Genomic DNA, 105,193 nt, shown 5'->3' with positions numbered 1-105,193 from the left:
GGGAAAATTGAATATATAAAGTGTCAGGGGACGATGTTGGAACTTTGGAAGTCGCTGCCTTAAACCAAAGTAACACAATACCCCTGTTTACATTTTTTCACTGAGGACCGCAGAGTCTAGGGATTTTTCGTAAGTGATCCAGCAGACGCCGCTTATCGAGGCGGAAAGTAGGATAGGCAAATTTGTATCGAAGTAGGAGACTTACGACGGGCAAACTGCCAATCGCGCACTGAAATTTTAAATCTGCAATCAACTCGGAATGCAAGTGATCTGAGTTAGTCTCCGAAGCGGCAGCACTTGTGAAATTATGACACAGTTCTAAAATAGATTTGGGACATAAAAGGAAGGAGATAATAAACATGCGTTGAGTACTACTTTCCCGCGATATCAAGAGAAGTAAGGGTCAACTGGGGACACCATATGCTCTCCATCATCCTTCCTCTATGGGTATTCTGGACAAACGTACTACCGTAAAACCCCCTTTTTATTGCACAGGGCTCATCTTCTCATACTCGAGGATTCAATCAACAATAATGGAGAGTAAAAAAGCGTATTGTCAGTTTTTGAATCATAGTAAGGGGCTTTTCGTCACTTTTCCTGTATCTTAGGTTTGACTCCTAGTGATACGCTAGGCGAAGTGACACGAGGGAATACAGTGCTTCGACTGCTGGTATTATTACAGTGTGTTAGTGGGCGCAGTAAGTGCCAGTCAATCTAGCCACCACGCGCGCCAGATGTGAGGGAGTCATGGCTAACGGGAAGGTGATAGTGGTTTTCTTCTCTTTGATGCTGGCGTTTCTGTTTTCTATCAACGGTGCAGCGAAATCTTCCAGGTCTGGAGGCAAGCCGAAGCAGAAACGAGTGCACTGCAGGGACATGATGGAAATTTACGAACACCGGCTCGGTCAGCTAGCTGAAAACAGCGCGATCACGGAGCAAAACGTGGCGGCACTACTATCGCTGACGGAGCTGCAGACACAGGCGATAGCTGAAATTCATAACACAGTGGGCCAGCTGCGTGATTTGTTAACGCTGCATATGCAGAGCACCAGTGCACAAGGTATGAAAGATATCATCGCTTTTTAATCACTCTGATATGTATTGTAACGAAGCGGACACGCTAATGTCACATTCCAGTCCTAAATTAGCGAGTTCCGCCTTTCGCATCAAAACTTCGTCATTTACATTTTGAGCCCTGCTCACATAAGATAACTGTCTACTGGTGACTCAGAGTTTTCACTATTCATTTTTAATACAATATTAAAACAGCTTGGAGTCACCAATCGCGGAATATATCGGTTGAATTATGGAAAGAAAAATGATGACATGGAATGAACGATTTATAGAGCATGGCCATTAGGCGCAACAGGCAAAAATCTCCTTTCAAATTATATGGACACATATAAGATTACGGTGTTAAACGGGTGACGTGAACTTTGTGTTCCTTGTTTTCTTGACAGGATGTAGTGATGGAGAAGTTCCATCCCGTGGTCATGACAACATGCCGAGCTTCAGAAACCGCGAAAACATTACTGGCTCTGAATCTCTAACAAGTAGTCCTGAAGGAAGGAAAGTGACTCATCATGGTACAAGTATCGGCAACCACGAAGATATGAAGTTTGCGCGACAAGCTACCCCGTCGGTTTATGGTCGACTCGCTCAATCTCAGTCGATGTCAGCAATTGAGACGGATAACACAAGTCAGGCAGATAACAGAAACGTAGAGATAAACCGAATGACATCAACGCCTCCAAGTGCAATGATAACACCAACTACTATTCGTAGAAAAATACCAACCACAGGACTCAGTGAAAACGCCGATGACCCAATTAGTACTGTCGCTGGCGAATCTGGGTCAGTATTTCAAACGGGTAGACTGAGTGAGAGCCAATTTGACGCACGACATGAACATCATAATAAAACTCACCCACTTAACAGCAATTTCAATGGGACATTTGTTTACGGAGGCAGGCCCTATCAGTCGGCGAGTGAGCAAACCAAATTGCCCCATAGGGCCACTGATGGGTTATCGCTGTCATTCGGGAAACAGGGTCGTCAGCGCAATCATGGTCAAACTTCGATAGAAACATCAAATAAATCAACAACTAGCCCGCCTACGTCATTAACAGTACAAAAAACCGGTGCAATGACAGACACGAAGAGGCAAATGAGCAACAGAGCATCGGGCAGCCGGCTAATAAATGGTCGAAGTTCCCTTTCCAGTACAAATGAAGAGGATGCAATACATTCAAGGGCAGATAGCAGATCTTTGACAGCATCTGTAGGGTATTCAACACCTACAAGTTTCAAAGCTTTACACACGCGGACGCTAAACCGTCCCGGAGTTGGCATGAAAGAGAAACTTATGCGGATTTTACCTAACACCCCTGAACAACCCACCACAGAAAGTCAAATTTCTGCCCAAAGGGTTCAAGAATTTGATACGACCAAGGCAAGAATTCTTCAACCCCGACGTCAAGACCTTCCGGTATACGTACCGCCACAACGCGTGAAGCCCTCGGCAACAAGCATTTCTGAAAATAATTCGGAACCATCGGCGGAAGTCCCTACGGAAAGTGCTTCGGTAAAAGAGGTAACGATCGAGTTTCGGAGCTTAGGTGTTCCGTACGAGAAAGGCATATCCATCATTTCGAGACAGCCACCGTTGGAGAGTGGAAACGCGCCTTCGACATCATCCGCCGAAGAGCATTTGGCCACAACGCAACAGGTGAGGCATCACTTGAGATGGGATGCTGGCACCAACAATACGTTTTCCGGCCTACAAAGTCCACTGAGCGAGGGAAAGTCAACTGAAACGTCCACGACCGAGGCCAGTGTTGTTCACCCGGCTAAAACAACGATGCACAGCATCGCAGTAGAAACGGCCGCCAATAGTATTCCGTATATACCTATCACGCAAAACATTCATGGAAATCACGGGGAACCGAACGCGTCCACCAAAGGGCAAGTTTTCCAAACTAATGCAAAAACCACTACTAGTATTGGCTTAGTCGACGATGTAAGCGTACACTTCACCCCAGTTCAGCAGGTGATGGGGAGTGAAGCGGCGACAGCGTTCTCCGTCGACGGTGCGTCGTACTTGACCATGCCCATGTATGACGACAGGTGCAACGTCATGAAATTGATCGACGGGAAATTTGCCCACCTTCAATCTCTCGTTAGAGGGATGGAACTGGTAGAATGTGACTATTGCGCTATGGACGGTAGACACTACATAATAGCCATGCAGCAGTCGATGCATTTTGGCACCAAACTCTTCACATACAAGTGGAATGGCAATGAATTTGTTGAAGACGGGAATGAGACAGTGATAAAGGAACTGATTGTACATCTGCACTGCTTTTCAACGAGTACAACAGTCGGACAGTTGACTTTCATCTCAATGGCGCTGTGGCCGGACAACTATCACCTGATCTACACGTGGAATGGCGCGAACTTTAGATACACGCAGATGATAAGGGAAACGGCTACCGCTCAGTCGTCAAGTTTCTTTATCGGTGTGGAGTTGTACTTGTCACTGACCAAATCAGACATCGAAAAGACAAACCCAACTACCATCTACAAGTTCAACTCGGATCCTTCAGCTCCCAGGTTTACGTACCACCAAACATTACCTATTCGCAAGCCCCACGTGTCGACGGGCTCTGTACCATTTCATTTCGCCGGAAACATGTACATACTGGTCCTCGTCAACAAGCGGTACAACTACAAGACGGGGATGCAGTACTTTCAACGCTCACCTGTGTACGTATGGAGAGAAGGAAAATTCTACCTGAAAAAGACCATCGCCACGGTGGGCGCTGAAATGGCGTGCCCTTTCCGAATGGACGGGCAGCAGTTCCTGCTTGTCTCCAATCATTTCAATGGCACCTCCTACGATGTCAATTCCATAGTCTATAAATTTAACGGGAAGACCTTCAGAAAGTATGACGAACTTTCATCCCACGGTGCCACGTTCTGTCAGACATTTCTGGCAGACGGGTACCAGCACATCCTTCTCGGTAACGCTTACGACTCGATCTCTAACACGATACCAGCAACTCTTTATCGTCGTATTGGCAACTGAGACAATATCGAAACACTGAGGAAATTCGGATCAAAGAATCATTCCTTGATGTTGTTCCTTTTAAAGCGACCAAAACAGTTGTCCATGCTGCGTAAAAATGCAGTCCGTACAACCATGAATTCATCAGGTTAATAAAAGCTATCATGCAGACGAAAGTTTTCAACATTTGCCCGTACTTTGCCAAAGGAGACTTAAAACTAATTTCTTTCATACTAAGAAATTAGAAATTGGCGGAAATTTTATAAATTTCTTTGATTGCGAAAAGCTAATATCTTTGAATTTACCCGTATTTGAAATTCAACATGCCACCATTTTCAAGTTCTCGGCTCAACGTCATAGACAATATTTGAGATTTTCGTCTTCATAAAGATAAAAATGAACTAAAATGCGAAAGTTAATGTTCTCTATAGGCATAAAACTAGATTATCTAAAAAGTATAGACCATTAAGTATATGACATTTTTGAAAGTCCGAAAATTTGAGCCAGTCGCTCATTGGGTTAGACATTAGGGACCGGCATTCTCATATTTATGTTTGACTTTGTCTGCCGAACCTTTTTTTATCATCGCTCAATGACCTGAAACCATGGCAACATTCCCGAAGATGATCCCCATTTATGGTCAAAAAACTACACAGCTTATGCAAATCATTAAAATTTGACAGATCTCCATGAACAAGGTTGGCTATATTGAATACCTAAAGTCAATCTGAGTCAGGATAAAACTCCATATTTATAATGGCTTGCACGTCAACCACTTCTTATTAGAGTATGGAGAACGTTCTCGTCGCCACCACCATCTGTATTTGATGACTATAGGTTTATTATATTATTAATGACACATATTCAGGAGGTATTTGAACAAAACGTCTTTGAACAGGTGCAAATATTTCCTTTCAGTTTCACTTTCCGACATCCATTAACGCAGACAAAACACCTATGATATACCCATAGAAAATGTGCCCTTGGCGTTGTCGCTGGATTAAAGGGAAAAATTGTTTATAACTTTTATTTTTAATGTGATTTCCGCCCTCTACTCTTTCCTGAGATGACCCGTCACGAAAAACACCCCAAGTTAAAATGAACGGTCCCTTATCTATTTCAAAACATTTCTCTCGCAGTGCATATGAATGATGAAATGCCCGCACTTTACAGGCTCCAACTTAACATGTGGAAAGTTTAATCTTATGATTAAGAAAAATGTTAAATCGCGTAATAGCATGCTTCAATCTTTTCAACGTGTTGGAGTGATGATTTGGTATAAATCGTCAAAATCAGTTTGGAATAATTTTAAATTGAACTGACAATACGCCTTTGAATAATATTTTACCGTGCTTTTTAACGAAAGATGCTACCACTCACTTTATTTACCAACAAAAGCACAATAATCAAGTCACCCATGAAGTTACAGAGGTATATCAAAAGGTTTGTTTCTTGTGTAAATGCATGGCCCATTCTATAATTATAGTTGTGAAGCGGTTGTTACGTATTTTACAATAAAAGTGTAGCTGAATTGGCCACTCAGGACTGTGGCTGCAGTTCAAATGTTGGACATCGGCATCTTGATGGGGCAATAACTTTCGATGAATTTTCACGGTGTTTGTTTTTAATGTCAACTACAGTTTCTTGCTCTTCTTCCAAAGGCATGTTGAGATACACAGTATTCAGCTTGTCAACTCAGCATTTACATGTGTAAATTGCCTTGTTATTGTTGACGAATGGATTTTAGTCTTGAACTTGACTGATCTTGAATCAAAATGTAAACAGCAAAAGTGCATTTTACAGACGCTGCGCTAACAAGCTATTTGGGAAATAGTGAGTGTTTCAACATACTATGGGGAGTTGAACAAGAATGCGTAGTTAACAAGGACAACAAAAAGATAGAAAAAAAAAATTAAAAATATAGCTACCGTCCCGTTGATTTGTCACCGTCCATCACCTAATCTGTCTCTACCTTCAATTATGGACATTCGGCTGGATTTTGTCACATAATTTTATTAGCTGGTCAACAACGAATCCAGCCATTTTGTCATTTCAGGAAATAACTCTTCTAGATTAGATACATAATATTTCTCCCTTGTGTGACAGATTAAAATGATTCTTTGAATCTAACCTAAATCTGACGAATAATCCATGTCTTCGCAATTAATGTACGTTACATCTGCCAGCTCTTTAATGCTTTTTTTTTCAAAGTACATTCTCTGGTTTCGCCCAATGGAATTCGTAAAGAGAGGCTCTAGATTGATGTCGTCGGCCTGACACCACCATCTTGATGTGTTCCACCACGCCATCGGTTGCACGCGCCTTCACGTCTGGCATGTTGCTCGTGACATCTACCAGCCATTCGCGTATGCTCTCTTGATTTCTGTCCATCCAAGCAATGTTCGTTTCGACGATCTCCACTGCTCTGTAGAAGCCACTGGCCGCCGATGCGGGCATGTCTCTGTGTTTTGTACCGAACATGTATAGCTGAAATATACAAATTGTTGAATTCACTCTCAATAAGTGTTGCTGGTTTGATGATTCATAGTATTGCCATAAGGGTCGCCATACATTGATATTAAGTTTTTCCTTTACTAATGATGATACAGGTGCACGCGTAGTGGATACTTTACAATGAATAGACAATGACAACTGTAACTATACCTTTTCGTTATCATATCGAGTCGTCATCAGATCAGCAAAGTCCCAGACAATGTCGAAGGAGGAATTACCGTAGCTTGAAATGTAGAAGAAAAAAAAAGTTTGTCATAATTATTGACGACACTTGAAAATAAATAATGTTTATGTTTTGAAATTTGTCTCCTAACTAATACTCTCTTGGGAAGATTTAAACAAACTTATTGTTTTAAATGTCAAATGATTGTCATTATACGAGCAGTAATCACATCAAGGAAATAAGATAGTTTTGATGCTGCGAGACTTACATATTTAGCAGTTCTTCGAAGCGTGTCATGGTAAACTCCCACGCCGTTGAATACCCTAGCGACGATTTGTCCCGGATGTTGTCGATTGCAACCCTACTTCTGCCGTCGCTATGGTAATCTTCCAAGTAGCTGAAAAGGAATTCGAACCATGAACAGTTTGTGTCGACGTCAAAAATACATAGAAAAACACCTGGAGTGCTCTCTCTCTCTCTCTCTCTCTCTCTCTCTCTCTCTCTCTCTCTCTCTCTCATCTGATCGAGTTATCACCATGGGAAAGACACATCGTCGAGGATGTTGTTTAATGTTGTAAATAATCTGAATAATTACGACGAGGTCGCTCTTCCTGGACTCTTTACACGGACTGGCCTAGGGCCACACAAATAGACCATTCTCAAATTACAGTGTTAATAGGGTCACTATTTGCCGACGTCTTCTCATTTTCCATCCCATATTTCATTCAGTAATACAAAGCAAACAACGCGATGCATAGTTCAATATTAATTTTTTATTGACAAATTTACATTCCTATCTGACTGAGCCTATCTGACCCATAAAGAAACTTTCATATTTATTGCTTCATACAGAAAAATATTAAGTTTATGGCTTAAATCTCTCTCTCTCTCCCTCCCTCCCCCCTCTCTCTCTCTCTCTCTCTCTCTCTCTCTCTCTCTCTCTGAGGCTCCGTTCACCAAATGCCGAATACCATAAACACATTCTTACTATTGCAGTTGCCAGCTGTCTCTTGAGCAACCCATCGCGTTCTCTAATAAAGTCCTTGTGCCGGGAGAGGAAGATTTAGACTGGTCGTAGGCAAATTGCCACTCTGCAGGACCGCCGTACCGTATGGCTGTGCAGTACACTATTTCATTGACTTCATCTGGAGTGCTGGCGAAAGAACACATTGCAATCTTCAGAGTACCGGCTGATTGGGTGTCTATTGTCTTCTATTTTGGTCTTCTCCCAAGAGACAGTAAAAATACCCAGTATTTGTTCGCTGTTCACTGTCATAGCTTAACGCTTATATATTTGTAAGGTTCATTTTAATTTATTAAAATTGAAGTTACCCTAAGACTTAGATTAAGGACTGACAAGAACATAGCATCTTATACTTGTACGAAGTGTAGATAAAGCTAAACACTCGATGTTTCCACACGATTTATGCATTATACCTAGAGCATTTGGTTGGTACATTGAAGAACAGTACTGAAAAAAATTCTAAAAAAGGGCAGTGACTATGCCTAGTGGTACACATGTAAAACTTTCATACATTAGTTTTCTTAGTAAAAGTAAATTTCATTTTAATAATTTTTTGGTCACAAACAACCTCTGCTACATATTGATATACTTGACAGATCGAGTTTTGTAAACACAGACAAACAGTTTAACCATGAACCATTCACTTGTTGTATCATAGTATCATGATTAAGACTGTGGAGTAGCAGCCCAGCTATATGAAAGAAAGTAAGAATAATTCCTTCTTACGGATCGTTGTCGGGGTCTTCCATCCAAGCTCGATACAGTGATTTTGATACCTCAATGCAGTCTTCGTTTCCATAACGACAAGCTGTTTCGATGGCATTTATCCTCTGGTAGCTGAGAGACGGGAAACGCCAATGAGAAGGGACCAAACAAAACGATTTAGATTCCTCTCAATACGATTATTTCCTCGTTTACATCACTGGAATAAATAGTTTTGGCGAAAGATAATTCCGTATGGAGCCGGACGTTGATAACATACGGACTGATGGCTATATGCTACTCACAACAACCGCCACCATCTCTGTACCTTCGGCTTCATCCCTTGTGACCATTAATACGGTCATCGCATCACATTACCCACTCCCTACAACTATCAAAGCTAAGAGTACCTAAATCAACGCCATCACTTACAAAGCTAATACAATCTAGCGCTTTACTTACTAGTCCAGGAGGTCACTGTTTGTAAAATTCCATCCAACTGACAAATACAAAGGGACAATCTGACTTCTCCAATATTTCTGAAGGAAAATCATTCATTCCAAAAACTGTCAGAACGTCAACAATGACACAGACCAACAGATCACTCATATATAGAAATAGATAGATAGAAAGATAGATAGGCAATTAGGTAGGTAGGTATAGCTAGATGCATGCATGCATGCATTCATGCATACATACATACATACATACATACATACATACATACATACATACATACATACATACATACATACATACATACATACATACATACATACATACATACATACATACATCCATCCATACATACATACATACAAACAAACATACATACGTACGTACGTACGTGCGTGCGTGCGTGCGTATATACATACATACATACATACATACATACATACATACATACATACATACATACATACATACACACACACACATACATACATACATACATACATACATACATACATACATACATACATACATACATACATACATACATACATACATACATACATACATACATACATCCATCCATCCATCCATCCATCCATCCATCCATACATACATACATACAAACAAACATACATACGTACGTACGTACGTGCGTGCGTGCGTGCGTATATACATACATACATACATACATACATACATACATACATACATACATACATACATACATACATACATACATACATACATACATACATACATACAGACAGACATACATACACACACACATACATACATACATACATACATACATACATACATACATACATACATACATACATACATACATACATACATACATACATACATACATACTTACCTACATACATACATACATGCATACATACATACATGCATACATACATACATACATACATACATACATACATACATACATACATACATACATACATACATACATACATACATACATACATTACATACATAAATACATACTGTTACAGAGGTCATTCAGTTTGACGTCAGTCTGCATAAAGGTCAATAACCAGGTTCAGAATTGTTAATTATGCGGTGAACCGATACGGACTGTGAGAAATCAAACAAGTCAATGATTGTTCTGGTGTTTATGGTCTTTACCATTGATTGGTACCTTAGCAATAAATACGTCATTATCAGCTAGTGACATTTCAACTGTATGTAAATAATCACCGCATAGATTGTATATAGTAGGTGTCTTTACGAACAAAAACATAAAAAAGAAGGGACAACACCTGGCAGAGTGTAACATTTTTGTATAAGAAATAAACGGTTTTAACTTGAAGGTTTTGAGTCTCTACACTGTTTCTGTATCCCAATGTCCTCTCGCTAGCTATTCCCCATACGTACATACATACATGCATGCATGCATGCATGCATACATACATACATACATACATACATACATACATACATACATACATACATACATACATACATACATACATACATACATACACAGACAGACAGACAGACAGACAGACAGACAGACAGACAGACAGACAGACATAAGTACGTACGGTCGGACGGACAGACGGATGGACGTACAGACGGACGTACGTACGGACACAGAAGTAGCATATACGGCAACATTTAAGACAAACCTCAAACATTCCAAACTCCGACGTTCTTAATAACATTCCATGTGTGAATGGAAGAGCTCGCAAAACCAGTTGCCATGGTGCATACTCTTCTTCATAGTACAAATATTCCGTCAGTCTCAGTCCATAGACATGGTCGACATAGCCAGGTTGTGATATGATAAGACAGTCGTCCAGAATTGAGGCGCGTGTCTGGGTCGGAAATACCTGTGAATAGACAAATACTACATTCTATTTGTTGCGTGAATCGTAATCGCCTGTAGATACCTATACAGCTTCATTGTATGTCGCCACTGCGAACGATTTTACGAATTTTATTTTCTCCATCTCGTACTTAATTTTGGCTGTTAACCATAGCATTCAGCAAAATGCCAAAATTAATAGAAAACTTCAAAACAGATATCAGTTAAGATATCACGACTGTTGACTTTCAGATGGCCATATTTGTACTAAGTTGTTAGCTAGACGAAAATGGAAAACTCTTTTTGACTTCACTTCATAGCATCATGGACTCTGTCAACTCAAAGAACCCGGTGCGTGATGTGCATTGCCAACCGATATCGGTCCCCTACCCCGACCTCAACGGTTGAACTTGGATAAGTCGATTTCATCAGTTTAATAGCTTCAGTGAAACTTGACAAGCTATCTTGCTGACCTGTTGCAGGATAGATAGCTCAAATGTCTTGAAAGACATTTTCTAACTGTGTGGGAACGACTCGTCATGATATCCCCGAGTCTGAGACGGGTCAATGACTGACACCAACCACAGTGCAGACTAACAACCTCGTACCAACCTTGTGATCAGTTTTTAACTGCTCTGCGAGTTTGACCCAGTTGTCTGTATCATAGTTCACACGAAAGTATCCTTGCTTGTTGATATTGAAGAGAACCCAGTCATCTTGGGGCGTTCCTTCAAGATGCAATTGCTCTGAAATGGAACATTGCCAGAGAAAATGATAAAAGAAAGTTTCTCTCTGCGTCTTGTTCGCTCGAAGAACAAACAAAAAAACGAACAAATAAACACGTACACACTTGGCACAAAAATAGACAGCTGCAGTACTTCAAAACCTGCCAGATACGTTTTTCTTCCTGTCTTCTGTGTCTTCAAAAACTCTCGCCATAGTTTTCCAAAAACCAAACAGCTAACACACACGGCTTAAACGATTAACGATGTGGTATCAGTAATGTGAATAGACTCAACCCCTTCCCTTCATTCTCATACAACTCTAAAAAAAGAGGGACAGGGTTTTGCAGTCATTGAAAAAAATCGAACTAAGCCAAATTTTCTGAATTTTCCATACTACAGCAACGATAGCCGTTCGTTTGAGCGAATTACTTTATTGCTTCCCTTTTATACTTACTTGTATCTGTGTCAGGAGATAACATAGCCTCAAGTGGCGGATAGAATTGGTCACGTGATTTGTAAGTGTACGTTAGTGGCACGTACCATTTGAACCTGTGAATTGAGATTTTTAAAAAGGCGTCACTGTACGAAAACGTTGCTCATGCCTCGTGTGTACAAGTTTATAGTATTAGATGTAAGGAAATCACACTATCATTGAACATCAATTATTGAAGTACAAAAGATAAGGATTCATTTATGCAAAGAGTGTCAGTGAGTGTTGTTTCAATGTGAATATCCTGAGATGGTAAGTTATTATCGATGAAGGCAATTCAATGTACCTCGAATCGTCAAAGTCGAGAAAGCAACACCTGCGGAGAGAGCTGCGTTGTATCTCCTTGTGCTCCAATGAGGCATTCATAGCAATCAGAGTTGGTGGAAAAAATAGCTTTCAAAGTGCCAAATTTAATGCTGAAGTCAGTAAGTTATTGCGCCGTATTGGGTGACGCTAAGATTGTATTATAATTTTTCACATGTAAGCGATCTGAGTTTTTTTGCTCATAATACGTTTGACGCTCATAACTTTTCCGTTCAGCAACATTTGCAATTTACCCAAGATTCGGGAATTCGTCAGAAGGTTCATCGTTCGGATCGAGAAGGAAATGTGTCTGGTTGATTTCTACCATGTCGGCAGCTATGCGGATGACAGTGACTACCGGAAAACCAGACTGCAAAGCCCACGGGTCCATGATTTCTTTGACATCCGTGTTCTTGTCCTCAAGATCAGCCTGAAAAAAATTAAAAGACATCCGATATTCATGTTCCCTGACATTTTACGACCTTTTACGGCGTTTTAATTTTTCTCGACATGGTTCTTGTACTTTATCATACTTATGTGGCAACGAGTGTTAGAGAGCTTCGGCATTTCCCGTTCGCGCCCTCTACGACAGATAATTGTCAAGTGATGGCGACTTAATGATTTTCGATGAAGTTTCAATGTCTGTAATTCTTTAATTTCATTAATTGTTCAGAAATTAGTCGAGTCAAAATAGATTATAGGGAAACATATTGGACCATCAGGTCTTAAAACGAAACCGCAGGAGTTTAAATTAGAAAGACATAGCTTTCATGTCGAGGCTTCCAGGATAGAAGTAGAGAAACGTAGAAATGAATGGAAGATAGTAAAGCTGGAAATGCATTTTGGCGCTTGTCTTTGTTTAAAAAGTGGGCAAATACATTGATGCTATGAAGCAATAACACTGGATTTTACATAATCCGTTGCATGACAAATGCCATACCTTAGTCAGCGATTCCCAGAGGTCATCCGTGACAACATTACCGTACACGTTTTCGTGGAGGTAGTAAAGAATACCTCGAGAAATGGTTTCATTTCTTAGGAATGTACTGAAAGACCGCAGGACCGATGCTCCCTGGGTGAGAAAGAAGAAGAAGAAGGTGTACTCTCTATCTAATATTGGATGACACTGAAACGAGGGACACTGAAGGACAATGAGGGACGATATTTCTGAACACAGAAAGGGCAAGAACAGTATTTTCAGTCCAGAATTACCGGTAAGTGAAGGACAGACTAACTCTCAAGATTGGTAAATATCCGTACAAAATGGGTTGAAGGCTACCATTTTCAACTCAAAACGTGGTGAAGGACCTGTTTTCATCGCAAAATAGGGCGAACGACAACGTTATTAGAATATTGAATATTAATATGCCGAAGGACAGTATTTTCACTGATAGGGAGAAGGACAATGTTATTAGTGAAGGACACTATTTTCACAGCAAATGGGGCGTAGGATATATTTTCACAACAAAATTGGTTGAAGGAAAGCATTTTCACAGTATAATTGGGCGAAGGACAATGCTATCAGTGCAAAATACCATGAACGACAGTATTTTCGCTGAAAAACCGGGCGAAGGACAATTTTAGTGCAGAATATGGTGAAGGGCAATTTTCACTGTAAAAGATGTTCTTCATGTTTATGTGATAAACCTTGATCACAAGCTATGATGTTCCGCGCTGTGAACATATCTTCAGTTGCACGATCTATAAGTGAACCTTTGTGTAAAAATAGACTCTCTCATAATGACTTGTTCGCAACGTAGCTCTGATTTTCTACCACAAGAGGACAACGCCTCAACGGTCTTTCAACACAGGCCGCTTAGCTGACTTGCTGAACTGAGGGCGCTCTCATGGTCTGAGTTGGCGTAGCCGTCGAGGGGCTGAGAGATTGTAGCACATACACGACGGACACCCACTGACTGAATGTAAACGACTAGCGACATCCGGGGACGTTCTCGGCCATCTGTACCATGTACAGCCGGTTATCAAGGGTCCTCCGGTCTGATGAAAAGAGTGGTCGGCATTACTTTTTCGAGCTCGGATAAAAGATTGTATTCACACTTTTCACATTTTGTTACAACTTTTGTTTTCGTGCTCAGTGGATAGAAGGGCGTTAGCTTTCAGGTGAGATAGTGACCACTTGCCCTCTGGCCCGAGCATGCAAATCACTACCTAAATTCTTGTATTCAGGCAATAATATACGATGCTGTCATCATTCAAGACAGCGACTTCATAATAGACCGTAAGAACAAAAATAGTGGCTTTGATTCCGTTAACAAGTCCTCGGATAGGGTACGTCGGTTGGGAACTCTTTTAATTATTATTTTTAACTTCAGTGTTACCCATCAGAAAACAGCAAAATATGGCGAAATCATTCGTGATGTTTAAAATGAAAAGAAAGTTTGGGGTCGGAGGTTTTAAATAGGGTAGGTCGGGTTACCAGAGATACACGTTTTTTCATTCGGCCTAGGCGAGAACAACATGTTCAACATGTCAAAATGAATAAAGGAGGACTCCGAAAGAAAATAAAATTGTATTCTCAGATTACATGACAAATGACTTTTTACCTTACTATATGACATTGTATCGAACATACTCCAGATTTCATCCACCCAGCCCGTGGTTCTGACCAATGGCTTTGATCTTGAGGATGTCGAATCGGCCGACATAGCTGACGCCATGTCATCGGTCAAGAATTGATCCCACTTTGTGAGAAATAAATAATAAAGAAGGCAAATGAAAAGATGCTATTAAATAAGTATAATGTACACAACTTACACATTCTTTACACAAAACAAAAATAAAGAAATATTGGAAAACTCAAGGACGCAACCTGATAAAGAATGCACTGGTGGCATCATAAAGGCTCCTCTTTTGCAGGGGTCATAGGTCAGCCTGAACGTGATACACCCTCAAATTACCGAAATGTCAAGGAACGATGAGTGATAGGTTTTTATATATAACAAAAGTCACGTAGGGACATGGAGATGTAAAGGCGGTAAAGTCTAGACGTGCTTACGATTTTCCATTCTGGATGAAATTTTTCTACGGCAATGTATGGCAAGAACGTTGCAAACCCTTCGTTTAACCAAAGATGGTCCCACCAGTCAAGGGTGACCAGATTACCGAACCACTGGAAAAAAAAAGATGATAACAGAGTAGATAATGAGAGGTACTGCATTGCACCATATTTATAATTTGCTATACCCTTCTTGGAGATAGTTGTAATTGACATCAGCCACCTCAACTGATTTTAGTCACCTTAAATCGAACGATTCGTCAAGTTTGTTATTAGCGTGATTGTAAGTGCAGGTTAGAGAAGTTGCGCGATCCTGATATGAAGTTTTGACCGTCTGTTTAAATAATAACATATGAGAGCGAGGGCAATATTATACACATATTGACTGGCCATGAGGGCAACAGCATACGTCTGTACCCCGAGGGACTGTGAGTCACCCCCAAAAAGAGACTGTTTCCCGAGGCCGTAGGCCGAGGGAAACAGTCTGTTTTGGGGGTGACTCACAGGCCCGAGGGGTTAAAGACGTATGCTGTTGCCCTCATGGCCAGTCAATATGTGTTTTGTAACACATCTCATCCGTAGCCATGCATAAGAACTTACTATACACAAAACTTGTCTCATGTAGGCCTATGATGTAATATGTTGGAGCGGTTCAGTAAGAAAGCGTTTTTCCTAACAGGATCGCAATACTTCTGCAAAACGTTCAATGCACCTTTGATTATAGTTTTCGTCCGTTTCGAGTCCTTGTTGGAAACCAAAGCATTCAATTCTTCTTCAGAAAGTAGGATAAACCAAAAAAATTCTCGACTATCGTTTCGATCGGCCGCAGACGACATCTTTGTTTACATTCCGGTCCGCGCACGCGTCAATGTCGTTTTTGACGTCAGCGGGCATCATTTTTCGGAACTGATGCCTGGCGGGCAACAGTTCCAACAAATGATGCCTGATGACGGCGTTTACGTGGATCAGCACAAAAAGAATGCATCCCACGTGACTATCAACTGGCGAATTAGAATACAGACTGCGGATGAGGTGTGTTACAACACGATTTATTGCCGGCCCAAGGGATGGTGGTCATGATCGAAATACTGATGATAAACGGCTCGGGCATCATCAGTATTTCGATCATGACCACCAGCCCGAGGGCAGGCAAAAAATCGTGATATTGCCCAAGCTCTCATGTGTTATTATTTTTATTACACCGAACAAGCTAACATGCAAAGAAACCAAAACACAAAGACTTCTCCGAGTACAGTTCGCCTTCTGAGTCCGGCCCTCAGCGTAAAATGTTGTCATTGCCGAGTCTAGGGTTGCCGCTAAAGTTTGCCGATCTCCTCGGTGGCGTATATCCAAATTTGTTGCTTGCATAGTCGCTGAACACAGAAATTGCATTCCTTGTTGCCATTTTCGTTCGTTTGCTGTTTACTTGCATCAATATATCGTCTAACTGTGCCATGACAGCTCTGCATGACGTTTCGCAGCCATAAGTGTTAGTTGCCAGCTGCAAAGTACAACAAGCGAACGAGAATTTGTTTTGCGCAGAAAGGAGGCGCAGTAAGTAAAATAACGTCATCCATGTAATATCAAATGCAGAGGGCATCATCAAGTTCGCAGGGGGCATTATCACATTCGGAGAGGGCATCATTACGTTCTTTTACATGTCACGTGAGTCGTGTTTAACCAATGGCAGTGCACGCTGAATGAGTGAGTGTAATAATACTTGTTAAAATATCTCTCTTGTCGATTTGCATTCTCAAGCTCTGTGTCCTATTCGGCCACTCGCTCCATTGTGGTGATTTTTGCAATAGTTAACGAATTTGACCCACAGATTAAATGGTGGAATTGATGAGAAGAACTAGGTTATCAATATAAAATGTAGTCAAGTGACATAAGCAAAGTGTAAATCGACAAATCATAAACTATGCACGCCCAACAACAGTGTAGTTCGGGATTCTTTGTTGTCCTGTCTCAAAACCATACCTGCTCACATCAAAGTAAAGATAGAAAACAGGGTCTGGACATTGCGTAGAAATTGACGGACTTTTGCGTTGTTTCCACAACATCCGTCTGTTCTAAGCTTATGTAGGAGTTTCCTTTAAGTTTGAACGTTGTCTCCATATTTTATGTGTGTACGTTGCAGTGACTGCTTCCTGTATTTTAACACGCGACCTCTGAGCAGGAATGTATTATCGTCGCTGTCAATATCACAATCATCATCATCATCATCATCATCATCATCATCATCATCATCGTCATCATCATCATCACCAGTCGTCATCACGACAACTATGATTATTATAACGATGATGATAATTAACATATTCATAATTATAGTTATGATTAAGATGATAATAATATCATAATCACCACCACTTCCATCACCAACGTTATTACCACCACCGACATCACACCACCACCACCACCACCACCATCATAATCATCATCCCTGTGCGGTATTGGATTGAATGTGTATCAGGATAAGCTGAAGGACGTTGGGCAAAAACTGAATTCCCTGCAAAACACTGATCTGGTAACCCCATTAAAATATGGATTTTCTAAAAGTCTAGACATTAGCGAGTGCTGTGATGTGTACTTTGTAACCGTTGTTTACATAGAGATCACATGAGAGCAAATTAAAATAACATCTCTAAATGTTTTCCTTACCCTATACAAACGCTGCAGTATTTCCAGTTGATATTTGCGTGACCATAATTTGTTGTATCTATCCTGTAAACTGCGTCGATACATTTTCTTTTAGACACTAGATCGTTTTCTATTAAGGAAGTACACACCTCGAAAATGAAAGACGTAAACTTTTGCTGAAACTTTCCTCGAGGGATTTTTCACTTTCAAGATCACAAATAAAAATCAGGGTCACCATGCAAATTTTGCTACAAATTACCCAAAATCTACCGATGTTTGAAATTCAAAATGGCCGTCATCCCTGTGTTAACTCGATGAAGAAAAATAAAATTTTCGAATTTCTAAGACGGGTAAAATTTTTCTTACACCAAGAGCTTTAAAATGAACCCCACAAGTTGTAGATCAGGAAAGAGTTGTAAAAGTTTTAGCGTCCGAATACCTGTCCCTGGGGCGCATACTGCCTTAAGCGACATTTTCCGGCTGGTGATTTACCCCCTGTCTAACACCTTGAAGAGTAAAAAAAACCCAAAAACCAAACAAAAAAAAAAACAGAAAAAAAAACTGGAACAGAGAAAATAAACCTGAGACACACTTTTCGAGTTAAATGTGTTGTCAATCGTTGGTGCTTATTTCGACCAAAAACACTCAAGTGTTTGCAGAGAAGGCAAATAGCATTTCAAATTGGCTATCATGAAATAACCTCAATGTAAACAATGACCAAAAAAAAAATACTTATCACAACATTTGCCAAAGTCTAGACTTTTAATGGGGTTACGCGCCAAGTTTGCACTCTGAAATCTTTGCATTCAGGAACGAATTTCTCACATGTATTTCTACAAACCAAATATCATCACACAGCTTGTTGAAAAACAACTCAATTTATTAAATATCAAGCACGCTGCTACTTTGGAGGAGTTGCAGGCAAAGGTTTGAGTCATTTAGAAAATGTCATATCCCCATGGTATTTTAATGGGTGCACTCACTCGTATACCTATCCCCACCCAATGTAATTTACTGAAACACATGAGGGTGGGAGTTTCAGTGGCCCCTGTAATTATCGACCAGAAAGTACTTCACCAGTCCCAGGTGTTGGAGCGACATATCCATTATCGACTGATTGTTTATTTTCAAGATAACGATCTATTCGTACCAAGCAATCTGGATTTAGAGCTTTTTCACTCATACCAGTCTGCTCTTGCATCAATTTTGTGCTCTTGTTGTTATAACAACAACAAGCGATTACTTGGTTAGCCTATAAACTTCCGAAAAGTGTTCGATCTTGTAGACTATACGAGTTGAATAGGAATACTCTAAATTCGTGGCGTGAGAGATAACGCCGCAAAATTTCCTTTTACACACACCTTGCTAATAGAGAACAGTGTGTGGTTATAATGAATACAAATCCGACAGAGTACCAGTGTCAGTTGGCGTACCCATGGGGTCAATTCTGGATCCGTTCTTTTTTTTCATTTTGTAGCACGCATGTACATGCATTTCAATGTATAGTTGAGATGTTTGCTAATGGCACCTAAATGCTTACTAGTATGTCGGCTAAGACTATTGACGAATTAGAACGTGAAAGTGAAAGAGTATGCTCCCTGAAACAGAAAGACTTTTGTCTTTGTCTCAGGGAAATTAAATTTGCTCTCTGTTAAGATCAAGAATCAAAATCAAGGGTAACTGAGGTACAAATTTGGTGCCAGCGAAATACATTTCCTAACACTGTTTTAGTTCACTGTATGAAGAACAATCATATTTGATTTTCACTATAAAACAGGACGGCGAAAACTTCAAAATAAGTTAACACAAGCAATTGGGCAGTAAATTATTGAACACATTTCAGAGTCCAAATGTCAGCATTCTAACTTACATAGTTACCTGTACTATGTAGTTGATGTTACGCAAAAATGTGCCCAAGCACTGAGAAAACTGAATGCATGTAGTGTAGTCACTTTTAAGATACAGTATAAAAGATCACAGTCGTTAAGTACAGTTCTGAGTGCTGAAATAGGTGCTGTAAAAGTGTTATCTTGATCATCTCCTGTTGATAGTGTTGTTATAATTCATGTGAAGGATAAGAGGCCACTGGATCTGTCAAGTGATATGTGAGCTGAGACTGGAATTTATTGTATAACGAGCAATGACTTGGCCTCATTACCGGGAAGCCGATAAATCAGAGTATTTCTCAGCGTGAGAGTGAGTGAGTGAGTGAGAGAATTTTTCTTTTCTATACAGAACGTATGGCTCATATAGATGCCATGCCATGCAATAACAAGACGTTTGTTTCTCCAGACATTTGAAGCGAAACAAAAAGTATTGGTTATCACCAGTCGAGGGAAATGATACATTCAAGGACACTTTTTGACGTGAAAAACATAAACAAAAACATAGAACCCATAAACTTTGCATGAGACTTATTCATAACGACAACATCGTAATTGATTTTCAACTACCAAGTCAAGATCGGCTACCACACAGATACATGTTTCGTGCGCCATCATGAATTGTCCAACCTTCCATATCATGAGACTTGTTCTGGGAATTGATTGGTAGCAAGGATTCTATCCTCTATGCGAACTTCTGTGCGAGGATTACATTCCATTGTCTAATTTGTTTAGGTGGTCTAATTTTTTACCCAATGAGCTTCAAAACTGGAACGGCGTTGTCATCGAAATCAAAGTAAAGAAATGTGAAGATGAATATTGCGCAAATGTGGAAGATCTTTCGCGCTTAAAAGTTGAATTTGGGTTATTTCTTATTGCACTAAAACATATTGCACTAAAACTATAACACTAAAAGGCAAGGTGAAAACATGACAATATTATGAAATAAAATGTAATATAAACTGTACATTTCTCCTGAATTAAGCAATTTACCAGCTTCAGCATGAAGTCAGTTTTATAGCTGTTTTGTTTTTACCATTTTTAGCTCACGTGTCCAGAAACGTGAGCTAATGTCTCAGCGATGTCTGTGTGTCTGTACGTGTGTCTGTGTTTGTCTGTCTGCCGTCTGTCTGTGGGCCCGATATCTCAAGAACGGCTTATCGGATCAGAATACAATTGGTACATAGATTCTGTTTGAAAATGGCAAGAACTGATTAGGTTTTGGTGGGTGTGGCTTGCATATTTTATGCTAATTTGCATAATTAATGATTTTCGAAAAAACAGAAATACAATGAGAACATACGCACAGCATTGGGTGAGATTTATTACGAATGTTGATCACACAAGGAGTTATCCTCCATGAAGGACATAAAGGTGTATATATGAAAGTGAATTGCTTATTTGCATATTTGAGGAACTTTCCTGATAAGGGATATATATCTGAATCGACACAATCAAAACAGACGAAACTTGGTATGCATAGTGAAGATACTACGATTTGACATTATTGAAAGTCATTAAGCATTTGTACATCAGCCCACTCCTAATTTACATACTTAATGAACTTTCTTTATAAGGGTTATATATCTTGATTGACTTGGCGAAAGTTGACGAAACTTGCTATGTACATGGAAGATACCATGAAACAACATTGCTGAAAGTCATTAAGCATTTTTACTTCAGCCAAAATCCTAATTTGCATATTTCACGAACTTTCCTTATTAGGGTTATATATCTTTATTACCTCGACCAAAGTTGACGAAACTTGCTATGTACATTGAAGATGCCATGATTCAAGATTATCGAAAGTCACTAGGCATTTTTTACTTCAACAAATGCATATTTAATGAACTTTCCTGATTAGGGATATAAGACGGAAAGGACCCTAAAAGTGTTTCTGTAACTTGCTATGTATATGGAAGATATAATTATGTTGTATAAGTGAAAGATGTTTTGCATTTTCATGTCTGCTAATCTATAATTTGTATATCTAATGACCTTTCATACTTTTGCATATACGGATTGAAAGTCGGACTTCACCAAGAGCATTGCACTTGCTATATAAAGGGATAATACCATGACAGCAGTCAAAGAAATTTAGAAGATTTATTTCAGCTAATTACATATTTATATACCTTATGACATTCGAATTAATCTGTGGTGAATATTGTTCATGATGTTGATCATAACACTTTCAATAAAGTTGACAGCATGTAGCAAACGTTTAAATTCACAGACAACTGTAATTTGTACTGAAACACGTGAGCATTTTGAGATCATATCTGGTTTAGAAAATTGTCTTAGTCTAGAGAGCTGTTGTGGCCAGAAGGATATGGATCGCTTTAATCGTCGTTTGAAGCACTAATGCGACCGGACGTTGCTTGTGACGCTGGTACCACAGACATTGAAGCGTTCAACTGTCTATGCTGGTATCTACTCTGTTAAAATGTTTACACAAGTACAATAGTAAACACCTATTGCCTGGTCATGAGGGCTATAGCGCCCGTCTATTACCCCGAGGGGCCGTGTGTTACCAGAAACACATCGCAGCTATTCCCCGAGGCCGTAAGCCGAGGGGTATAGCGACGTGTTTCTGGTAACACACGACCACGAGGGGTAATAGACGAGCGCTATAGCCCGAATAAAGACCAGGCGATAGGTGTTTTAGAACACACCACATGCTCATGTTGTATTGTTATATAGTTTTTAATGTGTTTTGATATTTTGCACCACAACAATCCATTGTAACAAGTTTACTGGGCGATGTTTCCACAGCGGTTTCAGTTGTACATGGTAGTACCACTTTCTTTCAAAAAATATTCTAAGCATACCCAGCGACATCCTTAGTTGCACTTTAATCTTTTCCGTCGATGAGCTGTTTAAGTTCCTACGTTGTTGGAATGTTGGAAAATGTTGGAAAATCTGTTTTAGAGAATGTGTCGTCACGTATCCCGGACGCACATCACGTTCCACGTTTTCTCTGTCAATGTCAGTCCCTCTCCTTTTAGCATAATTAGTTGATGTGTTGACTAATTAATTACAGCATGTGTGTATAAGAGATATACGTCCTTGTAATGGGGTGTAAAATAAATAAAGAGTCACAGAGGCTAGGTTAGGTTATATAACCATTTATTTTATTTACTCCGATCAGTCAGAGCATGAAGAAAAGGAGAGAAAATGATAGAGAAAACAGTGAGAAAAACTCAGTAATAGTTTTTGGGCCGCCTGTGTTGTGGCCTGTCTCCACCATACCCCCGGGACTTGATGACAATGTCAAACTCACACAGATCTCTATATGTACTATTTGTTAAACTAGTTTAGTTCAAAGAGTCTCTTACGCAATATTACTCAGAGTCTGCACACTGTGTTACATGTAGCCATCGTGATGAAGAGTTGAACAAGTCAGAGTTGTTAGGCATACCTGTTATGAATTTTATCCTCTAAGCTTTACGGACAGTGTTTACAAGTTGATTGACAGTGTATGCAGTGTTGTCGACGTCGTTTACCTCCTGTGTTTTAGTTTTCCTTGTAAATAAATATTCTTTGTGCTCGACCCTCGTGAAAGGAAGCGTGCCCACGTACTTATTAACGCTACCGAGTTGAAGTATATATTGTTTTTATTTACTTATTCATTATTGTTATTATTATTATTATTGTTGTTGTTATTATTGTTGTTATTGTTATTGTTTTTGTTGTTGTCGTTGTTGATGTCATGATCATGATCGTTATCATCATCGTTATCATCATCGGCATCAAGAGAACTATTACTTGGACTAAAACAACATTAGTATGTGTTGGAAAACTGGACATATACAAAGAACTGTCTGTCTGGTGAACTTTAATACCAAGGCGGTGATATGCATTGATGTCAGTGAGCGAGGAAACATCTGATAAAACCAACGACAAAAACATCGTATTAAAGTCACTTTGGATTCCAATTACCCTCAAGTTGTTCCTTTTTTTACATTCGATTACAAGCAAGCGGAAAAACTTACCATGTGAACGAGCTCGTGAGCGACAATTTCAGCAACGCGCTTTTGACGGGTTGGCGGATGAACTTTTGGGTCGTACAACATTGCATTCTCATCGTATAAAATGTGTCCCCAGCACTCCAACGCCCCGGCAATAAATTCAGGAGACGCTACCATATCTGTCGTGAACAAAATAGTCCTTAATGTGTAATCGAGCTTTATGCAACTGACAAATGTTTATAATAATTAATAAAATGGAAGGTGAATTTAACTAATTCCTTCAATAAAACTTTTGGTTGATGGTGCTCTTACACTAGTCTCAAATAAATTTCTGAATGTGTTGCATGTGTGCACAAAGAACGTTTTATGTCAAACCTTCTTTGATAAAGATTATTTTGACGACGACGACGACGACGACGACGACGATGATGATGATGATATGATGGTGGTGATTTCTGTCAATAAATATTTGCAAATATTAATTTTTCGGAAATTTTACGCCATAAATTATGAATTTAGTGTTACCTAAGAATAGGCCACCAGATCGTAGAAGTGATTATAATGAGCCTGTGCGCATGATTTTGTTCTCCAAGCTTTATCATAGCTTTTGAAGGAGAGATGTATACATACTTATTCTCCAGATTGCAACACTCTCCCTCACTTTACATAAGCGCAAATTTATTATTTTGCAAAGGACGTGCGTGAAAGCGTTTTCTCTGCTCATATTATTTCCTTTCATTTTGCTACCGTCTCACAATCTAATGCTCCATCGCTTAGTATCTATCCATATATTTAATTAGACCATCAGAAACGAATATTAAGGAATATTTTTTTCTCTATTTTTCGGGTGTGCCTTTAAGTAAAGAAGTATTTGGACATCAGTGTAATTGAAGTAAGTTCTCGAGAGACTTAAAAAAATGATGCAACTCACCCATCTTTGGCATTGGGTAAGGTAGGCTGTAGTAATCTTCGAAAAACGTCAACATTGCTGAGCCAATGTAAAGAGAGTAATTTGCGGCATTGATGTCTTCTTCGCGTGCCCACACACGAAACTGGTGATAACAATCATAGAATTTCATTAAAAAAAAAACACGACGGCATTCGTGCAAACATTGTTAGCATCATCCTCCATGTAATGCAATGAATTCAAAGGTTTATCAGGAGTGGCTAACATTTATAGATATTCGTGACAATGGGTGTCTCTGGGCGACTTTGTACAAGCTGTCGGTGAGAGGGCAATTTTCTTCTCATTAGAGGTTAGTTATCTTAAATTACACTTAGCGGGAAACTTGACCAAAATCCAGCCGGAGGGCAGGGAGTAAGATTCAGCTGTTTCCGATTATTTTCCTCGGAGAAGGGCAAAGAGAGGGCACAGAGGTACTTTAAGTGTAGAAACGGAAGAGGAGAAAAGAGAAAAGAAAACAAGAGGGTTGGTAAAGTTTGCAAAGTCAGCAGGAGGACAGATGCAGCTGGATCTCACTTTCCCTGCAAATATTCAGTTTGTACAAAAACACGTTCTAAAGTAATAATGTTTACATGTAAAACACACTTCTTGTCACAATTTTCAAATCGGACTATTCTGTTGCCCCTGAGATTATGATGATGAGATTATACTTTGAAGACATGTTTACAAGGCTAATTACATTTCTTAAATGTTACTTACCAAAACATCATTTGGAGTTGTCATTTCCAAACTCGGAAAATCGGTCAGCGAGAATGACACTAAGTATGTCGGCATGAGGACACTGCGGTTGAAATATGTTGTATTCCAATCTCCATCGTTTTCAAATGCGATCTCGTTCATGTTTGCGAGAGCTCTTCTCTTCGGTCTGTGGACCATGGCGATGTCGAAAGTGGCTTTCAGGTTAGGTTCATCCAGACATGGAAAGGTCATCCTCGCTCCGTTTGGTTGGAAAACAGCAGCCGAGAGCCATCTGAAATTGGTATGCAAAGATTTCAAATGATCTACAAACTTAAGTTATTTTGATGATGTAATTCGTAAGTTTCTTTGGCAGGCTGCACACGGTAGGAACAACGATGACGACTATTAAAATACAATTGATATCATGATCACTATCATTATGATGATCACGATGTTGATGATTATGGTAATCATTATTGTCATAATTATGATTATCACCATGATTATCATTAATGATTATCACCATAATCGCCGCCTTCACCCAACCATCATCATCGTCACCACAACCATCATCAATTAACCACAACCATCATCGTCACCATGACACCCCGTCTACCATCACCATCATCTCTGGTGCCACCACATTCTCCCCTGTTACAACAAATATTCGTATGTTTCTCCATAGACCCTAGGGATCTATGGTTTCTCTTATATGACAACACTGTATCTGAACTGATTTTTTTATATTACTACTATGGTACTACTAGTATTCTGCTATGTCGCGTGTACAAGTTTATCGCTCCGAAACATCGAACGAAGTGCAAATTCTCCGACAGTTCGGCTACCATTAACACGATAATGTGAATCATGCCTACCAACCGAATTATTCTGTTCTTTTCGACTGGGTTTGACGCTCTGCCCAGCTGACACAAAAGCTATTAGCTGTACAGGAGGAGTTTATTCCTATCATTCAAAGTAATTTACTGATAACTCCATTAAGATAAATGATTTGAAAACAGAAAAGTGCTACTTTGATTTTGGTATGATGCAAGCTCTTCAAAATTAAAGTGTGAAAAAAAACCAGTGTACTCGACCTGGCTGATTGAAAAAATACTTTGAATTATGTAAAATTGTCAAACAAGCAACGAATTTCAAATTTTAGTAGTTTTACAGAGGTGTTGATCACGTTGAAAATGATTGCATACAGGTTTTTTTTACGACGGCTTTCATCAAACTTGGTAACTCTCTTAGGTACCGGGTACTAATCTGATTAGGAGAGATTAAATGACGGGCGGCATTTTAGAGTATGTCACACGATGACCTCCTGTAAAATTTGACGAACAGACGTTCACGGCACTATCTCTGCCCAACCCCAATAAACTTCGTTTATGACTGCATCAAATCATAAATTTATCCAAGTTTTAGCAGCGTTTGACAGCAAGATAAAACTCTCACCTCGTTTCATCGCCGACTTTATAGCTCGTAAGGTAGTATCCAAACAATGGATTGGTATTGAGAATAGCGTCGTAGCCTATAGTAACAGAGTATATTTCACCGCTCCTTAGGGTATCTTCAACCTCTATGACCAAAAAATCGTATATTTCTTCGTGTAGATGTTCTTAATACTAATTTCACGCTTAGTCTCTCTATCTTCTTCGTCCAAGTGAAAGACTTGTACTGATTGATAGTCGATGTTAAGGCTAAGAAAGTGAATTTTGATGATGTCTGTATCCTTTTCGCATCGAAGTTCCACAGTGCTGACGCCTTCGTACGTGAATTGCTTTGGCCCGTCTTCATTGTCAAGATATGTTTTCAACCAAATGTTGTAGTGCTCTGGTACGAGAGAGTCAGGCAGCCTTCCATCGAAGGGACCCCTCGGATCCTCTGTCGGTGGAGGGTCAGTTGGTCGTTGCGGTAGAGGATCGATGTCTTCGCCAGGAGCGGGCGTGCCCTCACCGGGTTCAGTTGAGGACACGGGCAAGAAGTAGAACAACACTGCGACCAGGGCGAGAACGACAATCGCGAGAACTGTGAGCAGAACTGCAGTTCGTTTGGTGACAAAGAAACCCTTCTTGTATTTTTCGTCAGCATAAATGGTAGCTCTATCTCCCGCATCGCCACCAATATCATACGACGCCATTTTGTCTCACGCTCTTTCGACGATAAAACCATCACGCTTCCCTGAAGTGGTATTATCTGTCAATTTTGATTATATTTGACCTTTGACCTAACCAAATAGTTCTGTCAGCCACAAATGCTCTCAAGGTCAGCCATTACCCCAGTTGAGATTTAAAATTACGTTTTCAAAAAATTAAGAGTTGCAGGGAAAATTCTGATCCAAACCAAAAGTCATCGTATCATATGACTAACTCACTCCCTCATTGATGATAAACTGATCGATTGGTAGTTTCTGAAATTTATTGACACATTCCAACAGAAAGCAACACGTGAAATTAGTTAGTGCTCACGCGATACTACTTAGCTTTTGAATGTATGAAATCCAATCTGTCGGAAACGCAACGCTGTACCAATTCAGTGTTAAATAGACAGTTCAAACAACCAAGAAACATGCTCATAAGGGTGAAGTGTTTCTCGAGAGACTTTTTGTGACTAACAATCCCCGCCAAAGTGGCGCCCTTGGCATCATATCAGCATGTCAACAACGGTAATCATGGAGTGTAACAGCTCGCTAAGTTGTGTACTAAGATATTATCTCATTTTGAGATATGATTAATGGAATAGCCGTACTGTCGTGAGGAATAACAAGGTCCCGTAGCTGAATTACGCTTTGAATAGCGCGCTATCCATCATTGGTTCCATTAAAAACTTCAGAAGATGAATATGTGCGTGGTATGCGATTTTTTTATCTCAGTAGCCATCCCTGACCTCTGTAGATACGTTTTATGATACGAAAGAATAAAGTTGATAGTCGCGCTGGTCTTTGAGCTTGCTGGGCAATTGTGTGGCTTTTTACTGGTTTTCATCGTAAGGCCAAAATAAATAAGGTCGGCCAGTCAGCAGTTAGTCGGCGGGCGAAAGAAAAGTTATAAACATTATGACACTTTAAATAAATTCCCGTTTTTAACCAGTCTCATTTGAATAAGTTAACAAGTAATTTCAATATAAACGTTCTTTATTCACACCTGAACATGCAGATTACAGCATGGTCCAGGATGTACATTTCAAGTAACAAAACAAACCCGACTCGATCGTGTTCAATGTCTACCAACATTTCCCTTGTGACTTTGGCTGAGGTCAAATGGTCGAAAATACGCTCAATGATACCGTGGCCGAAAACAAAACTATCCCTTTTCGGATTATAATTTCCTTCTCCAGGTTTGATCTACGCTTTTCAGATTGTAATTAATCCGTGACATTTTACAAAACCATTTCCCCCTGAAATCAAAGAATGACAGTTGAAATGTGGGCAAATTTCATTATTCCATCAGTTCGCATAACCATATTCATTAAAATTGGACCAAATTTCGATCTTGAATGTGCTATGTTGGCGCTGTAATTCTGAATTAATAATAACACATTCAACGCGGATTGTAGGTCAAATCTATAGACGGCAATTGCAATCTGAAGAGACATAATTTTCGGCCAAGGTACAACATCATGTCTGGTTATTTTTCAGCTTGACAGTGTTTAACATTCCCATCCCTCCTCGGCAACAGCCAACATAACAAATAAGCCTCAGAAATAACAAACAATAAACTTTCATACCCAAACTCTGATTTCTCATTGAGGAAAATAACAGGTCGGATGAAGTTTTCACGTCTATGATTTGGTACCATCACCATCTGCATGAGTGGGATCACGTTCAGGTTTTATTAAACCTTCAGCTAAACTAACTAGGTTGATTTTTGGTCTTAGTCGATTTTTCTGATACACTTACTTTCTTGAAAACGTCAATGAAACTTACGAATGATTTGCATCACAAATCCATTCCAAGTGGTTTTCCTTCTCTAATGTCAACAATAGCGAGACCGTTTGACCCACAGGCATTCGAATCAATGCAAGCTAACCGTCACTGATGCAACCAGTAAGCTCAGTAACTGTTTTCTTCGAATGCCTGTGGTTTGATAAGTCGCAAGCAGGTTCAAAGGCTGGGGGGGGGGGGGTACTTGATCTGAGAAGTGGTAGGGGTGTGCGGTCGCACGTAACAAACCCTGGGCCCATTTTAGACTAAACTCTCGTTATTTTAGGTCCCTATTTTAGACCTTATGACCTTTGACCAAGGTCAAAAGTCATAATGTCAAAATTTACAAAAACGTAATCGGGTAAAAAGCAAGCATCCGAGTTACCGGCAAAGCCTACTATTCCGCATCTTTCACCATGACCAAAGTTTTGTCAAGCTTCTGAAATTATCAGTTATCTGCAGTTACAGTCTGACTGAGGATTTTTAAAATTCAAAACTACAAGAAGCATCGCCATTCGTTCATAAGGCACTGCTAGTTCATGTGGCCATTGTAAAACTTAATGATAGTAGTAGTAGAGCCACTTTGTTTCGATATTTTCTATTGGGCAAAATTCTTCCATTAATGGAGTTCTGACCAATTAGTGACAGTGTTTTAAAACAAAGTCTATATTTACTTTGGCTAAAGCCAGGGGTCTCTTTGATGATTCCCCTGCCGCAGAAAAAGATATCAATGCTGATCAGAAGCCTGCTAGCAGTGAGACGGGAACTGACAGTTTGAATTCGTTCTTGTGTGGCTCTCAAAAATTAACCCCATTTTAGACGTTAGTATACAGTGGAATTGATACCCCCCATTTTAGACCAAGTTGCTGAAATACCCAAAACAATGGGCGGCACGTATACATATTGGCAAGTAATGGAAGTGAGCCCCCCCGGGGGTTCAAAGTCAATGGTACGCACTTTGCAATAGTTTGAACTCAGTTTGAGATCAAGTTTTGATAGCCATTAGACGTCAAGTCTTTGGCACAAAAGCTGAACAAGTAGGTTGCCTCATTAGAGTCAGTGGAAATAAAAATTGTGTGTTATTTAACACTCTTCAAGCTACAATGTTTTACTTACGCGATTCTTATATATAATACCGCTGCATAAAGTTTGAACGCGCAAGATGATACTAGTGCGCCACCAACGGTGACATTAATGTTCTATATCACCTCAATTTGTAACAATCAACTCTCTTTGTAGCACTAACTCAATTTGTAACAATACTTAACCCTATTTGTAACAATAACCTAATTTGTAAAAAAACTTGACCGTTTTTGTGTAAATTTTGATGAAATTTGCATGTTTGTATTGTTAAGGGCAATTTTCCTGTTTTTCCCTTATCGACACTATTTTTTTCGGAAACAAATGTTTTAAATTTCGTTGTGCAAGGAATTATACTCGTAAGAAATAATCAAGTTGTGCGGGTATATGCCAATTTTATTGGGGGGGGGGGGGAGGCAATTTTGACCAATTTCGTTCAAAAATGTCAAAAATCTTTTCTGACACGTCTGACCAACCCTATTTGTAACAAAAATTAACCCTATTTGTAACACTAACTCAATTTATAGCAAAGCTTAACTCTATTTCTTACAATAACCTAATTTTTGAAAAAAAAAACAAACTTGACCATATTTGTTTAGGGCTGCCTTCACAAATAACGATTAGGGAGGGGGAGGGGGGCTGGAGGAATCGCGATTAAAATCTTATTTTTTTCAGATCCCCCCTCAGTATCCTAAAAAATGTTCAAATGCCCCCCTCTATATCGTCAAAATTTTTCAAGTCCCCCCAACTATCACAGGCTTGCATATTTGTAAAGGATGTGAGCGCAGAAAAAATAAACACGTATTGCGTCGTTCTTCTCACAGGTGTTCAACACTACCTGTATTAGCACTTTGTATTGTCATATTCCCAAGGCAAGTTCTTTAAATGCGTCAGTGAATTTTTTAGATTTATTGGTCTAAAACTCTGGCCAGGTCAATCGCTGTATACTGTATATCTTTAATTTCTACATTGTATATTGGCTATCAGTTTGTCACAGAAGGTTAATATTATTTACAGAAATTAAAATCAGTTTGCGAGTTATTTTCATTCCAGTGAAGATAACGCCGACAATGATATCGTGGACAACAAAGACTTATCCTGCTGAGCTCATTTTGTCAGGTTGTTCTCTCATATCGGACGTGACATTTTCGGATTTAGGAATCACTCTGTCCTCATTTTTATTAAGTTTGCACACAGCTCTTTACAGATACTTTGAGTGATGAAGTCTTTCTAGATACTCTGATGTCATATATCAATATTTTAGTCGGCTGGTAAACAAACTGTGAGGCAAAGACCTTTATCTAAAAACTTGTGACTGAAGATTACAAGCTGTTTAATTTCCTGTTTTTATTTATTATGTTATGCTATAATTTATATCTATTGTAATAGAATAATTAACTAATTCATAATTGCGCATATTCTTATGTATAACATATTATATGCTTCATCTGGTAACGATATCCTAGGCAGGATATTACTTTGAGTAAAGAAATTGTGCATATTCGTATGTGTAACATAATATATGCTTCATTTGGTATGGCTATTCCAGGCAGGGATATTATACTATGAGTATTTAAGCCAGATTCCATTGTTGGTAATCATAACAATTCGGCTATTTTCAATGAATAAATAAAGAATTTGCACATTTGATCTTTACCTTGACATGTAGATTTTCTTTTGCAATTTACAGAGCCTGTACATGATGCTTTCTTGAGCAATGCGCTCTTTTAAGTTTGCCGATAGAGTAATATTTTTTCCTTTTCTCTTTACCACGATTGGAACTAATCTGGGATAATAGGACAGTGAACGAATGTTGGTATAATCTGCGAATGTAAGCATATCTGCTTTTCTCCTAAGGCGATGCACTTGTTTTTATGAGTAATTTGTAATATCGCAACATTTAGCTATAGGGCACCTAACACTTTTGAGAAATTTGAAAATATAATGATCCAATCCTCCAAAATTAGTTCCAATAGTGTTCTTTGTGATTCTGTACATAATGATCACGAAGCAAAATGTGATGATAGTTCTTAGTTATGAGAATCATCTAGCCTAAATTTTGTTTCAAAACATTTATATTGCTTGCTCGGTGTTTTGTGTTTCTGTAAACTTTTACTAATAATTCTTCTTCAAATAAAGTCATTTTTAAAACAAATAACATGATATCTCGTTGGACATGTTGATCACATATTAGTGACATGCCAATACTAAAAGGTTGCCTTGCAGCTAATTTTACACATTATACCGAACTAAGCGTTTTTCAAGAGAATATAAGTCAATATTAGGTAGAAATAACAAAGATGACAACCAGAAAGTAGAGATGCTGGATTTACCATCATTTATTGTTAAAGCCCCCTCTCCAACCTCCAACTCCGCTCATCGTGAAAAGTTGTCCGCCATCCGTTTGTTTGTCCGCTTAATATACCCAAACATGGGCATCAGACCGCTTTGCTTTCATGCGAACAACTTTGTTGGCCTCTCCTGAAACGGCCAGAATTGTATAAGTGCTTCGCCATATCGAATACATGGTGTCGGAATCTGGCAGTCTACTGACACACTGTATTTCCAAGAGTACTTTCTTATCGCGACACTGATAATGATGTGTGAATGATTATTCACTATTTCAAAATCATGGTGTGTGAAGGTAAGTAAAGTAATCACAGTCAAACCCATCCATAGTCCGATAACACTAGGTCAAAATTCGCGATACACAATCAATTGTTATAAACATAAACACAAAACAGTACATAACAGACAGTAAGGCACCGGTACACACAACAAAGTCAAATGAAAGAAAAATATATATAGATCTCTGGCAAAAAGACCAAGAAGCGATATCAGGTGTTTTCGAAAACAATAAGCGCATACTGTCCCACATGTAAATGTATTTTCTCTTTTCAGCGTTAGACGATCCACTAATTCTGATGATCTTCTAATTTCTGTATAGGAAATAAGCGCACAAAATGTCATCTCATTTTTGAAACAAATCCTTGAAGCTCAACCTTAACAATATAACCTCCATCAAAACACAGATGGACTATAAAAAGAAAGTTCATCAAACGATTGAAAGCAAAAGGCCAAGGAACATCTACCACAACAAGCGACGGAAAGGTTGAACAACAAAGAGACATAAAAGAATCTTATTTTTGTTACCAGCGCTTTCATCACAAATCTTGATATAGTAAAAAGTACAAGCACTAATCAAAGACTTGAAATTTATCCTGTTACAAAATGCACAAATTGAAAAAAATATGTGAAAACTTCATGGGCATCATGAAATTTATCATATTATTATTAGAACATTGAGCTTTGACATCAGACCCCCCGACCAAGCGATTCATAGCAAGAGAACACAACACAAATAATTAATGCTTTCTTGTCTCCTTGTTTGGTCATAAACTCCCTTAAGAATGCAAACCCGAGCTTTATCATCCGACATTTTCATCAGGAGTCAAAATTCGTTCTGTTTCGTTTAGAATTATCGTCATACTGAATATGACGGAAGCCATTAAATTGACTCTTGACAAAAATAAATGTATGCAAACAGGGAAACGTTGGACATATCCAAGCAACTACCTACGTATATACACCCATTGGTGGCTGTAGGCCGTGGACTTTGCCCCTTTCTCCGAAATGGAGAGAGCAAACCCCTTTATGGTCTTTTCCAAGAAACTACTTATCTCAATTACAAGAAATCATATTCGATTGCTCTGAAGAATTGTATTGTGATTGCACTGGTACTTATGCAAATAAGCATAAAATATGCAAGCCTCGCCCTCCAAAACCTAATCATTTCTTACCATTCCCGAACAGAATTTATGTACCAGATGTAATTCAGATCTCAGAGGCCGTTCTTGAGACAATCTGACTTCGACGCGACATTGGCTCACTTGTGTGAACACGTGAGCTAAAAATTACACAGCTACTGTCTCATCGATTTTGAGCAAAAATCTCATTAAACGTATGGATCCGTAGAAAATCGACCAGTACAATGCTGATTTGACTATTGTTTATGAATCCGCTAAATTCGCCCTCTGATATCGACTAGATTCTTATATCCTTTCGTTGATTTTGATAATAATAACAATGTATACAGAACAATGCAGCAAGAGTTCACAATTACAAGTCATTATGTTGTTTTTTCAACTTTCATAAAATAGGACAATTTTCCTAAAATATTGCTACCGGAATAAAGAGTGTGTGGTTGTCTTCCATTGCAGTCTAGTTAGAGCACTCTATCAACTTGTAGTTATAGTGAATGTAATTAATCCAGAAGTTAACTTCCTTATTGTGAATCACACTGTGCGCGCAGGGCTTGCATATTATTTGTTCGGCACCATCGGTAAATGATTGTAATGACGCTATTTCAACATGATATGCCGTTGATATGCGGTTATGTTAACGAGATTCTTCTCTTAATTAGACATCCATTTAAGGGCTTGTCCTCTGCCTTATTCTTACGTCGACGGCGCCACCAGCGACTTTTTATAATAAAGTTCTAAATTTCTGAGAATCAATTGAAGCGTCAAAGGTCGGAGTGCGAAGTGCAAACACTTACTGCGACGGTACAGCTGGGAGACATATTATAAGCTTGGCGCCTATGACTTAGCACACTAGAGAAGGTAGGTCTCGCCGAGAGAATTATACTGTTCGTCCCAAACGGCAACATGAGCATATCTATAAATTCATAGACAAAAACATACGATGGTTGTGAAATGACTGACGCACAGTTCTTTTCACAAAACCAATAGGCGTACAGTGTACTGATCGTGTGTGAATATGACCTTAGTGTTTGGGAGTCATATGAGTTGAGTTCAGCCAGACTGAATTAAAAAGTTGGCAAACATCCGGTTATAGATACTCAAATATTTGTCTCTGTTCGTCTACAGTCGCTGAAGACCATACAAGCCACAAGGGAAAACTGAACTATTTTCGCCAATTTCAGTCCATTTACCAATAACATTGCCCCTATCGTCATGGAACAATATCGGTATCGGCTATCGGCATTTACTATTTATGAATTTTTAAGGGTACCATAGCCTTGAATAACAACCTTTGACACATGTGTTTATGAAGGAGGTGGAAATCTTTGATAGCTCATTTCAGTGGCCAGAAAAAAGTGGCAAAAATAGATTAAAAAATATACGATTGAAGATTTCATCAAAATTGGAATATATCACATTGGATCATCCCTAAGAACATGTCGACCAAAGATATTATTTGAGAATCAAATTTTCTGACCAAAAATGGCAAAAATTGCCCCAAACACTAAAAATTGCAGATGTCATCATAATTTTAATAGATCATATTAAAATAATCCCTTGGAAGCTGGATACCAAATATCAAAGCTATAAGACATGCACTTTTTAGAAACAAATTTTTTGACCAAAAATGGCAAAAATTGCCCAAAAAATACAAAATTGCAGATTTCATCACAATTTCAATATATCACATTAAGTGTATCTGTAGGAACCTGGGTACCAAATGTCAAAGCTACCAGACAAGTTGTTTTGGAGAAACACATTTTTTTACAAAAAATGGCAAAACTTGCCCAAGAAATACAAAATTGTAGATTTTATCATAATTTCATTATTTATCATTTAGTTCACCAGTAGGAACCTGTATACCAAATTTCAAAGCTATCAAACGAGTAGTTTTGGAAAAACACATTTTTTGACCAAAAATGGCAAAAATTGCCCCCAAAATGCAAAATGCAGATTTCATCATAATTTCAATATATGTCACTGTGTTCATCTGTCGAAACCTGTATACCAAATTTCAAAGCTGTCAGACCAGTGCTTTTTTGAAAAACATTTTTGACCAAAAATGGCAAAAATTGCCCCAAAAACACAAAATGATAGATTTCATCATAATTTGAATATATCACATTTTGCTCATCCCTATAAACTTGTATACCAAATATCAAAGCTGTCAGACAGGCGGTTTTGATGAAACAAATTTTTTGACCAAACATGACATATTTGCATATATGTGCACAATTTGAACAAATCTGAAATGGATCATACATAGGGACCTATGTACCAAAATCAAAGCTGTCTGACCTTTAGTTTTTTAAGAAGAAGATTTTTAAAGATTTTTTTTTACCAAAAACAGCAAAACATGCCCAAAATATACAAATATGCAAATTTCACCACGATTTGAACAAACGTAAGTGAGGTTACTCCAAGCGAACTGCATATGAAATTTCAAAGCAATCGGATTTGCGGTTTCAGAGGAGAAGGCAATTGTTGACGGACGACGGACGGACGGCGGACGGAAAATCAGCCTATTTGATAAGCTCCTCGTCGCTGACAGCGGAGCTAAAAAGGATCAGTGTAGAAATATTCCAATGCGAGCCCTTTGTGTATGCATTTGTCCATCCATTAAAGAGGCACTCCCACTTGGTAACATTTTTAAAACACATTTTTTAATGCCAACGGTCGATATTTGACGTGGCGACTCCGCGCGGATCGCGAGATATCGATAAAAACATGTCATTTCCCGAGCGTATTTTTCACATCCCGAAGTTTTAGGATCGTTTCTGGTTATGACCCGAAATCCCCCGAAAGTGTGTCGTTGTGCTGATTGACGATATTCTAAGGAGTCCAAAAACGTTCGAATGACGCAATTTATTCACCTCCTACTGCGATGACTTTATATACATGATTATCAATGTCCTTACCTCTGGTAATTCTTTTTTGAAAACTTCTCCTTAGTTTTTGTCGTTTTCATTATTCTCAATCAGTTGTATTAAATCTTTAAACAATACCACATAGATATCAGTTTTTACGTGTAAAATATTAGTTGGCTCTGATGACTACATTTTGTCGTCTGCCACACAGTTACGCGTGGTTCGATACATAGCGGCCGCCGCGTGTGGTATGCGCGCATACCACGCGGCGGCCACTATGCATACTATGTATCAACCGCACCTATCTGTGCTAGTCAAATATACGAATTCTGGTGGAATCAGCAAACTTTGCTTTTCGTTTTTTTTTGCTACTGACTCGGCTTTCTCCCATGCGACATGACCGCTCACCGACGCGAGTGGTACTGCTGTGGCGTACAGCAGCGTCAGCGTAGACTCGTACTCCATAGCTTAGTTGACAATGGCCCCAGTGTCGAACGTTCGATGTTCGGAAGCTGAATTCAGGTGGGCCACCGGAATTCAAACTTTAACTTTTTGAGGACATGTTTTTATCGATATCTCGCGATCCGCGCGCAGTCGCCATGTCAAATCACAGGGGACTCAAACTTGTTGTTTATTTGTGTCTGTTTGTTTGTGTGTATGTGTTTGTGTTTGTTTATTTGTTATATTTGTTGTAGTTTTAATAAAATAACAGCCAAAAGCTGTTTTGTCAATATTTGTCAATAAAGAGCAGTTATTTATTTGTTTGTTTGTTTATATATTTGTTTGTTTGTTTGTTGATACGTATTTTCGATGGTTAGGGTTAGGCTTAAGTTAGGGTTAGGGTTAGGGTTAGGGTTAGGGTTAGGCTTAAGTTAGGGTTAGGGTTAGGCTTAAGTTAGGGTTAGGGTTAGGGTTAGACTTATTCACTCCCTCTACATATTGAGACAAGGGGAGCAACTGGGATTCCAACATCTGTATTTTCAAGTCAAGAAAAACACACCAAATAAATGCCAGACAATTGAAATATTGGGTTTGTGGCAGCCTCATGTCCTGTACTTACCACACCTATCCTTTAATTCGATGGAAAGGGCGAAAATCGGCGATATTTAGCATCTTTCTCCTTTGATTCGTACACTTTGTACAGCAAAACGTCAGTGTCACACTTCCGTCATATTCAGTATGACGATAATTCTAAACGAAACAGAACGAATTTTGACTCCTGATGAAAATGTCGGATGATATAGCTTAAGTTTGCATTCTTAAGGGAGTTTATGACCAAACAAGGAGACAAGAAAGCATTAATTATTTGTGTTGTGTTCTCTTGCTATGAATCGCTTGGTCGGGGGGTCTGATGTCATAGCTCAATGTTCTAATAATAATATGATAAAGTTCATGATGCCCATGAAGTTTTCACATATTTTTTTCAATTTGTGCATTTTGTAACAGGATAAATTTCAAGCCCTTGATTAGTGCTTGTACTTTTTACTATATCAAGATTTGTGATGAAAGCGCTGGTAACAAAAATAAGATTCTTTTATGTCTCTTTGTTGTTCAACCTTTCCGTCGCTTGTTGTGGTAGATGTTCCTTGGCCTTTTGCTTTCAATCGTTTGATGAACTTTCTTTTTATAGTCCATCTGTGTTTTGATGGAGGTTATATTGTTAAGGTTGAGCTTCAAGGATTTGTTTCAAAAATGAGATGACATTTTGTGCGCTTATTTCCTATACAGAAATTAGAAGATCATCAGAATTAGTGGATCGTCTAACGCTGAAAAGAGAAAATACATTTACATGTGGGACAGTATGCGCTTATTGTTTTCGAAAACACCTGATATCGCTTCTTGGTCTTTTTGCCAGAGATCTATATATATTTTTCTTTCATTTGACTTTGTTGTGTGTACCGGTGCCTTACTGTCTGTTATGTACTGTTTTGTGTTTATGTTTATAACAATTGATTGTGTATCGCGAATTTTGACCTAGTGTTATCGGACTATGGATGGGTTTGTCTGTGATTATTTTACTTACCTTTACACACCATGATGGATAATCATTCACACATCATTATCAGTGTCGCGATAAGAAAGTACTCTTGGAAATACAGTGTATCAGTAGACTGCCAGATTCCGACACCATGTATTCGAGATGGCGAAGCACTTATACAATTCTGACTGTTTCCAGGAGAGGCCAACAAAGTTGTTCGCATGAAAGCAAAGCGGTCTGATGCCCATTTTTGGGTATATTAAGCGGACAAACAAACGGATGGCGGACAACTTTTCACGATGAGCGGAGTTGGAGGTTGGGGAGGGGGCTTAAACAATAAATAATGGTAAATCCAGCATCTCTACTTTCTGGTTGTCATCTTTGCTCTATCTACCTAACATTGACTTATATTCTCTTGAAAAAAGCTTAGTTCGGTATAATGTGTAAAATTAGCTGCAAGGCAACCTTTTAGTATTGGCATGTCACTAATATATGATCAACATGTCCAAAGAAATATCATGTTATTTGTTTTACAAATGACTTTATTTGAAGAAGAATTATTAGTAAAAGTTTACAGAAACACAATATATAAATGTTTTGAAACAAAATTTAGGCTAGATGATTCTCATAACTAAGAACTATCATCACATTTTGCTTCGTGATCATTATGTACAGAATCACAAAGAACACTATTGGAACTAATTTTGGAGGATTGGATCATTATATTTTCAAATTTCTCAAAAGTGTTGGGTGCCCTATAGCTAAATGTTGCGATATTACAAATTACTCATAAAAACAAGTGCATCGCCTTAGGAGAAAAGCAGATATGCTTACATTCGCAGATTATACCAACATTCGTTCACTGTCCTATTATCCCAGATTAGTTCCAATCGTGGTAAAGAGAAAAGGAAAAAATATTACTCTATCGACAAACTTAAAAGAACGCATTGCTCAAGAAAGCATCATGTACAGGCTCTGTAAATTACAAAAGAAAATCTACATGTCAAGGTAAAGATCAAATGTGCAAATTCTTTATTTATTCATTGAAAATAGCCGAATAGTTATGATTACCAACAATGGAATCTGGCTTAAATACTCATAGTATAATATCCCTGCCTGGAATAGCCATACCAAATGAAGCATATATTATGTTACACATACGAATATGCACAATTTCTTTACTCAAAGTAATATCCTGCCTAGGATATCGTTACCAGATGAAGCATATAATATGTTATACATAAGAATATGCGCAATTATGAATTAGTTAATTATTCTGTTACAATAGATATAAATTATAGCATAACATAATAAATAAAAACAGGAAATTAAACTGCTTGTAATCTTCAGTCACAAATTTTTAGATAAAGGTCTTTGCCTCACAGGTTTGTTTACCAGCCGACTAAAAATATTGATATATGACATCAGAGTATCTAGAAAGACTTCATCACTCAAAGTATCTGTAAAGAGCTGTGTGCAAACTTAATAAAAATGAGGACAGAGTGATTCCTAAATCCGAAAATGTCACGTCCGATATGAGAGAACAACCTGACAAAATGAGCTCAGCAGGATAAGTCTTTGTTGTCCACGATATCATTGTCGGCGTTATCTTCACTGGAATGAAAATAACTCGCAAACTGATTTTAATTTCTGTAAATAATATTAACCTTCTGTGACAAACTGATAGCCAATATACAATGTAGAAATTAAAGATATACAGTATACAGCGATTGACCTGGCCAGAGTTTTAGACCAATAAATCTAAAAAATTTACTGATGCATTTAAAGAACTTGCCTTGGGAATATGACTATACAAAGTGCTAATACAGGTAGTGTTGAACACCTGTGAGAAGAACGACGCAATACGTGTTTATTTTTTCTGCGCTCACATCCTTTACAAATATGCAAGCCTGTGATAGTTTGGGGGACTTGAAAAATTTTGACCATATAGAGGGGGGGGGCATTTGAACATTTTTTAGGATACTGAGGGGGGATCTGAAAAAAATAAGATTTTAATCGCGATTCCTCCAGCCCCCCCTCCCTAATCGTTATTTGTGAAGGCATCCTTAAACAAATATGGTCAAGTTTTTTTTTCAAAAATTAGGTTATTGTAAGAAATAGAGTTAAGCTTTGCTGTAAATTGAGTTAGTGTTACAAATAGGGTTAATTTTTGTTACAAATAGGGTTGGTCAGACGTGTCAGAAAAGATTTTTGACATTTTTGAACGAAATTGGTCAAAATTGCCTCCCCCCCAATAAAATTGGCATATACCTGCACAACTTGATTATATCTTACGAGTATAATTCCTTGCACAACGAAATTTAAAACATTTGTTTCCGAAAAAAATAGTGTCGATAAGGGAAAAACAGGAAAATTGCCCCTAACAATACAAACATGCAAATTTCATCAAAATTTACACAAAAACGGTCAAGTTTTTTTACAAATTAGGTTATTGTTACAAATAGGGTTAAGTGTTGTTACAAATTGGGTTAGTGCTACAAAGAGAGTTGATTGTTACAAATTGAGGTGATATAGAACATTAATGTCACCGTTGGTGGCGCACTAGTATCATCTTGCGCGTTCAAACTTTATGCAGCGGTATTATATATAAGAATCGCGTAAGTAAAACATTGTAGCTTGAAGAGTGTTAAATAACACACAATTTTTATTTCCACTGACTCTAATGAGGCAACCTACTTGTTCAGCTTTTGTGCCAAAGACTTGACGTCTAATGGCTATCAAAACTTGATCTCAAACTGAGTTCAAACTATTGCAAAATGCGTACCATTGACTTTGAACCCCGGGGGCTCACTTCCATTACTTGCCAATATGTATACGTGCCGCCCATTGTTTTGGGTATTTCAGCAACTTGGTCTAAAATGGGGGGTATCAATTCCACTGTATACTAACGTCTAAAATGGGGTTAATTTTTGAGAGCCACACAAGAACGAATTCAAACTGTCAGTTCCCGTCTCACTGCTAGCAGGCTTCTGATCAGCATTGATATCTTTTTCTGCGGCAGGGGAATCATCAAAGAGACCCCTGGCTTTAGCCAAAGTAAATATAGACTTTGTTTTAAAACACTGTCACTAATTGGTCAGAACTCCATTAATGGAAGAATTTTGCCCAATAGAAAATATCGAAACAAAGTGGCTCTACTACTACTATCATTAAGGTTTACAATGGCCACATGAACTAGCAGTGCCTTATGAACGAATGGCGAGGCTTCTTGTAGTTTTGAATTTTAAAAATCCTCAGTCAGACTGTAACTGCAGATAACTGATAATTTCAGAAGCTTGACAAAACTTTGGTCAGGGTGAAAGATGCGGTATAGTGGTAGGCTTTGCCGGTAACTCAGTTATGCAAATGCTTGCTTTTTACCCGATTACGTTTTTGTAAATTTTGACATTATGACTTTTGACCTTGGTCAAAGGTCATAAGGTCTAAAATAGGGTCCTAAAATAACGAGAGTTTAGGTCTAAAATGGGCCCAGGATTTTTTACGTGCGACCGCACATCCCTACCACTTCTCAGATCAAGTACCCCCCAAGCCTTTGAACCTGCTTGCGACTTATCAAACCACAGGCATTCGAAGAAAACAGTTACTGATCTTACTGGTTGCATCAGTGACGGTTAGCTTGCATTGATTCGAATGCCTGTGGGTCAAACGGTCTCGCTATTGTTGACATTAGAGAAGGAAAACCACTTGGAATGGATTTGTGATGCAAATCATTCGTAAGTTTCATTGACGTTTTCAAGAAAGTAAGTGTATCAGAAAAATCGACTAAGACCAAAAATCAACCTAGTTAGTATAGCTATAGGTTTAATAAAACCTGAACGTGATCCCACTCATGCAGATGGTGATGGTACCAAATCATAGACGTGAAAACTTCATCCGACCTGTTATTTTCCTCATTGAGAAATCAGAGTTTGGGTATGAGAGTTTATTGTTTGGTTATTTTTGAGGCTTATTTGTTATGTTGGCTGTTGCCGAGGAGGGATGGGAATGTTAAACACTGTCAAGCTGAAAAATAACCAGACATGATGTTGTACCTTGGCCGAAAATTATGTCTCTTCATATTGCAATTGCCGTCTATAGATTTGACCTACAATCCGCGTTGAATGTGTTATTATTAATTCAGAATTACAGCGCCAACATGCCACATTCAACTTATCGAAATTTGGTCCAATTTTAATGAACATGGTTATGCGAACCGATGAAATAATGAAATTTGCCCACATTTCAACTGCCATTCTTTGATTTCAGGGGGAAATGGTTTTGTAAAATAATGTCGCGGATTTATTACAATCTGAAAAGCGTAGATCAAACCTGAAGAAGGAAATTATAATCCGAAAAGGGATAGTTTTGTTTTCGGCCACGGTATCATTGAGCGTATTTTCGACCATTTGACCTCAGCCAAAGTCACAAGGGAAATGTTGGTAGACATTGAACACGACCGAGTCGGGTTTGTTTTGTTGCTTGAAATGTACATCCTGGACCATGCTGCAATTTGCATGTTCAGGTGTGAATAAAGAATGTCCATATGGAAATTACTTGTTCACTTATTCAAATGAGACTGGTTAAAAACGGGAATTTATTTAAAGTGTCTTAATGTTTATAACTTTTCTTTCGCGCCGCCAACTGACTGGTCGACCTTATTTATTTTGGCCTTACGATGAAAACCAGTAAAAAGCCACACAATTTCCCAGCAAGCTCAATCACTAGCGCGACTATTTCTTTAGTATCATAAAACGTTCTACAGATAGTCCGTGGGCTAGAGGGGGTCTACGTGCACCCCACAGGATAACAAACCTGTATTTTTCAGAACCCTTGGGATCCCTAGAATACGAAATGGAATTTTAACAGGAAAAATATAGGGACGCAATAGCTGTTATGGTCATGTTTTGAAGGGTACCGCAAAATCACGATTTTTCAAGCCAAATGCATTTTCGTCAAATCTGTCTTCTTGTAAGTCATGTGCTGAGCTCATTTTTAAACATAACCTCACTTGTTTGGTATCATTAGAAAGGGAATTTATTCCTCTTTAAGATGACATATTGCACTATGCAATATCTGCTACAGTTTTTGTAAAATATAACCAAACTTACCCCTTACCCCAAAATTAATATTGCAAATTATAGTAAAACTCAAATTCTACCAATTTTTTAGCTAGGCATAATAAAATATGCATTGCTTTGTCTGAAATCTTTTTTATTTGATACAGGGACATGTCAGAAATATGAAATAGACTTTTAACAGAAAAAATATTGGAAATCTACAGCTGTAACAGTCATATTTTGAAGGGTACCGCAAAATAACAGTGTTGCAGATTTGCATGCATTTTTGTTAAAACTGTCTTCTTATAAGTTATCTGCTGAGCTCGTTTTGGAATATAACCTGGCTTGTTAGGTATCATTAGAAAGACAATTCACTAATCTTTACAATGACATATTGTAGCATGCAATATTTTCTATTGTTTTCATGATATATGACCAAAACTTACCCATACCCCAAAGTTTATATTGAAAATTTCAGTCATAGCTAAAAACCAAATTCTATCATTTTTTTAGCTTGACACAAAAACTCTGGCCGTTTTTGCTATTAAATCTATTTTATTTGGTACAGGGACATGTCAGAAATATGAAATAGACTTTTAACAGAAAAAATATTGGGAATCTACAGCTGTAACAGTCATATTTGAAGGGTACCGCAAAATCATAGTGTAGCAGATTTGCATGCATTTTTGTTAAATTTGTCTTCTTGTAAGTTATCTGCTGAGCTTGTTTTTGGATATAACCTGGCTTGTTAGGTATCATTAGAAAGATAATTTACTAGTCTTTAAAATGGCATATTGTAACATGCAATATCTTGTATAGTTATCATGAAATATGACGAAAACGTACCCCATACCCCAAAGTTTACATCGAAAATTGCTGTCATAGCAAATGTCAAATTATACCAACTTTTTACCTAGACATAAAAAATCGGGCTATGTTTTGTATGAAATCTGTTTTATTTGGTATTGGGTTATGTCAGAAATATGAAATAGACTTTTAACAGAAAAAATATTGGAATTTTATAGCTGTAACAATCATATTTTGAAGGGTACCGCAAAGCTCAGTATTGTTGACTCGCATGCGTTTTTGTTAAATATGTCTTCTTATAAGTCGTCTGCTGAGCTTGTTATTGAATATAACCTGGCTTGTTAGGTATCATTAGAAAGATAATTTACTAATTTTGGAAACTGCATATTGTAACATGCAATATCTTGTATAGTTTTTCTTGAGATATGACCAAAACTTACCCCATACCCAAAAGTTTACATCGAAAATTGCTGTCATAGCGAATGTTAAATTATACAATTTTTTTATCTAGACATAAAAAATCGGGCTATGTTTTGTATGGCTGTTTTATTTTGTAATTGGTCATGTCAGAAATATAAAATAGACATTTAACAGAAAAAAAAGTATTGGGATTCTTTAGCTATAACAGTCATATTTTGAAGGGTACCGCAAAATCTCAGTATTGCCGACTCGCATGCGTTTTTTTTACATGTGTCTTCTTGTTATTTTTCTGTTGAACTTAATTTTACTCAACACTCTCAGCATATTGGGTATCATTTGAAGGAAATTTTATTCATGAAATGGAATAAAAAGTTACCGCTACCCCAAAATTCTTTTGGAAAATTACATCTACTCTAAGATATATATTCGTTTTTTCAAGTAGATCATGTACAAGTGATACAATTTGTATTAAAGTATTTTTTAAGCAAAGAGATATGCAAACACGGCAAAATGGGGGTTTGACAGAAAAGGTATCAGGATGAAATGGTTGTAATTGTCATGTAGTGAAAGGTACTATAAAACATGATATTGCCAATGTATGTGCATTTTTATTAAACATACCTTCATGAACATTATCTGCTTAACTTGATTTTACACATTAAACCTAGCTTGTAGGATATCATAGAAAGATTTTTATTATTTTCAGTAATCTTTGTTTTGTAAAATAAAGAAGTCTAATAACATGTATAATTTTCACAAAATGGAACACAAAAACTAACCTCTACTCCCTGATAAATTGATGTATTCACTTAGCATTACATAAATATGAAGCTTGCTGATGTCTACTGAGCACAATCAATATCATCACCGTCATCCATATCATCATCATATCTGTCGAGTTCTCCGCAATTGTTTCCTTCCTGTTCATACAGGTATTCGGTGTCACTTTCATCAGTGTCACTGTCTGTGACCTGATTGACAGCAACATCTATTAGTTCCTGAGGAATAATTTCACCATCATACCAAAAAGGCTCCAGTTTGTCTGCAACATATGTCCATCCATGGCCTTCCGGGTCTGGCAAGTTTGGGTTGGGTTATGGGCCTGCTTCCAGATTGCAACCTGGTAATTAACCCGTCTGATGTGCTGCACCAAAGATTTCCTACATGGTGGAAATGATCCCATGTCCACATTCTTTGTCGGGACAACACCTGATGAGCACAAATCATTAATCTTAGCATGACGAACTGAGTCTACGCAGGTCAGTCGGTTCTTTCTATAAAGTGCACAAGTAAAGGCATCAAGCTGATTTACTACTTCATCAGACACCAAAAAACTATCTCCCAATGTAGAAATAGGTGTAGAATATCTTTCAGCCTTCTGTAAGATTTTCATTGGTTTGACTTTCCCTATCCCTTTAAAGCAGCTTGTCGTGTCACATCCTGAGAGGGCATGAAGGGCCATGAGGGCAGTACAATGCTCAGATGATAATGCTTCAGCCAATTCTCCGATGTTTATGAGTCTTTTATTATTACCAGTGCCAGTGTCAAACAGTACTGTGATGTCCTTCAGGTGTGCTGCATAATGCAGCAAAATGAAGAACACGTCTGTGTCAGGACTTTTCACTCTGCAGTAACGGTAACGTTTGCTTTGGGCGTACTTGCAGTAGAGCACCACTCGCGTATCTGTTTCTTCTTGCGAAGACTCTAGTTCATCTATGGGGGTCATTTCAGTTGTAATGCCATCATGGGAGGTCAACAGGAAAGCCAACCCATCACAAATGAAAATTACCTGTCGACCGTGAAGCTTTGAGGCATATTCATCCTTGCTCCATTCTTTGAGCAAAAGCTCAATGAACTGTTTCTTATTGATATCATTAGCAAGAAATGCTTTCCAGTCTCGTGGCTTTTTTATGCTCGCTCCTTTGATGATGAACTTCTCAGTGGTTCCTCTACGCTGCCTTTCCATGGCCTTAATGGAATTTGGCTTGTATGCATCGGTACTAAATACCACATCATCTTTGGACATCATACCAAATATTTTCTCACAGATTAGGCGGAAATTGGCGGGTATGTCCTTTAGATAATAGAATGTAGCATTTCCATTCATGAATTACCATCGTCTCTCTGGGAGGTGGTGGCTCAGCATCGGGAAAATCCTTTACAACAAAGTGAAAAGCCTTTGCTTTGTCAGTTTTAGCAAAAAAGCCGTCAGCTGTTGCTAAACTGTATGGCACAGGAGTCAAGGGATACGTCATCAACTGCGGTAAGTCCAACTTGATATTTTGTTCTTGGCAGATCACAAACACCTGGAAAACAATGTTTGCCTGTTGTTTATATTGAATAACTTTATTCTGGCTACTGGTGACTTTTGCTGATTTGTTCATATGTGCAAGTGTCTTCAGTTTCAGTCTTTTAACTGGTTGGAAGAAATCCTTCCCTTGTTCGAGGCGATTTGATATAAAGTCAAGCTTAGCAGAAGCTCCAGCAGATTCTGCCTTCAGAACATCTTCTGTCACATCTTTAGCCGCAGTGGCTCCAGATGCCAAGATGACAAGGTCATCAGTTTCCATATCAAATGGATTAATGAAGCTGTGGATTGCAACTTTAACTTTCTCTACAGAATGCTCACTTCTTTTAATCTCTGCACATCTGACATCTCGATGCATATTGCCGTATGGGCTACTGGTCATTATCCCAGCCATCTCTAATGTAGCATTAACGTACTGAGAATGAGCATGAGTCGAACGTACCCATCTTTGATATGTACTAAAATTAGTGAGGAGACCAGTGACTCCCACACCACTGCCATCCCGAGATTTCGCATGGCGCATGAATATCTCTTCCATAGTTTTGTCAACGTCGCACCTATTCCCAGAGACAAATGAGCGAGCCACACTAAAGGCTCCCATTCTAATAAGATCAACTGCACCTGGGTGTGATATGTCTAAATTGGCGAGGAACACACCAGAAAAGGACAGATATCTTGCATAGTTTTGTCCACCAAAACTAAAGAACAGATCTGCCATCATGTACATAGATTCTGCAGAGAGGTAGAAGTTGTTGTCCTTTACCGCTTCTTGAAGTGACAAAACGAGCCAAATGTGATTCATGTATGATAGCCAAAGTTGTGCTGTTTTGCCAATCAGTCCTTCTGATACATTCTGACGAAATTGAATATATCATCTATGTAATTCATTAAACCCTGATCTGTGATAGCTTCATCATGAGATCGATTCCGGGCGTATGAACAAGATCATTAAGCTTTCTCTGAGATTCTTCGGTAGAGATGTATTAAGTTGCTCATCATTGTGGGACTGGTATTTCTCCAACAGTAACTGTTCCAGACCTTCCAGCAGGGCTTTATGACAGTGCATGGCTCTATCATAATTTTTACCTTTGAGAACACCATCTAGTGACCCTGAAACAATCAGGCCAGCTTCAAGCAGAATATCTGAGAGACCCGAACCTGCCATCTTTTTACCCACCATCTTCAAGTAAGCACATATTACATGAAAAGTTCCTATCATGATAATGCGTCTCCTGTATTCCGTGGGGTTATTCCAAACCAGGGGATAAGCCTTCATGCATACCCCAAGATCGAAGGTTGTGATCACGTATCTTTGACCAACCTCATCACTTGCCTGCTCGGCACATTTCAAACATTCTTTTACGGTCTTATATTCTGTAATTGGTTTGGAAATGACTGGGTATTAGTCAATAATTGTAACATTGGTAGGTTTTTTCCCTGTCTGTGAAATGAAACCCGACCATGCCGGAACAACCTGTACTCCTTTGTACAGACTTCTGGCAATCACCCAGAGCATTTGTCGATGAGAAGACCTATTTATTGCTGTTGGTCCCTCGGGATAGTGCAATTGATTTATCTGCAATATGGGATCTCTCCTCAGTGCTAAATAGCAATCAAGTAACTCAGGCTCTTGTAGCTCTAATGATCTACGACCACTCCTTGGTAGGGATGGTGTCTCTCTCTGGGTCCCTTCATCGGTTGATACTTCTTGCAGCATGATACCATGTGCTGTGTGAACTGATCCTCCACCAGTCAAATCGTTAATCAACATATCAAAGTTATCAAATTCTGAATGGAATAATGACTGTGGACCAGGATTGCAAACAATCTGATTTGACAGCAATGTAGAGGACTCCTCGACACTCTGTGCAATAGCTGTTTCAAGTTCTAGAGAAAATGAGTAGTTCTCTGAATGGCCTAGCCTGTTTAAAAAATGAGAATTACAAGAAGAATGTCTATTATCTTAAAAAATGGCATTATTTTAACATCAATAATATTAAAGGTATTATAGCAAACAAAATTAACCTGTTGAGTATGGTGACTATACGTTCACTTCTGAACAGATGTCGCAGAGTCAGGCACAGGAGAACATGTTTTGGAAGCTTCCATTCACTGTTGGTGGCAGCTCTACAGATGTCCTGGGCAATAGAAGTCACCAATCTCTGGGATCTCTCTGATGGAGGAGGCGACTTGCAAAACATGACATGTGATAAGAATTTCTCTAGAGAAGTGGGTAAACCAACATTAGAGTCGACCAAAGACTGGGCTGTTGGTGGCCACTTAATCTCTTCTGAATTGGTAAAAGCTGCTATGATATCCTGCAAAATTAAAATAATGGTATGCATACTTTATTGTGATCATTTTAGAACCCAATATTCATGTTTGTAATTTTAAAAAGCAAACCGAATGTTGCGTTTATCATATGGGTAACACATTTTGTTTATTATAACCATAACCTAACAATTTTAGGCACATTATATTACATACTTGTTTGTAATTTTAAAAAAGCAACCGAATGTTGCGTTTATCATATGGGTAACACATTTTGTTTATTATAACCATAACCTAACAAGTTTTAGGCACATTATATTACATACCCCATACTAAATAAATTTTAAATATCATTTGTGGAGCATTTTATCGAATATTTATATGTTATTTTATCGAAATATTAAATCAATATCTAGAGATTTACCTGATGAAGGCGAGTACCAGCCTCTTCAATAATGTCTTTGCTACCAAGCTCATAAACATATTTCATGACTTCATTCACATCAACTTGACTGCTATACAGAATATAGGAGTGAAAGGTTCCCAACGGACAGAATGCCAAGCACTTGCCATAATGTTTTTCTACTTTTGCTTTCAGGTTCTCTCCACGAAAGTTGGGATTTCTATAATCAGATTTTTCCAAAACCGATATATATGTCTCACATAATTCTGTCAATTTCAGAATGTTTCGTTTTGTCAACACTTCAGCATCAACAATTTTACACACGGTGGTGAATGCAACTGCATGAGCTTCCGCCATTGCTGTCTGTTTCTCTTTTTCTTCTTTGTTCGAACTTCTCCACTTTGTTGGATCCTGGACATATTTTGTTCGACATGATTGGTGATACTTTGCTTCACAAGCAAATAAATCAAAACCTCTTATTCGAGTAAGTAACTTCTTATCATGTCGTTCCTCTCCTCTGCCAATGTCTGAACACACTTGCCTCCATCCCTGTCAAAGACTGACAGTCCTTCGCTAGTCCATGAACTCTTACACTTAATCTTTTTGCGACCTCTGCTGTTGCAAAATATGCAGTCAGGAGTGAATATCACCCGATCACCAGCAGATTGACTACGAGTTGGCCTAGAAGTAGAGGGCTCCTCTGTATCTGATTCTTTTTGGAGGCGATTCAAATTTGCACAGAATCTTTGATAGCACACTGGATGATAACCATGATTATTTTCTAGTGTGTCAGGTATGAGTGCGCAAGTAGCCTGCATACGATAAGGAGAATCAACATGCTGTGCTAGGCGTCTCCTCTTTATGTCAAGCAACCTTGACAATCTGTTTTGAGGTTGTGGCACACTAGAGAAGAGTTTGATTTTGTCATATTTGAGTCCTTCAACATGAACTACACAGAGAAGTTTAACCTTGTCTTTCCCACTATCAGATCTCTTCCTTTTTGATGGACATTTACCTTGAGATGACGACATATCTGTGGTAAGGCAGCCTTTCTATCCTACTGAAAACATACAGCAAACATGCATTTACATATTCTCCAGAGACTATATTGACATTAATATTATAGCCTTTAAATAAAGAGGGTTCGATTAATTTATCTGTATAAACCAATATTCTAAATACTGATTTACTTAGTACGAAAATGTAGCCCATCAACTGAAGAAAATGTAAAACCTATAATTGTGGTGTAAACTAAAATAATGAAATGGTCTTGAAATGCTCTTGCACGATAGCATTTATAAACATGTCATTATTATTATTTCTGATGACAAAAATGCACGTAGGTCAGCAATAGTGCCACATTGTCGTACCGTTGAAAATATGGTACTTACAGCTATTAAAACTCAATATTTTTCATATTTAGAGTGTATTTCACAGTTTTAAATGTACCGGTAACAATGAAAACACGTTGCATGCAAAGACTTTTATTTTATACGATCTAGTCGTAAATACAATAGTAACATATAGAAGACAACAACCGTACTTTGCAAATGAAACTTTGGGGTATAGGGTATGTTTTGGTCTATTTTATGAAAATTGTAGAAGATATTGCATGTGGCAATATGTCATCTTAAAAAAGAGTAAATTATCTTTCTAGTAATACCTAACAATCAGGGTTATATATAAGCAGACTTACAAGAAGACAGATTTGACAAAAATGCACATGGGTCGCAAAATCGTAATTTTACGGTACCCTTCAAAACATGTCCGTATGAGCTATTGTATCCCAATGTTTTTTGTGTTAAAAGTCTATTTCATGTTTGTTATATGTCTCTCCACTAAATAAAACTGATTTCATAAGTATAATTGCCTTTAGTATTATGTGTATGAAAAAAATTGGTAGAATTTAAGATTTACCGTACTTTGTGATTTAAACTTTGGGGTATGGGGTAAGTTTTTGTTCTATTTTATGAAAACTGTAAAGGTTATTACATATTGCAATATGTCATCTTAAAGAAGAGTAAATTACCTTTCTAATGATACCTAACAATTAAGGTTATATATAAAATTAAGCTCAGCAGTAGATTTACAAGAAGACAGATTTGACAAAAATGCACGTGGGTCGCAAAATCGTAATTTTACGGTACCCTTCAAAACATGACCGTAACTGCTATTGCGTCTCTATATTTTTTCTGTTAGAATTCCATTTCGTATTCTAGGGATCCCAAGGCTTCTGAAAAATACAGGTTGTTATCCTGTGGGGGGGGGGTGCACGTAGACCCCCTCTCTAGCCCACGGACTAAGAGGTCAGGGATGGCTACTGAGATAAAAAAAAAATTGCATATCACGCACATATTCATCTTCAGACTGAAGTTTTTAATGGAACCAGTGATGGGTAGCGCGCTATTCCGAGCGTAATTCAGCTACGGGACCTTGTTATTCCTCAAGACAGTACGGCTATTCCATTAATCATATCTCAAAATGAGATAATATCTTAGTACACAACCTAGCGAGCTGTTACACTCCATGATTACCGTTGTTGACATGCTGATATGATGCCAAGGGCGCCACTTTGGCGGGGATTGTGTGTCACAAAAAGTCTCTCGAGAAACACTTCACCCTTTTGAGCATGTTTCTTGGTTGTTTGAACTGTCTATTTAACACTGAATTGGTACAGAGTTGCGTTTCCGACAGATTGGATTTCATACATTCAAAAGCTAAGTAGTATCGCGTGAGCACTAACTAATTTCACGTGTTGCTTTCTGTTAGAATGTGTCAATAAATTTCAGAAACTACCAATCGATCAGTTTATCATCAATGAGGGAGTGAGTTAGTCATATGATACGATGACTTTTGGTTTGGATCAGAATTTTCCCTGCAACTCTTAATTTTTTGAAAACGTAATTTTAAATCTCAACTGGGGTAAGACTGACCTTGAGAGCATTTGTGGCTGGCAGAACTATTTGGTTAGGTCAAAGGTCAAATATAATCAAAATTGACAGATAACACCTCTTCAGGGAAGCGTGATGATTTTATCGTGGAAAGAGCGTGAGACAAAATGGCGTCGTATGATATTGGTGGCGATGCGGGAGATAGAGCTACCATTTATGCTGACGAAAAATACAAGAAGGGTTTCTTTGTCACCAAACGAACAGCAGTTCTGCTCACAGTTCTCGCGATTGTCGTTCTCGCCCTGGTCGCAGTGTTGTTCTACTTCTTGCCCGTGTCCTCAACTGAACCCGGAGAGGGCACGCCAGCTCCTGGCGAAGACATCGATCCTCTACCGCAACGACCAACTGACCCTCCACCGACAGAGGATCCGAGGGGTCCCTTCGATGGAAGGCTGCCTGACTCTCTCGTACCAGAGCACTACAATATCTGGTTGAAAACATATCTTGACAATGAAGACGGGCCAAAGCAATTCACATATGAAGGCGTAAGCACTGTGGAACTTCGATGTGAAAAGGATACAGACATCATCAAAATTCACTTTCTTAGCCTTAACATCGACTATCAATCAGTACAAGTCTTTCACTTGGACGAAGAAGATAGAGAGACTAAGCATAAAATTAGCATTAAGAACATCTACACTGAAGAAATATACGATTTTTTGGTCATAGAGGTTGAAGATACCCTAAGGAGCGGTGAAATATACTCTGTTACTATAGGCTATGACGCTATTCTTAATACCAATCCATTGTTTGGATACTATCTTACAAGCTATAAAGTCGGCGATGAAACGAGGTAAGAATTTGCTGTCAAATGCTTGGATAAATTTATGGTTTGGTGCAGTCATAAACGAAGTTTATTGGGGTTGGACAAAGATAGTGCCGTGAACGTCTGTTCGTCAAATTTTACAGGAGGTCATCGTGTGACATACTCTGAAATGCCGCCCGTCATTTAATCTCTCCTAATCAGATTAGTACCCGGGTCCTAAGAGAGCTACCAAGTTTGATGAAAGCCGTCGTAAAACTACCCTGTATGCAATTATTTTCAACGTGATCAACACCTCTGTAAAACTACTATAATTTGAAAATCGTTGCTTGTTTGACAATTTTACATCATTCAAAGTGTTTTTTTCAATCAGCCAGGTCGAGTACACTGTTTTTTTCACACTTTAATTTTGAAGAGCTTGCATCATACCCAAATCAAAGTAGCACTTTTCTGTTTTCAAATCATTTATCTTAATGGAGTTATCAGTAAATTACTTTGAATGATAGGAACAAAACTCCTCCTGTACGGCTAATAGCTTTTGTGTCATCTGGGCAGAGCGTCAAACCCAGTCGACAAGAACAGAATAATTCGGTTGGTAGGCATTATTCACATTATCGTGTTAATTGTAGCCGATCTGTCGGAGAATTTGCACTTCGTTCGATGTTTCGGAGCGATAAACTTGTAAACGTGACATAGCAGAATACTAGTAGTACCATAGTAGTAATACAAAGAATAAGTTTAGATACAGTGTTGTCATATGAGAGAAACCATAGATCCTTAGGGTCTGTGGAGAAACATAAGAACATTTGTTGTAACAGAGGAAAATGCGGTGTCACCAGAGATGATGGTGATGGCAGACGGGGTGTCATGGTGACGATGATGGTTGCGGTTAATTGATGATGGTTGTGGTGACGATGATGATGGTTGGGTGAAGGCAGTGGTTATGGTGATAATTATTAATGATAATCATGGTGAAAATCATAATTATGACCATAATGAGGTTCATATTTTCGTTATTACCACAATCATCAACATCATGATCATCATGATAATTGTGATCATGATAACAATTGTATTTTAATAGTCTTCATCGTAGTTTTTACCGTGTGCAGCCTGTCAAAGAAACTTATGAATTACATCATCAAAATAGCTTAAGTTTGTAGATCATTTGAAATCTTTGCATACCAATTTCAGATGGCTCTCGGCTGCTGTTTTCCAACCAAACGGAGCGAGGATGACCTTTCCATGTCTGGATGAACCTAACCTGAAAGCCACTTTCGACATCGCCATGGTCCATAGACCGAAGAGAAGAGCTCTCGCAAACATGAACGAGATCGCATTTGAAAACGATGGCGATTGGAATACAACACATTTCAACCGCAGTGTCCTCATGCCGACATACTTAGTGTCATTCTCGCTGACCGATTTTCCGAGTTTGGAAATGACAACTCCAAATGATGTTTTGGTAAGTAAAGTTTAAGAAGTCTACATGTCTTCACCGTTAAATACGTCTTCAAAGTATAATCTCATCATCATAATCTCAGGAGCAACAAAATAGTCCAATTTGAAAATTGAGACAAGAAGTGTGTTTTACATGTAAATATTATCACTCTAGAATGTGTTTCGTACAAACTGAATATATGCATATATATATCCAGCTGCATCTGTCCTCCTGTTGACTTTGCAAACTTTTCCAACCTTCTTGTTTTGACTTCCTTCTCTCTTTTCTTCTCCTCCGTTTCTGCACTTAAAGTACCTCTGTGCCCTCTCTCTGCCCTTCTCCCAGGAAAATAATCGGAAACAGCTGAATCTTACTCCCTGCCCTCCGGCTGGATTTTGGTCAAGTTTCCCGTTTAGTGGAATTTAAGATAACTAACCTCTAATGAGAAGAAAATTGCCCTCTCCCCGACAGCTTGTACCAAATCGCTTAGGGACACCCATTGTCACGAATATCTATAAATGACACGATTGAAACTAATTTGGGATAATTGGATTTTAATATTTTGCAAATTTCTCAAAAGTGTTAGGTGCCACATTGCTGAATGTTGCAATATGGCAAATTACTCATAAAAACAAGTGTGTAATTTAAAAAAGAAAAGCAGGTAAGATAACATTTGTAGACTAAATCGACATTACTTCACCATCCAATTATCCCAAATTAGTTCAAATCGTGTTAAATGTTAGCAACTCCTGATAAATATGAATTATTGAATTACATGGAAGATGATGCTAACATTGTTTGCAGGAATGCCGTCGGTTTTTTTCCCCATGAAATTCTTTGATTATTATCACCAGTTTCGTGTGTGGGCACGCGAAGAAGACATCGATGCCGCAAATTACTCTCTCTACATTGGCTCAGCAATGTTGACGTTTTTCGAAGATTACTACAGCCTACCTTACCCAATGCCAAAGATGGGTGAGTTGCATCATTTTTTAAGTCTCGCGAGAACTTACTTCAATGACACCGATGTCCAAATGCTTCTCCACTTAAAGGCACACCCGAATAATAGAGAAAACAATATTCCTTAGTATTCGTTTCTGACGGTCTAATTGAATACATGAATTAATACCAAGCGATGGAGCATTAGATTTGGAGACGGTAGGAAAATGAAAGGAAATCATCTGAGCTTTCACGCACGTCCTTTGCAAAATAATAAATTTGCGCTTATGTAAAGTGAGGGAGACGAGAGTGTTGCAGTCTGGAGAATAAGTATGTATGCATCTCTCCTTCAAAAACTGTGAAAAAAACTTGGAGAATAAATCCTGCGCACAGGCTCATTAAAATCACTTGTACGATCTGGTGGCCTGTTCTTATGTAACACTAAATTCATAATGTATGGTGTAAAATTTCCGAAAAATTAATAGACAGAAATCATCATCATTATCATCATCATCATCGTCGTTGTCGTTGTCATCATCATCATCATCATCATCATCATCGTCGTCGTCACCATCATAATAATAATCATCATCATCATCATCATCATCATCATCATTGTCAAAATAATCTTTATCACAGTAGGTTTTCACATAAAATGTTTTTTTTTGTGCACACATGCAACACATTCAGAAATTTGTTTGAGACTAATGTAAGAGCACCGTCAACGAAAAATTGTATTGAAGGAATCAGTTATACACCATCCACTTTATTAATTATGATAAACATTTGTCAGTTGGATACGCTCGATTACGATATTAAGGACTATTTTTTCACGACAGATATGATAGCGTCTCCTGAATTTATATCCGGGGCGTTGGAGTGCTGGGGACACATTTTATACGATGAGAATGCAATGTTGTACGACCCAAAAGTTCATCCGCCAACCCGTCAAAAGCGTGTTGCTGAAATTGTCGCTCACGAGCTCGTTCACATGGTAAGTTTTTCCGCTTGCTTGTATTCGAATGTTAAAAAAGAACAACTTGAGGGCAATTGGAATCCAACAGTGACTTATGATGTTTTTTGTCGTCGGTTTTATCAGATGTTTCTTCGTTGACTGACACTAATGCATATCACAGTCTTTATAAGAGTTCACCAGACTGACAGTTTTGTGTATGTCCACTTTATTTTCCGAAACATACCAACGTTGTTTTAGTCCCTGTGATAGTTCTTAGGTGCCGGTGATGATTATGATGATGATTATAACATCAACATCAACAACAAAAACAATAAGAATAATGACAATAAGAATAATAATGAATCAGTAAATAAAAATAATGTTTACTTCAACTCGGTAGCCTTGATAAGTACGTTGGCACGCTTTCTTTCACGAGGGTCGAACACAAGGAAAACGAAAACACAAGTTGTAAACAACAACACTACATACACTATCAATTAACTTGTGAGCACTGTCTGTAAACTTAGAAGATAAAATTCATAACAGGTATGCTTAACAACTCTGTGACGTGTTCAACTCCTCATCATAGCTACATGTAAAACATTGCGCCAGCTAGGAGTACTACTTCGTCGGAGACTGTTTGAACAGTTTAGCAAATAATACTTATAGAGATCTGTGTCAGTTTGACATTGTCATCACGTCCCGGGCGTATGGTGGAGACAGGCCACAAGGAGCCTTTAGAATGGACTTTAGAACCGATACAACTCGGTTGAATCTATAACGATTAGATAACAGGTACTATTGTACTTGTGTAAACATTTTAACAGAGTAGATACCAGCATAGACGGTGGAACGTTTCAATGTCTGCGGTACCAGTGTAACAATCAATGTCCAGTCGCGTTACCGCTTCAAACGACAATTCAGGCGATCCACATCTTTCTGGCCACAACACCTCTCGAGACTAAGAATTTTTTTAAGCCAGATATGAACTGAAAATGTTCACGTGTTTCAGTACAAATTACAGTTGTATGTGAATTTAGACGTTTGCCAGATGCTTTCAACTTTATTGAAGGTATTATGCTCAACATCATGAACAATATTCACCACAGATTAATTCCCATGTCGTTACGTATATAAATATATAATTAGCTAAAATACAGATATCTCAATTTTTTGACTGCTGTCATTGTATTACCCCTTTATATAGCATTGGTTTTCCCTGGTCAACGACTTTCAAGCTGTATACGCTAAACTATGAAAGGTCTTAAGACATACAAATTATAAAGTAGCTGACATGAAAATGCAAAACATCTTTCACTTATACAACATAATTATATCATCAATAAACATAGCAAGTTTCATAAACTTTTTAGGGTCCTTTCAGACTTATATCCCCAATCAGGAAAGTTCATTAATATGCATTGGTTGAAGTAAAAATGCCTAATGAATCATGGCATCTTCAATGTACTTAGCAAGTTTCGTCAACTTTGGTCAAGGCAATAAAGAATATAGCCCTAATAAGGAAGTTCATCAAATATGCAAATTAGGATTTGGCTGAAGTAAAAATGCTTAATGAATTTCAGTAATGTTGTTTCATATTATCTTCCATGTACATACCAAGTTTCGTCAACTTTCGCCAAGTCAATCAAGATATATAACCCTTATAAAGAAAGTTCGTTAAATATGTAAATTAGGAGTGGACTGATGTACAAATGCTTAATAACTTTCAATAATGTCAAATCGTAGTATCTTCAATATGTATACCAAGTTTCGTCTGTTTTGGTTTAGTCAATTTAGATATATATCCCTTATTGGGAAAGTTCGTCAAATAGACAAATTAGCAATTCACTTTCATGTCACACCTTTGCGTCTTTCACGGAGGATAAATCCTTGTGTGATCAACATTTGTAGCAATTCTCATCCAATTATGTGCATATGTTCTCATTTATATATGTTTTTTTTCTAAAATCATTGATTATGCAAATTAGCATGAAATATGCAAGCCACACCAACCAAAACTAATCAGTTCTTACGAAATTTTATTCTGATCTGATGAGCCGTTCTTGAGATATCGGGTCCAGAGACAGACAGACACACAGACACACAGGCACACAGGCACACACAGACACAGGAACACACACAGACAGACATACACACAGACACACAGGCATCGCTGAGATATTTGCTCACGTTTTAACCAAATATAAACTGAAAATGCTCACGCGTTTCATTATATATTGCAGTTATGTGTAAATTTGAACCTTTGCCACATGTTTGCAACTTCATTGAAAGTGTTACGATCAACAAAATGAACAATTAGCTGAAATAGAAATAATTAATTTCTTTGACTGCTGTCATTGTGTCACCACTTTATATAGCAAGTCTAATTGCCTGTGGTCAAGTCCTTCAAGCTGTATATGCCAGACTGTGAAAGCTCATTAGATATGCAAATTATGTATTAGCTGACATGAAAATGCGAAATGCATTTCAATATTGGTATAACCTGGTAGAATCATCAATGTAGATAGCATGTTTTGCTAAATTTCATCAAGTAAATCTAAGTATATATCCCTAATTAGGAAAGTTCATTAAATATACAAATTAGTAATTGGCTGAAGTAAAACTTGTTAAATAACTTTCAATAACGTCGTATCATAGTATCTTTAATGTACATAGCAAGTTTCATCAACTTTGGTCAAGTCAATCCAGATATATCTCTTATTAGGAAAGTTCATTAAATATGCAAATTAGGTATTGGCTGAAGTAAAAATGCCAAATGCCTTTCAATAATGTTATATCATAGTATCTTTAATGTACATAGCAAGTTTCATCAATTTTGGTCATGTTAATTCAAATATATATCCCTAATTTCAAAAGTATATTAAAATTGCAAATTAGGAGTTGGATGAAGTAAAATGCTTAATGACTTTCAAGAATGTTGTATCATAATATCTTCAATGTATATAGCAAGTTTCATGAACTTTAGTCGAGTCAATTCAGATATATATCGCTAATTAGGAAAGTTAATTAAATATGCAAATTAGGGATTGGCTGAAGTAACAATGCTTAATGAATTTCTATAATGTTAAATCATAGTACCTTCAATATACATACCAAGTTTGGTCAATTTTGATAGAGTGAATTCAGATGTATATCCCTAATTAAGAAAGTCCATTAAATATGCAAATGAGCAATTATCTTTCATGTCATCCCTTAATAACTTTCACAGCTGATGTATCTTTATGTGATCAACATTTGTAGCAAACTTCATCAAATTGTATGCAGTCGTTCTTAATGTATATCCCTTTTTTTCTAAAATCATCAATTATTCAAATGAGCAAAAAGTAATCAAGCCACACTCTCCAAAAACTAATTAGTTTTTTTCCCTATGCAAACTGAATCTATGTACCAGATTTGATTCTGATCTGATGAGCTCTTTTTGAGATATCGAGCACACAGACAGACAGACAGCCAGACTGACTGACAGACAGATAGGCTGACTGACAGACAGCCAGACACAGACACACAGACATCGCTGCTACATTAGCTCACGTGTGTGAACACGTAAGCTAACCAGATATGAACTGAATATGCTCATGTGTTTCACAACAGGTTCATTAATAGTCAGTAAACAGACTAGAAAAATTTAGCATACTTACAGAACAACTAAGTTGACATACTAATGTGACCCTTGAATGGAAGGAATGACTTTTGAGTCTGACAAAATTACGAACTTATTTATCAAGCATTGAAATTGACTGCTGATGGCTCGACATGTATTGACATTTATCAGACACCTTTGACCAGTATCAACGAGCAAGGAGATGTTACGCAACATTTGCAGACCTCAGGATAATCACTAACCAAAACACAAGAACAAAGACAGACATTGTATATTCTGAGAGCAGTTCAATTGAGCAAATAACGCGGAGTGGAAGACAGACTTCTGATAAGACTACACGTGTGTATTACTGCCAGAGTAACTATCTCTGACGACGATTTATTGTATTATGTTTTTCAATATTCCTGTCAATAAACCCAATTCATACCATATAATCGACACCCGTGTGAGGCGTGTAATAAGAACAATCAGATATCTGTTATATCATTATATGTAGCAGGTTTCAGCAACTTTCGCACAGTACTCTCAGAGTTAAATCACTAATTTTTAAACTCTATTTAATATGTAAATGAGCTAATTATTAACTTGACACGCCCAATGCTTCTCAGTACAATTAAATATTTATCAGATCAATATCTGTAGCAAGTTTCATCAAATGTAATGCTGTAATTTTGGAGTAATATCACTAATTACAAAGTTCATTAAATATGCAAATGAACCCTTACTGAACTCCACACAGCTAAATGCTTTACAACACAATTAGCTATCTGTCGGATCAGGATCTGCAGCAGATTTCATCACATTTGGTCCAGTTATTTCCGAGTTATATGACTAATTACAAAATTTCATAAAATATGCAAATGAACTATTTGCTAACGTGACACTGCCAAATGCTTGTCAGCACAATTAGATATTTATCAGATCAATATCTGTACCAGATTTCACTGACTTGGTTGCCGTAATTTGTGAGTTATATACCTAATTACAAAGTTCATTAAATATGCAAATGAACCCTTAATTAACTTGACACTACTAGGTTCTGTACACCACAGTTAGACACCAATCGGATCAGTATCTGCAGCAGAATTCATTAAATTCGATGCATTTATATATCAGAGATATATGACTAACTACAAAACTTCATAAAATATGCAAATGAGCTATTTATTAACTTGACACTGCCCAATGCTTCTGAGTATAATTAGATATTTATCAGATCTATATTTGTTGTTGTTGTATCATCAAGTTTGGTGCTGGAATTTCAGAGTTATGTCACTATTAATAAAAGTTCATTAAATATGCAAATGAGCAGATAATTGACATGACATTCACAGTATCATCATAATGTTCTGAGATCGTCATCTCTGAAAAGTTTCATGAAATTTTGTGCAGTATTTCTTGATATATGTCTACACTGTCATTACCTTCTCCATAGGGAAACCATTGTACGGAAACAAAATGATATTGCATAACTTCATTAATATGCAAGCCACACTTACTAAAATCTAATCAGTTCTTGCAAGTAGCATACGGTACCTGTGTACCAAATCTGACATGAATCTGTTCAGGCGTTTTTGAGTTATCGTGTAAAAAGACAGACAGACAGACACACACACACACGCTAACATACACACACACACGGACAGACAGACAGACATCGCTACGACATTAGCCCACGTGTAAACACGTGAGCTAAAAATGGTAAAAATAAAACAGCTCTGAAACTGACTTCATGCCGAAGCTGGTAAGGCTGCGTGAACAAAAATGGTTAGGGGAGCTGGAGAAATTCAGGAGGAATTCGAAAATTTTTGGGTAGTAGAATGGGGACATGAAGATTTTGTTCTACCTTTTTTGGGTTCCCTTTTTATGTTTTACATTTTCTAATTCCAAGTTTTTTGTAGGTAATTCAATGAAAAATGTATACCATTTTTATGTCATCCAATTGTTGTAATGTAAGTAATAATTTTAAAAATCTATAACCATTTTGCCATATTTCATTTCTTTTATCTCGAAAAAATCTAAACGTGTGATTTGTTGTAAAAACCCAACTTGGGCCTAGTAACAGGGCAGAAGCTGCAACTGTTGATGATTTTTGCAATATTTCTATGCAATATATCAACCACAGTTTCTTGCTGTCTCCCTACAACATCCTCAAACACAGAATATTCAGTTTGACGACAAAGCCTGTATATATAAATATGTATTATGTGATTCATTAGGGTCTAGACTGACAATCAGTAGTCAGTAATACAAATGCATGTTACACATACACAGGCTGTGATAGCAAGCTGAATACTAGACAGTTCAACATGCTGTAGGGAGTAGAACAAGAATACAGTTGTATAAACTGAAAAAAATATTGCCAAATTATCGAAGTTAATACAACTACTCTCCACGGGCAGTGTCACTGTCAGGTACCACCCTGCTACTGCAGTGTCACTGTCACGGGATGCCTGAGCAGTGACAGAGATCGCTCTGACTCTGATGTACATGGTAGTTGAAGAAAGAGTTTGGGTCAAATGAGCTCATGACAGTGAAACAAACTTGTACGCAAGATTTGAATTCTGGCATATGACTATAATCAAATATTAAAGAAAAAAGATGGGGTCAACATGCTTGATTTTCTAAATTTTCACATTCTTGTCGTAAAAGAATACAAAAGCAAAACTTTGAATGGTAAAGACTAAATGGAAAAGATATGTGACTAAATTTGCGATTATTACACCCAAAATTTCAGAAATTCAAACATTTATCTGATGGAATATTTTAACTTTCCAGTATTGTCAATTTTTAGTGGCATCTAATTCATATATATCTTGTACTTTTGAAACAAATTTTTGGCAGGTCACTGTGCTCAGTTTTTTTACAATATGGCAATAAGTCAGAATTAACAATTTGCCTACTCTCTCATGATCGTCATTTTGTGTGCTCTTCGGCAGGAGCAATTGACCTGGCCAGAGTTGGATTAACTCAAGTTGGCTTAGACCGATAAATCCAAAAAGTTCACCGATGAATGAATGAATCTATTTAAGAACTTGCCTTGGGAATATTACTTTACAAACTGCTAATACCAGGTAATGTTGAACACCTGCGAGTGGAACAGCGCAGTACATGTTTATTTTTTCTGCGCGTACATCCTTTACAAATATGCGGGCTTGTGATACTTTGGGGAGATTTGAAAAATTTTGATCATATAGAGGGGAGGCATTTTTAAAACTTTTTTTAGGGTATTGAGGGGGAATCTGAAAAAAATAGATTGCAATAGCGATTCCTCCAGCTCTCTCCCCCCCCATCGTTATTTGTGAACGCAGCCTAAATTGCATAATTCAGGATAAACGTTCTGTTTACATTTCTTTTTATTTCATAACATTGTCATGATGCCTTTTAGTATGCATTAAGCCAATAAGAAATAAGCCAAATTCAACTTTTAAGCGCGAAAGATCTCCCACATTCCCGCATTTGCGCAACATTCATTTTCATATGCATTTCTTTACTTTGAAGTCGATGACAACGCCATTCCAGTTTTGAAGCCCATCCGGTAAAAAATTAGACCATCTTAGCAAAATTAGACAATGGAAGATGGTATGTAATCCACGTACTAAGTTCGCAAATCCTCGCTACCATAAATTCCCAGAACACGTACCATAAAATGGAAGGTTGGAAGTGGACGAAACATGTATTTGTGTGGTAGCCGATCTTGACATGGTAGCTGAAAATCAATTACGATGTTGTCGTTATGAATAAGTCTCATGCAAAGTTTATGGGTTCTATTTTTTTGTTTTTGTTTTATTCAAGCAAAAAACTATCCTTGAAAGTATCGTTTCCCTCGACTGGTGATAACCTATACTTTTTGTTTCGCTTCACATGTCTGGAGAAAGAAAAGTATTGTTATTGCATTCTCAATGGCATGGCATCTATATCAGCATAGGTTCTGAATAGGAAAGAAACATTCTCTCACTCAGTCACCCACTCTCACGCTGAGAAGTACTCTGATTTATCGGCTGCCCGGTAATGAGGCCAAGCCATTGCTCGTTATACAATAAATTCCAGCCTCAGCTCACGTATCACTTGACAGACCCAGTGTCCTCCTATCCTTCACATGAATTACAACAACACTATCAACATGAGATGATCAAGATAACATTTTTACAGCACCTATTTCAGCACTCATAACTCTATTAACGAGTGTGACATTTTTCATCTTAAAAGTGACTACACTACATGCATTTAGTTTTCTCAGTATTTGGGCTTTGCGTAAACATCAACTGTATAGCACAGGTAACTTTCAAGGCTAATTGTGCAAAAGCAAAGCGGTGTATCAAAAATCCAAGACACGGTTTTTTACACACCTTACCCTGCTATCGATTGCAGAAAATGGCTCACCAATGGCCATCACGTGACCCCTCTCGTACTTACACTTTTCGAGGTGGGAAAACTCAAAAACACACATTTTTGAGCAAAACAAACACACGCAAACAGGTTTTGAAATATTCTTACAATTTTTGTAATCTTCAATTGTCGAGCTACCCAAAACATATTCTACACGTCGGGTTAAAGATTCATTTTAATGGTGCAAAATCAGGTTAAAGATAAGTGTTTGCGAATGTGGATTTCCCCTTAAGTTAGAATGCAGACATTTGGACTCTAAAATGTGTTCAATAATTTACTGCCCCGCTGCATGCTTGTGCTAACTTATTTTGAAGTTTTCGCCGTCCTGTTTAGTGAAAATCAAATGTGATTGGTCTTCATACAGTGAACTAAAACAGTGTTAGGAAATGTATGATATTTCGCTGGCACCAAGTTTGTACCTCAGTTATCCTAGATTTTGATTCTTGATCTTAACAGAGAACACATTTAATTTCCCTGAGACAAAGACAAAAGTCTTTCTGTTTCAGGGAGCATACTCCTTCACCTTTGCGTTCTAATTCGTCAATAGTCTTGGCTGACGTAAGCATTTAGGTACCATAAGCAAACATATCCACTATACATTGAAATGCATGCATGTACATGCATGCTACAAAATGAAAAAAAAAGCAACGGATCCAGAATTGACCCCATGGTTACGCCAACTGACACTGGTACTCTGTCGGATTTGTATCCTTTATAACCACACACTGTTCTCTATTTATTAGCAAGGTGTGTGTAAAGGTGTGTGTAAAAGGAAATTTTGCGGCGTTATCTCTCACGCCATGAATTCAGAGTATTCCTATTCAACTCGTATGGTTTACAAGATCGAACACTTTTCGGAAGTTTAGAGGCTTACAAAGTAATCGCTTGTTGTTGTTATAACAACAGGACCCAAAATTGATGTAAGAGAAGACTGGTATGAGTGAAAATCCAGATTGCTCGGTACGATCGTTATCTTGAAAACAAACAATCAGTCGATAATGGACATGTCGCTCCAACACCTGGGACTGGTGAAGTACTTTCTGGTCGATAATTACAGGGGCCACTGAAACTCTCACCCTCATGTGTTTCAGTAAATGACATTGGGTGGTATAGGTATATAGTGAGTGCAGCCATTAAAATACCATGGGGATATGACATTTTCTAAATGACTCAAAACTTTGCCTGCAACTCCTTCAAAGTAGAAGTTTGCTTGATACCTAACAAATTGACGTTTTTTCAACAAGCTGTGTGATGATGTTTGGTGTGTAGAAATACACGTGAGAAATGACCATGATCATAATAATAATCATCATCATCATCATGACGATGACGATGATGACGACGACGATGATGATGATAATGATGATGATGATGACGACGACGACGACGACGACAACGATTATGATGATGATGAGAATGATGATGATTATTATTGCGATTTTGACAGCGAAGAAAATACATTTCTGCGCAGAGATCGCGTGTTTAAATACAGGAAGCAGTCACTGCAACGTACACACATAACACATCGAACGGAAACTCCTGTAAGCTTAGAACAGACCGATGTTGCGAAAACAACGCAGCAGTCCGTCAAACGACAACGGAATGTCCAGGCCCTGTTTTCTATCCTGGCTCTGATGTGAGCAGGTGTGGTATTGAGACAGGAAAACAAGGAATCCCGAACCACGCTATTGTTGGGCGTGCATAGTTTATGATTTGTCGATTTACACTTTGCATATATGTCTCTTGTCTACATTTTATATTCATAACATCATTCTTCTCATCAATTCCACCATTTAATCTGCGGGTCAAAATCCTTAACTATTGCAAAAAACACACTATGGAGCGAGGCGTCGAATAGGACACAGGGCTCGAGATTCTAAAGGGACGAGAGAGTCAGTTTAACAAGTGATATATAAACTAAATATATATATATAAACTTCACATCAGGATTGCGCAACTTCTCTAAGGGACTGGACATAAATTACAGGGGGGTGGGGTGGGCCGGTGTTTTTCGAAAAACCGCTGCGTAAAAAATAGTGACCCTTCAAAAGTTCATGCACAAAAATTAGTGACCCTCCCCCTTATCCGTGCATGAAAATAAGTGACCCTCCCCTGTTACTCAATACCCCCCACAAAAACCCGCAATGTGTTAAAGACCCCCTTCTGACTTGCTATACTTTTTAAGTCGCCCTCCCGAAAGGAAGGCAAAATGTGGCCGATATAACGCGTTGTCTAAGAAATATCAAATCATATGTGTGTGATAATTCATGTAAATGTACTTTGCTTGAAGTGGCAGGTAAAAAGTGCATGCCTGTACAAAAAATGTAATTTTAGATTTTATCGATAATGTTGATTCACTATACATGTAGTCGACTATAAGAAAACTACGAACGTGTATTTTCCAGTATAAAACTAGCTATATCTGTTCATATACAGATGTTTAATAACTGATATAGATATACTTGATTAGCATGGGTTGCTTACAAGTGCACATGTGAACAAGATATTTGATTTTGGAATTTCTGTCAAAATGTTGATCCACTATACATGGGAGTCTATGACAAACTATACATGGGAGTCTATGACAACACTGTCAAAAAATTTCAGAATTAAAAATTTGCACTATTTGTGCATATATGGACCTCAATAATTGACATAATTGTGCTTGATTAGAAGAGGGTGGTAAAATGTGCATCTGTGTACAATAACTTTGTTTTTGGAATTTCGCATAAAATGTTGATCCACTATACATGGGAGTCTATGACAAAACTGTAAAAAAAAATTTTCAGAATTAAAAATATGCACTATTTGTGTATATATGACCCTGAATAATTGACATAATTGTGCTTGATTAGAAGAGGGTGGTAACACGTGCATCTGTGTACAATAACTTTGTTTTTGGAATTTCGCATGAAATGTGGATCCATTATACATTGTAGTCTATGAAGAAACTATGAATAATTTTTTTTAAATACAAAACTTGGCAAATCTGTGTATTTATGTATGCTTGATTATTGATATTTATGTTCTTGATTAGACTAGAGTGGTTACAAGTCCATGTGTGTGTAAGAAATTTGATTTTGGAATTTCACCGAAATGTTGATTCATTATACATGTCAGTCTATGGTGAAACCCTATGAATAATTTTTTTCCAATACAAAAATAGGTAAATCTGTGCATTTATGTACACTGAATTATTGGTACTAATGTTCATGATAGACTAGAGTGGTTTCAAGTCAATGGTTGTGCAAGAAATTTGATTTTGCCATATCACTTAAATGTCGATTCACTATACATGGCAGTCTATGATGAAACTATGAATAATTTTTTTCCAATAAAAAATAGGAAAATCTGTGCATTTATGTACACTTGATTATTGGTATTAATGTTCATGATTAGACTAGAGTAGTTTCAAGTCAATGGGTGTGCAAGAAATTTGATTTTGGAATTTCACTGAAATGTCCATTCACTATACATGGCAGTCTATGATGAAACTATGAATATTTTTTTTCCAATACAAAACTTGGTAAACCTGTGCATTTATGTACACCTAATTATTAGTATTAATATTCATGATTAGACTAGAGTGGTTTCAAGTCAATGGTTGTGCAAGAAATTTGATTTTGGAATTTCACCAAAATGTTGATTCACTATACATTGTAGGCTATGAGGAAACTACAAATAACTCATAGGTTATCTGATCCTAAATTGTTATTCAAAAGTTGTTCGACCTGAAGCTTCCAGTTGTTATTGATGACACTATGCACTATTCTGAACAGTTTGTATTCTGTCAATGTCCTCAAAAAATTAAAAAATGTACATACAGCGACATGAACGTTTGACACCGACCTATACCCAATGTATTGTCAATGGGAGAATGATGTCAAATAAGTAATCTCCCAAATTGTTATTGAAAGAGTTATTATAGGGGACAGTTATGCACAATAGTGTTGAATAAGTAGAAATCATGACAACTTAAATCAATGTGGCTGCTTGGATCATCAATACATTGTTTATTATACCTGAAATTTGCGCCCGAAGGGCGCGCCGAAAATGGTAATGGCAGAAAATGAAAGTGCCAGGAGGTATTTTTTCTTTTTTCAGTATTCCATAACATGCACATGCAATTTCAGCTTTGATGCATGAAAAAAGGTGACCCTCCCCATAGGCTTGCACAAAATTTTATGACCCTTCAAAAATGCTTGCGCGAAAAATGGCGACCCACCCCCAAAAAACACCGTCCCCCCTTGTAATTTGTGTCCAGTCCCTAACCTGCACTTACAATCACTCTGATAACAAACTTGACGAATCGTTCGATTTGAGGTGACTAAAATCAGTTGAGGTGGCTGATGTCAATTACAACTATCTCCAAGAAGGGTAAAGCAAATTACAAATATGGTGTATTGCAGTACCTCTCATTATCTACTCTTTTATCACGTTTTTTTTTCAGTGGTTCGGTAATCTGGTCACCCTTGACTGGTGGGACCATCTTTGGTTAAATGAAGGGTTTGCAACGTTCTTGCCATACATTGCCGTAGAAAAATTTCATCCAGAATGGAAAATAGTAAGCACGTCTAGACTTTACCGCCTTTACATCTCCATGTCCCTAAGTGACTTTTGTTCTATATAAAAACCTATCACTCATCGTTCCTTGACATTTCGGTAATTTGAGGGTGTATCACGTTCAGGCTGACCTATGACCCCTGCAAAAGAGGAGCCTTTATGATGCCACCAGTGCATTCTTTATCAGGTTGCGTCCTTGAGTTTTCCAATATTTCTTTATTTTTGTTTTGTGATAAAGAATGTGTAAGTTGTGTACATTATACTTATTTAATAGCATCTTTTCATTTGCTTTCTTTATTATTTATTTCTCATAAAGTGGGATCAATTCTTGACCGATGACATGGCGTCAGCTATGTCGGCCGATTCGACATCCTCAAGATCAAAGCCATTGGTCAGAACCACGGGCTGGGTGGATGAAATCTGGAGTATGTTCGATACAATGTCATATAGTAAGGTAAAAAGTCATTTGTCATGTAATCTGAGAATACAATTTTATTTTCTTTCGGAGTCCTCCTTTATTCATTTTGACATGTTGAACATGTTGTTCTTGCCTAGGCCAAATGAAAAAACGTGTGTCTCTGGTAACCCGACCTACCCTATTTAAACCCTCCGACCTTAGACTTTGTTTTTTCATTTTCAAACATCACGAATGATTTTGCCAAATTTTGCTGTTTTCTGATGGGTAACACTGAAGTTAAAAATAATAATTAAAAAGTTCCCAACCGACGTATCCTATCCGAGGACTTGTTAACGGAATCATAGCCACTATCTTTTTGTTCTTAGGCCAGGAAGAAAAAATAAATTGTTCATCGGAATCGCCGCTTCTACTTTGGCATATTTGGAATTTTTTTTTTGATCGCGGCAATTCTTACTTCCGCATTACAAATATTTTTAGTACTGCCGCTGGTGGCGCCCTACACTGTGTCGGGTTTTCGCGGGCACGGGATTTTGAATGAGACTTCATACGTGTTCGGACTTAGTTGACCGCCAACACGTTGTTGTGACGTCTGAATTTGGCGAATCACGACGCAAAGTGGGTCGATTTGGCCAGAAATTTGCTCGTTTTGTAAAGGTTAGTACATGTCACATCATGAGTATTAATTTGATCGCCAACATTCGACGTGATGGCCAGCAGTTTAATAGTTCCAAAGACGCTATTCAGTGTTTGTCCTGATATTACGTTCGGCGATTTGATCAACAAGATCGTGACAGCAGATGGACGGTGCATCCGATTGAATGAAAATTGCATCGAAAGTATAAAAAATTACGGCAATGACAAAACACATGGTTGCGTCGATGTTAAAGTACGATCTGAATGATGACTATAACTTCACTCCGATCACAGTACAGTGTTGTTAGACATTGTGTAAAATGTGTATATATAGACAGTGGTAAAGAGGCCAAAACATGGGGCTAAAGTAAAATGAAAAAACTCAGATGCTAGGTCCCACCAGGACAATATTAAAGGACAATACTGAATTGTTGAATTTCAGTGATTTGCTGTACATTTCAGTTTTATTCTGAGAGAATGTTGAAATGCTCAGAATATATTGTGCAAACACTAACTGTGAATGTAATGGCCTATGTTATTGTTGGGAAATATAGTATTGAATTCAGTTACCAGTATCAGTGTTTCTTGTCTGAGATATTTCTTGTAAAAAGGGAAACAATTATCTTGCCTTGTCTGCATCTGTGCAAAAATGCTGTGCAAAAATGCCAGAGAACCGCGTTTACCTTCGGCCTAAAAAAAAAATTAAAAAAAAATTTCGCTCGCCGCTCCTGGGACTTGGTCCAAAAAATCCGATGAACAAGATTTTTTTTTCTCTGGCCTTACGGTCTATTATGAAGTCCCTGTCTTAAATGATGACAGCATCGTATATTATTGCCTGAATACATTGATTTTAGGTAGTGATTTGCATGCTCGGGCAAGAGGGCAAATGGTGACTATCTCACCTGAAAGTTAACGCCCTTCTATCCTAGCAGCACGACAACAAAAGTTGTAACAAACTATGAAAAGTATGAATACCATCTTTTATCCAAGCTCGAAAAAGTAATGACGACCACTCTTTCATCGGACCGGAGGACCCTTGATAACCGGATGTACATGGTACAGAAGGGCAAGAACGTCCCCGGATGTCGCTAATCGTTTACATTCAGTCAGTGGGTGCCCGTAGTGTACTGTGCTACAATCTCTCAGCCCCTACGCCAACTCAGACCATGATAGCGCCCTCAGTTCAGCAAGTCGGCTATATGCGTCAGCCTGTGTTGAGAGACCGTTGAGGCGTTGTCCTCTCGTGGTAGAAAATCAGAGCTACGTTGCGAACGAGTCATTATAAGAGAGTCTATTTTTACACAGAGGTTCACTTATAGATCGTGCAACTGAAGATATGTTCACAGCGCATAACATCGTAGTTTTTGATCAAGGTTTATCTCATAAACATGAAGAACATATTTTACAGTGAAAATTGTCCTTCACCATATTCTTCACTAAAACTATTCTTCGCCCGATTTTTCAGCGAAAATACTGTTGTTCATGGTACTCTGCACTGATAGCATTGTCCTTCGCCCAATTATACTGTGAAAATGCTTTCCTTCAACCAATTTTGTTGTGAAAATATGTCCTACGCCCCATTTGCTGTGAAAATAGTGTCCTTCACTAATACGGTAACAGTGTCCTTCTCCTTAAGTGAAAATATTGTCCTTCGGCATATCAATATTCAATATTCAATATTCTCATAACGTTGTCGTTTGCCCTATTTTGCGGTTAAATAATATCCTTCACCACGTTTTGAGTTCAAAATGCTAGCCTTCAACCCATTTTGTACGGATATTTACGGTTCATCACCTAATCTTGAGAATAAGTCTGTTCTCCACTTACTTGTAATTCTGGACTGAAAATATTGTTCTCACCCTTTCTGTATTCAGAAATATCGTCCCTCATTGTCCTTCAGTGTCCATCGTTTCAGTGTCATCCCATATTAGATAGAGAGTACACCTTCTCCTTCTTCTTCTTTCTCATCCAGGGAGCATCGGTCCTTCGGTCTTTCAGTACATTCCTAAGGAATGAAACAATTTCTCGAGGTATTCTTTACTACCTCCACGAAAACGTGTACGGTAATGTTGTCACGGATGACCTCTGGGAATCGCTGACTAAGGTATGACATTTGTCATGCAACGGATTATGTAAAATCGAGTTTTATTACTTCATAGCATCAATGTATTTGCCCACTTTTTAAACAAAGACAAGCGCCAAAATGCATTTCCAGCTTTACTATCTTCCATTCATTTCTACGTTTCTCTACTTCTATCCTGGAAGCCTCGACATGAAAGCTATGTCTTTCTAATTTAAACTCTTGCGGTTTCGTTTTAAGACCTGATGGTCCATTATGTTTCCCTATAATCTATTTTGACTCGACTAACTTCTGAACAATTAATGAAATTAAAGAATTACAGACATTGAAACTTCATCGAAAATCATGAAGTCGCCATCACTTGACAATTATCTGTCGTAGAGGGCGCGAACGGGAAATGCCGTAGCTCTCTAACACTCGTTGCCACATAAGTGGGGCCGACTCGCAGCGATTTCGAAGCTGTTATCCAATTGGTTGGCAGAATCGTACCGTTATAATGAAATAATACAAATAAACTCCCTAAGTTGCTGTGAATAGTGACAATCGACCAATCAGATATAACCTTGCAAACACGCTGCGAGTCAGCCGCATAAGTATGATAAAGTACAAGTACCATGTCGAGAAAAATTAAAACGCCGTAAAAGGTCGTAAAATGTCAGGGAACATGAATATCGGATGTCTTTTAATTTTTTTCAGGCTGATCTTGAGGACAGGAACACGGATGTCAAAGAAATCATGGACCCGTGGGCTTTGCAGTCTGGTTTTCCGGTAGTCACGGTCATCCGCACAGCTGCCGACATGGTAGAAATCAACCAGACACATTTCCTTCTCGATCCGAACGATGAACCTTCTGACGAATTCCCGAATCTTGGGTAAATTGCAAACGTTGCTGAACGGAAAAGCTATGAGCGTCAAACGTATTATGAGCAAAAAACTCAGATCGCTTACATGTGAAAAATAATACAATCTTAGCGTCACCCAATACGGCGCAATAATTTACTTACTTCAGAATTAAATTTGGCACTTTGAAAGCTATTTTTTCCACCAACTCTGATTGCTATGAATGCATGCCTCATTGGAGCACAAGGAGATACAACGCAGCTCTCTCCGCAGGTGTTGCTTTCTCGACTTTGACGATTCGAGGTACATTGAATTGCCTTCATCGATAATAACTTACCATCTCAGGATATTCACATTGAAACAACACTCACTGACACTCCTTGCATTAATGAATCCTAATCTTTTGTACTTCAATAATTGATGTTCAATGATAGTGTGATTTCCTTACATCTAATACTATAAACTTGTATACACGAGGCATGAGCAACGTTTTCGTACAGTGACGCCTTTTTAAAAACTTCAATTCACAGGTTCAAATGGTACGTGCCACTAACGTACACTTACAAATCACGTGACCAATTCTATCCGCCACTTGAGGCTATGTTATCACCTGACACAGATAAAAGTAAGTATAAAAGGGAAGCATTAAAATAATTCGCTCAAACGAACGGTTATCGTTGCTGTAGTATGGAAAATTCAGAAAATTTGGCTTAGACCTAAAAATTCGATTTTTTCAATGACTGCAAAACCTTGTCCCTCTTTTTTTAGAGTTGTATGAGAATGAAGGGAAGGGGTTGAGTCTATTCACATTACTGATACCACATCGTTAATCATTTAAGCCATGTGTGTTAGCTGTTTGGTTTTTGGAAAACTATGGCGAGAGTTTTTGAAAACACAGAAGACAGGAAGAAAAACGTATCTGGCAGGTTTTGAATTACTGCAGCTGTCTATAACCAGCAGACTATTTTGTGCCAAGTGTTTGCGTGTTTGTTTGTTTGTTTGTTCTTCGAGCGAACGAGACGCAGGGAGAAACTTGCTTTTATCATTTTCTCTGGCAATGTTCCATTTCAGAGCAATTGCGTCTTGAAGGAACGCCCCAAGATGACTGGGTTCTCTTCAATATCAACAAGCAAGGATACTTTCGTGTGAACTATGATACAGACAACTGGGTCAAACTCGCAGAGCAGTTAAAAACTGATCACAAGGTTGGTACGAGGTTGTTACACTGCACTGTGGTTGGTGTCAGTCATTGACCCGTCTCAGACTCGGGGATATCATGACGAGTCGTTCCCACACAGTTAGAAAATGTCTTTCAAGACATTTGAGCTATCTATCCTGCAACAGGTCAGCAAGATAGCTTGTCAAGTTTCACTGAAGCTATTAAACTGATGAAATCGACTTATCCAAGTTCAACCGTTGAGGGAGCGCACGTAGGTCGGGTAGGGGACCGATATCGGTTGGCAATGCGCATCGCGCACCGGGTTCTTTGAGTTGACAGAGTCCATGATGCTATGAAGTGAAGTCAAAAAGAGTTTTCCATTTTCGTCTAGCTAACAATATAGTACAAATATGGCCATCTGAAAGTCAACAGTCATGATATCTTAACTGATATCTGTTTTGAAGTTTTCTATTACTTTTGGCATTCTGCTGAATGCTATGGTTAACAGCTAAAGTTAAGTACGAGATGGAGAAAATAAAATTCGTAAAATCGTTCGCAGTGGTGACATACAATTAAGCAGTATAGGTACCTACAGGCGATTACGATTCACGCAACGAATAGAATGTAGTATTTGTCTATTCACAGGTATTTCCGACCCAGACACGCGCCTCAATTCTGGACGACTGTCTTATCATATCACAACCAGGCTATGTCGACCATGTCTATGGACTGAGACTGACGGAATATTTGTACTATGAAGAAGAGTATGCACCATGGCAACTGGTTTTGCGAGCTCTTCCATTCACACATGGAATGTTATTAAGAACGTCGGAGTTTGGAATGTTTGAGGTTTGTCTTAAATGTTGCCGTATATGCTACTTCTGTGTCCGTACGTACGTCCGTCTGTACGTCCATCCGTCTGTCCGTCCGTCCGTCCGTCCGTCCGTCCGTATGTATGTATGTATGTATGTATGTATGTATGTATGTATGTATGTATGTATGTATGTATGTATGTATGTATGTATGTATGTATGTATGTATGTATGTATCAGATCTGCTTCACATCAAACCTTCACCTCTCTTAATTCGATCAAATGAGAAAAGTCTTCTTCATGTGCCACGGTGTAACCTGCAAACGTATGGGAAACGCTCCTTCTCAAGATGTGCTCCCGATTTGTGGAACAGTCTTCCGTTGGAACTTCGCCAGCCGCCTACGTTGATCACCTTTAAAAAGGGCTTGAAATCGCATCTCTATGAGAGAGCTTTTTGATTTTGTGTTCTTGTTCAGCGCCGTAGAACATTACCTCGTAATGGATTTTGGCGCTATATAAATGCTTTTGATTGATTGATTGATTGATTGATTTATTGATATGTATGTATGTATGTATGTATGTATGTATGTATGTATGTATGTATGTGTGTATGTATGTATGTATGTATGTATGTATTATGTATGTATGTATGTATGTATGTATGTATGTATGTATGTATGTATGTATGTATGTATGTATGTATGTATGTATGTATGTATGTATGTATGTATGTATGTATGTATGTATGTATGTATGTATGTATGTATGTATGTATGTATGGGCATGGATGTAAAAAATATATTTTTTACATCCATGGTATGGGGAATAGCTATAGCGAGAGGACGTCTGGATACAGAAACAGTGTAGAGACTCAAAACCTTCAAAGTTAAAACCGTTTATTTCTTATACAAAAATGTTACACTCTGCCAGGTGTTGTCCCTTCTTTTTTATGCTTTTGTTCGTAAAGACACCTACTATATACAATCTATGCGGTGATATTATTTACATACAGTTGAAATGTCACTAGCTGATAATGACGTATTTATTGCTAAGGTACCAATCAATGGTAAAGACCATAAACACCAGAACAATCATTGACTTGTTTGATTTCTCACAGTCCGTATCGGTACACTACAAAATTAACAATTCTGAACCTGGTTATTGAACTTTATGCAGACTGATGTCAAACTGAATGACCTCTGTAACAGTATGTATGTATGTATGTATGTATGTATGTATGTATGTATGTATGTATGTATGTATGTATGTATGTATGTATGTATGTATGTATGTATGTATGTATCTATATGTATCTATGTATCTATGTATCTATATACCTACCCACCGAGCTACTTGCCTATCTATCTTTCTATATATCTATTTCTATATATGAGTGATCTGTTGGTCTGTGTCATTGTTGACGTTCTGACAGTTTTTGGAATGAATGATTTTCCTTCAGAAATATTGGAGAAGTCAGATTGTCCCTTTGTATTTGTCAGTTGGATGGAATTTTACAAACAGTGACCTCCTGGACTAGTAAGTAAACCGCTAGATTGTATTGGCTTTGTAAGTGATGGCGTTGATTTAGGTACTCTTAGCTTTGGTAGTTGTAGGGAGTGGGTAATGTGATGCGATGACCGTATTAATGGTCACAAGGGATGAAGCCGAAGGTACAGAGATGGTGGCGGTTGTTGTGAGTAGCATATAGCCATCAGTCCGTATGTTATCAACGTCCGGCTTCATACGGAATTATCTTTCGCCAAAACTATTTATTCCAGTGATGTAAACGAGGAAATAATCGTATTGAGAGGAATCTAAATCGTTTTGTTTGGTCCCTTCTCATTGGCGTTTCCCGTCTCTCAGCTACCAGAGGATAAATGCCATCGAAACAGCTTGTCGTTATGGAAACGAAGACTGCATTGAGGTATCAAAATCACTGTATCGAGCTTGGATGGAAGATCCCGGCAACGATCCGTAAGAAGGAATTATTCTCACTTTCTTTCACATAGCTGTTCTGGCACTCACAGTCTTAATCATGATACTATGATACAACAAGTGAATGGTTCATGGTTAAACTGTTTGTTTTTGTTCATAAAACCCGATCCGCCAAAACTTTTATATCAATATGTATCAATATATTATATCAATATGTAGCAGCGGTTGTTTATGACCAAAAATTATTAAAATGAAATTTACTTTTACTAAGAAAACTAATGTACGTAAGTTTTACATGTGTACCACTAGGCATAGTCACTGTAACTATGCCTTTTTTAAGCATTTGTTTCAGTATTGTTCTTCAATATATCAACCAAATGCTCTAGGTATAATACCTGAACCGTGTGGAAACATCGAGTGTTTAGCTTTATCAACACTTCATAAGGTGCAATGTTCTTGTCAGTCCTTAATCTATGTCCCACGGTAACTTCAATTTTAATAAATTAAAATGAACGTTACAAATATATAAGAGTTAGGCTATGATAGTGAACAGCGAACAAATACTGGGTATTTTTACTGTCTCTTGGGAGTAGACCAAAATAGAAGACAATAGACACCCAATCAGCCGGTACTCTGAAGATTGCAATATGTTCTTTCGCCAGCACTCCAGATGAAGTCAATGAAATAGTGTACTGCACAGCCATACGGCACGGCGGTCCTGCAGAGTGGCAATTTGCCTACGACCAGTCTAAATCTTCCTCTCCCGGCACAAGGACTTTATTAGAGAACGCGATGGGTTGCTCTAGAGACAGCTGGCAACTGCAATAGTAAGAATGTATTTACGGTATTCGGAAAGCAATACGCGGAGCGCCAGAGAGAGAGAGAGAGAGAGAGAGAGAGAGAGAGAGAGAGAGAGAGAGGGTCTAAACCATAAACTTAATATTTTTCTGTATGAAGCAATAAATATGAAAGTTTCTTTATGGGTCAGATAGGCTCAGTCAGATAGGAATGTAAATTTGTCAATTAAAAATTAATATTGAACTATGCATCGCGTTGTTTGCTTTGTATTACTGAATGAAATATGGGATGGAAAATGAGAAGACGTCGGCAAATAGTGACCCTATTAACACTGTAATTTGAGAATGGTCTATTTGTGTGGCCCTAGGCCAGTCCGTGTAAAGAGTCCAGGAAGAGCGACCTCGTCGTAATTATTCAGATTATTTACAACATTAAACAACATCCTCGACGATGTGTCTTTCCCATGGTGATAACTCGATCAGATGAGAGAGAGAGAGAGAGAGAGAGAGAGAGAGAGAGAGAGAGAGAGAGAGAGAGAGAGAGAGAGAGCACTCCAGGTGTTTTTCTATGTATTTTGACGTCGACATAAACTGTATACATGGTTCGAATTCCTTTTCAGCTACTTGGAAGATTACCATAGCGACGGCAGAAGTAGGGTTGCCATCGACAACATCCGGGACAAATCGTCGCTAGGGTATTCAACGGCGTGGGAGTTTACCATGACACGCTTCGAAGAACTGCTAAATATGTAAGTCTCGCAAAATCAAAACTATCTTATTTCCTTGATGTGATTACTGTTCGTATAATGACAATCATTTGACATTTAAAACAATAAGTTTGTTTAAATCATCCCAAGAGAGCATTAGTTAGGAGACAAATTTCAAAACATAAACATTATTTATTTTCAAGTGTCGTCAATAATTATGACAAACTTTTTTTCCCTTCTAAATTTCAAGCTACGGTAATTCCTCCTTCGACATCGTCTGGGATTTTGCTGATCTGATGACGACTCGATATGATCACGAAAAGGTAGATACAGTTGTCATTGTCTATTCACTGTAAAGTATTCACCACACGTGCACCTTTATCATTATTAGTAAAGGAAAAACTTAATATCAATGTATGGCGACCCTTACGGCAATACTATGAATCATCAAACCAGCAACACTTATTGAGAGTGAATTCAACAATTTGTATATTTCAGCTACACATGTTCGGTACAAAACACAGAGACATGCCCGCATCGGCGGCCAGTGGCTTCTACAGGGCAGTGGAGATCGTCGAAACGAACATTGCTTGGATGGACAGAAATCAAGAGAGCATACGCGAATGGCTGGTAGATGTCACGAGCAACATGCCAGACGTGAAGGCGCATGCGCGTGCAACCGATGGCGTGGTGGAACACATCAAGACGGTGGTGTCAGGCCGACGACATCAATCTAGAGCCTCTCTTCACGAATTCCATTGGGCGAAACCAGAGAATGTACTTTGAAAAAAAAAGCATTAAAGAGCTGGCAGATGTAACGTACATTAATTGCGAAGACATGGATTATTCGTCAGATTTAGGTTATATTCAAAGAATCGTTTTAATCTGTCACACAAGGGAGAAATATTATGTATCTAATCTAGAAGAGTTATTTCCTGAAATGACAAAATGGCTGGATTCGTTGTTGACCAGCTAATAAAATTATGTGACAAAATCCAGCCGAATGTCCTGCAAGCATACATTGTGCCATAATTGAAGGTAGAGACAGATTAGGTGGTGGACGGTGACAAATCAACGGGACGGTAGCTATATTTTAATGTTTTTTTCCTATCTTTTTGTTGTCTTTTTAACTACGCATTCTTGTTCCAGTCCCCATAGTATGTTGAAACGCTCTTCATTCACTAAAAGCTTGTTAACGCAGCGTCTGTACGTGTAAAATGTACTTTTTTGTTTACATTTTGATTCAAGGTCAGTTAAAACTAAAATTCATTCGTCAACAACACCAATACATGCCGAGTTGACAAGCTGAATACTATGTATCTCAACATGCCTTGGGAAGAAGAGCAAGAAACTGTAGTTGACATTAAAAACAAACACCGTGAAAATTCATCGAAAGTTATTGCCCCATCAAGATGCCGATGTCCAACATTTGAACTGCAGCCACAGTCCTGAGTGGCCAATTCAGCTACACTTTTATTGTAAAATACGTAACAACCGCTTCACAACTATAATTATAAAATGGGCCATGCATTTACACAAGAAACAAACCTTTTGATATACCTCTGTAACTTCATGGGTGACTTGATTATTGTGCTTTTGTTGGTAAATAAAGTGAGTGGTAGCATCTTTCGTTAAAAAGCACGGTAAAATATTATTCAATGGCGTATTGTCAGTTCAATTTAAAATTATTCCAAACTGATTTTGACGATTAATACCAAATCATCACTCCAACACGTTGAAAAGATTGAAGCATGCTATTACGCGATTTAACATTTTTCTTAATCATAAGATTAAACTTTCCACATGTTAAGTTGGAACCTGTAAAGTGCGGGCATTTCATCATTCATATGCACTGCGAGAGAAATGTTTTGAAATAGATAAGGGACCGTTCATTTTAACTTGGGGTGTTTTTCGTGACGGGTCATCTTCGAGAATGTTGCCATGGTTTCAGGTCATTGAGCGATGATAAAAAAAGGTTCGACAGACAAAGTCAAACATAATTATGAGAATAGCCGGTCCATAATGTCTAATCCAATGAGCGACTGGCTAAAATTATCGGACTTTCAAAAATGTCAAATATTTGGTGGTCTATACTTTCTAGATAATCTAGTTTTATGCCTATACAGAATATTAACTTTCGAATTTTAGTTCATTTTTATCTTTATTAAGACGAAAATCTCAAATATTCTCTACGACGTTGAGCCGAGAACTTGAAAATGGTGGCATGTGAATTTCAAATACGGGTGAATTTAAAGATATTAGCTTTTCGCAATCAAAGAAATTTATAAAATTTCTTATTTCTTAGTATGAAAGAAATTAGTTTTAAGTCTCCTTTGGCAAAGTACGGGCAAATGTTGAAAACTTTCGTCTGCATGATAGCTTTTATTAACCTGATGAATTCATGGTTGTACGGACTGCATTTTTACGCAGCATGGACAACTGTTTTGGTCGCTTTAAAGGAACAACATCAAGGAATGATTCTTTGATCCGAATTTCCTCAGTGTTTCGATATTGTCTCAGTTGCCAATACGACGATAAAGAGTTGCTGGTATCGTGTTAGAGATCGAGTCGTAAGCGTTACCGAGAAGGATGTGCTGGTACCCGTCTGCCCGAAATGTCTGACAGAACGTGGCACCGTGGGACGAAAGTTCGTCATACTTTCTGAAGGTCTTCCCGTTAAATTTATAGACTATGGAATTGACATCGTAGGAGGTGCCATTGAAATGATTGGAGACAAGCAGGAACTGCTGCCCGTCCATTCGGAAAGGGCACGCCATTTCAGCGCCCACCGTGGCGATGGTCTTTTTCAGGTAGAATTTTCCTTCTCTCCATACGTACACAGGTGAGCGTTGAAAGTACTGCATCCCCGTCTTGTAGTTGTACCGCTTGTTGACGAGGACCAGTATGTACATGTTTCCGGCGAAATGAAATGGTACCGAGCCCGTCGACACGTGGGGCTTGCGAATACGTAATGTTTGATGGTACGTAAACCTGCATTCCACGTGTAGATCAGGTGATAGTTGTCCGGCCACAGCGCCATTGAGATGAAAGTCAACTGTCCGACTGTTGTACTCGTTGAAAAGCAGTGCAGATGTACAATCAGTTCCTTTATCACTGTCTCATTCCCGTCTTCAACAAATTCCGTGCCATTCCATTTGTATGTGAAGAGTTTGGTACCAAAATGCATCGACTGCTGCATGGCTATTATGTAGTGTCTACCGTCCATAGCGCAATAGTCACATTCTACCAGTTCCATCCCTCTGACGAGAGATTGAAGGTTGGCAAATTTCCCGTCGATCAATTTCATGACGTTGCACCTGTCGTCATACATGGGCATGGTCAAGTACGACGCACCGTCGACGGAGAACGATGTCGCCGCTTCACTCCCCATCACCTGCTGAACTGGGGTGAAGTGTACGCTTACATCGTCGACTAAGCCAATACTAGTAGTGGTTTTTGCATTAGTTTGGAAAACTTGCCCTTTGATGGACGCGTTCGGTTCCCCGTGATTTCCATGAATGTTTTGCGTGATAGGTATATACGGAATACTATTGGCGGCCGTTTCCACTCCGATGCTTTGCATCGTTGTTTTAGCCAGGTGAACAACACTGGCCTCGGTCGTGGACGTTTCAGTTGACTTTCCCTCGCTCAGTGGACTTTGTGGGCTGGAAAACGTATTGTTGGTGCCAGCATCCCATCTCAAGTGACGCCTATCCTGTTGCGCTGTGGCCAAATGCTCTTCGGCGGATGATGTCGAAGGCGCGTTTCCATTCTCCAACGGTGGCTGTCTCGAAATGATGGATATGCCTTTCTTGTACGGAACACCCGAGCTCCGAAACTCGATCGTTACCTCTTTTACCGAAGCGCTTTCCGTAGGGACTTCCGCCGATGGTTCCGAATTATTTTCAGAAATGCTTGTTGCCGAGGGCTTCGCGGGTTGTGGCGGTACGTATACCGGAAGGTCTTGACGTCGGGGTTGAAGAATTCTTGTTTTGGTCGTATCAAATTCTTGAACCCTTTGGACAGAAATTTGACTTTCTTTGGCGGGTTGTTCAGGGGTGTTAGGTAAAATCCGCATAAGTTTCTCATCCATGCCAACTCCGGGACGGTTTAGCGTCCGCGTGTGTAAAGTTTTGAAACTTGTAGGTGTTGAATACCCTACAGATGCTGTCAAGGATCAGCTATGCCCTTGAATGTATTGCATCCTCTTCATTTGTACTGTAAAGGGAACTTCGACCATTTATTAGCCGGCTGCCCGATGCTCTGTTGCTCATTTGCCTCTTCATGTCTGTCATTGCACCGGTTTTTTGTACTGTTAATGACGTAGGCGGGCTAGTTGTTGATTTATTTGATGTTTCTATCGAAGTTTGACCATGATTGCGCTGACGACCCTGTTTCCCGAATGACAGGGATAACCCATCAGTGGCCCTATGGGGCAATTTGGTTTGCTTACTCGCCGACTGATAGGGCCTGCCTCCGTAAACAAATGTCCCATCGAAATTGCTGTTAAGTGGGTGAGTTTTATTATGATGTTCATGTCGTGCGTCAAATTGGCTCTCACTCAGTCTACCGTCTACCCGTTTGAAATACTGACCCAGATTCGCCAGCGACAGTACTAATTGGGTCATCGGCGTTTTCATTGAGTCCTGTGGTTGGTATTTGTCTACGAATAGTAGTTGGTGTTATCATTGCACTTGGAGGCGTTGATGTCATTCGGTTTATCTCTACGTTTCTGTTATCTGCCTGACTTGTGTTATCCGTCTCAATTGCTGACATCGACTGAGATTGAGCAAGTTGACCATAAACCGACGGGGTAGCTTGTCGCGCAAACTTTATATCTTCGTGGTTGCCGATACTTGTACCATGATGAGTCACTTTCCTTCCTTCAGGACTACTTGTTAGAGATTCAGAGCCTGTAATGTTATCGCGGTTTCTGAAGCTCGGCATGTTGTCATGACCACGGGATGGAACGTCTCCATCACTACATCCTGTCAAGAAAACAAGGAACACAAAGTTTACGTCACCCGTTTAACACCGTAATCTTATATGTGTCCATATAATTTGAAAGGAGATTTTGCCTGTTGCGCCTAATGGCCATGCTCTATAAATCGTTCATTCCATGTCATCATTTTTCTTTCCATAATTCAACCGATATATTCCGCAATTGGTGACTCCAAGCTGTTTTAATATTGTATTAAAAATGAATAGTGAAAACTCTGAGTCACCAGTATACAGTTATCTTACGTGAGCAGGGCTCAAAAATGACGAAGTTTTGATGCGAAAGGCGGAACTCGCTAATTTAGGGCTGGAATGTGACATTAGGGTGTCCGCTTCGTTACGATATATTTCAGAGTGATTAAAAAGCGATGATATCTTTCATACCTTGTGCACTGGTGCTCTGCATATGCAGCGTTAACAAATCACGCAGCTGGCCCACTGTGTTATGAATTTCAGCTATCGCCTGTGTCTGCAGCTCCGTCAGCGATAGTAGTGCCGCCACGTTTTGCTCCGTGATCGCGCTGTTCTCAGCTAGCTGACCGAGCCGGTGTTCGTAAATTTCCATCATGTCCCTGCAGTGCACTCGTTTCTGCTTCGGCTTGCCTCCAGACCTGGCAGATTTCGCTGCACCGTTGATAGAAAACAGAAACGCCAGCATCAAAGAGAAGAAAATACCTCGAGGACAGATATCAGGAATTTCAAACCTTTCCCATTCTTTTCTAATCTACCGCTTATGGGGGCTTATTTTGAAACCTTTGGAGTAAGAAAACCCCTTACTGTCTTTGTTTTTTAAAAATCGAACATTTTATAATTTCCCATAGAGATAACACATGGATGGCGTCCATTTTTACTTTCAAATGTCTGTAAACATCGGGTTTGTTCAAAAGTTTAAGTCTTTCACTTTCGAGGCGCATAATACCTTAAAGCTCCATCGTGTAAAATACACTAAAGGTTACAGCTAACGGAGTTTCAGAAATTTGTTTCACGAAATAGTTCTTACAGCTGTTAATTGGACCTCCGGAAGCAATAGGATACACCTAGATATGAGTGAGCAAGAACACTCTGACACACCTCCATCTGGTCGGCCAAATCAAAGAAATCTCCATTCGGCCATGTCGGTTGCAAAGACACAAGACGACTGCAGTCATAGCAGTGTCTCTACGAGAGAAACAGTGGAGGATCAAACCTCTGGTGAAATTTCTGAGAGTCAAGAGACAACCGTTGATGCACGGGAGAATGATGAAAGTAAGACGAGAGTTCTTTGTATAATCTGAGTAATTTGTGAACAACAAGTGAGCTAAACCTCGCGTACTAGCATAAACGCGTTGATCCTTATCAGATTATAAACCAAATATGGGTACACTTCTCGCTGACCAACAAGTTGAAACAAAAATATTTGAGTGACTGAAGGTCACAACTTTTTATGACATTGAAAATGATTGTTGGATAGTCAGACTTACGGAAATATTCAGTTCTCACAATAACAAAAACAGCATTTTCGTTTCCGATGAACTTTGAATTTAAGATTCATAAAGACATTGCACCATGTAGACTAACTAGTTTAATGATGTAGCTATTATTTTCGTCATCACAGTGCTGTTACAAACATTGAAGAAGGAGTTGAAATTCCACTACAATAAACTCCAACGTCTCCAGCCAATGCCATGGATGAAACGGGTGACCGTTGATCTTGGAAAGACGTTTTCTTCACTTCGACTGATGGACAGCCAGAGTAGACGATTGCTCAGGGAGGAGAAAGCACTTGACGCTGGACTGTCCACAACGTAAGTACAAATTTGAGTGTGGTTTAACTTGCTACTGGTTTTCCGCCTGCACGTTTCCCCTAATACGAACAAAGGGTTTCTAAAGCAAAAGCATGTTATGTCGAAAGTCTACGTACAAGATGTTTCTCGGATTTTTTCAATATTTCAAGCGATAGTAATCTCTTTGCTGCTTTCGATTAAAGCGTCATGTATGCTCAGAATATAATCCACCAAATCACAAATTGAGTTAGACCATAGACTCTCGAGAGTCTATGGTTAGACTGAAAGATCCGTCGCTCGAGGGCGCTCTCCACAGGGGGGGGGGAGCGTAGAAAGCGCCCTCGGGCGACGGATCTTTCAGTCTAGAGTGGAGTCATCATCATATCAGTATGAGTAGCTCTGGGACGGATATAGCATGATAGATAACGCACTCTATAATCTTCATTTACTGTTATAACATACATCAATGCATACTGTGTTTAATATCCGTCATGCAATATTCTCGAGGGGCTTTGCAATCACAATCAGCGGAGAATCCATTTAAAATGGACGCTTATATTACCAGAAGGAAAACACCCCTTTAGTAATGCATCTTTATTGTGTTTTGTTAAAGTAACGGGATACCTTAATGATTATCACACATATACATATTGCAAGCGCCTCAGTTACGTAACATGCGTATCACAAACACTCCCATAAAGGCATATATCAATCGTTATTGTGTCTGCGTGCATATTACGGGCAAGGGGAGCTAAGTTGTGGCCTATTGACCTTGTTCGTTGTGAATAAAACGAAGGAAATGTATTTGTCATTGTTACATTTGTTGTTGTTGTTTTTGCTTGTTGATGAAATATTGCTGCCGTTGCACTTTAATGTTCGGGAACGCCATCATTTTGCTTGCCTAACTAACAAGCCTGGTTCTATGATAGAGGTGTAACAAAGAGCGTAGAAAAGCCACGTACCAGTCGACGGAGGCTATGTCGGGCAAGATGGTAGTGTTCTTGTACATGAAATCACAATAACAACAATATTGAGACAATACATGCAAACAAAAATAAAGACAAGCGTAAAAGATGTAAACATCCTTTGGTTTCACTAACTAGGACAGGCTTCTGTCCACTTTACACATGCATGCTGCACTCTCAGAAATTAATAGCATGTGCAGGTGACTTATTAAATACATTTTCCTAACAGCGTCGGAAGATCTCTACGCTCTGATATAGATGTCCAACAGATCTTCTCTCCTTTGGAGTTCGACGGCAGCATTATCCCGAAGCGTATCCTGATGGAAGGGGAAGCTGGAATTGGGAAGACAACTCTCTGCAGAAAACTGGCATATGATTGGAGAAATGGAGAGGACTACATAAAGGGTTTTAAAGTAGTTTTCGTAATTGATATTAGAAAATTTAAGGGAGCTTAAAATGGCACTTAGGGAACAGGGTTTGGTATCCAAAGACATGGGTCTTGATGTCTTGTGGGAATACATCGGTAGATGTGCCGATGAATTCCTGTGGGTGATAGATGGATTAGATGAATCGTACCCGGATGTAAAGAATGAAATATGTCGACTAATCAAAAGTGAAATCTTCCGCGATTCCACAGTCCTAGCGACTTCTCGTATGTATGATCATTCGTTTTGGGGTACAAGTGAAGACACATTCCACAGTCAGGGAAATCAGAAATACGGGCTTTCTGCCAAAGACTAGCGATGAGTTCATGGAGAAATACTTCCTTTCAAAACCATCCACTTTCGATTCATCTGACCTGCTTGCGTTTGTGCGGAAGGATAGGGGAAAGCTTCGAAACTTGACGAGAAACCCGCTCATTTGCATGTATCTATGTTTCCTTTGGGAAGATAAGCTGTCAAGGGACGCGTTGATGATGAGTCAATATTTAGATTTTTGTCAGGTGTCAATTAAAATGAGAGAATGCGTTTCGAGACGTTTCTATGAGACTAGCGTTAAAGGGAAAGTACCGGAAAGTGTATTCGATGATAGAGTCCAAAAAGCTCGACTGCTGGCATTTGATGGGCTTATGGCGGGAAGACAGCAGTATACTGCCGATGACATAAATCGAGTATTTTCTGTCAGTTTGGCAGAAGATGACATATTTTATCAGATGGGGCTTCTCAGTAAGGAGCTGGGTAAGATCGATAGTGAAACCACAACCGTATTTGAGTTCCCTCACAAAACCATTCAAGACGAGCTGGCCGGAGAATACATAAACTTGTTGACTGAAACAGAACGGCAACGTGTGTATGGCCAGATTATCAGTGTTCCCGCGCGACATCAAATGCTAGTTTTCATGTCAGCCCTTTCCCGCTGCGACCAAACGTCAAAGTTGATGCCGATGTTTAGTCACTTCTGCAATTATTTGACAACATATCCCAAGTATGACTCTCTTCTGAGTAATCCGTTTGACGACCCGACTGTGTGTTTGCCCCTCGAGTGTCTCTCGGTGTCTGGTTGCGCGCACGATTTCGCCAGTAGGTTGTCTGTCGCATATCAAGGGCGCGGTATTAATGAAATTTGGTTTCATGAGAAAAGAATGTTAGGGTCATACGAGGATAATGTGAAAGGTTTTAGTTGTTTGGTCGAGCAAACTGATTATAGGGAATTTATAACTGATGTGTCGGTCTACGAATGGAACACATCAGAAGTACCGGCCAATGTTTTGGACATAATCAACAGATTAGTTTCTTTAGAGCGCGTCACTTTCCTGGATGCACCGTATAAGTCTATTTCTGATATTCTAGAAGCAAATTTATCGACCATTGACGTCATTAATCAGGTTCGTGTGTTGAATGCCGGGGTAAAGGAGAATAATTTGGAACACTTTTGGAAAATCGTAACGTCTCTTCGGATAGCAGAGATCGTTCACTGGGAGATGTCTCATGTGAACAAAGTCAAATCCAAAGTTTGGCTTCGATTTACGAAAGCAGGAGAGGGTGCAGTCGGGCCTGAACACCAAACAAAGGTCTCATCGGGGCGAAGTGTCAAAACCAAGCCTTCCAAGAGTAGGTATGCGTACGAGACCACTGGAAATGCAAAAGATGCGTGTTTTGATCTGCTTGGTGTTGAAAACCATTGTTTGAACGAATTGTGTGAAACTCTTGAGGGCGCTAATTTGCGAGGTCGTGATGCAAGAATTCAGTTTGACGATCCGTCGGCAATAAATAATCTGATGGGAGTTTTGAGAATGTTTCAAAATTTGATGTCCTTTGTTCAGTTGGGATTGCCGAGAACTTTGACAAACGATGCATTTAAGCAAGCACGATCGGAAATTTTAAGTGTACTGGAAAGTGAAATAATAAAAACGCCTATTGGCCACAGGTATCTAAACCCACTTGAGTATCCTAATGACTATATTGAAGACGTGATACTTGTTGAGCACCGAGGCAGATGCCAGTGGACGATTGGGAAGCGTACAGTTGCGGGACGAGGCTGGATTGTTTGTGACCTTTGTCGCATAAAAGAAAAGTGAAACAAGACCAATTCTAATCAAAGTGATTTTGTCAGAGTACTCTGTCTAAAATAGGCGATGAATAATACACAGCATACTTCAAAAGCCAGGAATGCATAAAATGCAATGTAAGAAAGACTAAACTAGTGCTGTGGTACGTTCGACAGAAAAGCATTGAGATTTTTGCAAAAGCAAATTGCACAAGCTATGTTGATTTGCAATTATAAAATCACCACACAAATACAATTTACAACAGTGCAATTGTTAAAAAAAAACCCTTTTATTCAAACGAGTCGTCGCAGTTTCATACATTTTAAATAATACATTGTAATTTGCGAGAATACACTTTCTTGTGGAGTAAGAAGTTGTAAATTCCACATATCACTTTTTACAGTGTCATCCGTTCAACGTATTGTATAACATTATCCAAAAGTTAACACTCAAGTGGAAAGTCGAAGATTCCTGTAGACGTTTCACATTGTCGAACGATAAACTGTTTGCAGCGAATATACCGTGCTTCTTTATCTTTCAACAAACAAAATCGACAAAAACAGTATACCTCTTGCACAAAAATATATCATTAGTCAAATATAACCATGGTATTTTGATCAATTTTCTGCACTAGGATCTGTAATGTTTGTGAACTTTAACCAAATCATGTGTGGGTATAACGACATGGTGATTTTTGTTTCTTTTTATTATCAATATTTCCCTTTTGGTTAATAAATTTCATATTTTTTTTAAGTTACTAACACTGAATGTTTAAAGGTTCGCAACTTGAAGACCCCAATAAAGCTATTTGAACAGTAAAGCATCAGTCTGTTTTGAACATGTAGTACTGAATGCAGTTCTCACGAAATGAAGTACCCTGGATTATGTTACATCAACATTTATATAGTTGTCAATCAGCTCATACTACAAGTAGAGATTGTCGATAGATACGACAGCGCTTTTAGGCTGCGTTCACAAATACTGGTGAGGGGGACTGTAGGAATTAAGGGATTTAAAATTCTAGGGGTGGTAGAGGGAGGGGGACTCGAAAGTTTTGCTTAGTATAACGGAAGGGGGGCTAATAATATTTTGATTCCCTATTAGCTTCTACATTTTCAGATAGCATAGTTTGGTAGGTAACTCATATACTCGTATACAGCTGCACTGTATTTAGTTTGTCAACAAAGCCTGTATATGTAAACACTATTGGTGATAACTGAATAGAGTCCAGGCTGAAAATCATTTGTCAATGATACAAATGCACAGTACACATACACATACACAGACACAGGCTGTATTGGCAAGCTAAAATACTGGACAGTTCAACATGCCGTAGGGAGTAGAACAAGAACGCAGTCGTATAAACTGAATAAAAATATTGTCACACAGTTATCAAAGTTAACACAGCTACTGCCCTGCTACTGCCTACGGACAGTGTCACTGTCACTGCAGACTGATACTGAGAGATAGCTCAGACTCTGATGCAGTTGAGGAAGAGTTTTGGGTCATATGACGCCCATGACAGTGAAACATACTTGTATAAAAGATCAGGTCGGAGAGCAACACATGGAAGACAAGGAGACTTGACAGTTATCAATACACAATGACCAAAAAGAACAATAGGTGTATGACTGTCACAAAATAGTGTTAACTATGATACACAAAAAGAGTGCATCTCCTTGAATGTAATGGTACAGTTTACTTCCATTCCTATATGACTACCTTTATTTGTCATTTTACATTGAATACATTGTCCATAGAGTGCAACAAAGATATGAATGATCAGTAGATATGTTAAACTTGATTTTTTTTCAACATTGCATCGTGAATCATCATCATTTTTTGTACTTTTTTAATCATGTTGAAATACTTTAAACTTATTCACACAGCCTAAGTATTGAAGGGAGGGTGTCGTCGGAACTGCGCGTGTGCGACATTCCTGTTTACAAACAATGTATTCCATGCATGATATCTAGATGTATCACGTCGCCATAGCTGCAACATTTGAATTTTGCGATATCCATCGTCAACAAACATGTGTTAACTTTCATCAATCGCCAACGTACCCTAGATAAAGAATTTACATCGGTCTTAGGGGTCACTGGCAACCTTTGAGCAGAGTTCCGACGACAATCTCCCTTTATAGCAGTCTTATGGTATATTGACATTTCAATATATATGAAATGCAACTGGTAAAGGTGTACTTAACACATAATAGATTGTGTTGATAGGCTGAATACTGACTATTTCAACATAATATGATGTAAAACAAGAGATTAGAGTTAATGCACAATAAAGAAATACAGAAACAATCAAACCTTTATGTTTTGGAATATTGTTTGCTTAAGGAGAATGATAAAAATTTGTAGCCATTGTTATACTTTTGCATTAGGGATTTTTGAATTCTTGAATATTAGAATAATCAAATAATAAAGAAAAAAGATTGGGTCACCATGCTTGATTTTCCAACAAACGTCCGGTGAGAAGTCACCGTTTTTCAGAAAATCACTTGTCAATATATAAAACCATTCATTTCAAGTTCATGCAGTGAATGAAATGTTCACATTCTCATCGTACAATAACACAAAAGTAAAACTTTAGACAGTGGAGATTCTTATTCAAATGAAAAAATGTGTGAATAAATGTAATGTTTATTTTTCACCAATATTACAACCAAAATTTCAGAGATTGAAATTTTTATTTGATGGAATGGTTCAACCTGCCAGTACTGTCAATTTTGTAAAATTTGATAAGTAGCATCTAGGTCATATATGCCTTTTACTTTTAAAATCATTTTTTCCAGAATGTCACCGTGCTCAGTTTTTCACTATTTGGCAAAGTGTAGCCATGAATTCACAATTCGCATACTCTTTCATGATCAGTCTACGCGCGTACTCTTCCTATCCTTACTAGATATAATAGGGGGAGTACGCGCGTCAGAGAGTCCTGTCACCTTGATGCAAAATGTGTCATGTGGTTGGTGGGTACGACACACCCATATTTGGTTATATATTACGATGTCAAAGGTCAGAGCGGAAAGTCCAAGCAGTGTGCTCGTCTCAGCATGCTGTCTATTGACCCAAATATGAAAAAAGACGTTTTTATTTGTGCCATTTCGATGCAAGTGAGTACAAGTATAGTGATCTGTTCGATTCTTGATCGTAGGCTTGTAACGCACGCAAGGATACGATTTATCATATATCTGTGTACGATGAGAATGTGAACATTTCATTCACTGCATGAATTTGAGCGGGTTCAATTGACCCGGCCAGATTTGGATAAACTCACGTCCGCTTAGACTGATAAATCCAAAATGTTCACTAATGCATTGATAAAAATGAAGATCTTGCCTGAGGAATGTGAATCTACAAACTGCTGACAACATTTCTATAACCACTACAGAAGACTCATGTTTGCGACAAAAAAGGTAGTGTCGAACATCGGCGCGCCAAATGTTTCAAAAATATTTATCGTTATAGAGTAAAAATAAACTGTCAAATTTTCTTTCTAAAAACAAGTCTTAAACGTGTATGAATAATAAAGAAAAAGTTCTTTCGTCCATATCATTGCATTTTATTAATGTACCTTTTCATAAAAATAACATTCATTTGAAAATACGTGTCATTAAATATTTGAATGTGCCTGAACAGATAAAGATGACGTGCAACCGTCTTTCTTGATTGAAATAAAAATTCGATGGAATTACGGAAGAAAATAAACGAGTAAAGTATTATTGCAAAAAAGGGCAGAATGTTGTGTAATGCTTAATTGTAAAATATCTTTAAACCGTAATGAGAAGATAAACTTTTCAAAAATTTGGAAATACCACACTCCCATACTTATTGACGTACACATACACGTGTATTTGATATAAAGGTGCAATGAATGCTGATTATAAAGGAAAAAAGAAAAAAATCAAGCACACACAAAAATATCGAAATGATTAAAAACAAAACCACAAATAGTACTTGCACTACTACAATAAACAAAACGAACCACCATCAGGTCTGACTAAAAAAAGAAAGAGAATCACAATTGAAAAGTCGACCGAGATCGCGCCGGCGTTGAGGCTGTAAAGAAACCAAAACGAGGTCAGCTTGGAAAAAAAACCAAAGCGAGGTTACAAAAAAAAAAAAAGAGGTTACCAAAAAAAAAAAAAAAAAAAAAAAAAACTCAGTAGAAAAAAAGAGGCCCGTTCGAGAAAAGAAAACAGAGTGGGACACCCCGCAGAAAAAGCCCAACATGAAAATTGAATAATTGTCAACGTCTTGATTGTTACAGTTTAATGCCAGAGGGTTTGGGATCATCACACTCGGATGTTGGACATGATATTTGGGGTATTTCAGCGATAACTCTCAGCTTCTAGTCTTCAATATCATCTCATGGACGTCCAAGTTACCGACACGTCCCATTCTATATTAAACAGTTACCAGTTCTGGTTAAAAGTGGACAAACACTCGTGGTGGTTCGTCGGCTGCCAGCGGTCCCTCGCTCCAATGAACACTCGAGGTGGTAAGCCAGCGGCCGGCGGTCCTGTCGCTAGTACAGTAGGCCTACACGCCGGCAACCAGCGATCCCCTCGCTGTAAAGTGTAGGCCGCCTCTCCCAAACCATAGACAGTCTGTGCCAAAACCCCAACAAAACGATGGCTTGCCGCTAGCCCACGGTTACGTGTGGTTCGATACACAGCGGCCGCCGTGTGGGTATGCATAGTAAAATTGCATACCACGCAGCACGCTGCAGCCTAGTTCTGCATGGCAGGGCTGTGTGTTACCGGCGTGACACGGCCTCCCGTATAACGCCGGTAACACGTACACAGCCCTGTCATGCAAAGCTAGCAGCGGCCGCTATGTATCGAACCACACACGTATCCCGTGGGTTTAGCCTCTAAACGGAGTGTGGCAAAGGCAAAAATACTCGGGCTGAAACACTCCGTTTAAATTCGAGGCAACGTTTTCACTAGTACCTGTAGAACGCGAACGCGCCCGACTTGACAAACACTGATCAAGCAGCCGCTATTTCTCTGTATACTGTAGCTCAACACAACCAGCAAAGGGAGTGGTAGGGCTACGGAACCGAGCAGCAAGGCCGGGCTGTGAGTTACCGGATACGGCCAGGCCGTATAACACCGGCGTTATACGGCCAGGCCGTATAACGCCGGTAACTCACAGCCCTGCCCTGCCACCAAGAGCTATGTATAGGCTACTGCACAAATATCGTAGCTCCATATATTGGACTGTGTGGATATAAAGATTTCTGCAATGGGATCGACATGTCGTGTATGTGCCTGTCTAGCCCTGCGAGTATAGTGAGAGTGTCTGGCGTTGCAAAGGCCGGACACTCTCGGCATACTCGTAGTCGTAAGGTAAGGCTTGTACAGTTGCGTCGCTTGTCTTGTCGAACACGGAAAGCGATGGACGTTCTCTCAACACGCGGCAGATTTCTTCAAAACTATTCATTTTATCATGATTTGGGTGATCTTTGAGGATAGACGAGGAATTAGCAAACAACGAGGTGTTTTATTATCATGGTATTTGAACCCGATGTATCGAACCATACGTATAAAACTATGTAGAAATCATGTAGGCCAAACGGCGATGACAGTGCGGCTCGGTGGAAGGCCTGCAGTGGGCTCCCTGCCATACCGCGCCTAAGGCATCGATATGTTCGCAGTGTTGCTATGAAGGGTCATGGGTTGTACGTCTCGCTCGTGATCTGACCTGTGGACTGCCTGAAATTGGCTCAGTTAACTTGACTCTCTGGAACTATTCACTGTTAACTTGGACGTTCTTTAGGTGATATTGCCCACTTCATTTCATCAAGTATGGTTTCAAGTAGAGCAGGGCCCAGCCAAACAGAGCTAGGTTTCAAGATGTCACGTTATCACTGAAATGCTCGATTAATATTTCGTCAAACATTGGAGTATGTGGTGATCGGATTCCCAGCTGTTGGGGATTCATCGATCGAAGGAAACGTGAACCATGAGTTTTTTGAATAAAATAATTGTAATTTCGGGCTTGTTTTTTTTCTGTGGCGAGTGCTTGTTTTTTTTTTTTTTTTTTTTTTTCTTTTTCTTTTTTTTTTTGCTGTGGCGAGTCCTCATTTATTTTTTTCTTTCCACAGGCCTACGCGTTTTTTTTGTATCTCTGTTCATGGCATTTTTTTATTTTTTTCGTTTTTATTTTATTTTATTTTATTTTTTTGTAGATGAGATCCACTTTTGTCTAGAGCCATCACTGCCGAATTTTTTCTCTGATTTTCTCTCTTTACTGTCAAAGCGGCTGGTGATTCATATTATATTTTTGATTATCTATAATACGTTTATTATGAGACGTAGTGCTTTTTAATTTTCTGAAGTACATAAATAATTTTATGTGTGCATGGCTTTTTTTGTCTGATTCTTTTACAATTATTTTCTGTATGTGGTTCACGTTTTTATTTTTGTACTATTTTTTCCGAGTGGTAGTAGTGATTTTTAGTGATTTTCTTGTGAATTTTTTGGACGTATCACTGTATAACATATTTTTCTTTTTCTTTTTGTAAATCAGCACTCATTGCACCTTTTTCGCGAACTATTATGTCGATAAGTATAGATGTATGACTTTTTCAAATCGTTGAAATTGTTTATTTCCTAATTACGCTTAAAAAGATTTTTTCTCAGTTAAAATGAAGTATTAAATGGCATTTCTGTCTTTTATTTTTTAATTAAACTTTTCTTACTTATTTCCTTCCTAATGAGACCGAATTTTTATTTCAATTGAGAAAACAGTTTATTTTTGCACTGAATCGATAAATATTTTTGAAACATTTGGCGCGCCGTAGTCGAACATCTGCGAGCAAAACTGCGTAGCACGTTCATTTATTTATTTATTTATTTGCGCGTACATCCCTAATAAATATGAAGCTATATGATTGTTTGGGGAGACTTGAAAATTTTGATCATATAGAGGGGGAATATGAATTTGTGTGGGTATTGAGGAGATCTGAAAAAATAAGATTTCTCCAGCCCCACCCCCTCCCCTCACCATTATTTGTGAACGCAGTCTTATCGAGCAACGGAAAGTCAATTTTGCAAACTTTGAACGAGGCCACAGATACCAGTATCGCTCTCACTATACACACAGTCCTGGAGTTTTTATATAAAAATACACTGTTTGCTGTATCAGACATATACATTCAGTTCATTGTGGTTTATACAACTTCGGGAGTTTTAAGCACATTTGTTTCCATATTTAGGTAACCTTTAACCTTTGCATTTACTTTGACCTCATCATCTTTTGTTCTGAACAGGTATTTCGGGAACAGGTTCCTCAATGCTGTAGTATCTGTTTGTTCTTAGCTTCTGCATTTCTCTTTCACAAGATACCTAAGGCTTCCAAGTTTACTAACACTTGCTCTAAATTACACCAATTTGGCAATGTAAGCTGCGGAAGGGTTGACATGTCCACCCCATGAGGACCTATGAAACAAAAACTGCCATTTCAATGATGCCTCTATCAGAACTTCTGTATTTTTATTACATAAATGCCGCCTAAAACAATAACGTTTTATTACAGTGAAGTTTCAGTGAATATAGAACGGTCAGTTTATCATACAACACGTTTGTTTTTTCAACATGAGTTGTCATGTTACATGACAACTCATGTTGAATTTAGGGGGACATGTAGCTTAACGTCCAGATTTTACATTACCCTGTATATTGGAGGCAACGTTCTCGAGTGTACCTCAAGCGATAATTTGTAAATTCAAATTTAGCAATACGTTACTTTGACAAATATAACTTCAAGGTGTATCCACCGCCTACAAACTGACAGTTTTGCGTTTTGCGTCACATTTGGCTGAAGGAAACACTATACTGTTCTCTTTCACAATCATGAATAAAAATCAGGGGGTTCACTGTTCAAATTCTAGAATATGAGAAAGGTATTGCCTCAAATCCATACCGATATTGGCAATTCACAATGGCCACTAATCCTGTATTATCTGAAGAGGAAATATGCGCACAAAATGTTATCTCATATTTTGAACCAAATCCTTGAAGCTTAAAGGTATACTGTCACCTGTTCCAATTTTGCCACAGTTACCATGGAAAGAGAAAATCTAACCAATCACAGATTTTAAGCGGGTGGCCGCTTTTTAAAAACAGCCCCCTCACATGGGCATTTTGAATGCCCAGGAACGCCCCTTTGACCATATATGGGCATATTTAGATTACAGGTGACTGTATACCTTTAACTTTAACAAGGCATCTTAGGGAAAACTGCAACGTTCTTGTATGCTCCTTATGATTTTTTTTTCATGTAGGCCTAGAATAAATGTAGACTAATGAATATGATTTTACGTAAAATGTGCATCTGCTCATAATTGTAAAGAAAACCCCAACCACTCTGATTTCAGGCAGTTCTTGTGCTATGCCATTAAACTCCTAAGTTCCTTCATGTCTATAACAGCGAGAACAAATGGCAGTTACCTGACAAATACAAGATTTATCTTGACAGATAAGTAGCCTCAAACCCATTGTAAAAGATGGATTTTCTTGCGAACGAATTACAAGCACTCGTCAAACGACCAAAAAGTCCCTGTAAATCAAACAAACAGTGGCTGACTGCGTCGAACACCGATGAACCATTTACATCTCGGTTGAGAGCGCGAGGTGACAAGAGTGACGTCATCTATGAAGTCGTTCTTTTCAGACTCGGCGTATTCCAAATCTGACCTAACGACATTACCTTGGAGGACAACCAGCACCAGTGCCTTCTCCAAGACATTCGAGACACCGACCTCAACACGTGACATGGTACAGTGAAAAAGGTTTAAAATATCGACAGCAGTCAAGATTGAATCAGGGTTTGAAAACGACAATGTTGCGCGTTCACCTTTCAGTTTTTCAACATCAAACTTTGAACACAGCATATTGAGAGGCTTAGCCTGGACTTCGACCACTTCAAAACGTATTTCTACGGATTTGCTACCAGAAACGTTCTCTTTAAGGGACCGCGCCAGGGAATCCGTTCCTTGGGGTGTGTGCTTAGTTTCTTGGTGCTCAGAGTGTTTGTGTCTTATGAAGTGAAATTTAGATATGCAAGAGTCGCTTCCGAAGTTTGATATTTGAAACTGGTCGATGCCAGAGACTTGCACGTCCCTGACAACGTCATGAAAGGAATCTATTTCGTTCTCTTCGATTCCGGTGCGAAGGACAATGAACTGTTCAACCGGGTTCATTGATACAAAATCAGGTTTGATCATTTCAGAAATTGAAATGTACGGCACGTCTAAGAAAACCACTGTAATGACAGATTCCAGCCTTTGGACGATGTGAAGGGCCAAAGACGGAATGTTGGTCTTCCCCCACCCCGATACCACAAGATTTTTGACCGATTGTCGGTAGTTTGTGGTGTCCACTAAACATGACAGACCTCTGATATTGTCCTCGTAAGAAGTCAACAGTGTATCTTCACAGAACCAAAGTTCCTTGCCCCTTTTATGGTAAACATCGGCCACTTTAGCGGCCAGGGCATCAGAGCACCCGGACACTGATAAACACTCTAGGGGGAGACATAGAGCTGGCTCATTGAAAGGGTCGTAAGCCACAAGGCTGTAATATGGAAACTTGTCAATGGCATTGTTAAATTGCTGGAACATGGGACCCAAAGTATCTTCGTAATCCTTGTTACCTCTACACAGGGCTGACATGAACACAAGCATTTGATGGCGAGCGGGTACGCTGACAATTTCGTTATAAAAACTGTCCCTTTCTGCCTCAGTAAGTAAATTTATGTATTCGCCAGCTAGTTCGTCCTGTATGGCCTTGTGGGGAAATTCAAACAGCGTTACCTCTTTCTCGTCCGCCTCTCCCAGTTCCTGACTTAAAATTCCCATTTGGAAGAAAGTATCATCATCCTCAAAATCACTTGAAAACAGTTCATTTATATCATTTATGCTGTACTGTTGTTTTCCCTTCATTAAGGAGTCAAACGCCAGATGCCTGATTTTCTGCACTCTGTCCTCAAACGCGCTGAGAGATATATTTCCGCCCTTGTATGAATCATAAAATCTCCTCGATACACTCTTTCTCATTTTGATCAATACCTGACAAAAATCTATGTGCTCACTCTTCATGAGAATTTCCCTTGATAATTTGTCTTCCCACAGAAAACAAAGATACATGCAGATGAGCGGGTTTCTCGTCAGGTCTCGCAACCGGCCTTTGTCCTTCTGTACAAAGGTCAAGAGGTCAGATTCGTCAAAGGTTGACGGCTTGGACTTGAAATACATTTTCATGAAGTCGTCCGTTGCCTTTGGAACGAACCCAACATTGCAAATCTCTCTGTCAAAGAGATTCTCTATGTTTTCATTTTTGAAAAACGTTTCCCATTGACATATTCTGGATGTTGCCAACACTGTTGAATTTGGAAATGTGTGGCCGGCTACGAGTTTGACGATTTCATCCTTGACGTTGGGGTACAACTCATCGAGACCGTCAATCACCCAAAGAAATTCACTTTGATTCTTTTCAATGTAGTGCCACAATTCATCTAACTTTACAGCTCTAGACAACAGTCCCTGTTGTTGTAAGGCCATTTTCAGACTACCTTTAAATTTTCTGACGTTAACGATGAAAATTGCGCCAAAATGGCTGATGTACGCCTCTTCCATTTTCCAGTCGTACGCGAGTTTCCTGCAAAGTGTCGTCTTCCCGATACCAGGCTCTCCTTCCAGTAAAACTCGTTTCGGTATTTTGTCCCCGTCGATATCGAAAGGTGAAAATACCTGCTGGTGTCCAATGTCAATTCTTGAAGGTAGTGTCTTCTTATGATCACTAAGCAAACAGAAATACAGGGATATGAAAGTAATGATGTTGCAAAGAACAACCGCACGAGAGATCTGCTTTTCAACAAGATGTTTTCACACCATCATCATTTACCAAATTCTGAGTCCTCGTGAGATCTCAGAATAACTAATCGTATAAATATTATACCTCATGGTTCTATTATGGCAAGTACTTTTTGGTGACACTGTTTTCTTTCGTTAAATGTTGTCTTATATTTGTCAAGGAGCAGTATTTCTTAGATGTTGATATTCTAAGAATTATAAGATTCATGATTATGACTTTAAAAAAGTGAGGAGCTGAGGAAAGCTGATTTCAGCAGTTTAAGAAAAAAATGCCCTAAGAAAGTTAGATACTCACGCATTGGATTGCCCAGTACTGATGCCGATCAATTTCATACCGATGTTTCGCATTTCATATCTGGTCTTGCGATCGATCAATTGGAGAGATGAGAATGTCTTGCCAAGGTCAACAGTGATTCTTTTCAACCAGGGCATTGGTTGTAGGCGCTGCAGCTTGTTGTAGTGGAATTTCAACTCCTTTTGAAGTCGACGGATAAAATCTGTAACCGGCGGAACATGTAACAAATGCAATAAATCAATGATTAAATTGGCATTTTTTGCATTGTGGCACAGAATGTAATGAATCCAAATTCAGCAATTACACACAAATTGCATTCTTGTTGTATTTAGGCGCATGCTTTTGTCGAATGTGTATTTATTGTATTTATAGTTTTTCTTTCAAACTTTTCTTTGATACTACTACTATGAATTCCTACACTATGGGGCACTTACAGTCAAGGTAATATATAGTGACATGACTAATAGATCAATGAAATTCAAACTGCTCATATTAAACAAACGACAATCGACAGTGCCATGGTGTACAATCATTTACTTTAATCGGCTCTCTTCAAAACCTTATCTTTTTGTATATTCTTTACCAAAAGCATACCATCCAATCTTCGCAGAGATGTTTTATTCCCGTTACTAAGCTATTTGATTTTGTCGCTATTTCAATTTTTGGCGCCTGATTCGGTCGATTGTTCATACTTTATGAGGCGGTCATACTTGTCTTACAATTCAAAATTCATTTAGTTGTTAAATCTAAGTTGTACGTTAATCGATCGCTAAGGTTAGCAAACAATTTTGTAGTCACACTTTGGTGAGCATTCTTACATAATTGCTTTTAATTTCAAACCATCATATCTTCAACTAAACTATAGCCTGGTAACATATGGAACTAGTGGAGGCTCTATGAGCCACCTCATGCAACGACCTGAACCACGGCTTTTTATGTATGGTAAGGCAAAACAATTAGATTTGTTTCTGATCAGCTCGCGCGTCATTTCAGGAGCTAGCCGTCCTTTTCTCATAAAAATTCAGGGTGAGTCAGAATTTCGTTTGGTGACCGGCCTCAATTCAAAGTTTTTATGATGCATGTTCAAAAATGCTAAAAAGAAAACGGAAGTATTATGCAGCCAGATATAAAAGACAATAACTGTTGCATCAATATAGTGTGAAACCAGCATTCCTGCATTTTCCTACGATTACTATAGCTGAATGGTAGTGGTGACACAGAATCTAAGGTCAAAACCATCAAACCATCTATAGAAAATAAAATGTAAAAAGATACAGCTAATCAGGCTTTAAAACAACTCTAGTTGCTCACCGATGTCAGACGATTTTGGTCTTGATTTGACTGGAGATACATTTTCTGTTTCTTTGCTCGTCCCCCTTCCCTTTATTTCCACGTCGGAACTATCGTGGTCAGGTTTGGCAGCCATGTTTTAAGGGTAGTGTCAATCCTGGCATTTCAAAAGGCAAATAAGTATACAGGTAAGAATATCGACAGGTAAGACACGGTTGTTTTTGAAATAGTATATCTACAGTACTATAGTAATTACAAGCAACATGGTCATGGCTTCCATCAACGTTAATGAGAGAGAGAGAGAGAGAGAGAGAGAGAGAGAGAGAGAGAGAGAGAGAGAGAGAGAGAGAGAGAGAGAGAGAGAGAGAGAGAGAGAGAGAGAGAGAGAGACAGACAGACAGAGAGAGAGAGAGACGGACAGACGGACAGACGGATAGACAGACAGAGAGCAGTTCATCTAGTGCCGTCAGAACGACAGAGGCAGATAGAGTGACCGAAGCAAACAAACCATACTAATCGCTTGATATCGAGGTCAAATTAAAATAAAATACTTTCGTTTCCTGTAACATGTCAACAGAGTGTTGGTCTTTCCGTTTTTCACTTTTTATTTCCATTGCTCAATGTGACCAACAGACCAGAAAATGACAAACATTTATTACACAGATTATGGTTCAGAAATGTGAAGCTTTTGGGCATGGGTTTAAAAGCAAGGCATGAGCCTCGGGCATACTCGCTCGCACAGTTGTCAGTGTTGCATGTTTGTTTACGCTATATAAACGGCTGTAGGCCCACTTCGCCAGCAGAAGGTTTTCAGGCTTTTGTAACACTGTGATCAGTTAGCTTGCAGGTTACATGTACAGGCCAAACGCTATGCGTATTTCGCAATCGATCGATTCAGCACCATTAATATCTGATATACTGATATATACTTGAAGTTGGACAGATCCGTGGATGTCTCTTGCTACCCATTGCAAGATGGCGCGTTGAACTTTGACCGGTACATTAATAACAGGTGACACTGCACCGGAGATAGTGTCGATCGTTTCTTTCGGCGGAAAGCTGTGTAGACGTTATCTAAGCTACCGGAAAAGACATATCGAAAGTTTGAGTTAATAACAGACGAGTCGAAGGTGGGGCCGAAATGGGGATACTGACAGGTGTCAACGTACCTTGTCGACGATGAAGGTGAGAGCTGCCGGCAACAATAAACGTATAGTACATACACGATTTCCTTTTACGTCGATATCCAGTGGGGGCGCAATTCGTTGGCTCAGTTGATGTACATGACGGCGGTCCTGCATGCACAGCACTCTCGTCCCGGTTAATTTATCATGTGTAAACATGAACATAAATTTAATTGACGACTTTCTCCAAATAAATTTCCTGTGTATTATAGCCCATGTTATTCGGTAAAATTAATGCTGACGCAGCCCTGTGCATATGCATGGAACAGCACATTCTGTGATTCGTATTCAATCAGTATTAAGACTGGGTACGCCGAAAAGAACGGAAACCAAGCCTCAGAGAAAGTATCATACCTTTCCATAACATTTTGCAACACAATCATGGCTTTCTTTACCATTTCGACATTAAACCATACTTTCCTCTCAAATATTATTCAGAATCCTCTTTCACTTTCACTTTCATGTCCAAGTCACGTGGACAAGGTTGCATTCACAAATGCTAGGAGGGAGGGGGCGCTGGTGGAATCCAAGGAAGGGATTTTGAAATTGTAGGGGTAGTAGAGGGGGTTGAAAGGTTTTGTATTGCTTACAGGTGATCTGAAAACATTTTGGTTCCTTATTTTGTTTAAACTTTCATATTCCTCATTTTGGTTGGTGATTCAATAAAAAATTGAACAATACTGTATGTCATCCAATAGCTCTAATGTTAAAAATAATTAAATTATGGAATAGCATGTCATTACTTTTATTTAGAAAAGTAATCTGAAGTATATGAATGCCATTGAATTTTCACGAGAAAAACAAGTAGATCTTGTAACAGGGGACAGGAACTGTAAATATTGATATTTTTTTCAATATTTCTATTAAATATACTGAACTACAGTTTCATCTGTCTCCCTATAGCGTGTTGAAACACACAATATTTGGCTTGTCAAAAACGCCTGTCAACTTGATACTATCGTCGATGATTGAACAAGGGAGCCGTTACGGTCTGGGAGGTCGGAGGGATGTGAGGGGGTCACTCAAAAAATTGAAAGCTAAAAAAAATATTATAAAAGTGGGGTTTCTCAAAATGGGAAGAAAGAAGGGGTTACTCAATTTTTGATGCAAATGAATTGAAACACCTCAGAGATAGAGAGAGCTAGAGGGGATGTCCTCCCTCTCGCATTGAAAATTTTGAGAAATTGATGTGTGAAATGCTACAATGAGATTGTAGCATTTCTTGGGACGTTCTGACAGCTTTACTTAGTAAAAATACAAATTGAAAACACCTCTCATATTGCACCAGCCTGCACCATTGCACACATCAATTTCTCAAATTTTTCCACGCAACAGAGGGTACAACCTCCTCTGACACTTTCCCTCTCAGCCTCTTTCGTGTTCTCCCTGTACTTTCAAATTCTGCCCTGTCAGAAATGTTAATGAAAACCCTGTCACTATACCCATCCCAATTAAAGAATACTATATGGTTGGATACGGGTTAGAGCGATAGCTTTTATATCTACATTTTGTTGTGACTTTGAATTTCATTTTGTTCTTTTCACCCTTTTCAATTGTCATGGGATAACTGATGATAATGTAGCAGGGTACACCAGGATATGAAAGGTCTTTACTATTGCTGTATTTTTGTAAATTTTCCAAGTACACAACTTGATATTTAACTTTCTAAGTGTGTGTGTGTGTGTGGGGGGGGGTGTTCAGTCAAAATTTCTGTGTTAGAGAGGGGGATTACTCAAAATCGTCAGGGTTGGCAGGGGGTTACTCGAAATTTTAGAGTTTCCGATGAAATTCCTCCGACCCCCATGGCGTAAATAATGACGGCCCCTAAGAGTCAAGACTGATATTCATTGGTCAATGATACAAATGCACAAGACACATGCACAGGCCGTGTTGACAATCTGAATACTGGACGGTTCACATGCTATAGGGAGTAGAACAAGAACCCAGTCGATACACCGAACAAAAATACTGCCAAAAGTATCAAGGTTATGACAGGGCCAA

At 38.6% G+C, this 105,193-nt stretch overlaps 6 protein-coding genes across 7 annotated transcripts; 3 read left to right on the top strand and 3 right to left on the bottom strand.

Annotated features, from left to right (window-relative positions):
* Positions 1-666: 666 nt before the first annotated feature.
* Positions 667-5,608, top strand: LOC139135486 (platelet binding protein GspB-like). Its single transcript, XM_070702884.1, has 2 exons — positions 667-1,060; positions 1,461-5,608. Exons 1-2 carry the CDS (start codon positions 748-750, stop codon positions 4,085-4,087), a joined length of 2,940 nt encoding a protein of 979 aa, XP_070558985.1. The 5' UTR covers positions 667-747; the 3' UTR covers positions 4,088-5,608.
* Positions 5,609-6,059: 451 nt separating this feature from the next.
* Positions 6,060-27,639, bottom strand: LOC139135487 (aminopeptidase N-like). Its single transcript, XM_070702885.1, has 17 exons — positions 26,891-27,639; positions 25,457-25,727; positions 24,725-24,845; positions 23,818-23,972; positions 15,297-15,410; positions 14,845-14,982; positions 13,221-13,352; positions 12,535-12,710; positions 11,942-12,036; positions 11,375-11,508; positions 10,584-10,787; positions 8,932-9,008; positions 8,494-8,604; positions 7,732-7,896; positions 7,012-7,140; positions 6,731-6,803; positions 6,060-6,553 (listed from the first exon to the last, which is right to left on the bottom strand). The coding sequence occupies exons 2-17, from the start codon at positions 25,685-25,687 to the stop codon at positions 6,272-6,274; spliced, it is 2,337 nt and encodes a 778-aa protein (XP_070558986.1). The 5' UTR covers positions 25,688-25,727; positions 26,891-27,639; the 3' UTR covers positions 6,060-6,271.
* A 7,343-nt stretch (positions 27,640-34,982) lies between these two features.
* LOC139135501 (NACHT, LRR and PYD domains-containing protein 3-like) lies at positions 34,983-90,347 on the top strand. The gene is made up of 4 exons (XM_070702905.1): positions 34,983-35,059; positions 85,317-85,559; positions 85,909-86,098; positions 87,272-90,347. The coding sequence occupies exons 2-4, from the start codon at positions 85,358-85,360 to the stop codon at positions 87,495-87,497; spliced, it is 618 nt and encodes a 205-aa protein (XP_070559006.1). The 5' UTR covers positions 34,983-35,059; positions 85,317-85,357; the 3' UTR covers positions 87,498-90,347.
* LOC139135499 (aminopeptidase N-like) lies at positions 53,276-80,954 on the top strand. Of its 2 annotated transcripts, XM_070702901.1 has the most exons (17): positions 53,278-54,056; positions 55,221-55,491; positions 56,322-56,442; positions 57,246-57,400; positions 69,823-69,936; positions 70,252-70,389; positions 72,959-73,090; positions 73,763-73,938; positions 74,437-74,531; positions 74,978-75,111; positions 75,711-75,914; positions 77,337-77,413; positions 77,741-77,851; positions 78,475-78,639; positions 79,230-79,358; positions 79,567-79,639; positions 79,815-80,954. In XM_070702901.1, exons 1-17 carry the CDS (start codon positions 53,371-53,373, stop codon positions 80,100-80,102), a joined length of 3,069 nt encoding a protein of 1,022 aa, XP_070559002.1. In that variant the 5' UTR covers positions 53,278-53,370; the 3' UTR covers positions 80,103-80,954. The 2 variants fall into 2 exon arrangements, with proteins under 2 accessions (XP_070559003.1, XP_070559002.1); XM_070702902.1 differs by lacking the exon at positions 72,959-73,090 and having other exon boundaries at positions 53,276-54,056.
* Positions 83,754-84,980, bottom strand: LOC139134331 (uncharacterized). Its single transcript, XM_070701212.1, has 2 exons — positions 84,699-84,980; positions 83,754-84,304 (listed from the first exon to the last, which is right to left on the bottom strand). The coding sequence occupies exons 1-2, from the start codon at positions 84,970-84,972 to the stop codon at positions 83,883-83,885; spliced, it is 696 nt and encodes a 231-aa protein (XP_070557313.1). The 5' UTR covers positions 84,973-84,980; the 3' UTR covers positions 83,754-83,882.
* A 6,522-nt stretch (positions 90,348-96,869) lies between the features above and the next one.
* On the bottom strand, positions 96,870-103,248 carry LOC139135498 (uncharacterized). Its single transcript, XM_070702900.1, has 4 exons — positions 103,178-103,248; positions 102,030-102,165; positions 100,719-100,920; positions 96,870-100,349 (listed from the first exon to the last, which is right to left on the bottom strand). The coding sequence occupies exons 2-4, from the start codon at positions 102,142-102,144 to the stop codon at positions 98,117-98,119; spliced, it is 2,550 nt and encodes an 849-aa protein (XP_070559001.1). The 5' UTR covers positions 102,145-102,165; positions 103,178-103,248; the 3' UTR covers positions 96,870-98,116.
* Between the last annotated feature and the right edge of the window lie 1,945 nt (positions 103,249-105,193).

The sequence above is a fragment of the Ptychodera flava genome, chromosome 6 (genome assembly GCF_041260155.1).
Source record: "Ptychodera flava strain L36383 chromosome 6, AS_Pfla_20210202, whole genome shotgun sequence".
NCBI classification, from domain to species: domain Eukaryota; kingdom Metazoa; phylum Hemichordata; class Enteropneusta; family Ptychoderidae; genus Ptychodera; species Ptychodera flava.
Note: the sequence above shows the minus strand (reverse complement) of the source record. Positions and strands in the feature narration are given on the sequence as shown.

Excerpts from the sequence above, each read along its gene's own strand:
- LOC139135486 (XM_070702884.1), top strand. The coding sequence starts at position 748 with ATGGCTAACGGGAAGGTGATAGTGGTTTTCTTCTCTTTGATGCTGGCG. Across the intron at positions 1,061-1,460 it reads GCAGAGCACCAGTGCACAAG|GATGTAGTGATGGAGAAGTT; the intron begins GTATGAAAGATA and ends TTTTCTTGACAG.
- LOC139135487 (XM_070702885.1), bottom strand. The coding sequence starts at position 25,687 with ATGACCTTTCCATGTCTGGATGAACCTAACCTGAAAGCCACTTTCGAC. Across the intron at positions 13,353-14,844 it reads ATACAATGTCATATAGTAAG|GGAGCATCGGTCCTGCGGTC; the intron begins GTAAAAAGTCAT and ends TTTCTCACCCAG. Across the intron at positions 12,037-12,534 it reads GACGAATTCCCGAATCTTGG|GTTCAAATGGTACGTGCCAC; the intron begins GTAAATTGCAAA and ends CTCAATTCACAG.
- LOC139135499 (XM_070702901.1), top strand. The coding sequence starts at position 53,371 with ATGGCGTCGTATGATATTGGTGGCGATGCGGGAGATAGAGCTACCATT. Across the intron at positions 74,532-74,977 it reads ATCACCTGACACAGATAAAA|AGCAATTGCGTCTTGAAGGA; the intron begins GTAAGTATAAAA and ends GTTCCATTTCAG. Across the intron at positions 78,640-79,229 it reads GACAGCTGGCAACTGCAATA|CTACTTGGAAGATTACCATA; the intron begins GTAAGAATGTAT and ends ATTCCTTTTCAG.
- LOC139134331 (XM_070701212.1), bottom strand. The coding sequence starts at position 84,972 with ATGCTGGCGTTTCTGTTTTCTATCAACGGTGCAGCGAAATCTGCCAGG. Across the intron at positions 84,305-84,698 it reads GCAGAGCACCAGTGCACAAG|GATGTAGTGATGGAGACGTT; the intron begins GTATGAAAGATA and ends TTTTCTTGACAG.
- LOC139135501 (XM_070702905.1), top strand. The coding sequence starts at position 85,358 with ATGAGTGAGCAAGAACACTCTGACACACCTCCATCTGGTCGGCCAAAT. Across the intron at positions 85,560-85,908 it reads TGCACGGGAGAATGATGAAA|TGCTGTTACAAACATTGAAG; the intron begins GTAAGACGAGAG and ends TCGTCATCACAG. Across the intron at positions 86,099-87,271 it reads GACGCTGGACTGTCCACAAC|CGTCGGAAGATCTCTACGCT; the intron begins GTAAGTACAAAT and ends TTTTCCTAACAG.
- LOC139135498 (XM_070702900.1), bottom strand. The coding sequence starts at position 102,144 with ATGGCTGCCAAACCTGACCACGATAGTTCCGACGTGGAAATAAAGGGA. Across the intron at positions 100,921-102,029 it reads ACCAAAATCGTCTGACATCG|ATTTTATCCGTCGACTTCAA; the intron begins GTGAGCAACTAG and ends CGCCGGTTACAG. Across the intron at positions 100,350-100,718 it reads AGTACTGGGCAATCCAATGC|TGATCATAAGAAGACACTAC; the intron begins GTGAGTATCTAA and ends CTGTTTGCTTAG.